Source organism: Primulina eburnea, chromosome 6, assembly GCF_022965805.1.
Source record: "Primulina eburnea isolate SZY01 chromosome 6, ASM2296580v1, whole genome shotgun sequence".
Classification (NCBI taxonomy): domain Eukaryota; kingdom Viridiplantae; phylum Streptophyta; class Magnoliopsida; order Lamiales; family Gesneriaceae; genus Primulina; species Primulina eburnea.
In genome coordinates, this window is record NC_133106.1 from 38328399 (window position 1) to 38431631 (window position 103233).

The window sequence follows — 103233 nt, forward strand, 5'->3', positions numbered from 1 at the left end:
CATTGCTCAAGCAGTGGGAGCAGTTAGTCGGTATATGGCGAATCCTGGACGAGAGCATTGGAGCACTGTTAAGAGGATCCTTAGATACATTAAGGGTACCTCGAATGCTGCATTATGTTATGGAGGATCGGATTTTACACTCAGGGGCTATGTCGATTCAGATTATGCAGGTGATCCTGATAAGAGAAAATCTACTACTGGTTATGTGTTTACACTTGCAGGAGGAGCAGTAAGCTGGGTTTCAAAACTGCAGACAGTTGTGGCGTTATCTACAACAGAGGCAGAATACATGGCAGCTACTCAAGCTTGCAAGGAGGCAATATGGATTAAAAGGTTATTGGAGGAGATCGGGCACAAACAAGAGAATGTTCATTTGTTTTGTGACAGTCAGAGTGCCTTGCACATCGCAAGGAATCCAGCCTTTCATTCCAGGACGAAACACATTGGAGTACAATTTCATTTTGTGCGGGAAGTAGTAGAAGAAGGAAGTGTGGATATGCAGAAGATTCATACAAAGGACAACATATCTGATTTTCTTACAAAGCCAGTGAACATTGAAAAGTTTGAGTGGTGTAGATTCTCAAGTGGCCTAGCGGAAACGTAAGCAGCAGGTAATGGCAAGATTGAAAGGATGTGTGGAGATGTGTTTGATTCTAAATCAAATCTCCAAGTGGGAGAAATGTCGACAAGAATTTTTAATATGTGGGGCTTGGCAGACTATTGAATTGTCAAAGGAAAAAAAAATTAAAACGTGTATTAATTTGCAGCCGCAGAAGAATTTCAGATGAAATTGCGAGGCAATTTCTTTGTTCACACGGTCCAGGGGCTCTATAAATAGAGCTCCTCCTTTCATTCTGAATTCATCTCCTCTTCGAGTTTTCTCTCATCTTATAAGCATTTGAGTGTTTAGTTCTATAATATTTGTGAGGTGTTTGTTATCCTGTATTAAGAGAGTGTGTGTTCTCTTTGGAAACACAGTGAGTGAGTTGTACACCACAAAATATTATAGTGGAAATTCTTTTCATCTTGTCCGTGGTTTTTACCCTAATTATTTTTAGGGGTTTTCCACGTAAATCTCGGTGTCCAGTTTATTCTTTATTTTCGGCTTTTATTATCTCAAATTCCGCACGTGGGACCAACAATTGCAACATTTCCTACGGAGAAAATCCGAAACATGAATGGAGATCCTCGATTTTTTTGGGTTTGGGTTCAGGTTCGGGGATTCTTGTAAATCTTCGATATAATTCGAGACGTGCATGTGATTACTATCTTCATCCCCGAAAATAATATCAATAATAAAATAATAGTATTATTAGTATCAATAATATAATAATAATATTATTTTTAAAATAATAATATTATTATTATTAATTATCACTAATAATAATAGTTAATAATAATCTTTGGTTTGAGAAAATCTCCGAATCCGTCATCGTCTTATCATATTAATATTTTTGAAACGGAGATGAGGGCGAGATGAGAAATTGATCCCCGAAAATTTCGGGTTTAGGGATTCCCCGAACTCGAAAAAGCGAAGATCTAGACGAGTATAGAGAAGAGAATAGAATTCGGGGACGGAAATGGAAAACCCATGCCGACATCTAGTTTGAAAGAGCATATATACATCGGGTTCACGATGGGCCCAAAAAGATGCGAGACCAGACCCTTCATATGAATCAAGATTCCAAGGATAATTACTTTTAGACACTATTTGCTTCGTGAGATTAGATATTGTGAGACGTATGATATAAGGACGATAAATCAAAATACATAAATAATATAATAATTTATTATTCTAATTGTTTATAAAACTTAAGTCAAAACATTGAATAAAACAAATATTATAAGCGGACCCTAGCTCCAAGGAAAAAAATTCACAGTGATCACTTGAACCGAGCGAGTGTTCTGCCGCAGACAAAGTAACAGCTAGGTAGCTTGAACGTACGAGGGACAAAGAATATCAACATATAATAATATATATATAGTGGAAATAAAATAAATAAAACTAGTCATAATATGTCCAAATATTATGAAATGTATATATTTTAGTTAAGATTTAATGTCGCCATGTCGGAGATTTGATCTCATTTGTGTGTGAAACATTAATATAAATATAGAAAGACGTGCAGTTTTGACATGCATGCATGCATCGTATCTTGCTTTCACAGAACCTTTCTGCAGAAAGAGCCGACAGGGTAGCAAATTCTCCTGATACCAAAATATATGCTTATTTAGTTTATTTCCCACTCAGATTTTCCCTGCTCAGTTTCGGAATGTAATATAAGATATTTACATAAGACTAGAGTATGGAATCTATTAAATTCCTTTACCACAAGTTAATACATTCGGTAATGCATGCATGGACATATGAATATCATGTGAGATATATCGACCGCTTATTGTTCCGATAAAAAAGTTGTAATTGATAGTATCGAAACAACTCAAATATTTCAAATCGTATAACAATTCAAACATCAATTTTTTGGTCAATTTTTCCTAATAACTACGCTACAATTGATGATAATCAACCATGTAACAACATATCAAATAAGTGGAACTGGTAAACTTCTTATTTAATTTATAAAAAAAAACTTTAGCCGGTAACAATGACATACTTCGATTGTCGTAAATCACACACATGCATGTTCGGATTCTTCTTCAAATCACGTACGTCAATTTGTTGCTCCCTATGATCATATAGACACACACACACACATATATGTATGATAATAATGGAATGGATCGGACAATACAAACAGAGTGTCGATCACGAAGATTGAGACAGCCGCGTTACCATATCTTTTTACAAAGACTTTTTCTATTCATCGGTCGACATGTTTATTAATTTGCTTTTAAGTTCCAAGTGGTCCATTCCCTACAGCCACCAATCATATAGTACACTTACAAGTGCACAAAAACTCCCAAAAAATCCTAGTACATATGTCACATGCTCAAATTATATTCATCTATTAAATCCCAAATGTGAATCATATATACACTTGTCATTTTCAACGTTAGCATATGCAAGATCTTTGTAATTTATTTCACCATAACAAGTAATTAAAGGAAATTCTGGCCAATAGATCCATTGTCGATAAGGTTTGCTACTGGAAAAACCGAATTTAAGTTCCGAGTAGCTCATTTCTATACTGCTGCTTATCATGGAAGCCAGCATAACCAGAAGCAATCGCCAACTTGCAAGAAAACGACTACCTCTATTTACTGGAATTAACATCATGTACGGAAGCATACGAGATTATCATAAAACAGTTGAAAATAAACGATTATATTATGAATCATGTGACAAATCATTCAACTATGTACAGATTTGAGAGTTAATGAACAAGTGTTACACCGTACAATAGCTGCTGCACAAGAAACGAACATGGATGATTGAAATTGAGCACGGTAAACCAGAAATTTCTGTATTCTTTAGTTTGATATATATGTTGGACCTTCACCAATATTGGTAAGAGACTTTGGAAAGATTAGTCATGGCACCCGGTCTAAAACGTGCTGCAACACTCTTTTGATTCCATCTTGATTGAGTGAGGTTGTTAGCTGTATTTCTTGTACCTGATTCAAAAATGAATGTATACTAAGATCACGAAGAAAAATAAGAAGAGTGGGTCCTGATAGTGATACATGCCTGTCGTCCAGCTCGAGCAAGAAGTGTGTATTGATCTTTGATAGGGGGCGCCTGCAGATTGCAAGATTTGAAGTTACAAAATGAATTTGTTTACTCGTAGGCAGAGGAAAATGAACTTTTACGGATGGTATAAGAATAGGAGAGCGTAGTTTGTTCACACTAACGTTTGAAAGCCATAGTTGCAAATCTTGCGAAACCACCCGTTTCTCAAATCCTTGTCGTCTGATCCTCACATCATCAATGCTGAGACGCCATAAGCATGAACCCAAACAAGTTGGTTTAAAAATTCAGAGATAAAACCAAGAGAGGAAGAACACTCATCTTGCGTAGAAGTTGAAAGACTATGCTATGCATTTGAAACGCACATATCATTTCTATTTTTCAAAAAATTAAGGTTGAGCTTGAATGGAAATATTTGATTCAAAGGCAAAGATTTGATTTGAGAAAGGATTTGAATTGTAGATTTGAAATGACAACAATCTTGGTTGGATTTCAATATCTATCATGATCAACATTGCATTTACACAAGTTAACGGTGGTTGAGTTGATAAATTTTCAAAGTAATCAAATGGATTTTAAATCCTTGAATTTGAAAAATCTCTCCGTCCAATCACAACCTAAAATATTTCAAATCTGTAGCTGAATCTTAGTCCAAGCACCAGTTGTTTACAGTAACAAATCAATCACAAGTCACTCTTATCAATGCGGACAAATACCCCCACAGACCCAGTTTAGTTTCTATGAACACTTTACAGCATTAAACCTTCAGCATGAGTGTCACCTTATCTTTGTTCCATCATTTTAAGTATATAGCATGAAAAAGTATTGCACCCTCTAAATTCGTCAAATGTTTAAAATTTGATTTTGTTCCACCTATATTCATCTTTAGGCACCAAAATCAGAATTGACATGACAAATGCATGTTCAGCCAATATTTCAAGTTGATATTTTACTATAATCGTAATCAAATTAGCATGGATATCAACAAATGCTAGTCATACCCATCTTCCTTCAGTAATTCTCCAATGATGGTGTCAAGACCAGGAAGAGGTTCAATAGTTAACTGGCCATTTGCACTTAAAGTATCGGAGTCTACCGAAGCATCCTGTGAAGCAAAGCAATCATTAGTAATTGAACTGCAGTGTGAAAATAAAAAAAGCAAAGCTGAAGAAAAAATAACATCACAATACCTGAGGAATAACTTTGTCTAAAGTTTCGAGAAGTGGATCTTCCTCTAGTTGCTTAATTGACAATGTGATCCGTGACTTTTCCCTGTATCATTTCCAGAACCATAGAAATAGTTATCAATCCTTGAATCAAATAATGTATTCCATTGAAAGAACAACCTCAAAAAGTGAGAAAACTCGATTTTGTGCAATATGTACTCAAAAAAGACGCTTCAATGCTTTGGTTACGATATAGTTATATAATTCAACAAATATGTAGAAATAGCATTGGTTGTTATACCAAAATATAACAGTTAACGACTCAAATTTTTTAAATTATACAAATGCTATGCATGACAATTTGAGCAATTGCTTGCTTTTAAACTTTATGATAGTCTAAACACTCTATCTCAATCATTGTACCATGTGGTCTGGCAGACAAGATAACGGGAGCGATTGTGACTACCTAACATGATACTTACGAAGAAAGTTCTATTTCCTTTACACAATTTTTTAGCATGTTTGAATTCATATACCTGTGGGTGCTTTATAGACACTGATGTATTGAAGAAACAAAAGATGAATATAGAATAGCAAAATTAAAGAATTACCTATCTATGTTGACAATTTTGACATTCACCTTATCACCCTCGGTGAGTACATCTCTCACATCTTGGACTAAATCCCATGAAACTTCTGAAACATGCACTAGTCCCGTGAGACGATATTGACCTGGATCCGAGCTCAAATGTGAGATTAATGAGATTGAATTACATGATATAACATAATCATTCACTAGATCAAGTACCACTGTTCAAGAAATTCATACCATCTGGGAAACGAAGATGGACAAAGGCACCATAGTCCTCGACAGATCCCACCATACCCTGATAAAGGTCCCCCACTTTTAGCTGAGAAGAATATCTTGACCAGGCAGTTTCCTTTTCTGAGAATATTAATTTCCTGTTTTCCTCATCTGCTTGGATAACCTAAGAGAGGTAACAAGATTCACTGTTATTCAATGGTATCTTGAAACTTTGGCAGTTTCTCTCCAAAAGAATAGTTACTTAATACTGTTATCTTGAAAACCTTTAACATATTTAAGTTCAAAACTTATAGGAAACAAATCAACAATATCTCCATAACATGGCTCGAGAAGTAATTATTTTTACATGCTTAATACTCATCCCACATGAGAGACAATAATACTTGGTTAAAGTACTGTTAGAGAATGTGTATCAAAGGTAATAGGTATCTTCTCCCGGGAAACAAAAGATGGCTGTGAATAGGCAAAAAATAGTTGATACAAAAGTTGGACTCTATTCTTAAAACATCATCCCCCGAACCAGTGCTTAAGATCATGGACAACACATGTCCCAAGATACAGTGGTCGACAATTTTGAAGTAGCAGCGCTACAAATTTCGACGTCCTATGAACCATAAAATGCTTAACACTGTTGGTTGTAATCATTGTCTCTGTTGGCTAGAGCAATCGAAACATGGAGATTGAACTGTTGTACGTTTTAAAAGAGTTGGGTTGCACCATTACCACAAGCTATAACTTTTGGTACAACGATAAGCGCTCGATTTTACAAACACTATCATATTTTCTGTAAAAATTCACGACTTAATTGAAATCTCGAATTTTAGCATTGAATTTGTGTTTAAATGTAATTGATTAAAATAATCGTGATTAGATAATCTAGAAAGAAAGATGAAGTAAGGATTATTTTGTATTCAAAAATGAATTTTGGGGGTGTTTTCATACTTTCCCAAAAGTTGTGGACTGAAGAGAAATTTTCCATGGAAGAGTCACGCTCCCATGGAATCGAGGCTTTAGGGTCAGCGCCGCGATGCCTTTCATGCAAATCCACAACATAAAGGATTGTTTTCGTAACATATTTCCTATGTTTCTTACACCTGAAGGCTCAAAGTCCCGACTCCAATTTAGAGCTGTTATGCATGCAGTCCACCCCTACAATACGCTTGATTCCCAGGTATAGTTTTAATAATTTCAAATGGATAATTTCGGACATTAACTTTTCATTCACCAACATCAGCTTCGAGCACATAAACATACTACTATAATTTACTCTTGAAATAAATAACGTTTGTCCACTTTGTTTCGCCAGTTGACTCATAGAACCCGTTAATTATTTTCCAAAATAGGTGTTAAACCCTTCTTCTAACAAGTATCTCTCACGTCATCCCTGAAAAAAAATGAAAATGTAATACAGGGTGTTTTTCTCAACAATCTTATATTCTAATACTACGTTCCCTCTCATAGGAAGTTAAACACTTTTTCTAACAAGTATCTCTCACGTCATCCTTGAAAAAAAATGAAATGTAATACAGGGTGTTTTTCTCTAACAATCTTATATTCTGATACTATGTTCCCTCTCATAGGACATAACTAAATAGTTTGCCATATTTAAAATGCAGGTATCTTGTATAACCACAATCACAAGCACTCAACTGATGATGATGCTAATTGCTATGTTCCCTCTGACAGGACATAACAGATGTGGATTTCAATGCAACAAACTATAAAAATGATTTCAGAAAATAAATAAAGTCAGCACAACATCAGCAGCAACTGGAAATAATATATTCCAAACATCTGTGACACAACTCAGTACCTTCACGGGAATAATTGAACCTGTCAAAGCTCTTGCAATATCTTGGATGCTCTTGTGAGGTTCTACATGATAAGTCAAAATTTTAATATCTGGTTGCTCGCCCAGAAGCCAATGATGCATCAGTATCATTTAGGCAGGCAGGTAAAACTCCGCAATCATTTAGTACAAAAATGATCATCTCATGTAAGAAAAGGGGAGACACTGGTTTTTTTAGGAAATTTCATCAAAATTTATTCCGTTCATCAAAATACAACATGATGAAAAGATTCACCAAAAAAATGTAATATGTACCACACAAGTGAGAACTAAAGTGCAGATTAAAAAAATCTGGCCACCAGCTATTGGGGGTGCCCACTGGTTAATCTTTCTTTCTTTCTTTCTTTCTTCCTCGAAGTTACTAGGCCCAGTATATTGATATACAATAGGGGAGGGCCAATTTTCAAAATGAAAAGCTGATCGAACCCAAATATTAACTGCCCGCATTGGGATGGGGTCGATGCTCATTTTGCAAATAATATTTCTTACCTCATTTTTCTTTTTGTTTTTAAACATAAATGTCATTGTAAAATTATAATGTTGATTATCTCAATCATTTTCTTCACTTTTGGATTTAATCATAATATGCTATCAGAAGTTTATGAAAACCACAGTTTACAAGTGCTGAATTAGTTCCACACATGTGAGGTACATTATTTTGATCAAACTTTGCATCCTACTCTATTTTGATTTTCTGGGTCAGCTTAATCCATAAAACCAGAGAAAAAAAGTACTCCATTCAATAAGATTCAGTGCATACCTTTACATGAATGTGCAGGGCTCAGCTGTGGGAAAGGAAGAAAACCAATGAGTGAATAAAATTTAATCAGCAAACCACCACCATTGAATCCTTCAATTCTTCCCTCGTAGATGATTCCCTTCTCGTGATAAGCTCTTGCAGCTTTCCAATCAGCAGACCTCTACTTCTTTGTGGAACAAAGGAACAGGTAAGAAGCTTCTATTTAAAGAAGCCACCAAAAACACACATATAAAAGGTAATAACAATGATAAGAAAATTGTTATTGTTATGGATATAATAATATGCACGTGTTGAGGTTGAAGCAAGTAAAATACTTAGTTTAGTCAAGTAAATAAAAGATAAGAAGCCATGACAGCTTCATCATTCACCTCATATAATCCATCCTGCTCAGGCCATACTACTCTCTATTCAAGTGTAATAAATTTAACTGAAAACTTGGATCAAGCTAGCAAATGCAATGAAAACCTGCCAAAAGTAGGCCACTACAAAATAATCGAAAGCCAAGAACTTATTTAACAATAAATCCAATATACCACAAGTGTTAGCATGGTTGTGTTTGTCATTTTGGCTAATCATAAGAGGGCACTCCAACATTATAGCCATTTTAACACATCATGATTAATGATATAGCTAATCTTGGGCTTGTGACGTAACAAAAAACTGTTGGCACTTTAAATTTCATAACCACAACAAGATCTTTAAACATTCATGTCAAATTATCAGAAATAAATACTATAAAACATACCGGAATCCATAATAAATAAATTGTCTTGGATGAAGCCTTCCACAACCAAATCTCCTTAATTCTTCAATAGATCAACAAGTTTCTCACTTTTGATTCCTATTAGAATTTCCTTAGTCCTCTCTTGAAAATGGGGAAGGAAGAATAACTACATGTATTTATATAGATTTGGTTTGGGGACTACAACCATTCAATGTGTCCCTTCAATGAGGGGCACCCTTTCATTAGAATCCCATCAATCCTAATATTATATGATTTCTACACATTAAATTCCATACTTTAAATATATAATTGAGTAGACTTTATAAATCACTTATTAGACTCAAAATTAATTAGATAGTATATATAATATAATTGTTATTTAAATATGTAAGCTCATTGTAGAAAATAATATTTCTAACAATCTCCCACTTGGGCTTCATATGTTTCTTGATCAATTATATTATATGGACTTTAATGCGCAAAATTAACTATCCAATTTTCTTAGCAACAATCTGGTCCATCTAATATATCAGAATGGAATCAAAGCGATCTTTGTTACATTAATTCGTAACTAGATCCATCAATGGTCACCTTACTGATATATTCAATGACATAGATCAAGTATGGATGTGTAGCATGGAAATTACATGCAATGTGATCAACATGCCTAATTCCAACTAGTCCAAAATTATTCTTTAATGAGATCAAATAAATCATAAGTAACATTCAGAGTTTAAGAATTTGAACCAAATAATTTATTCTTCAGAACACAAACATAAAAATGTATATATGTACCAAAGAACATCAAAATACAAACTCCCACTAAACATGTACATCATCAAATAGTACAACACCCATATGAGCAGTATGCTCGTGAAAGACCTTAGGTGGTAATCCTTTGGTAAGCGGATCCGCGATCATAAAGTTTGTCCCAATATGTTCTATAGTAATTTGACGACTCTGAACTCTTTCTTTAACAACAAGAAACTTGATGTCTATATGCTTCGATTTCGAAGAACTTCTGTTGTTATTGGAATAAAGTACTGCCGAATTATTGTCACAGTATATCTTTAACGGTCTTTCAATGTTATCCACAACACGCAGCCCAGTGACAAAATTTCTCAACCATATCCCATGATTAGATGCCTCGTAACAAGCAACAAACTCTGCCGCCATAGTGGATGAAGCTACGAGTGTCTGCTTAGCACTTTTCCATGAAATAGCCCCTCCGGCTAACAAGTAAATATAGCCTGAAGTGGATCTTTTACTATCTTGGCATCCAGCAAAATCAGAATCAGAATACCCAATGATCTCTAAATTATCTGATTTCCGATAAGTGAGCATGTGATCTTTTGTTCTTTGCAAATAACGCATAACTCGTTTGGCTGCTTTCCAGTGATCCATCCCTGGATTACATAAATATCTGCCTAGCATTCCCACAATGAACGCAATATCTGGACGCGTACATACTTGGGCATACATCAAACTTCCTACAATTGATGCATAAGGAATTTTCTGCATATCCTTTTGTTCCAACTCATTTCTGGGGCATTGACTCAAACTAAATTTATCCCCTTTAGCAACAGGGGTGTCTCCTAGAGAACATGCTTTCATGCCGAATCTATCAAGAATTCTTTCGATATAGCTCTTTTGTGATAACCCAAGAATGCATCGATGGCGATCTCGATGTATTTGTATACCTAATACAAAAGAGGCGTCCCCAAGATCTTTCATCTCAAAATTCTTGGTCAGATATCTCTTGGTTTCGTGCAATAAGCCTATATCATTACTAGCAAGTATGATATCATCGACATATAATACCAGAAATATGTATTTACTCCCACTGAACTTATGATATACACAATCATCAACTTTGTTTACCTCAAAACCGAATGAGATAATTACTTGATGGAATTTGTGATACCATTGACGAGAAGCTTGTTTGAGACCATAGATGGATTTCTTTAGTTTGCAAACCATTTTCTTTGGGTCGCCTGATACAAAGTTTTCTGGTTGCGTCAAGTATATCGTTTCATCAAGGTTACCATTAAGAAACGCAGTCTTAACATCCATCTGATGTAACTCTAAGTCAAAATGAGCTACAAGTGCCATTATGATTCTAAAAGAGTCTTTCGTTGAAACAGGAGAGAAAGTCTCTTTATAATCGATGCCTTCTTTTTGAGTGAACCCCTTGGCAACTAGACGTGCCTTATATTTCTCGATATTGCCTTTTGAATTCCTTTTGGTTTTAAATATCCATTTACAACCAATAGGTTTGACACCTTCAGGCAATTCAACGAGATCCCAAACGTCATTTTCCATCATGGATTTCATCTCATCATTCATTGCATCTATCCACTTTTGAGAATTGGGACTTTGTTTGGCTTGATGAAAGTTGATTGGATCTTCCACCATGCCTATATCATTTTCATTTTCTTGGAGAAAAACAAAATAGTCATCCGAAATTGCAGTTCTCCTTTCTCTAGTGGATCTTCGTAATGGCATATTTTCTTCAGATTGTTGAGTTTGCACTACAGAAGTTGTTTCTATATTTTGTGGTTTTTCTATATTGCCTTGATTATCCGAATTTGCATTTTGAATAACGTCTTGACCATTATCAATTGCAATAAAAGGAATATTAACAAATTCCTCTTCAAAGGCAATATTTCTAACTTTATCTCCCTCCACAAACTCAACTTCCTCAAGAAATCTTGCATTTCCTGTCTCAAAAATATTCTTAGTAGTAGGAACATAAAATTTAAAACCCCTTGAGCACTCAGAGTAACCAACAAAGTAGCAACTTACAGTTCTAGAGTCCAGTTTCTTTTCATGAGGCTTGTAAGGTCTTGCCTCTGCTGGACAACCCCAAATATGAAGATGCTTAATACTTGGCTTTTTGCCTGTCCATAGTTCATAAGGGGTTTTCGCAACTGCTTTGCTAGGAACTCGATTGAGGATATAAACTGCAGTTTTCAAAGCTTCTCCCCAGAGAGATTCTGGCAAAGAAGAATGACTAATCATACTTCTAACCATATCCTTAAGCGTTCTATTTCGTCTTTCAGCAACACCATTCATGCTGGGTTTGCCCGGCATTGTGTATTGCGGGACGATACCGCATTCCTCTAGGTATTTTGCGAAAGGTCCTTGACGTTGTTCACCAGATCCATCATATCTGCCATAGTATTCTCCACCACGGTCAGATTTGACGGCTTTAATTTTCTTGCCAAGTTGATTTTCAACTTCAGCTTTGAAAATCTTAAATACGTCTAATGCTTGAGACTTCTCATGGATTAAATATAGGTACCCATATCTTGAATAATCGTCTATGAACGTAATAAAATATTGTTGGCCATTCCACGAAGCTGTAGGAAATGGTCCACAAATATCAGTATGAATTAGTTCTAAGACATCCAAGCATCTGTTTGCACCTAATTTTCTTGTGTTTGTCTGTTTCCCCTTTATACACTCAATACAAATTTGAAAATTTGTAAAATCAAGGGGATCAAGGATTCCATCCGACACAAGTCTTTGAATTCTTTCTTTAGAAATATGACCCAAACGCTTATGCCATAGTGTGACGGAATCTTTATCAATTAATTTTCGTTTTGTACCATGTGAACTTGTTTGCAAGGTTTCATTAAATGAGACAATAGTATCCAATAAATATAAGTTGTCATGTAAAGATAAAGAACCAGTACCAATGAGATTTGAATTATGAAAAAGACTAAATTTATTATTTCCAAATGAACAAGAGTAACCAAATTTGTCCAAAAGAGAAATTGAAATTAAATTCCGTCTAAAAGACGGTACAACATAAGTCTCTTCCAAATTCAAATAATGACTTGTCTTTAATAACAACCTAAAAGTTCCTATAGCCTCTACTGCCGCTGTTTCACCATTGCCCACATAGATGAATCTTTCAGCATCATTTGGCCGTCGGCTCCACAGGCAACCCTGCATAGACACACTTATGTGAGTAGTAGCACCAGAATCTATCCACCAAGTGTGTTTAGGTACAGAACTCAAATTAGCTTCAGAACATACTAAATTGAGAAGCGAACCTTTCTTGATACGCCAGTTGGCATACTTGGGACAATCTTTCTTTAAGTGATCAACTTTGCGGCAAAAGAAACATCTAATTTCTGTATTCTGTTTCTTTTGCTTCTTGTTGTTTGATGTCCCAACTGCAGCTTCTTTTCCTCTTTTTCTTTTCTTGTCCTTAAAGGCAGTTGCTAAATTTGCACTTTCGATTCTTTCTCGCTTTATTCTCTCTTCTTCTTGCACACAGTGAGATATGAGCTCATTAAGAGTCCATTTATCCTTTTGAGTATTATAACTCACCTTAAAATGACTGTATTGCATAGGGAGAGAAATCAAAACTAAATGCACCAACAAATCATCGGATAATTGTAGCTTCAGTGCCTTTAGTTTGGAAGCGATATGAGACATCTCCATTATGTACTCTCTTATGTTCCCTTTTCCTTTATATTTCATGGACACAAGATTAGCCAAAAGAGTACTTGTCTCGGCCTTTTCATTCTTTGCAAAACGTTGTTCTATTTCCTCTAAGAACTTAGTAGCAACTTTCTCCTCGGACATAGAGCCCCGAAAGGTTTCAGGAATAGAGCGTTTCATGATCATAAGACTCATGCGATTAGAACGATCCCATTTATCCATGTTCGCCTTTTCATCGGCAGAACCCCTTTCAGTAAGAGGTACAGGTCGTTCCTCCCGAAGCGCAAAGTCCAAGTCCATACAACCCAAAACAATCATGACATTCTCTTTCCAATTCTTGAAGTTTGTGCCATTAAGCACAGGAACGGAATTGATACTAGCAGATATAGTAGAAGCAGAAGTATTGACTGAACAAATAAAACATAAAATATCATGCTCGCAATTCATAATCACATCATAATTATAAAATAAATAAATAAACACACATATGATATGATTAAATACTCCACATAATGGTGGGCCCGAAAACAAGATACCTAACACAACATTGACATTTAATCTTTGGAAAAAATATCAATTGCAAATGGTACTCTTGACATGGTAATCAAATACTTAATTAATTAAATTTACTCAAATAGTAAGTCTTTCTTTGGACCGACTTAATATTTATAATGTAAAATAATTTAAAAATTACCGTACACTAATTAACATGTCTATTATTTGACCAAATAATAATCTTCCTTTGGGCCGATCATATTTTCATAAATAGTAGACACACATTATAATATTTCAAAATAAATAAATCTACATTATAGAGGTTACTTTGGCAACATATAATTTCAATCAATTTATATTAAAATATTATAACAAAATAATCCATAAGATTGGATATTAAATGAATTGAATTTGTCATATAGATTAAAAAAACAATAATCCAATTCATATAATAATTATGATTAAAAAGAAATAAATCATTTTATGATTAATTAATTAATCAATCAAACTAGTAATTAATTAATTAATATTTATTTGATTTTTATACCTTAACCGTTATCCCTCACCCACTATGACCACCATCGCCGCCCCATACCGGCCAAATTTGAACTTTCTAATTTCGAATTCTAAGCGTTAAACTTAAAAATCCAAATTCAAGAGTATATATCTTGTAAAACTTGGATTTAAGCGCAATTGCTTAAAAAATTCGAAACTAAAAGATAACTCTCGAATTTAATTCTAAAGTTCGAATTTAAGCGTATAAGCTTAGAAAATCCAAACTCAAGAGTTTATATCTTGTAAATTTGGATTTTAAGCGCTAAGGCTTAAAATTCGCATGTAGAAATAAATTTAAGAGTAACAATAATTGATGTGAAAATGCAAATGAAAATAATCATTTATAAAGCATGAAAAGCCTTTAATAAAAATATGACTCCATGAAATGATGCAACTTTCACTTGGCCACAACTAATGAAATGGTGCAACCATTGGTGATGGATGAGCGGTTGGAATAATATGCATGAAACAAGATATGTTTAGCAATTATTAATCCATACTCAAATCAAATTAAAAAAAAACTTACGGTATAAACAAGTTGGCAAGGAATTCTCGCAACAGTAATCAAATTTCAAATGATGCACGGAATCCATCACAAGGCCATATATATACACAGCATTAATAAGACACAGTACATAAATTGCATATGTGCTAACCCACTGTACGTGAACCGTAAATTGGCAAGGAAAGTAGAAACAAACAAATGCACATAGAAGGCTGCTATCCGAAAAAAAAAAAAATTTCAATAATATGCCATGAATGATGGCTCTGATACCACTTGTTGGCACTTTAAATTTCATAACCACAACAAGATCTTTAAACATTCATGTCAAATTATCAGAAATAAATACTATAAAACATACCGGAATCCATAATAAATAAATTGTCTTGGATGAAGCCTTCCACAACCAAATCTCCTTAATTCTTCAATAGATCAACAAGTTTCTCACTTTTGATTCCTATTAGAATTTCCTTAGTCCTCTCTTGAAAATGGGGAAGGAAGAATAACTACATGTATTTATATAGATTTGGTTTGGGGACTACAACCATTCAATGTGTCCCTTCAATGAGGGGCACCCTTTCATTAGAATCCCATCAATCCTAATATTATATGATTTCTACACATTAAATTCCATACTTTAAATATATAATTGAGTAGACTTTATAAATCACTTATTAGACTCAAAATTAATTAGATAGTATATATAATATAATTGTTATTTAAATATGTAAGCTCATTGTAGAAAATAATATTTCTAACAAAAACTACATAATTCAACAACGTATTACTTTTTTCTAGCAGGAATCATACAAGGCATCCTCTAAAGCATATCTGATCACCTATTTCTCCTTCAGATTTCATCTTTGTCTGAAGTGAACAATTTGACACCTTCACCTCACCATAGAACTCACAATAAAGTTTCTCCACATGTTTTTGGGTTTCAATGTAAGGTCACTGAATCTATGAATCATGAATACACCATTTTGGCTTCTAACATTAGAATCTGAATAGTTCTTCTACAGGCCAGGCTCAGTATGCAGCGAAAGCGCATGAACAGAAAACTAGAACAGACCCCTATGTAGACAAATAAACATAGCACAATGAAGAAACTGAAATCAACATAAAAACACACCCGGTCAGGCAACACAGCTTGATCCAATCCATCATCCGTTCTGGTTGTACTGCCACTTGAAACTGATACTTTCAAGAAAGTCGCCCGCTTGCTGGAATAACTTCGGGAGATGAAACATGGGAAATTGAATGAGGGTGCCGGATTTGTGATAAGAGCGGCATTATGGCAGGTGTTATCAAATAAATGGGAGAGAAACGCTAGGCCGCTGGAAACAGAGCCTAGAGAAGCAGTGAAAACTGGCATTTTTCAAGATTCTTTCGAGGTATGTGGTGTGTAGGCCGCAACACCAGTGGACATAGGATTGGAATATGGGACTGTGTGGCAGTGTGGGAACGTTGGTTTTGTTTTGTGGAAAGCTGCGGTGTGTGTGTTTTTTGTGGATTTGGTGACGTGGGTGAATTTGGATCATCCCCACCCCCCGCATTTGCCTTTTTATAATCAGTATGCATTTTTTTTAATCAAAAAGATAATTTATATGAAATATATTACAATTATAATATATAATAATTATTATTTTATTATGACCATATTAATATGCAATTATTATAATTATCATTTTATAAATATAGCTAATAATAAACGTTAAACGTGCATTTATAAACTTTGTTTGATTTAAACGTATCGATTAGATTAATCTGATTTTTATATAAAATATATTTTAGTTGGTTCAAATTTTATGCAAATTATAATAACTCTTGTTTTTGACAATATGATTCTATCAATAACTAATATAACTTATTGCAATTATATGTTTTTTATTAAAAAAATTATGAAATGGGTACACAACACATTATATATTTTTGAAAATACATTTGATTATACGATCAACTGATATAATAACAAAGTAAAATTAATTTACAATAATCTATTAAAATATTAATTTAAATTATCTCTTGATTAAAAATAACAAAAATTCATGTGAGACAATAGTTCATTAATGAAAAATATTGTTTTTATTGTAAATATGGACAGAGTTTACTTGTCTCACGAATAAAAACCGTCTTTGATAACTTATATTTTTCTATACAAAAGTAGGTAATCTAATAATGGATGTTTAATACAAGATTATACAAGTATTTTACTCATGCGATTAACATAATGTTATAATTAATTAATAAAATTAATAAGTATTGATATTTGAATAATTATTTAAAATGATTGATATAGTATAACAAATATATTTAGAATTTAAATATTATTAACATCTCGAAAATAATCAACGTATAGAATGTTTTTGAATTATTACTTTTTAATATAACTTTTGAGTCATCTTTTTATTAATTCAAATTTAAAGTATAACCGTTCATTTTCGATTCTAATTGCTGAGTACTTACGGAGATTTTGTTATAACAAATTTTAAGTGAACTTAATTTATGAAAAAAATTGATGAGTGTAACTTGTTTCCGTATTATGTGTAAACTCGTCAACAAACAAATCTCAGGGTTAAACAAAATTATATATGTAGAGATTAAAACTATAAATATTAGGCAAAAACTTATGTGAGACGGTCTCACGGGTATTATTTGTGAGACGGATCTCTTATTTGGGTCACCCATAAAAGAGTATTACTTTTTATGCTAAGAGTACTATTTTTTATTGTGAATATGGGTATTGTTGACCCGTTGCACAGATTATGATCCGTGAGACGGTCTCACATGAGACTCACTCTAAATATTATTTATAAGTATCAACTAAAACATTAATGTTTGCTTTGATGGGTAGGATTTGATTTTATAAGATAAGAAATAAAATAGAATGATTAATTAATGTTTGCTTTGATGGGTAGGATTTGATTTTATAAGATAAGAAATAAAATAGAATGATTAACTGAGTTTGCAATGGTGAAACGGATTGTGCATGTACTTTTGTGTTAGAAACAGGAAGGTTGAAAATACCAATCAATACTAACATGCCAAATGAATGAATTGATTACTTGCACGAGGTGCCAATATTGGCCTACAAAATGTGATCTCACATTATATATATTTATATATATATGAAGAAAAAACAGAAATATCATGCGTATGAATCTTGATCAACAGTCGAGTATTTTAAAATATAAAAGTATCGGACGAACTGTAGTATCGCTGATGATAACCGCCTCCTCGTATTTTCTCAGCCCACATGACGCTTTTTTTTTATAAAGTGGTATATAATAAATATCATACGAGTAGAACTAACCCTCCTACAATCTTCATTCTTTATCTACAAAAATCTAATCTTTTTCCTCTATATAAATCATCTACCGGTCATACGGAAATTCCAAGTCATTCTCAGCGACTTTGAAGGGTTGAGGATGTTGACCGGAACAGTACAAATTCCACATCCTGAAGTAGGCACGCTCCAAATTCTTCACCTGAAATATGGTAGCAAATGTGTAACGATTTATATCAAAATGCAGAGCACAATAATAGCCTGGTTTTATGATAAGACGACTCACCCATCGTGCAGTGTCGAACAGAGGGCAACTCAGACGGGCCTCCTTGAGTCTGCTGGTAAGATCTTGAAGCTTCGAAGGATTCATGGCCAAAGACACAGCTCTCTCTTCGTACTCTTCCATGCTGTCAAATACGAAGGCACAGATGAGAATGAATTACAAGATGAATTAAATGCTATGCATAAGAGGCAACCATCAACAAGATGTGAAGTTTACCAAAATATAATTTTATACAAATCCCTCCATATTGAAAGCATGGTGAAACACTCAAATCTCAATCCCGATTGGGGATACTGGGTTTCTGGACCTACTTATGGAGGGATTTTATTTCCTTCTTAGAAATCCGGATGGGTTTTGATTCGCGATGACTGGTACAAGCACAGCCCTGAACGCATTACACCCATTTTGGCATGCTCGAGGTGGGGCCAAAATAGGGTGCTGCGTAGGCATACTGGGTTGGTTGGGGGGAGAATTTAATGCTTCCATCCGTTGGGTAAGGATTTCTGAACCAGCACAGTGGGGTTTCCTACTCAGGTAGTTTACTAGAGTTGCATTACACCCGTGACAATAGGCACCCAAATTCCAACATCCACATATTAGGAAACAAAACTAGCTACTAGATAATTACATGTTCAAACACCTACCTATGAACAATCATTTCCTCTCCAACTCCTGTCGCCAAACAGAGCGACCCAGCAACTCTAGTCGCCATTTTCTCGAGAGGAAGAGTGACCATAGGCAGACCAGCCCAAAGAATATCTGTCCCTGTCGTATGTGCGTTGCAAAGAGGCCTATTCAAATGGAAATCAAGAACTGTTGAGAATTCAATTCGATAATATTACGCATTGCCTCAAATGGTTTCTGCTACAACCAAAGTGAATACTTACGTATCAAGAAACAGGTCTGCTAACGAACTGCGCCTAATGTGTTCCTGCTTCATTGCAACATCTGTGAAAATAATTTGGTCTGGTTGCACACCTAGTGAAGCAGCATCTGGGCCATAGAACAACATATTATCAGGAATTGCCTACAAAATATATTCATTTGTCACCAGAAAAAAACTGTAACATACGTGCACGAAGCCTCGTCTCGCCTGCAGCTGGAAATCTAAGAAGCCAAAGTGCACTCTTTGGGACACGCTTAAGGATATTGCACCTGCACAAGTAAACTATTTGCTTATATTTCTGTTTTGCTACATATAATACTCACAAAAATGAAAGCTAAATATGCTACCATGTCGTGAGTATTTCAGGGTCCATCTTGTAAAGTTGATTGAAACAGGCGAATATAAATCTGTCCTCAGGAAGTCCGTAGTCCGATCGCTTGGGTTGGTAGTTTAGATCCAGTACATCACGGTTTTTCTTAAAGACGTAACAGTGTGGGAAAGAATAACACTAATCAATATTAAAAAGTTGTGTGTATGTTTGAGAGAGATCAAGTTCGTAGAGTTTACCTGTTTATAGTCGTTCACAAAATAGCAATGAGGAAGATGAACTATTTTTTCGGAGTATATATGAGAGCAAGACATTGGAGAAACAAACTGCCATAAAACAAAAAACAGTTCAAGACGATAAAGTCATGCCATGCATGCGTAGTAAATTCATATGGGGAAAAAATACACATACCTCATCAGTGACCAAATAATGTATGTAGGTCGCTCCCGTGGTCCCAGGAAATCCCATATAAGAAACCTGGATAGGAGCAGGCTGCATAGCAAATATTTCATTTCTTGCACCCTGCAGTGCATATAGTCAAAGCCTTTTATAATGCAAGAATTCATCAATGTAGAGTTCAAAGAAATGATGACTAACTAGAAAGAAAAAGTGACATTGTGTCAATTTGATACCTTGGTGTACCCATTTAGATTGATGAGCACTTGTATCTGATGTTCATTGATCATCCTTGCTATCATATCAGATGACATGGCAGACACATCAATAAAATGCTCTGCTTCAGATTGGATACGAAGCCTCCATTCAGTGCCATCATTTGGACTCAATGCATAGCAGAATATCTACAAGGGAACCATAAAAAAACATGTTAGAAAAATAAATTTGCTTAACCAACTTAAGCCCAAATCAAGCTCACCTCAACATTTTCTCTATTATGCATGCCAAAAACAGAACCCATTAGATGAGACAATGGATGGTTACCAAAGTCACTGCTTACATATCTGCAAGAGACAAGACATGATTCGGAAAACGTCCTTTCAGTCCCAACAGAGAGGAGATCCAAAAGGAAAATGAGGAAAAGTTTGTGCCAACAAACCCGATCCTTAACCGGCCATTCCTGCCACCACTCTTTACAGGCAATGGAGGTGCATGATTAAAAGGAGGGAGTGAATAGCGAGATGCTACTACCGCAGAATGCGCTGCATATTTTCGACTGCAAACATATACAAGTTCTTCATCAGAAAATTTCATTTGCAATCATAAAACAAAAGAAAAATGGAATAATAAATTTCTCACCTGATCTCCAATGCAAGCATGGGATCAAGGGGATACGCAATCGCATGGAAAGGTTGAACACTTGGGATGACTGACAACTAAATAAGAAGAGAAACTCACATGCTAATCATTAATGACAATAATAAACTGTCAAATGGGAGCAAATGGAAAAAATGAGGGAACTAATAAAATTTTCAAAGGGCGGTAGGAGATGAGCAATTGAGCATATAAAGTTTGCAGAAGAGGACTTTTGACAAACCTTGATCTGTCTCCTAAGTATCCCTTCAACTTCAATAAACATATTCTCCCGATCATCCCAGTCACAGACGCACTGAGATAATCAGTTGAGAACTCAGAACCAAATCAATAAGAAGTCAAAACTGATAACTACTAGCTCACACCAAGTGTAAACAGATGAAGTAACAATGAGATTACAAGAGAGAAATCTCCATGAAAGAAAATACTTTTCCAGCATATGAATCAACCATGTCATTTTCGTATTAAGTTACGTAAATTGTTTTTGATGAACACGTTCAAATCTTAACTCAAACGTCAAGATACATCCAAGCTCTGGTTAGCGAATTGGAGATATACCTGCAAAGTGTGAAGAAGGTTACATGTTGCCTCAGGGAAATCTGGGCGTAACATCAATGCTTGCTTATAGCTTTTAATAGCTGCTTCCACATGACCACTGCAAGCAGCCCACAAGGTAAATAAAACACAGTTCATGCTAATCACCATAAATAGGTCTAAAATGTAGAATAAAAATCTTAAACTGATATTCATTTTGTATAAAGAAAAATTAAATAAAACATAGATTTGTTTTCCTTTCACTCGTCAATAAATTCGGAATAGCAAATAGCTTCAATGGCCGCTTTGATACATAACTGCAGGATTGAAACTAGGTGGATAAAACACACTTTTGATTTGCATGTGATTTCTTAGCCTACAAAATTAAGGACTAAAATTTCCAAGAGAAGAAATGAAAATGTACCTGTCCTTGTAAGCGGAAGCCAAATTTGCATGAGCCTCAGCCATCATTGGTCGGATATCAATAGCACGGAGATAGTCTTGAATCGCCTCGTTAACTCTTCCAATTTCTTTGTAAGTGTTTCCTCGATTAACCAAACCATCTGCAGCTAGTGGATCTATCCTTAGGACCTCGTTGTAGCAAGATATCGCATCTGCATGATTACCCTGTAATCGAAGAAAGTATAATCACACAAAAATTTCGTCTCATTAACATGTGAGCGACAAGTTAGGACTTGAAAACGTATTCACACCCATTATTTTGGATGGCAGCTTCCGCATCAAAAGAATGAATGGAATTAACTAAGGTAAACTATGGTAATTTAGTTTAGGCAACGGCAAAATTTGTAAAAGATATTTGAACTTTGTCAGCCCATGGTTGTTTCTGGTGCCTAAAATATGTGCTCTCTGAAATGGTATTTGTTATATTAAGCTGAGTTGAGTTGGTAGGAACATCTCATTGCATGCATAATATCAAAATTTTGATATTGGTCTCACATAACTTCGATTGGCACAGCCATGCCATTCCTAAAGATGAGAACAATGCACTTTTATTTCATAAACTAATTTAAGCTCTTTAGACCTTTTTTGCAGGAAAAGAACCAGCAACTCACCTGTTGTTTGTATATTATAGCTAAATTATTGAAAGGGGCAGAAAGTCCTGTTGTGACAGATAGTGTTGCCTTGTAGCATTGAGCTGCAGCACTCATCATATTCCTTCAAAGAAATAACAGATGAAATTCGTAAAAATCAAAATGATAAAAAAATATAATTAAAGGCGCGAAAGCAATCTGAAACAAGAACCATATACACAAGTGGAGAACGTTGATACTTGACATACCATTCCATATAAATATTTCCAAGATTGGTTAGAGCTTGAGGATGACTAGGTTGAAGAGATAGGCATTGCTTCAAAAAAACAAACAGCATTTGAATCAAAAAGCAGCAAAAAAAACTACGAAACCACGACCAATTCAATCATGGTGAAAGATAATTTACGCGGTAACAGTGAATTGCATCCTCCACTCTTCCAGCATCTTTCAATGCATTACCCTAGCAGTTGAAAAACATAAAAACAGAACATCACCAAAATGCAACAAGTATTAATTTACTAAACAAAAAGCTAAATCAGCACTATTAATAATATAATAGCAACCAAGTTATTGTACGCCTCCAGGAATCCAGGATCACAAGCAATAGCTCGTTTGTAGTTGATTATTGCCATATCAAGGTTGTTTTCCTCATAGTACACACTTGCCAAGTTGCCTGCAATGGTTGGCATACATCATTGTAAAAAACTCCAACTTCTGGTAATAACACGAAGTACAAAACTCTAAGAGTATAGTCACGTTATCTTAGATAAGTCGGGAACAAACTTAGTGACATTATCTTAGGTGAGCATAAGTCAAACAAACATAATGTGTGATTGCAACAAGATGATATCTAAATATTGAAATATGGCTGCATTTTCCAGCTAAAATTGATGTACTTCTTTAACTTCAAATTAGCCTTTACCGGACATGAAACACTACTCGCTATTTATCCAAACTCAAAATTTCAGCAAAATACTAGTACATATCCTCTGAATTAATTTACCATGTCTAAAAGAGCAAATTGGTCAAGAAACAGTGTCGCACTTGAGGTTCTGTTATTCTAATATAAAAGTACTCACAAAATTAGCAAAAAAGCTAAGTAAATTGGTTTTTGCCAAGTCGTTTCAACCAAAAATTCCCTTGTTGCAATTTTACACCTAAAGTCCAGCTCCCAGATATAATTCAGCCTCAAGCTAACATTTATGAACCCCAGGGATGCACATTTTTTGGCTTAACAGGGTGTTATCCTAAGCTGTTGAGGAGACCAATGATATACGCGATGAATTTCACAATCAGTATTTCAGAACAACAATTTTCAAAAAGGGTGATTCACAAAGTGATCAGCAACAACAGAACTGACCCTATCATGGTGTAAAAATAACTCACCAAAAGCCATTGCACTGTCTGGTCGTGACTGCAGGGCTCGTTGATAACATACAATAGACTCTTGAGGCATTCTCAAGGCCTGGAAAATGTAAAGAAGACTGGTCTTTCCCCGAATTCTTGCCCTTGCATTTTACAGGTACCCAACCTTACAACCAAAATATGTTAGAGTTTACCTTGTAAACATTTCCCAAATTCAAGTAGGCATCAGAAAAGTCAGGCTTCAACTTCACGGCTTCCTGAAAATAGAACAATTACACAGTCAGCAGTAAGCACAAGATCATAAAGCATCCGATTCAGACAAAATATCAAAGCATACATAAATTAGTCAACCTCCAACTCACAAGACCTTTTACATTTTTAAAAGGATAACAAAGATTAATCACATACCTTGTAGTAGTGCAGGGCCCTGTTAAGATCACCCGCCTCCATACAAAGACCAGCAAGATTAGACCACGCAATAGCAAAAGTTGGCTGTATGTGGAGTGCATCCATATAACACTTAGAGGCCTAAGAAGAAAAGACCAATTTAGAAACTTCAATTAGGAAATGATTAATGAGGTCTGTGATCATAAGGCGGTTGCTATTGCACTAAATTTTTCGAATGAAAGTTGCAAAATACGTGAGAAATTTCACCGATATGATTGATAGTGTGTGTTAAACAACAGCTTTGAAAATTCAAATAGATATCACGCCGGAAGTCATAAACCAAAGAGTAAAATAACTAAGAAGCTAATTACACTAACAGCAGGCCGTCAAAAGATGTAATTGTTGTTTAACAGACACAAAATTCCGCCCCCCACCCCCCCTCTCCCAACAAAGATATCCGAGCGAGTAATTATTGAGTAGCTGGAAAATGGCGCCGAGGTAATCTGCTTTATTACCTCTTGCACTAGTCCTTGAGCTTTCATCAGATTTCCAAGGTTACTATGAGCATCAACCTGATAAGTTGTATGTATTGTTGACACAGACGTGAGATTGCCAACACAGTTGATAAGGATGGTAACATAATAAAAAAACAGAAACCTACCAAAAGAGGATTCAGAGCAAGTGATTGACGACAGCATTGGGCTGCCTCATTCAACCTTCCTTTTCTCATGTAAGCACTGGCTAAGTTAGACCATGCATCAGCAAAATTAGGCCGAAGCTGCATATAAAATTTACATCATAAAGTGTGCAGTTAGTTCCAAGATACTAACATCAGCAGATCCTATTACATACAATCTAGGCTAGCACCCATGATAATACTAGTACTAGTATAATAAATATCAAAGTGACAGACAGACCTCAATAGCAATCAAGTAATAACGAATAGCGACATCAATATTGCCTTTCTCCTGCCAGAAAGATATAAATAACATAAGTCAGCAACACCATCAAACCAGAAAGAGTTCCGTGTCAAGAAAAAAAAACCACCACAAAAACTTACTTTCCAAGCATTTGCCATATTCCCATAGCACTCGGCAAAATGTGGATCAATTCTAAGAGCTTCTTCATTCTTCGCAATGCACAAATCGAAGTCATGTAACTATAAAACAAACAGTACAAATTCTAGCTTGAGATGATGTCTTGCTGAAAATGCTAGCTCAAATTTAGTTTCCCAATAATAATACATGTGACATAAAAACATGAAGCAAACAAGTAACCTGATAGTAAACAGCACCCAACAGAAGAAGATTATCAGTGCGTCGCGGATTTCTATCGTACACAGCTTTGCTATGTTCTAATGCCTGCTTATAATTCCCTGCTTTGTAATTCTGATGGGCCAGGTTCAAGAGCATGTCCACGTCAACTGAATAATGAGAAATAAGAGAACAAACCCAGTAAGACTTCATAAACATAATCGTACTCCAGACTAACATATAAATTTAATCAGCAAAGTTTATTGCTCCGTACGTCATCGTGATTTGGCTTCTACCATAGAAACTATCAATTAAACGCTACACATTCTCATCACAGTTCATAATATGCTTTCATGGCCTGACATTTACTCATATATGCTAGATTCAAATAATTACGGGAACCTCCCAAAAAATCGAAAAAGAAGATCCTCAAAACCTGGCATAGTCATATTTGTTTATGGAAGGGCATTTTTTTTATGGAAGGGCATTTTTGTTAATGGTGCCCTAAAATAGTTGCTTTTTTTGTGAGAATCTCAACCGTAAAGATCATGCAATTGGTAAATGTGCATCGTTACAACGAAAATCATATGCTAAAATTTGAATATATCTATTAAGTATGAAACTTCAATAATACTGCAAATACTTATCAATTGGTAAGATTGAGATAACAAGCAGCTGCAAATCCACATTTTCACACAGAATAAGAATTGGGAGTCCTGGGACAATGATTTATACATCCATGCGTTGGAATGTTTAGTTCCCCGACTGCAATAAACTTACTGTAAGTTAATGTGATTTCTCGGGAATATTGAACCATAATCCATGTATTAACTTTGTTATTCCATTAAAATCCATAACTGATGCTTAGAAGATCCTAGGCATGCTCCAGCCTCCCACCATGAGGACTTTTTATTTACACCCAATAGACATGGGTGGCAATAAAACTTATTTTGCTCTTTGTAAAACCTAAGCCATAAATTTGGGTCAAAAAATGGTTCTGGTCCTTCTGGATAGATAACTAGTCAAGCTACACATCGACATAATAGATTTCTAGAAATGTTTTCAACAAAATATTTATAGATCTACAAACATAATTAAAAAAGGACATTTATTTAGAAGCGTTTGTGCATTTAGGATTAAATTTTATTCCCACGTTTTCTTCAAATAAATACTTATTCTCTTCCTCTTCAGAGTCCTTTCAGTTCTCTAGAGATGATTTTGTCCCCCACCCCTGATTGTTTCAAGCGTAGTCTCTTCGTTGCCCCTAACAGCAATAAGTAGCATATGATTCAATAGTTGACGTGAGATATTCCAATTTATAATTTTGGCAGTTGGATTGAAAATAAGGCATCCCATGACTAAAGCTAATTCATAGAGACAGTGTAATTGTATCATTGAACGACTTGAGATAGAACACGCATAGGATTGAATAGCAGCAGAATCTTAAGAAACAAAAAAGGCTTACACTTTAGGGGCTGCATAATTTTTTAGATTTGAATAGCTCTCGGTATTAGTAAGAAGGCTTATGGCATAAAATGCTTTAAGTCAACAAATTTTGTTACCCGGGTTAACAAAAATGGTTGGAGCAATACCAACATTCAAAACCAAAAATTAGGTTAGCCAACAAAACATCCCAAAGCTTTTTTAAGTTTTATATTTTCCCTGAATTCAGTTAACAAATAATTGAAAATGGGAACTTTTAAATTTCTCCAAAAGACTCATAATTCCACAAATCACAAAATAAAGCTCATCAAACACTAAAAACCCTAATTCTTAGTGCACGCAAGGCAAAAAAACAACAAGAAGAAGAACAAGAAGCAAAACGTAATACCAAAATCATAAAACTGAATAAAATCGAACCTTCAGTAGAAAGCTCCGGCTTGACGTTAACCCCGGAGGTAAAAGACAGAGATGGATGGTCTCTGTGATGATCTGCGGCGACATTGTAAGGAGCCCTAGACACCACCTGCGGCTGTTGGTGCTGCCGTTGTACCTGTTGCAGACTCCGGCTGTACTGCCGCGGATCGCTCTGTAACGAGAGCATGTCTCGTGATCTAAACAGCTACTACCTCCGCCGCGCAATTACTCTCATAAAACGGCGGAAGAGCTCGAGATCCGAACGGAGAGAGGGAAATTGGGAAGGAAAAATCCTTGACAAGGGTTTTTTCTAGAGAAAACTGATAAAAGGACAAAAGTTGGAAAGAATATTAGAAAGAAAGTAGAATAGAATAGAATAGAATAAGAAAAGGAAAAATGGAAAAAGAATAGAACGAGATTCGAATAAAACGCACTTTCACCCCTAGAGGTACACGATTTTAACTTTTCGAACCGAAACACTCAAATCTACACCTCATAATTAGTCATACCCCAGATTCCAGTTTTCTTTTCCAAAATCTTATTTTCGTTTTATTTTTTAATTCATTTTATATTTTTTTTATTTAATTAAATTCATCTATTGACTCGTGATGAGTATATCATCCACATGACATAAGAAACATATTACGACTATAAACTTTTTGTTTTTATTTATTATGCATGTTTTATTCTAAAAATTGTAAAGTAATATTTTGTTTTATTTTTTTCTGATAGTCATGTAATTTTTTTTTGCTCATTATCCAAAGAAATGACATATTTTTATAGAATATTACTTAATATATCAGTAAATGAAACAAAATTAAAAATATACAAAACAAATATTATTAATCTCCATATATTATTCATCCATATATTTATCATGTTTTTTATCAGACTTTATTCATCTCGCTCATAGCACCAAACAATCAATCAGCCCAACCATTTCAATTGGATTTGGAATAAGTCCAATTAGCTCCAAAATGAAGCAAAAAACTTGAGCTAAAAGGAAAAAATTTCTCCTAAAAAGATAATACGTACAATCGATATTTTTTAAAACTATAAAATTTCGAAAACGTATACCAACCGGAATATTGTCCGACATTCATGAAAATTCATAGATTTTGCAACACAAATTTGGCTCCAATACGTATGATTGAAATTATATATTGAACTTGAATTGAGAATTGAACATGTTCAGACATATTGTTTGTGAACCATTTGCAAGCTAGTCCTAGTATATTTATTTTATTTTATATTATACAAATAAACGAATTAATTTGTTCTAGTTTTTTTTTTTTTTTTTTGTAAAATCCAGACCTAAAAAATGGAGGTTCAATCTTCGCCCAAAGAGACTACTAATATGGAGTTTTTCCTTTAAATTAAAGATTTTCGAATGTAGTACTCTTTTATTATAAAGTAAACGGAAATCCTTAAACAAAAAGAGAGAGACATATAGTTAACTATATTATTCGCAAACTTTCAAGTGCAAACTGCAAGTATATATATATTACAGGAAAGTAGGGGCCATACTATTTTCCTAGTCCATTTTATTTGATAAAACATATATTTATATCACATTAAACATTTTTGTTTACTACTTATATATATAACGATACACTACTCCAAGAATTAATCTTGTACGTAGTAATGTTCCTATCAACGTCTGCAGCTTGATTGGCATAGCAACAACGTACACCTGCAAACCCCATAGTAGCTAGCTCCGACGACCTCAACAGCCATAAGGTCCACAACGGCGTCTACCACCATAACCTCCACCAGGATAGCCTCCGTATCCACCACCAGGGTAGCCTCCGTAACCACCTCTGGGATATCCACCGTATCCCCTTCCTGGATAGCCACCACCACCGGGATATCCTCCATATCCACCACCGGGATATCCTCCATATCCACCGCCGGGATAGCCTCCATATCCACCACCGGGATACTCTCCATATTGATCACCACCGGGATATTTTGCTTCACCAACCCCGTTTGTCAACTCATCTTTATCATTTGCTGAAAAATAGGCAATATATATTATTATTATTATTATTATTTTCCAAAATTAATATTTCAGAAATTTTTATCCAACCAATAATCCGGCATCTTCAATATGTCCCAAAACCAACAATTTCATAATAATAATAATAATATATGGATATGATGCTTACATGTGTCCAGTGTGTTTGAAGTCTCAGCCAATTCTCTAGCAGCCGCCACTTGAGAGGGAAAATGAAGATATGTAGCCAAGAACAAGCCAAGAAAGAAAATTGCCTTTAAACTCATGTTTGAAAGTAATTTAATTTCTTTTGGTTGAAAATGTTGACACACTCGGATCTCTATTTATACTCTAACATCATTTAAAATTGGGATGCCACTATTTAAGACTAGGCCCCTAATTTAGTTGGTTGTTAGAAACTAGACTTCAATTAACAAGTCAGCGCTATATATATATATATATATATATATATATATATATATATATATATATATATATATATATATATATATATATATATATATAAATAAATTTAGGTGTAACTAATTCCTTAGTGTATATATGGAGAGGGGATGACTATATTTAATCACTTCATTGAAAAAGATGTTTGCGAAGATCATTTTCGACGTTAAAAATATCAATTTTTGAGGATAATGTTTGTAAACTTTCAAAATATTCTAAATTAAATTTTTGAATATATTATATTCCAGATTCTTTAATGCTTTCCATCATAGAGCAGCTTTATTACAACTATCAACAAATTTTGAAAATTCAAAGGCCGACGTTCGGATGAGGATCAACCTTGATGTATATATGTCCACGCTTGCATGCATTAATTGAACTTGCCACTCATATAATATACAGAGACAGAGAGAGGTCGACGTCTCAACTAACAAACACACCGTGAGAGATTAATTAATCACAAATAAATATAAGAGATCTGGTCCGAATTTGTTCCACGGCCAAGGTCGCTGCAGCGCATGCATGCTGTATTCAAATTAAAAGACATAATATTTGAGGGTTAGTTCGATTCTAGCATTGAACTTGTCCGATGTGGTTTACGTTAGTTTGATGGTTTATTGTGTAACGAAAAGGATTGACCTCGCTTAATAGATTTATTTTACTAGATTTATTGAGCCCCTGAATCTATAGCTATTTGTCGACGGATAACGGACAATAATTCGAATGTATAAGTTGATGAAAATCATAATAGATTCTTGGGATGACATCTTTCTCCAAATTAGATTGATGTATTGAAAAGTACTCTTTGATTAATAACGGGACATATTATTATATATATTCATGAAAAGAATTACTTAAAACATCTCTAGATAGAATTTCATAGGCTTATCCAAAATATTGGAACTTTCAGCCAATTCCCTTGCCGCCACTTTCGGAGGAAATGAGAAACGCAGCTAAGAAAAAGACGAGAAATAAAATTGCCTTCGAAGCCATCTTTTTCAGAAATAAATTTGAATTTATTTCACGAAGGTTTTGGTTTGATTTGCTGGCAAATTTAAGTGTCGTTTTATGGGTACACCAAGACTTGCTAAGATTAATTAGGTCTTAGGGGTAGGTCCATAAATTTGTTGGCAGTTGGAAAATGTCTTCGTTGAAAATGACTAATGTCAACTTTTATTAAATACAATCATCCAAGTTGTAAAAATAAGTCTTGGAGTGAGTTTTTATTCATCGTGACTGATGGATGTAATTTTTATGAAATAATTTGTTTTTCTCTATAAAAAAAATTGTACAAATATTAAAAAATAAAATAAAAGCATCTATGGAAAATAAGACATTAATTTAATATAATCGAACATATTTTTGTCCGGTTTCCCTCTGCGCATTAAAGCCTCACATTCATATTGCTATCCTTTTTATTTATTTATTTTCAAAACTAGATTCAATATTAGAAATCATTAACTTTATGAAAGTATTTTATTTGACTTTATCTAGTTCGATGGAAAAGTGATTCATGTGTTTTTACATTTTCTTACATCCCCACAAGGAAAATTTGTAAAATAATATTGATCAACTATTTAATTAAGAAAATGACCTCCTCATAATTGATCGAGATTAAAAAAAAAAAACACAAAATACCCCTTATCTTGCTAATGAAATTTAAAAATCATAAAAATTTTGATTCTTTTTTAATGCAAAATTTTTTTACGAGACCATCAAATGTCAAATTTATGATAAATATCTTCAACTCGGTCTGATAATGAAAAATATCATTTTTTATGTTAAAAATATTATTTTTCATCACAGATGTGGAGCGAGTCGACCTGTCTTACTGTCTACTGATATAAATTCGTGAGATTATCTCATAATTAGAAACCTACTCTTTTTAATATCGATTGAAACTAATTGTATACAGTGCAACGATCAAGTTGATTCATGAACTACTCGACTTAAACTCGATTTTCAATTCATACGATGAGTTGATAATTCGTGATTCAGTGCATGACTTTTATTACGATTCTTATTTAGAGCAACTATGTAGATTATTATGTACATGTAACTACATGTATAGTCAAGATGAAAGGTCGTAGGGATTTTCAGTGTATTTGTAACAAACATTTTTATCTCGTTTTTGATGGAGTTTTATTAAAGGTCAACGACAAGTGAACAATTGGAAAGATCAACAGAAGGCGTGTGGGCTTTCCATCTTTCCAATTGGTTTTGGCGCCTATGCTACTTCGAAATTATTACAAAATAAAAATGAAGGAAAAAAATTAGTTAAATAATCGTATTTAATTTATGTAATAAGCTTACGAGGTAAACCTTGCCAATGATTTTAATTTTTCTGTTATGTGATGATTGTACTGAATTAAGCCCCCAAAATCATAAGTCGATCGACCATCTTTTTTTTCTCTCTCTCTATGATTTATATTCTCACAAAATTATATGTTTATTATAAATCATAATCATCCTACCCACGAATCGAATTGTGCTAATTATTCGAAAATTAACACAACAGAAAAAGTATGTTCGTATATAAAAACATTCCGACAATTTTAAATCCAAATTATCTTAAAATATCATATCATTTGGAAAAATGAAACTTGAGAAAAAGGAATCGATGGAGGTCTCGATCCATGTTATAGATTATTATTTACTTAATCTATAACATGTAGTCGAGGTCATTTGTCTATGGATTTGTGGTCGCTAAGTTAAATGCCTGGCCTCATTACATTCATTTAGCTGAAAATTAAGCGAGAAAATTGAAAATCATATATTTTTATCTAATTAATTTTCTCTAAAGGGTTGGAGGACCTATAAATATCTCCACCAAAAAAGTACCAAAATAATTAGTTTAGGACCAAGCGCTTACCGCTTTTACCAAAAACTATAGCAAATCTTTTAAATCGTACATCAGTTCAAGCACCACGGTTCGATCGTTCTACCAAGCAGGGACAATTATTGTTCCCAACCATCTCTCTCCCAATAATTGGACTCCTTGCAATCAATGGGAATCGAACCCATGATCTTGGCTCTGATACCAATTGTAGGACCGATTGCTTGCAGTTTTTACCAAAACTATAGCTGGTGGTAATGGTGCAACTCAAATCTTTTAAATTGTACAGCAGCTCAACCATCACGGTTCGATTGTTCTATCAAACAGAGACAATTATTACACCCAACCATTAGGAATTAGGTCATGACTTTTGACACTAAAATTATATTACAAAATAAAGATGTTTGTTTTGTACCATATCAATAATATTTTCGAACCTGCTTTGCTTGCCAGGTAGGATAAGCCCGGACAATTGATTAGCTCATAAATAAAAGCTACTAAAAGTTAATAATTTTTCAGGTGGATTCATGAAATCTATTCAAATTCCAAGAAAATCATATTATATTATAATATTGGATAAACTTGCACCATTTTCCTTCTCTTTTATAGCTTTTGGGCATATTTTGTGTGACCTAAATTATATGACAAAAAACCATGTTAGAAAAACTCGATTATATATACGTAAAATTTTAATTGCTACAAGGGCAAAAATAGAATTTTAAATTTTATATTTATTTTACCTAATACGTGATTAATGCTTAATGAATTATCAGTACAATTTACATTGATTGTAATAATTTATATCACTTCAAAATAAAATATAACTCTTATATTAACTTTATCAGATAATACATCTTTATATTATATTTAAATGTTTTATCTTTTTAATTTTCTCTCTATATTTTTTTATATAATTTTATTGTAATTTCTAATTAAGTAATAAATTATAGTATTAGAAGAAGATATGTAAAAAAAAAAATTAACTATATATGCCGTGAAAGAATAACATGATAAGCATAGAATAATATGAAAATATGAAGTTTAATATTAATATATTTTATTTTAATTAAGAATTGAAAGTAAATAGTTTAATAAAATATTTAGAATATTTTATATAAAAAAATTATGAATTTTAATACATTAATAATCTAATAAAATATGAATCTTTTAGAAAAATTCAAAAGTTTAGCTATTATAAATTTAAAGATTTTAGTAGTTTTTTTAAAAAAATATATATATCAGACAAATTTATAAATTCAATACACAAAATTTTGTATTATTTGAAAAATCTAATAAGATTGTTTAAGATTTAGATATTAAGGGTCTTAAGCTAAACCTGACATTGATTCTCAAAAACAGTGGAACCGAAATCAAACAAAAATATGTTCTTGGTTTCAGTTTTTTAAATCAGCTCTCATAATATATAAATTTTAAGGCATAATTATTAAACAATTAGCTTCAGTGTCTCATATGTTGTATATCTATTTTATTTGATATTAAAAAATAAATCATAGTGGCACTTTAAAATAAAAAATTTCAAATTTTAATGTGAAAATTAAAGCAATAGTTTAAAATCTATATTTATAATTATTATAAGAGTTAATTTTACTTTATATTTATTATAAATTCTTATTTGAAATGGAATGCATTTCATTGTATGCATTTGGACTAGCTAAAGTGAGCCCCACACTTTTAGAGAAACAAACATTTGTTTACATGCACGAAGCTAGAGAGACACTTGTATTCAAATAATTGGTCTCACCCTCCTATAAATGGTGACCTTCTGCTCCCATATTTCACCATCAAACTTTACAATCTGCATAATTTTACTGCAAACCATGTCTTGCTCAAAATACTCCTTAGTGTTCATAGGATTATTGTTTGTCTTGGCCATGCCTCGTTGCATGGCTGAGCTTAGTTCTTATGGTGACTATAAGTCAGAACCAGTTAAACCGCCTCAAAATGTCTGTGTATCAGGTTCAAAATCCAACTGTAACCATCCGCCTCCACCTCCGCCTTCACATGTACCCTCAGCGGCACCTGCTCTGACACCAAAGCACAAGTGGGGATGACTAAGCCGATGAGATTCTGCATTAGAACCAAACAAACCATGTTATTGATTGATTAAGTAATTTTGATATTGATAATATGATGATAAAAAGTTTGCTTGATTTCCAATAAATTATTGTTTTCTCCTCATTTTCGTGATAATTTTATCTATTTAAAAATAATAGTATCTAATTTTTTTTATTCATTTTTTTTAATTTGAATTAAGACAATAAACCTTGTTCTCACCTGATGTATACTACTAGAAAAATATCTGACGGTAAGAATGATGCAAAATCTGATGAAGGAGACCATTCTTCAAAATATTGGTCACTCTTCAATTATACGTCATTCTGAATGTATAGAACATATTGATAATCCATAAAAAGAAAAGTGGTTATTGATAGTTTATGGAATATAAAAATTTGTGGTCATTAAGTTAAATGCCTGGATTCCTTACATTCATTTGGCTGAAAATTAAGCGAGAAAATTGAAAATCATATATTTTGATCTAATTAATTTTCTCTAAAGGGTTGGGGGACCTATAAATATCTCCACCAAAAAAGTACAACATAATTAGGAATTAAATCAAGACTTTTGACACTAAAATTATATTACAAAATAAAGATATTTATTTTGTGCCATATCAATAATATTCTCGAACCTGCTTTGCCAGGTAGGATAAGCCCGGACAATTGGTTAGCTCATGAATAAAAGCTACTGAAAGTTACTAATTTTTCAGGTGGATTCATGAAATCTATTCAAATTCCAAGAAAAATGGCATATTATAATATTGCATAAACTAACATCATTTTCCTTCTCTTTTATAGCTTTTTGGGCATATTTTGTGTGACCTAAATTATATCTATATCTATATATATTTATAAAAGTGTTGGATCATTAATTTTGTTTTTCAATTGTGAAAAGATGAAAATGGCCTCCTCATCAATATGAATCCAAAAACTCGATAATGATATATACGTAAAATTTAAATTGATACAAGGGCAAAAATAGAATTTTAAAATTTATATTATTTTTAGCTAATATGTAATTAATGGTTAACGAATTATCAGTATAATATCATTGATTATAGTAATTTATATCACTTCAAAAAAAAATAACTCTTATATTAATTTTATCAGATAATACATCTTTATACTATATTTAAATGCTTTATATTTTTAATTTTCTATCTACATGTTTTTTATATATAATTTTAGTGTAATTTATAATTAAATAATAAATTATAGTATCACAAGATGATATATAAAAATTTAACTATATATTCAGTAAAAGAATAACATAATAAGTATAGAATAACAGATAATATGAAGTTTAATATTAATATATTTTATTTTAATTAAAAATTGAAAGTAAATAGTTTAATAAAATATTTAGGATAATTTATATAAAAAATTATGATTTTTAATATATTAATAATCCAATAAAATAAGAATCTTTTAGAATTTAAAATTCAAAGAGTTTAGGTATTATAAAGAATTTAAAGATTTTAGTAGTATTTTTTTGAAAAAAAAAAAACTTATATCTCAGGCAAATTTATAAATTTAATACACAAAATTTTGTATTGTTTGAAAAATCTAATAGAATTGTTTAAGATTTAGATATTAAGGGTCTAAAGCTATAAACCCGACCTTGATTCTAAAAAACAGTAGAATCGAAATCAAAGCTATTTTCTTGGTTTCAGTTCCAAAATCAGCTCTCATAATATATAAATTTTAAGAAATATTTATTAAACAATTAGCTTCAGTGTCTCATATGTCGTATAGCTATTTTACTTGATATTCAAAAATAAATCATAGTGGCACTTTTAAAAAAAATATGTATCAAACAAATTTATAAATTCATTACATAAAATTTGGTATCATGAGATCCGTTGATTTATAATTTTCAATTCTATATATGTTATTTAATTAGTTATGAAATTTTAAGAAAATTAAAAAAAATCAATAATAAGACAATAAAAAATTTCGCATTCAAGTAATTTACAAAAATATTGCATATAATTTAACTATGTTACAACTTTAAACTAAAAAAAAAAATGATTTCAAATGTTTAATATTACAACCTATTTGATATTAAAAGGCTAGAATGCATAAAAAGATATATTAATAAGCAATCAAAATACACACAATTTATTTTCTACTGTAAAAATAATAAATGATGTAATCCTTATAATAAATATAAATATAATGATCATTGATTAGCCAATGTCAAAAAATATTAGAGCTTTTGTATATGTTATTTTAATATATTTATTTAATTATTTTAAAATCAAACTAACTAATTCAACAAATACAAAAAATAACCCTTTTTATGAAAGTTTATTTGTTAGGTTATATTCCAAATTTTAATGTGAAAATTAAAGCAATAGTTTAAAATCTATATTTATAATTATTATAAGAGTTAATTTTACTTTATATTTATTATAAATTCTTATTTGAAATGGAATGCATTTCATTGTATGCATTTGGACTAGCTAAAGTGAGCCCCACACTTTTAGAGAAACAAACATTTGTTTACATACACGAAGCTAGAGAGACACTTGTATTCAAATAATTGGTCTCACCCTCCTATAAAATGGTGACCTTCTGCTCCCATATTTCACCATCAAACTTTACAATCTGCATAATTTTACTGCAAACCATGTCTTGCTCAAAATACTCCTTAGTGTTCATAGGATTATTGTTTGTCTTGGCCATGCCTCATTGCATGGCTTAGCTTAGTTCTTATGGTGACTATAAGTCAGAACCAGTTAAACCGCCTCAAAATGTGTGTGTATCAGGTTCAAAATCCAACTGTAACCATCCGCCTCCACCTCCGCCTTCACATGTACCCTCAGCGGCACCTGCTCTGACACCAAAGCACAAGTGGGGACGACTAAGCCGATGAGATTCTGCATTAGAACCAAACAAACCATGTTATTGATTGATTAAGTAATTTTGATATTGATAATAAGATGATAAAAAGTTTGCTTGATTTCCAATAAATTATTGTTTTCTCCTCATTTTCGTGATAAATTTATCTATTTAAAAATAATCGTATCTAATTTTTTTTATTCATTTTCTTTAATTTGAATTAAGACAATAAACCTTGTTCTCACCTGATGTATACTACTAGAAAAATATCTGACGATAAGAATGATGCAAAATCTGATGAAGGAGACCATTCTTCAAAATATTGGTCACTCTTCAATTATGTGTCATTCTGAATGTATAGAACATATTGATAATCCATAAAAAGAAAAGTGGTTATATTGATAGTTTATGGAATATAAAAATATGTACCAAATTATGCTAATCTCGCATTGGAATTCGAAGAGATTTCTTATATTTACCATAGATGAATTTTATAAAAGCATAATTCAACTTGCTTTTGGAAAAACATCACCAAAAGTAGTTCAAATTATGGGTTCGTTTGTGAGCAACCCAAGGAAACCCCACCAGGCAAAACAGGTTCTATAAATTAGTTGAAGAAAATCGAGACCGAAAAAGAACCTCAAAATTATACATATGCTCCTCATCCTCAATTTGACTTGTCCAAAGTGCACACAAATTCCAGAAAATCACAACAAAAGTTTGCTGGCAATACCTTCAGTCCACCATCTATACACTGCACAAATAGTTTCATTAATTGTATCGGAACGATACTGTAAACATATCAACACAACAAAATATAACCCAACAGTGTAAGGTTATCACAGCTCCCTGTTTACGGAAGAGCAGCAAACAAACGGCACCCAATATGGTTTGCCTTTCTTCTTTTCTTTCTTGATCACAGTTGGATACCTAGCCGGAGAGTTCCAATCCTCTTTATATGGTATCTCGAGTTTAGGTTCTTCAGGTTCAACAACGGAACTCATAGTCGTCCCAGTAGCACCATTATCTTTCTGTGAAGTCTCGTCTTTCTGTTGTTTCGTGTTTGGGGACTTGGCTTCATTCAAAAGATTCTTCAGCTGGCCACGATGTTCCTTACTCGCATTCCAATTTGTTACTTTGGCAATTATCTCCTCATTTTTCTTTCTCCCTTGTGAGTCGTTCACTACATTAGTTAAAGAGGGGAACCAACCAGCCTGTAAAGATTCAGATTTTTGTTGTTTATTGTGCTGGACTGGCTCGATTTCGGAAGCAGTAGGTGCGGCTACTGACTCAGGCGCTTTTCCAGGTTGAACCAAAGTCATGAAAGAAGGTGGCTCAAAATCGTCTGACTTGCTCTGATGCATTTTAATGTTCCTCCGTTCCGAATTCTGCATATTGGTTTCTGATCTTGGGGATGATTGAGAGTTTGTTTCAACAGCTACCATATTGGATAGAGAGAAAAGGCATTCAGTTAATCACGAAAAGTAGGCCATAGAATGAGAACATAAAAGAAACCGGACATACTTGAATCAAAAGAATTTACTGAAATCGAACCCCATTTTCCTTCCAGACTATCAGTAGGCGATAAAATTACAACACAAAAGCCTAAAAGGTAGACAGACATACTTGAATCAAAAGAATTTACCAGAAATTGAACCCCATATCCCTTCCAGGCTATCAGCAGCAGAGACGCTAACTTTCTCATTTATCAGCTTGTCATTGATATAACCTTCGTCTTGCAAGGATTTGGAATCAACACCAGTGGAATTTTCACCATCAGAGACTTTTTTATCAGCATTAGAAGAATCTTCGTTGGAAATTTTGTCAGGTGTTTCAACAATGCCAGTATGCCAATCTTCAGTTGCATGGCACTTGTCAGAATCAGTTTCAAGCAGACATTTTTCTTTCACAGACGATGTTTCTTGCACTTTTATTGAAGAGCTGTCAGAATTTTCTGGCAATATTAATGCACCGTTATCATGTCTTTGTTCAGTATCCTCATGAACAACATCGAAGAACTCTGATGGTTTTTGGACATCATTGGTGAGGCTATTGTTAGTGGCATAGTTTTCAGCCGAAACTAAAGATTCAGAAAATGGATTGGTGGAAACTTTTGAAATTGGCTGTTCTTTAGTTTTTTCTGGAAACACAACATCACCGTCACGATTTGATTCATCCACCACGTGGTCCACGTCAGCAACACCAACGGACTTTACTCCAACAACATCAGGGAAATCAAGATTTAGCCCAGTATCCAACCCAGTGACGTTACCAGCTGCAAATCCTTGACGAGGTCTCATAAATTCAACATCTTTGAATTCTAATAAACCAGATTCAGTTTCAGATAAAATTTCTAATTGTCTTGGATCAACATCCACTTCACCTGAAGGTAAAGGATAGGTTGAATTAACAGATGGTTTTGATGAATCAAGAATTACTTGCTCCTCCACGGCAGCTCCTTTGCCACTTTCATTCCCAGCCATCGGAATTTCACAATTCGTCTTTTCATCATGATGATTCACATTTTTTTCAAGAACCCTTGTAGTAGAATCATCTTCTGGAGCAGAAGAATTATGGAAGACCGGGATTGAAACCGTTGTGACTGAACATTTTTCCTTTGAAGACCCGACATCATCAACACTTGTTTCCATAGGCACAAATGTATCAGACTTCCCTGCAAGAGGCACTTCGACATCTTCCATTTCGGGTTTATCTTCAACAGCAGTAAACTTAGTGGTATCTGAGACACGCGTGCTTCCATCAAGCTTATCATGTGGCTCTTCCTTTTTCTCAACAGCCATTAATGAAGGATCTGAAGCCTTTTCTTCTTTGGAGTTTAAGCTCACATAACCCAACTTATCTCCTTCCACTTGGATATGTACACTCTTCGGGCTATCATATATGATATCATCAGACTGTAAGTGATTTCCGGGTTCAACGGAAACTGCTTCGGCACCAGTACACATTTGGTCACTACTTATCGGATCATTGAGTTTTTCGGTTATTTCTGCACTCATGGAACTGAACTTATGGGATTTGTGGGGACACAGACAACTAGAAGAAATAACGAGAGGCATAAATCATGCACAAACATTTATATCACAAGAAATATTTATCCAACATTAAAAGCTCCAAGATTGCTTTTTCAGAAATTCTTCTTTCTAGGTCTCTAACATGCAATATGCAATCAAAATCGAATAGGTAGATTATGGAAACAAGTTTTGGGCATAAATGACCCAAGACCATTTAGTTATTATTAATAATGGAATTATTATAGCATCCGGAGATCTTAACCTGACATGGAACACAAAGTCCATGTCAAAATCGAATAGGTAGCTTGTGGAAACAAGTTTTGGGTATAAATGACCCAAGACCATTAAGTTATTATTAATAATGGAATTATTATAGCATCCAGAGATCTTAACCTGACATGGAACACAACGTCCATGTTACCAAGATGTTAAAATTATCACCAAAGATTTTGCAATCCCAGTTGTCGAATGTTAATTAACTTTCCATCCTCCAAATCTTCCGTGGACAAATTCAATGTCATTCACAAACCTGACAACTTGAAATATTCAATGGAAACTACTTAAATGTAGTTCTAGCTTTCAACAATTATTTTCCTTGATGCATAAGAAACGTATCAGACACATACAAAAGAATATACCTAACACGTAGATGTGTCTCAGTGTAAGCTGTCAATCATATTGGCATTTTCAATTCCGTGGTGAATTGTAAATTAAAAAATTTTGGGCCATTTCTCAATCTTGCTCATGCTTTTAGACAGGAAAATACATGGACAACAAAATCTCTACCTAACACAAAAGTCTGCCGCGATAGTGTAAAATGAGAGGTACTCTTTAACCACATTCAACTACATTGGTTGTTTACATAATATCCGGCTACCGCATTGGTTTTTACAGAATATCCAGCTACCGCAGTAATGACGTAAAATGAGAGATACTCTTTCCTCCTATAGAGAGGAACAAAGATGCAAAAAGTTAAAGAAACTAGGCATATTTTCCAGCTAAGATAACTAGTACTAAGCCAGATATCTGATTCAATAACTATAATGCAAGAGAAGCAAGTACAACTTTAATGACAAGCAAATGACTGAATTCAAGAAATGCTTACCAGCACATTCATCAACCTTTTTTAACAGGTTCACATTAATATCACCCTCCTCACTTTTTTGCTCTATCTTCTTGTCATCTCCTTTAATAACTTCTAAGCGCTCTTCCAAGCTGGGACTGATTCCACTATCTGAAAACTCCGTAGCTGCATCCGAAAACACATCATCTTCCGATTTATTGGACCTCAGATGAACTCCACCATCACTATTAGACTCCTTCACATTACTCTTCTCAACCTTGGGACCTTCAACCGATAAAAATTTCTCCAAACTCACATTTTTTTTAAGGAAAAAAAAATCAAACAAGAGTCACAGTTCACAAAAATAGACACCGATATGTATATATTGACACATGAATTCTCACTGGGGGTATGCTGATCGCCCTCGTCCGAGTCATCCGAAATAGCCAAATCAGATGGACTAATTTTATAGCCTTCAATTTTTCCACAAACTCTTTTGTGAGCTCTTCTGTGTTTGGCACTTGGGTGTGGATTTGGAAAAGGCCATCCGCACCTGTGGCAGAGGTGAACCCCATGAACCTCGGACACTTCAAGAATAAAGAAAATCGATCGATCATCAACTTCAGAATCGAAACAGTAACAATTTGAAGAATATAATAAATGAAAACATGAACAAAACTCAAAATTTAACGACAATCAAGAAACAAATCAAACAACTGACAGGACTTGAGTTTAATGATTCCAAACGGAGGGTAAGTATAGCATAAAATTTGAAAATGTTCATTCGAGTTGGGGTAGTTCCGGCAAACCAGTTACTGTGAAGCATGTCTAAACAAGATAATGCACGCATACAAAATCAATCACTCAAGCGTTTCTTAAATAGTGCGTATGCGGACGTCCCGCGTCCGTGCATTACAGAAAAACAGATATCAGACAACCCGTGATAAATCCACGCAAGAACACAAAAACCCAGCAAAAAATCTTGACAAAAAGAAGTAAAGAACAAAGAAACAGCGACAAAAACAGCATATTGACCCCAAGAACTCGATAAAAAAAATAGATCCGAGTCGAAGTAAAACCTGCAGAAGTGATGGGCTTCTTGTGATCTTGACCATCCATGTTATCTGTGCGCCGTGTTTGAGATACAAAGATGGGATTAAAATCGAAGTCTAGAGAGAAGTAGACTACAAAAAAATGGAGTACACTGTGCAGAGTTTGGCAACGAAGGAAAGGAGAATGTAATATAAGACAGAATGATTATTGTGAGAAAAGGATGAAAGCATGTGCGCCTTTAACTGTTCGCTCGGGAAATTAATCGTCTTTAATGGAATTTTTCAATATTTTATTTATTATTTCATAATTTTTACATCATTCTCACCTTATATAAAAATATGACTTATTATAGTAACTATTTTTAATAAGTTCGTATCATTATTATCAAAAAAATCTTTATTTGTAATTAATTTATTATATATATATCTTAACTCAAAAAAAAAAATTGTTCTTATTGAGAAAATGTCTACCTAATCCTTCATCAGTGGAAAAATATTTTGACTAATTAATTTTTAACATGCACTATGCGTCCAAAGTTGTTATTATTTTTATTATGATTATGTTTTTAGTGAGACGATCAATTCGATTAATATTTGTAGCAAAAAGTGATATTTTTTTTTACATATATCTTAATATTTTTCATAATTCACGTTTGATTAAATATTTATCTGACAAAACTGACTCGTTAAACAATCTCAGAAAGCTTTTTGTCATGTATCATATGTAACTTAATTTTACTAATGTCATAATTCACGTTTGATTAAATATCTATCTGACAAAACTGACTCGTTAAACAATCTCAGAACGCTTTTTGTCATGTATCATATGTAACTTAATTTTACTAATGTTAGCTATTAGAGGTAAATAAGATTGATGTAGTATTTCACTATTGAAATAAGTGTTTTCAAAATTGGACTATATCGACATCGGTCCGGTCTAAAGTCCTTAAAACTGTTTTACCGGTCAAACGGATCAAGAACTGGTTATGAATCAAGGTTACAATGGTTTTAAATTTAATATATATATATATATATATATATATATATATATATATATGTATGTATATTTGAAATTTAGACTTCATAAAAAATATTATAGTTTAATTTATTGTTTTTGTTTAAAAAAATAAATAATTATAGTTAATATTTTGAATATATGTATATAAATAATTTAAGTTCTAAACTTTGATAAATATATTATTCGTTATATTATATTAATATTTAAATATTATAACAATATTTTGGTTCAATGGTTGTATTAAATAAGTGGGACTCATTGGATTATTTTTTAAAGTAGACCGATTTGATCAACACTCTAATTATGAAAAAAAAAAGTTATAGGAAATTGAGCAAATTTCATCTTGATGTTTCATAAAATCTAAACTTAAATACCATCTTCCAAAAAAATTATAATAATAAACTTAAATATATAAAATAGAAAATAGAACCCCAAAAAAATGAAGATTATGGTTGAATTATGTTGAATGTGTGTATTAAAATCAACTACACACGTTTCATGCCTATAAAGAAGCATATAATAATCATCATCAAAACAAATGGAAGTAAATATGGCAAATTTTATGGTTTCAATGGCTCCACATCCTCCCTCCAATCAAAAGGTGAAAATAACTGGAAATTGAGTCATTTTTTTCTAAACAAAAAATTTGAAATTAGGCGTAATTTTTTTTTTTCACTTCTCAAAAAAAAATACTAAAATATATATAATTTCTATACAATCGAATAATATTTAATTGCATAGCATCGAAATACATATTTTTTATAGTAGGAATTTTTAAAAATCGACTCTCATACAATACGTAGTTTATTAAAAATATATGGGACTTAAAAAACCAATATGATTTCTTTTAAATATAAAATTTAGTTTAGGTAGTCAAATGAAAAGATATATGCAATGATCTGAGTAACACAAATTATTTATTTGTTGCGTATTAGACTTTGGAAAGTTGTTAAAAGTCTTGGCTCGAATTTAATAAAACTGCGAATCTGCGATTTCGTTTCACAATTATTAAAATTTAATTAAATAATTATGATAATCAACATCGAAATGACTTGTGCTTTTCCCTCGACTAACAATAGTAGGTCATACTTGCTGAGTTTTGGTTTATCGCATAAATAAAAATGACAACGTTTTTATTTAAATCTTCATATCGAATAATTGTTGATATAGCCAAAATATGTAATTATCCGGATTACTCTCGATGTTCGTAGATGGATTCAAGTAATTATAGACAGGTACTCCAACTAGTTTGTAAACGGACCCAAGCAGCCCGTCGGTAGAGAGCAAATTTCGTGAATTATCAAGAACAAACATTAGAGAAGTGGAGTGTTGCTCGGCGTCGATACTCCGACGTTCAAGTCAAAAAATAATTTAAAGATGTTCTCTAAAATCTAGAGAGCTTAAGCATACAATAATAAGATTGTACCTTGAATAATTAGAATACTTCCCTGTTTATAGATTTTTTAAGGCTTTTGTAAGTAATTTATACCTCAATAACGAGTTGAATTATTAAATTGTGTCATTAATATCCATCAACAGTGAAAATTAAAACTTCACTAATTCGGACGACTCCGTTGAAGCTTATTGAATTCTTTTTATTACAACATTGAGGTTAGGCAGTGATGGAGATTTGTTCTTTTAGTTTTTTAGGTGAGTTCGAACAGCGGACTCTTCTTTAAAATGAAGATGTTTAAGTATTTGTTTCTCTTTTTATGTTTATGAAACTTTATTTGGATTTTGAACAAATTACCAATTTTTCCCTGGAGTTATGAAACCGTGTGTGTGCTATCGTTTTCGTAATGTTTTTTTGGTATGGATTTTCCAAGAAACGACGAGTGAGAGCCATGTTTATTTGAAATATTATATAAAATAAAATTTGATTTGTCCTTTTTATACAATATTTTTCACAAGTTTTTTTTCTGGCAACAAGAAACCGTTTTTTGTTCGCCAATATAGTGTAACATAGACACATATTGATTACAAGAAATGCGACACTATGTAACACGATAAATAAATAAATAACTTTAAATAATATAAAATGATTTGTTTTCTATCATATAAATTTCCCCACACCCATTGCATAAGAAAAAAAAAATTGATATTTTTTTCAGAAAAAAAGACACTGAACTATTTCTACAAGACCTTGTCGCATCTAAAAGGGGTCGATCTCCTTTTCTTGGGCCCATGGACAAATTGATGGGCTGCAATATGACTGGACATTGGACACCCTGGAACTTAGATTTCTCTGTAGGCCCATAGAATGCATGCGTATAAGAAAAGAATTAACAATCCACACATACCCCTTGTTGTAACCAATATTTTCAAAAGGAAATTTTATAAAATGGATATCTTATTCGATTTGACTAACAAAAAATATTAATTTTAAATCAAAAAATATCAATTTTTATTTCAGATGTGAACAAGTTGACCTATTTTATATATATAGATTTGTGAGATCGTCTAACTCAAAATATATATATATTTAAAGATCCATTTCCAAAACCGAAAAAAAAAAAGTTTGAAATGAAAGATCTACCATTTATTTTCAAACTACGATATTTTGATATCTGAAAATATTAATGTGGGAGATGTAGGTCCATGTCCGAATATGTGCGCCTCATGACCCCGAATGAATTAGGACACATGGATCCTCAATAACATGAACTGAAAAATTATGAAGGGTAATAATCTTGTGTAAGGGCTAAAGACATCATCCGTCGATTGATTTATAACATGCTCGTGAGGTGAACCAATGATAAGGAAACTAACATGTGAGAGTCATTGCTTGTATTCATTATTCAACATTTTGAAGGTTCTACTATGTGGGTTACCTCTCCTCCGTTACACTTGTTCTGAAAAGTACACATGTTGTAACCTCAAATAAAGCTAGACAAGTATTGGGACGTGCCCCCAGTCGACTGTAGTATACATTAGCTTTAGGGGTTGTACCTTATAGCTAGATACAGAATGAGTTTAACACATTTAATAAAAAAAATATGTACATATTTTCCCAAAGAACACTAATTGATTATTAGTTGGTTTGGATAATTGGTACAAAAGCATTCGAAACTATGAGTCTGATCACATCAGATTCACACATAAACTTGTAGTTTTGACCAGATCATTTGTCTTACCAGCAATCACTACTCGAGTGAATGTTTTCTAACAAGAACGATGAAAAATTCTTTTGAACCTCAGATGCCACCATTCCCTTGATTTCATCAATCGATGCCAAAGATAGAGCTTTCCTTGTTCACTTCAAATAATTTACTCTTTATTCTGTCTTTTCCATGCTGACAAGCTGATCTGACATTGGAAAAGCTCGTTCTCGGATATAATTAGAGAACGTCACCTTAGGCTGGAGCAAGGCCTGCAGGTGGCAGGAAAAAAGGAAAAAAAAATTCATGCACATCTTAGAAATTAAATCCAGTCGACGGTTGGGTTAGATGAATGAATGTGAACAAACAACCCCCATCTATCAAAAGTAATCAAGATAAAATTTCAGAAGGAATGCCCGATTTACCGGAATTCTGCAATGAATATTAAGATCACAGTTCAATTGGCAAAGGCGCACTTTTGCTAGTTTTTCTGTTTCAAGTGACTTGGCGCAAGCTTGTTTAACCTGAATCAGTATAGTAAAAAATAGAACAAATTGAGACTTACCAAACTTTGTTGAACCCAAAGGAAAGATTATCACAGAACAATGAAACGCAAAAGAAACATTTAAAAAAACATTGTGAACTGCCAAACGGGAAAGATTAAACTGAGATAGAGACTCATGCTTGGCTGAAGAGCCAGAGCGTGACAATCATATTCGTATACAGCAGTCAATTCAATTGAAACTTACCAGATTGAGTGGGACGATCTCAGAACCATTTTCGTTGGTTATTGACTTGTTCAACAAATGGCGAAGTCTTGCCAACTCTTTCATCAACTCCAATGCAACTTCTTCAGCATCGTGCATCTGATTCTTTGAAAACTCAAATGCTCTCTCAGCGTGAAGATGGAAAGAAGCACAATTTAGACAATTACAAGGCCCTCTACAACCTCTTGGATTTTTCTTTAAAATTCCTTTGGGAGGACCGGCAAAAGTAGAAAATAAAGAATTGCATATATCCATCTTCAACGTGCCTTGGTTCAATTGAACATCTTCGATTGATTCTCTATTGTCATTAAACACTTCCAATCCCAGGTCCGAGCATTTGGTCTGTTTAGCAACCTGTTCAGATACTTCAATTTGGAGAGTCGAATGCTCATTCATTTCAAGACCATTAGTATCAGTGTGGGGACATTCTGTTTCTAACTTTCTGGGGCTGCTTTGAGATTGCAATATTCCTCCGGTCTGCAAACCAATATTCACGCATGGACTATCTCCAATATCAGAAACTTCTAAACTCGGCTTGACATTTGACAGATCAGCAGTAAAAAGAGATATATGTGTCGATGAGCTTGGTTTGGCACCAGCAACCCGAGATGAATCAACTGGAAGAATATCTGCAGGCAGCAGAACTTCCTCCAGAATCTCTGTCTGTTGGGTCCCGGAAGAAATCTCAGTTAGCAATTTCTTCACTTGCTTCTGTTCAACAGAAGTACCAGTAGCTAGAGGATGTGGTTTTTCTATAAACTCTACAACAGGCTTTTGCCGTTTAACTGTTCTCGAGGTCATGGAAAGAAAAATTTATAAATATTGTTTAGCATGCAAGCAATAAATCATTCACGTAACAATTCAGTATGTCCATTTACTGTTTGAACTACATTTGGGAAGGAAATTACTTGAATTATCGTTGGAAATTTCCAACAGAAAAGGAAGCAGTCTTCGGTAACTGAGGGATCGTGGATGTTTAAACACCCTTCGTCGGCTACTAGGATTAAGAACCTGAAAGAACACAAGAAATCTTATTCCCGATGGTCCGCAACGCATTTACAAGTAATACTTCAGATCGTATGTAGAGATGATACAAACGAACTAATATTTATGCTTTCAAGACATTTATGGATTGAAGAAAGTTTACCAGACTGTCGATTGAATCAGAGAGCTGTTTCCCGTCTAAACTTTGGTTGAGCCAAACATAGTTGTTCGTGCGAATTTGGTTCTCTGTCAGAAAAGTGCTACTTTCAACATATTCTTTATTGACACCATTCTCAGTTTGAGTGAAAATATCAGGATCAGGAGGTGTCATTTGAATCAACTTCTCTTCCGATGAAACATGCACATGACTCGTACCATCCGGGTGGTTTCTTTGTTCCGTTCTATGAGGCCCAATATTTTCGGAAGGGTCATCCCCTTTATCTTGTCTACCACGCAAATCCTTGTCGTTGCAGGGGAGTCCCGATTGAAAATTCTGCATTACTTTGTCCTTGGATGACTTGGTATTTTCAGGATGACACTTCTGACGCTCAACCCAATCATTATGATAATTTTCGATGTATGACTTCGAATTAGACTTCACAGTACAAGACCCCCTTGACATACATGGAGTTGCTGCATCCACTAATTCAATTTCTGAAACACCTAATATCGAACAATTAACATATAACAATAATATTAGCATCACATCAAGGTACTCATCTCTCACTCTTAAATGCATTATTTAAATCAATAGTCATCAAAACTACCTATAAGAGCAATTATATAGAATAGATCTAACCTTTTTCAGGCGAAAGAAAAAAATAATTTGGCCAATCTGTTTTTGGTCAAAAAAATAAGAAAAGAAAACAACAGAGCAAGAAACTTACGGGAATCATCATTCAATGTGTCAGTCAGATATGGCAGCAACCTTCTATAACTAAAAGATCCTGGAGTCTTGAAAACCTTCCTTTTAGTACACAAAGTAAGGGCCTAAAAAAGAAGGAAATTTTTTGAAGTCATGGCTTTATGTAGAAATTGAAATAACATCAAAATACAAAATTTTGCTCACAACAAATATCTTAAACATCAAACAACTTAAAAAAATTAGTTCTCATATCTATCAATAAATGTCAAAATTGTGAGAATACAATCACGCGAAGATGTATGAAAAAATGCGGCACCAATCCATAGTAACCAAGGGTAAGCAACATGTAATCAATCAAAAAACAAAGAAAAATCATCACCATTTTGCCTCTGATAACAGATCCAACTCCGGAATTCGCCTCATTCTTTATCGCAGAAGTCTCATCCACCACCTTCATAGAACCCGAACCCATATCAAATACCGGACCCTGGCCAGATTGAGAATTTAAACCTTCCAAAGACTCTTTTCCCTCTTCCCAGTTTTCCTCGTTTTGCTCTTGAAGGATTGAATTAACATCAGGAGTGAAAACTCTCCGTGCCCTGAGATCTTTAATAGACGATCCTCCCCAAGCATTGCCACGATTTAGAACCGAAAAACCTGCCACTGGTGATGGTTCTTCAGAAATTACTTCAGGAAGGGACCTTCCGGAGCCACTGTGGTCGATGCACATCTGGGCTTTGCTTCTGGTCAAACTGCCATCAAATTGGTCCTCCAATGATGATGATATTTCCTTTCTTTTCCGGAAAATGTTATTCATTGATGACGATTCTTCCATGTCCGGCTTGATTTCGGTCTGAATTCTCCAATTTCAATTCGTGTTGAGCTGCAGAGAGGGCTCGAGTGAGGGTTTTTAGAGGAGAAGTGGATTTTGGAGGGAACGTGTGATGGTGGTGGCGGGAAATCAATGGTCCTCCCTCGCTCTCCTTTTTTTTTTTGCGGGCTCGTAGTCTGTTTCAATGGGCCCGATAGGTTGGGCTTATAATAAACCCTTTTATTTTATTTTAGACCGAAATTCTCTAGTGTGGCCCATAATAAAACCCATTTATTTTATTTTATTTGTTTATATTTATATTTCGTTACTTAAAATAAAATATTAATAAAATTTCGAAATCAGTCATGAATATAATCTTAAAAAGGCATCGGTGTACTTAAAAGAGAAATTATCGAATTTATATTTGCTTACACTGGTCATGCATTTTCTTTTTATGTTCAGAAAATGAAACTAATTTTTTGTATAATTTATCAAAGATAAAAGAATCACAAGCAAAACTATTTACTCCGAATTTCTTGAAGAAATGCCTTCAAGTTGTTGTTAGAAGATCCGTCTTCCTCCATAGATTTTCTTGCCGAACCCTTCCATCTTCTAGAATTCTCCCTCAATTCTCTCCCACGTTCACCTCCATCCATCACTTGCTCGATGCAAGACCTGATCTCATCACTCTCAACCAGGCCATTCTCATTCACTTTCACTCTAACCCCTACCTTCCACACATCTTCGATCAGCTTCGCGTTCGTCCCTTGATCCGTCCATTGCGGAAAGGCCACCATCGGCACGCCACACGACATGCTCTCCAAAGTCGAGTTCCATCCGCAGTGCGTAACGAAGCACCCTAACGACTTGTGTGTCAGAACCTCCAGTTGGGAACACCATGGCACTATTTTCCCATGATTTCCAAGTTCCTCCATACAACTCAGCTTCTCATCTTCTTCGATATTGTCGTCTTGCTTAGCTCGAATAACCCATAGAAATGGCCTTTTAGAATCCAATAAGCCTCTTGCGATCTCTTCCATCTGTGATTTTGGAAGATTCAACAAACTGCCAAATGAGACATAAACCACTGATGAATCCGGCTCTGAGTTCAACCATTCAATGTAATCATCTGATTTCTGAAAAAGATCGACCCCGAATGATTCGTCCGACGAGACTTGACCATCCGATAAGAAAGCAGGAGGGATCAGGGGTCCGATCCCGATAAACTCATAGTTCTCAATGGATTTCAAAGCATCGGGCTCCAACGCATCGAAAGTGTTCACTAAAACCTTCGGTTTCGTTTCCAAATCGAGGGCATCAATTTGCTCCTTGAAAGATGGAAGCGCGAAGCTGTATCTTTCGGAGCTCGAAGGAAGCAAAAAAGATGGAAGATCACTTTTGGAGAAGTCGTATGGGATTCCGGGGAACTGAATTTTCCATGAGGGATCATCAGAGTTCTCCTTTATTTCATCTTCAAAACCTCTAAAATAATAGTAATACACAACCAACACGGTGGCCGGTTGAATCCAAAGAAGCGCACAAGGGACATGAACCTCGCGCGCCACCTCCGCCGCCCATGGGATCAGGAGGGTGTACACCAAGCACGTGACGGGGCTGCCTCGCTCCGACGAAGCGACGATTATATCTTTCAAAATTCTCGAGCCACTATTTCTTAATTCCGAGACGTAGCGGTTGACGTCGTCGCTAGGCTTGAAGCCATCGTCGTAGCCGTCCGAAAATGTCTGGAACTTGAGGCCTTTAGGGGCGTCTCCGGCGGAGGCTTTGACCATGCGCCGCCGCGCATTCACGGTGGTGACGAAGGTGACATCAATCCCGATGTGGATGAGTCTTTGGGCGAACCGAAGCGCGGGGTTGATGTGTCCTTGCGCCGGATAAGTGATGAGGAGGACGTGGCGGGAATTCATTGGTTTTAATGCTGTTGTGTAATATAGAGAAAAATGTGAGCCACACCCATATATATACATGAGATGACGTGATTTTTTTTTTATAAATCATAGCCACGCAATCTGATTATTAAAAAAGTTATGTCATCCGAGATGGCACGACTTGAATTTTTTATGTGAATTTTTCTGAATATAAAATATTATTTAATCATTATATTACAGATTAATTTTTAAATTAATTTGGTTCATTACGTTTCAATATATTATAATCAATTTATTTTTTTATTATTTTATTTTATATACATTATATCTAAACTTATTGTTATAAAAATTATTATTTTATTATTATTTTTATTATTATTAACTTATAAATACAAATAAGAAATATTTTTTTTATTGTTAATCGTAATTGTTGTTTTACATATGTTGTACATAAAAATTTACATATGTTGTACATAAAAAATTTAGTATTACAATTAATTTATATTTGTATTATTATTAATTTATAAGATACAAATAAGAAATACGTTTTTTTTTATTTTTAATTATAATTGTTGTTTTCTATATGTAGTACATAAAAAAATTTAGTATTACAATTAATTTATATTTGTATTATTATTAACTTATAAAATACAAATAAAAAAATACGTTTTTTTATGTATTTAAACAGTGAAAAAGCCCCACACACACATAGATATATATAATAGAATTCTAATTCAAATTTTCTTATGTATTTGTTTGTTGGAAGAAATTATATAAATTCAATGTTTCCTTTCTTATCACGTAAAAAATGAGGAGGGAAATGGTTGGACTACACGACGTTTGAGGTGACGCTGATGAAAGAAATCAAGAAATCGAACACTTTCGATGTTTGTCTCACTGTCGGTAGTGTCCCACAAGATCTAGACCAATTAATTTAAAAAAAATTGATAGACCTCACATATGTGTTGTTAAAACTGGATCTTTGATCTTCTCATAAGACAGTGTCTCACAAGATAAGCTGAATCTTCCCTCACTTTCGATGTTTGTCTGTGTGGTTCCATTCAGCTGGGGACATCTTTTAATGTCTTTCATATTTTCTCTATATATATATATATATATATATATTACGTAATAAACAAACAATAAAAATATGTTATTATTAAATATAAAAACTGAAATAAATAATTGAGACGGTCTAATAATATAATTTTTTGGCGTTTCAGACATAAGAAATGAGCTACTTGGTAATCTCTGCATTGGACTTGGAAGATTTTTTTGTTATAGTTCCCAAGTATCTATCATGTATGTATAAACCACAAAATCAATTAATTTTGAATTAATGTCCATATACTAACTATTTGCATCTATATATGATTAAAACGTACAACTATTTTATAAATAAATGGAGTGCACAAAATTAAAAGACTAATTAATTAATTTATGTCGTGAATTAATGGAATATATATGAGAAAATCAATCATATCAATGAGATGTATTCTGATGATTGATCACGTAATCAATGACGTCATGGTCGGCTGAGGCACGAAATTGTCACAACTAGTGCTACAAGGGGTGGCTATAATATCCTTTTACTCTGATTTTATCTTCTTTTTTTTTTTTTTAAATGTCTGATTTTATCTTTTAATTAATATGTAAAACTTAAAATTTTAGAAATCCAATTAAAATATTAGTTTTTCGTGTGTGTGTGTGTGTGTTAAAGCTCATATTGCTTATAAAATCTTGTTGACTGCCCCGGTCACAGTAGCAAGTGCAAAGCGAAGTTTCTTAAAGATAAAGCGCATCAAAACTTTTCTCCGATCAACCATGTCACGATAAAGATTGAATAGATTGGCTATGTTATCGATTGAGAAAGAAATTACTGAACAACTTGATTATACAGACTTGATTAGTATTTTTAGCTCTAAAACTGTTAGGCGGGTTATTTTTTAGTGATTATTTTGGACATGTTTGATATTTTTATTCCTGTAGTTTTTTATATTGTCTTTGATGTATTGATTTAATTTGAAAATTGCTATGAAACGAAAAAAAATATGAACACACATTATGATTCGAATGTTTTTTTTTAAAAGTTAGACTCATACCCAAATATTGTTAGGATCGACCCTGTGTGTGTCTATAATTCTTCGGGAGAAGATATATCCGACAAGGTCAGGTTACGAATTCACAACCACAGAATGATCCATCACCACCATTCTCGAGGATTTAAAAATCTGTACGATTTTATAGGAGTTTTAATTTTAATATAAATGATTTTTCCTACTAATTTCTCGTCGCATTTTTTTATTATTATTTATACATAAGAGATTGAACGAAGAAATATGTTATTGCGAACAAATTATTCGTTGAATAATTTTCAATTAAGATATTGATAATAATAGTATCTTGTATAAAAATATATTATGAATATAATATACATTGGTGAAGCAATTTGACATCACCGCACCTCATCACTCTCTTATTTTTGTTTTCTCTTTTGTCTTGTATATTTATAAATTAGATATTTATCGTTCCAATATAATTATATATATATATATATATATATATATATATATATATATATATATATATATATGCTAAAATATGATTTCGCTTCATGTGAAAATATTTTAGCTTTATTGAGAAAATTAAATTAGTCTATTCTAGTCATGCATTTTTTTTATCTTGAGAAAATTAAATTAATTTTTTTATGACTTGAAAAGTCGGTGTCAATATTTTTCGATGCTCACGTGAACAAACTACGAACTAATTCAATAATATGTAAACTAGAGTATAGGTGCTCTGGCTTGTTTAATCAATTATTCGAGGTTGATTAAAAACGAGGAGTTTGACGGTTATTCGAGCTAGTATGGACTTTTGTTTACAAACCGGGTTTACTAATGTGGGTATTTTCTCGGACTCGTCGCAAGTGATTTATGTCTCGAGATTAAAGAGTGGTTGGCATAAGTTGGCTCTAAGTCTAACTATGTTTGGTTTGAGGATTCATGTCCTTATTGTCGAAAATTTAAAAAATTAGTTAATATGAATGCATTTTACTCTTAAAAAACAAAGTTCTTGCTAGAAGGAAGATCTATCTTCCTCCATGGTTTCTCTTGCCAAACCCTTCCATTTTCTTGCATTCTCCCTCAATTCTCTCTGCATCCATCACTTTCTCGATGCAAGACCTGATCTCATCACTCTCAACCAAGCCATTTTCATCCACTTTCACTCTAACCCCTACCCTTCACACATCTTCGATCAGCTTGGCTACCATCCAAAGTCGAGTTGCATCCGCAGGGTGCCACGAAGCACCCTAACATTTGTGTGTCAGAACCTCCAGCTAGGAACACTATATGACACTATTTTCCCAAGTCTTTCGAGTTCCTCCACGCTACTCAACTTCTCGTCTTCTTTATTCTCATCATGCTTAGCTCGAATAACACATAAAGACACCGCTTTTTAGAATCTAATAAACCTCTCGCGTTCTCCTCCATCTGTGGTTTTGGGACACGCTGCCGAATGAGACATAGACCACTGATGAATCCGGCTTCGAGCTCAATCATTCAATGTAACCATCCGATTTCTGATCCGTGTTGTTCGATTTAAGCAACGTCACTATCTATTTTTTATATATACCTTTCGTAGCTTATGTAAGTTGACTTGGAGATTAGCCATTATGATTGTGTCTGGGACAAAAGTTATATTGCTAGCCATCATAATTTAAAACTGATTTATTTTGTTAGCCTGATTTGCAGTTTATGTAGAGTTTACTAAGTGTATCAAAAGATGAAGAGGTTCTAAAAAAAATTTAGCAACTTCATTTTTGTAATACCACCTCGTTTACAGTCCATTAAGATTTAAGACAACCTCTGACCTAAACCTTATAGTTGCCATCCACGACACACTTCAAGTTCTTGTTTGTAGAACCACCCTCTTTGACAACCTCCATAGCCAAGCCTCTCCATTTCTTACAATGATATCTGATCTCCCTCCCCCTCTCTCCATCCCCCATCACCATTTCCAGGCATCTCTTGAACTCATCTCTCCCAATAACTACCTCTCCGTTGACCCTGGCTCTCACCCCTGTCCCCCACACCTCTTCCACCATTTTTGCATTCGTAGTTTGATCAGAAAAATGTGGACAACCGATCATAGGAACTCCAGAGAACAAGCTCTCGAGTGTCGAATTCCATCCACAATGTGTCACGAAACAGCCGATGGATTTGTGTGCTAGAACCTCCATCTGCGAACACCATGGAACTATGAGGCCATCCCCATTTTTAACCTCGTGTTCAAGACTTTTATGTATATATTCTTGTTCTCTGTCTGTTAATCTGATGACCCACAAAAAAGGTCTTTTTATTTCTCTCAGTCCCTGCAGGATCTCTTCTTTTTGCTCTTTCTTTAGCACCACTATGCTGCCAAATGAGATATAGATCACAGAATGTTCATCTTTGTCATCTAGCCATTGGAAGTAGTCGTCATTTTTGTGGAACAAATCAGCACCGTAGGATTTTTCCGTCGAGCCGTTCACGTCTCCACGGGTGAAAGCCGATGGAATCAATGGGCCAACAGCGATAAGATTCATCTTGTCTTTCAACGTTCTTACTGCGTCTTCCTCTAATTCTTCAAACGTATTCACAAAAACACACGGTTCAGCGTCATTCTCCAGTTCTTGTATGTGTTCTTGCATTAAAGGGATCATAAAAGTATTCAAAGGGTCATCAGGTAGTAGGAAAGTGGGCAGATCAGTGGCTGAAAACAATGGCAATTGTGGAATCTTTACAGAAACAGAAGTTTGAAGCTCATCTATAATTCCACCATTAACATTGTAAATTCCGTCATGGCCGTTGAAGAAGCGGTGATAAATCGAGAAGGCGGTGGCGCATTGTATAGAAAGAAAAGCAGAAGGAACTTTCACAGCACGCGCCACCCTCGCCGCCCAAGGGAGGAGAAAGCTGTAAACTAAACAGTCCACCTTTTGGCCCATTTCTACAAACTTCTCAAGGATCTTTAGGAGATTTTCGGAGCCTGCCTTCATCAAATCCGCCATAAAGGACGAAAAACCATCGGCCGATTCAGGGTCGAGGCCGTCGTAGAAAGAGACATAAGACAAACCATTGAGTGAGGGGAGTGTTTCATGAACACGTTGCAGGCCGCGGCCGGTGGTGGTGAATGTGACCTTAGCTCCGCCATGTGCTAGAGTTTTGGCTAGTTGAAGAGACGGATTGATGTGTCCTTGGACGGGGAAGCAGATGATCAGGAAGTGGCGGCGATTGGTGGCGTTGATTCCTTGTTGACGCATTTCCATCCTTCTTTTGCGACGAGGAATGATGTAGAGGATGCCCAGGAGACGTAAAATTTTATAGTTAGTAACAAAATATTGCTCCAAAACATACACACTCAGTTTCTTATATATGGTAATAAAAATCCGTATATAACATGGAAAGTATTTCTTTTTTAATTTTAATATAATTTGATCACGTGTATCTCTTGTATTTTTATTGAACGTGACATATATGTTGATGAAAAAAAAATTACCATTTTGATCATATAATAGAAAAATACTCAGTATATAACATCGAATAATCCTAATTGTTGTTGGTCCCGTGATAACTTCTAAATGATGCAAGGATTTCATCGTCAAAAATATTCGGAACTAAGCTTGGAATGACGACACGAGATTGAACGAGGAGTCATAATTAAATAAATATTTTTTATACGGGCAAATTTTGATTTTTTATTTCATAAAAAGGTCATATAAAAAATTAAGAGTGGTATTCCTCTTGCATACCTGTCTACTCTACACATAAATAGGAAAAATATATTTTTGTAACATGACTGAGAGATGAATGTTAAATGAAATAATAATATGAAGAATTTATTTATAATTAGTGTGAAGCAAAGTAGATGCATTTTTATTTTATATGTAAAGAGATACATGTTCTAGTGTACTAATTTGATGAAATTGTACGTGACAATATTAAATAAAATATATTTTTCACAATTGAATTTAATAATAATTAAATATATATTTGGGTTCTAACAATTCAATCTAAAAAATTCAATATAAATATATATATATATATATATATATATATATAAAATGAATAAAAGGTAAAATTTATATTTTTGAAAAAATGGTTTTACAGGTATGGGATTGAAAATAATTGAAATTCCTAAAGTATCATCCGATCAGCCCAAGCTAGCCTTCTGTCTTCTCTTTATATCCTCTCTGATTATATTCCCACCTGTACCGCCGTTGCATCAATGGCCGTCCACCACCACCTGCTTCTCCTCCTGCTCCCTCTACTTTCTTTTGCCGATGACTCTGCGTTCATGTTAAAGCTCCTTTCCTCCCTCTCCCCTGCCCCTACCGGCTGGTCACCCTCCACCCACTTCTGCAACTGGACGAACGTCAACTGTGACACGACCTCCACCTTCGTCACCGCCATCAACCTCGACTCCGCCTCCGTCTCCGGAACACTACCTCTGGAACTCAACAATCTAACCATGCTCAAGTCCCTCGCCCTCCAGAAGAACTCTTTGTCGGGACCTCTCCCTTCTTTTGAGAACATGACTTCGCTCGAACAGATATATCTCGACTTCAATGGCTTCACTTCAACTCCCAAGAACTTCCTTTTAGGCCTCACAAACCTTCAGCTATTTTCCATCAGTGAAAATTCCAATCTGGGTTTGTGGGAAATCCCTTCGTATCTGTCTGAAAGTTCAAATCTTGTTTCATTTTTTGCTAGTAATGCTAGCATCGCAGGTATGATTCCGGATATTTTTGGGTCTTTTCCAAATTTGCAGAACGTGAGATTGTCTTACAATAACTTGACTGGATCTTTGCCCCGGTCTTTTGCCGGGTCAGAAATTCAGAATCTTTGGCTCAATAATCAGCAACAGGGCCTATCTGGTACCATTGATGTATTGTCCAACATGAGTCAGTTGTCTCAGGTTTGGTTACATTCAAATTCATTTTCGAGCGGGATCCCAGATTTATCAAACTGTGTGAATTTGTTTGATCTGCAGTTGAGGGATAATAGATTGACTGGGATTGTGCCGGTTTCTTTGATGAATCTTCCAAATCTTCTTAACGTAACATTGCAGAATAATAAGTTACAGGGACCTTACCCTCAGTTTTCTGACAAAGTTCATTTCGACGTTGGGACAACTAACAGCTTTTGTTTGGACAAACCCGGGCCCTGTGATCCGCAGGTGACTATACTTCTTGATGTTGCGGCTGCACTAGGGTATCCCACGGCGTTGGCTCAATCTTGGCAGGGGAATAATGCTTGTCAAGACTGGAGATTTATTAACTGTGACTCGCAAGGGGAGAATGTTACGGTGGTCAACATGGCGAAGCAGGGGTTTTCGGGTTCTATTTCTCCTGCATTTGCGAATTTGACTTCTTTGAGGAATTTGATATTGAGTGATAATAATCTTACTGGTACGATTCCTAGCATGTTGGTTACCCTTTCTCAGCTTCAAAGTTTTGATGTGTCGAATAATAATTTATCCGGACCAATTCCTTTATTTCCTCCTGGTCTGAGGTTTAGTAGAAGTGGTAATCCGTTTCTTGGCAAGAATGTGACTGGTGAAGGTGGGGAGCCGGGGACTGATTCAGGACTTGTTTCTCGTGATGGAAGCAAGTCTGGTTCACCAAAAAGTTCGGTTTCAATCGGTATGATTGCTGGGGTTATAGTAGCTGTTGTGGTATTCATTGGTGTTCTATTGTTTGTGTCCTACAAATGCTATATGAAAAAACGGCAGAATCGATTTGACACGGTTGAGAGTGCAGAGCGAGGCAGTGAAATGTGGAAAACTAATGTGCTGAATGGAGTAAACGGACATGCTAGTGTTCCAAGTGAATTACATAGCCAAAGCAGTGGCGACCATAGTGAAATCCCCGTTTCTGAAGGTGGAAATGCTGCAATCTCGATACAAGTTCTTAGGCAAGTGACTAATAATTTTAGTGAAAAAAATGTATTAGGTAGTGGTGGATTTGGGGTTGTATACAAAGGCGAATTGCATGATGGGACTAGGATTGCTGTTAAGAGAATGGAGTGTGGAGCAATGGGAATGAAAGGGACAAATGAATTCTTGGCTGAAATCGCTGTCCTGACCAGAGTTAGGCATAGACATCTTGTTACTCTTTTAGGATCTTGTGTTGACAAAAACGAAAAGCTTTTGGTGTACGAGTATATGCCACAAGGAACCTTAGCCCAGCATTTATTCGGATGGCAAGCATTGGGGTATCAGCCTCTGACATGGAAGCAAAGGATTACGATTGCGTTGGATGTAGCTAGGGGAGTCGAGTATCTTCATAGCTTGGCCCAACAAAGTTTCATCCACAGAGATTTGAAGCCGTCCAATATTCTCCTTTCAGATGATATGAGAGCAAAGGTTGCAGATTTTGGATTGGTGAAAAATGCCCCCGATGGGAAGTATTCCGTGGAGACACGTTTGGCTGGGACATTTGGCTATCTTGCACCTGAATATGCTGGTAAGCATTGTGTATGGAGTTCCTGTTATGTGCATGTATTTTAAGGTAGCTGCAACTTTTATGAATACAGGTTTTGCAGAAACGTTCTAATGAGTTTTAAATTAATCTTAAGCTTTTAGGACAATAGCCTAAAATTAAATTCACGATATGTGTTCTTGAATGATTTTGTTGATAATTCCTTGATGCAATCCATATACTTGGATATATTCCCACAGCTACCGGAAGAGTGACTACAAAAGTAGACGTGTACGCATATGGAGTTGTTTTAATGGAGATAATCACCGGCAGTAAGGCCCTCGATGAAACAATGCCCGACGAGAAGTCCCATCTGGTAGCATGGTTCCGAAGGGTCCTAATCAACAAAGAGAACATCCGAAAATCCATCGACCCCCTTCTCGATCCCAATGATGAAACTTATGAGAGCATTTGCAAAGTGGCTGAATTGGCTGGTCACTGCACAGCCCGGGAATCATTTCAGAGGCCTGATATGGGCCATGCTGTGAATGTCTTGGGACCCCTCGTGGAGCAGTGGAAACCATCTAAGCCCGTAGAACAGGAAGATGAAGAAGAACAACGTGGTATTGATCTCCATTTGAGCCTGCCTCAAGCGCTGCAAAGATGGCAATCTGGTGAAGGTACTTCAAGAATGTTCGATGACTTATCTTACAGCAGTCAGACTCAGTCGAGTATTCCATCGAAACCAGCTGGATTTGCAGACTCGTTCGGTTCTGTGGACTGTAGGTGATGTCAACGAAGTACTGACGTGCCAGAGGTTTGAGTTCGAGTCCCACATGGTTCGAGTCTTGTTTCGGTCTGTACTGATATCAGTAATCAAGTTCGCAAATTGCATTCAATTTATTCTTTTGTGCCTGTTTTGATGATAGGATCCTGTTAACTGTATTGGATGAGTTTCTTGATTGATTTTAACAATGTAAAATAGGGGCAAGCTAGCTAGCTAGCAAAGGTATTCTTACAAACAGAAACTTGTAATTTTAGAAAATTTAAACCTCAGGTCTGAACTTTTCAGTACTGCATATATGTCATCCCTATGTTCTACATCTGCAATTTGGTTTCTTTATGTTTAGAAAATGAGAAACCATTATTCATATCTGAGTAATTATGAAGAAACAAAAGTGAGACTGATTAAACAAATAAATGAATGTTATGCAGACAGATACAACCAATACCAGGCTGTTTTAGCATATCATGATGAATAATATCTCGCGCGGGCCATAAATTTTAAAAGATGAAGTTTTAGAAATTTGCTGTAACTAAGCTGGCCGGCTGTCAGGCAGGCAGGTGTATTAAAAAATATGTGTGGCTATTTATTTTTCATTTTAAATTAGCCAACTGTCTTTTTTAGCATCAGCCGATTCTTCATTCAAAGTTCGGTGCATTTTTTAAATCGAAATTAACGTTGTTTGTGCGTCTTAGGTGGCCTAAACAAGCATATTTCATGTGCATGGTCGACTGAATAGTACAACTTCATTTATTATGCATGAAGACTTCTGCCGTCGATTTTAGGAACTCGTCAAATTAGTTATTTTAAAGTAGAATTTGAATAAATTATAACCCATAAATTCAGATTTCTGGATATAGTAATAAAGTCAATTATTTCAACACGCCTAGGCATTACATTTTGATGTCTTAAATCCAGCTAATATGATATATAAATAGGAAACTCAATTAGATTCTATTTTATCATGAACTGATTTAGATAAAACTATGGATATTCGACGTACACTGGATAAATCTTAGTAGTATTTGCAAAATCATTATGTTTTGTTTAATATAAGAGACTATGAGAGAGACATTTACAAATTTATTAATCATAGGTATGAGCCACGAAATAAAATATAATATTTCGCTGTATATCCGAATTGGGTTTAGTATTGGGCCTAAAATAAATATTGGGCCTAATTAACAAAGAAAACCAAATGGCCTGAAATGGCTGTCCATTTAGCTTTGTTAAATATTTAAATTAATACACAGTAATTTCTAAACTAACAAATAACGCACGTCTCAGGCAGCTAAACAATGCGTCCACCTGGAGCTTCCAAGCCAAGCCAAGATCCTCCATGCCCGTGTAATCAAATGCGGCTTAGGTCTTTAGGGGAAATTGGTCTTTATGGACCCTTTTATTCCAACACCGTGATAGGTTTTTATGGGGGAAGTCGCCACCTGAATGACGCCGTTCAACTGTTCGAAGAAATGCCTCGAAGAGACTTGGCCTCATGGGCTTCCGTTTTTACCGCTTACAATCAAGCCAACCTCCACCGTCGATACGGATTCTCAAAAATCTTTGAGTTTGTGTAGATTGTCACATGGGTTTGAAGTTCATGTGCGGTATTGTGGGTAGAGAAATAGTTATCAGAGACCAGCAGATACCATCATTACAAGAACGGTGTGTGTTCTTGTTAGGACTTTCGGTGATCTTGGATTTTGGTGTCAGGTCATTGGACATAAAATAGTCCCGTTAACAGAATTTGTCGAGTTTGTTTTCCAAATTTTTCCTGACTTAATGGTTATGCGTGATTTAAGACTAGCATGTCTGCTTTCCTTGATGTGATGCTCGAACAAAGAAAATTTCGTCCTCTATATTTTGTTTTTAAAAGCTTTATAGTTTTGTACATCTAAAGCCACTTTCAACTAGATTCAACCATCGGTCCATGCTTGTCATTCCAGCGCTGCTGTAAAGGTTCAATATTAAAGGGAGAAAATACTTGACTCCAAAATAAAAAAATTCATCGAAGTTGCAAATTCCCATATCCAAATTAATAAAGAAGAAGAAAATCTGCATCCCAACGCAGCTAATGTTTTGTCAAAAGCACATTATAGCCATATTATAGAGTTAGATCCAGATATCAGAAGTGCAGTCTCCCCCTGGATATCTCATTTCGTGTGCCAAAGAAGGGCCGTCAGGTTCGGATCCGAAATCCACGATGAAATTTGGATTGATGGTAAGCCCACCTTTCCCAGAGTTTACATCAATTTGTAGCATATGGGAACCTTTCACGATCAGGTCAGGGTAGAATTGTCGGTCCCATGTGCTGAAGAGCGAATTTGTAACGTAGAGACGTTTCCCGTCTAAACTCAGCTGTATCATTTGAGGTCCTCCTCTTAGTTGATGTCCCTGAATTGCCAAAAAAAAGAAGAAGAAGAAGAAAAAGAAACAGCTTACTCAACTCCTCCATTGATGATCGATCCAGAAACAGTTCTCGGAGATATATTTTCTCCAAGTTATAATTGAATAATGTGTTAAATAAATAATATAACACACGTTTGAATGAATCCTGAAATTTAGCCTTTTAATTATTTCTGAAAATTGAATACCCAATTCAATTTGATTTAATACTTGGTTGGAGATAATTAAAAGTAGTACCTGAATTTCAGGTACAGCGATCTGGTATGTAGTGCCATCTTCTGCCACAGCGGCCACATTACTTCCTTTTCGAATCAAACCTCCGACCCATACTTGGCCAGTCAATTTAGGATTTGCGGGATCTTCAATATTATATTGTCGAATATCACCGTGGAGCCAATTAGCCAAGTATAGGAAACGATCGTCGAGAGAAATCAGAAAATCGGTGATAAGTCCAGGCATTTCAGGTAGAATCCAGTTCTCCACCTTCAGTGACTTCACTGATGCTGATAACTGAAATAGGTTTAGATTAATGTATTGAATTCTATTCACTTTAAACGTGACTCTGACAAAAAACAAAGTCTTTTCACGCACCTCGTGGCTCCATGATCCATCCGAATTCTTGAAAAATCTTACCATGTTGCTTGTTAAAGCACATCCCACGAATCCAGTATCTTTAGCCGGATCGTGCAAGAACCTTATCTGCATTTAAGTACAGCGTCACATCACATGAGTCAAGAAGAAAATCAATGGAGAAAATTTTAACTCACGACGACAGATAACGATAAAATGCAATATACCTCCAAAGGCAAGAGACCGGAATTTCCAAGGTCTACAGTCTGTTTCAACTCACCCTCAGGCCAACTATAAACGTGTAAATGTCTTCCATAAAGACCATCCGAAACGTGCTGAAGGTCAAAACCTTTAGTGAAGGCAGCAGGGGCTCCCCATGAAGTGCTGATCATGGTCTTATGCCGAGGTTGGTACCAGAAATCATAGCCGAAAAGGGGGCTGTGACCTGGCTTCTCCCACCTATTATGAAGATATGGAAGTCATTTACTAGTTCACGGTCTTTAGTTTCCAGACCATTAGAATCATTTAGTTAGTACTTATTAAGAGAGAAAATTTCGCAAGCGATGTTTGCACAAAAATTTACATCAGCCAAAAAGATGTGAATCTATAAAGTTTAAAGAAATGCCAATGAGACACTGAGTCTATATTTAGAACACGAATCATAACATTGTGTTATAGCTACCTTCCTTTGACGTTGAAATCCGAGTCGAGCAGAAGAAATCCATTTCCTTCTGCATTTCCATCTTTATCTCCAAGACACGACACCATGATCTCACCTGAAGCAAGACAGTGAGCTGTGTGGGGGAATGCTAATCCAGTTTTCTGTATTATATCTTTGGGTTCAACAAATTTATGTAAACTTGGAGCCCTTGGATCCTTCAGGGTATCGATTGCATAAATACGGCCAGAACTGAGATAAAGGCATTAGAGGTACATGTTAAAGAATGAGTAATGTCAAAAACACTTGCAAGAAATACACATCTTTCATTACTGCATTTAGGTTTCTACACAAAAACCAAATGTGGTGCTGGCATGAATGGCCCCTTGTACCTCTTTACAGAAGGATAAAGAAACCATGACACACAAAATTTTCCTAACATGTTTTAGGTTAATGTTTTGCGATGAAATCAATTTATCTTCCACAAATTTGGCCACTTACACAAGTGAAGGTAGGACAAGAAACCGCCGCGCAGCTGATGGATCGCCATGGCAAGAGCTGCAGGAATTCCATCCAGAATGATGCAGTTCATCGCCAATGTAAGGCATAGGCAGCCTATGGATCACTTTCGAATAAGTTGGGGAGCTTGGATCTACGTCCACCGTAGCAAGGTAGTCTGGCTTATTCCTTCCTGTCCCTATAAATTTTGTAAAGCAGCATAATCATAGTGTTAGTTGCAAGTTACTCAGTGAAAACATAGAATATATGGGAAAATGTCGAATCCCCCCACATTTTTTCACTGTCAGGTCAATTTTTTTGAATCGATCAAATCTTAATGTGTTGTGCTAATTCCTCTATCTGATATTTAAATCCAATAAATGACTCTTTTAAACCATGAATCGTTTACATTCGCCGCAACAAAATTAAAAAATTATGACAAAGTTGACATTCAGAATCAGCTTTTATTTATGAGCAAATTGGCGAGAAACGTTACGAATCTTATTAATTCTTGATTAAGTCGACAATCACATTACTAATTTTCCAACAATAAAGTGTAAAACGAGAGCTCGCTTTGAATCCAAATCTATAATTTTATGCATAATTTTTGCAATGAATTAGAAGAAAAAAAAAATCTGGCTCTATACGCGATTGATTCCATTTATTTCCTTCTCGGGAGATCCACTCCAAATCACAGATAAAAAATAAATAAATAAATCACAAAGACGGAACCATCGATATTCAAAAGGATCAGCAGCATATTAGCAAATTCAAGATAAAATCAAATAAACACAAAACCCATAAGAAATTCACTAAATAAAAGACGATCAAACCAAAAAACATATAAAAAGAACGTGAACCCAAGAAAGAACACCCTCAGATACCTGTGTAAATACAAGTAACATAAATCAGAGCTTCCCTTGGCCCAGACATGGCTTCGAGAGGAGAGGCATAACCCGGTCCTTTCTGGCAGCACCCATTACCCACCTCGGCATGTTGCAACACCACCATATCAGTTGCCATTTTTCTGTTCTCTAGCGATATTTCCTGCTATTTTCAAGAATTTAAGCAGACAGATGCCTAACCGCTCAATATAATGCCAAGCTTTGTTCTTTATTTGAGAATATCAATTCGGCATCACATGAAATTTCCAGTCGTTGATATCACGTTCACGTGATGAGCGAAGTAAATCTTGGGATAAGGTGACGGAGAGGTCAGTTGTTTATATCGTGGCTGTCTGTTCGAATGTGGGCATGATTTCTGGATAGGTGCACAGGTGTCCAAGAGGGATGTAAATGTTAAAATTGTGGTAATAAGACGTAACGATATTTCTATGATACAAAATTCAAAAATAAATTTATGAGATTTTAGGCTCAAATTAAACAATATTATAATATTAAGAGATATATGACTTTAATGTTATAAAATTTGTATCAGAACCATGATTTAAATCAAGTTATATGGATGAAATCTTCGAATACTCAAACGAAAGAAGCGAGAGCTCCCGGTTAAAATATTCTCTAGAGGTGGTTTATGCTCTCATATTTCATGTACCCCAACACGGTGAAGATGAGTAATCTCGATTGGAAAACATATAAGACTTGAAGAGACGCCCGAATATGAAAATAATGGTGGAACTTTGTTTGAGATGATGCTTGTTGAGAATGCAACTAAATTCTCAATTGGAAGATTAAGATGAAAATCATAAATTAATAAGATGCAATAATATTTTTATCAATATGAGATATTTTAGATAAAATCGAAAAACAAATTTATGAGAACTTAAATTCAAAATAAATAATATCATATCATTATTAAATATATCACTTGCATGTCATAACAGTATAGGGTACGAGGTTAGAGAGTCGATTAGAACTCTAATAATTAAATTAATTACTATCAATAATAATTTTTGGAATAAATTTTGATTAATAGTTTGTCGGCCCAATTACCCGACGGTGTGAATAAATGCCATGTTTTGAGCTTGAAATAATAGACCGATCGAGCAACTCGTGAAAATCTTCACCGCATATGAACAAACACAGCTGACTTGCATTCCTTGCCTCAACTTTTTACTTAAATCTTGGTTTTCGATTTTAACAAATACTAAAAATAGAATTAATTATAGTTTTTTTTAACATACAAAAAATACATCAGTTCTCTTTGAAAATCAAGTGGGTAAAAGACTAGTATAGGGAATCGTCTTAAGTTTTCATGAATTAAGATCACAAATAAATGTGAAACATTTTTAAGTTTTTGAAATAATTATCGTATACTAAAACTTCATACTTTTCTTTTATCATCTTTTTTCGGAATATAATTTCTGAATTTTAAAATAGCAAAATGGTGGTCATTATTTATTTTCTTTTAGTATATGTATACATATTAATGGAGCTGAAAGCTGCTGCCTGATCTGATGCTAAATAAGCTAAAATGAAACGAAGAGAGGAAGTTAACAAGAATCCCCTTATAATGTGACACTCCAAACTCAAATGTGCTAGAGTTTAAAAATATCGGTGGATGGAAATAAATACCGCATGTGCATTGAAGACAGTGCATTCTGATATCAAGTAATAAAGTATTTGTTCCAAATGATGGAGCTTATCAAAGGTGTACCAACTTTAAACGTTTACAGCATCAATATATTATATGCATAAAGGACAAAGCTAAGAGATCGACATGTGATCCTTGCTAAACAACTCGACAAGATTACATCATACCAAGAAACTATGAAAAATAAAAGAGTCCCTTTGTTTCAGAAAAGCACACAGCATAGGATTCGTTCTTGGAACCTCCACGTGATGGATATTTTTAAAGAGTAAGATGCTCCATACCTTTTGTGTTTCTAGTCACTCCCTTTGTCGAATTTTTCTCTTCTTGTTCAACGTAAGCATTTGGCCTATAACCAGAGCTAGCCTCTTCAGTATCCGAGCAGCCAGGTTTTTCCGTTAAAAATTGTTCCCAAAACACATCATTCACACGGATCTGAGCTGCTGCTGGCTCTTGCTTTTTACTATGAATATCTTGAGACGAAGAAGGGACGTTAGCATTATCAAAAGAAGTCCCCTTTGTTGGCAACCTATGAGAGACATCATTCTCGTCAGTGTTAGGCCTTGGTTCTGTATTGGTTTCTTGACTTGAGTGTGGCATTGGCGCCAAGTTTTGACTTCTGTTTGGTTCTAAAGGAGAAGAGGTAAGGGAGAGATTTAAAAGGCAGGAAATATGACAATCGTCATCCTTGTTCGAAGCTAAATTGTGCTGCGAGGAGTGAAGTTTTGGGCTTTCGGGTCCCACTAGGCAAGGCAAAGATGAATCCATCTTCAAGGTAAAAGATGCCCCGGTGTCTGACAGCTCTAATGTCTCGGAGGGGCATGAAAAACCAAGGGTTCTTGTATGTTCATCTCTTGGCCATCCGTTCATCCTTCCTAGAGGACTTATGCCATCATCATCGGAGCTTTGTGTGCTACGCGAAAGCAAGTTGATGTCTGATACAGTCGGCGATAGCTCCAGCCGCAGCTTATCACAAAAATCTTGAGGGCATTTGTTCCCAAACTCAGGCCTAGAGCTGCTTTGATTGTCAACCAAAATGTTTTCTGGAACCGATTGAGAGTGATCGACTTCAGGGAGTCGCCTTTTCTTATTGTATGCTGAAAAATCCATTGATTCGAGCTTTTGAGCTAGAAGTTCAACAAACTCGGGATTTTGAACTGCCTTGTCGAGGAAGCTTAATAATCTCTCCTGCCTCTGCTCCATGTCAACTATTCGCTTGGTTAAATTTTCCAACGGTACTGTTGCAGCAGACTGCTGCTCTTCATATGCCAATATATTTCCTTTAAGAACAGCTTTCTCTCGGGACAACCTATCAATTTCCTCCTCAAAAGCAGCTCTTTCTGGATCAACCGAACCTTGAGGCTGACTGTGGCTATGAATAGGCTTTCTACGATGAATATTCTTAAGATTATGTTTTTGATCTTTCACAAAATCTTCATTTGCAAATTCCCATCTTTCGGGATCAATTTTCCGAAATCCCTACAAATGAAAGAAATATCTTTAATAGCCCTACCATGTGTCCATGACCATGTCCCAAATAGAAACAAAAGCATCTAAAAAATTTAGGTGAGAGGATATCAGCGGAAACAGTAAAAATCAGTCCATAAAATTAATATCTGTTTCTTTTCTACCGGAAAATGAGAGGTAAAACAAATAATGAATCGTCTGATATCATACAGACTCCTCATCTCTCTTCTTTCATCTCAATCACAGCACCAACACTGATTTGCCAGCTCAAGTATCACTACAAATTCCTTCAATCCCCTTCATTGAGGGGCCTAAAATCGATGCCAGGACCCCTAAACCTCTCATTGATAGATTGCCTTTAGACCCCATTATTCTATCCACACCAAAAACTCCACGAGAGAATCAATAAAAGCCAAGATGTACTTTCTATCATTCATGGAAGCAAAGGCAACTAAGTTTCCCAAACATCGAAATTTGGTGCAACAGAACTAAAAATAATACAATTTGAATCTCTCTTTACAGTGCTAAAAGACTAGCGGGCACCAACACTTTTGCCCCGAGTAACATTAAATTCACCGGAAAAAGCAAAATCACAACCCCTCCCCCCAATGAACAGAATCGAGCTACACGGATATCATGATCATCTCTTTACAATAACATCTGCGAGCATGAAATTTATTTGAACAAGGTACGAAAAAAACACATGGAAAAATGAATAATCTCAGTACGCACTTGAAATGCATCACTATTTCCATTTTCCATCAAAAAAATTTACAAAGATTCAGAACACCGATGCAGCAACATGAATCGGACAGTTTTCTAAACCCAATCAACCATCGAAATTAATCACGCAGAAGTCGTGAGAAATTTGAGCTAAATTCAAAACATGATTTTTTTAAAAAAAAACGCAAGAAAACAAAAAATACATATCTATTGGGAATTGGGGCACATACATAGGTGTTGAGCTGGCGGATGAAGCTGGAGAAATTGTTGTGCTTAAAGTAGGAGGGGAGAAGGACCCGGGCGAATTCCGGTGGATTCCAGACCACGAAGCTTTTTCGGCTAGCGCTCCATGATACGATTGCGTCCGTCGATGAATCGTCCACCATCTCATACGTCTTTATAAGGAAAGGCGCAGGCCCACCACCACCACCTCCGCCGCCGACATCCATCGTTGTATGCGACGATTATTATTGAATGACCGGGAGGAGAGAAGCTAGGTCTATTCAGTCAAAATACATGACCTCGGGATTTAATATTTATTTATGTACGATTGACCTTCAACTATTTGAATAAGCACACATTTTGAATCTTCAAATTCGTTTTGATGTTTTTTTTTATGTTTAAGAAAAATAAATAAATGTGCTTTCAATGTCCAAATTATGATTCACAGAATCTTAAATTGGGGTTAGTTTTGGCTTTTATATACTTGAAAGTCCACTTTTAAAAAATTAAATATTGAACAATTCAATTAATCCATATAAAATTATTTTCTTTGAGATTAAATTGTATAATAAAAAGATTTAAAATAGTCATTAAATTGTCTTGGTCGCAAAATTACAAAAAACCAAGCATATCCTATTAAAAATGGGCCATGGGTATAACTATCATTTTGCTTTGGCCTTTTGGGCCTTTCATTATATTCAATTCAAACAGCAGGTTTTTCTCCATTTTGAACCCAATTAATGTACAAGTACAATGCATATCATATACTTACTTGTAGTAAAAAAAAAAAAAAAAAAAAAATCAATCAATCATCAGTAAGCTCGGATTGCAGAACTTGAAAATTCAATCAAGTTCACATTTCTTGTACCAATGAAGAAAGCTTGCATTTTTTGGAAAGTAACAAGTAGAATGACAAAATATGTACATTTTAGCATTTGGAAAGTAGATCTTTCCACAGCAACTCGAACTCAAATCTCGAACCCCTGAAAGTGAAACTCAACCGATCCAACACTTTCTTGTGTCGCTAACCTCCCCTTGCACACCTCGTGATCACCTCGCAGCCTCTGTTATAAAAATTAGCCATACCCGGATCCCGACAATTGTAATAAGAAGCTCCGGGCTTGTTGCAAGGCACCAAATCCCTCATCAAAGTATCGTAACTAATGTATCTTCTCTGCATCAACAGAGCCCTCCGATTGCTCTCCGAATCCATCTCCTCCTCCAATCCTGCCATTTCGCCTATCTTTTCTGCATAGACCCTTTTCGTCATTTCACTCGAATCGCTTAATTTGGCTGAATTCAGATCCAAAAGCGAGACCCCTTCACAGATTCCCACATGGTTGTGAAAGAAACATGGCAACATTAGTACGGAGAGAAGGATGTAGCGAAAGGTTCGCGGCAGCTGAGAGTGGGGCATTTTGTGCGTAGTGGGTTGACTCAGTTCTTGATTTTGTTGTGAGCTGTGTTTGTGGTATCGATGAAATTAAATCTTGGCATTTAAGTATAAATCATGTCACTCTGAAAACGGTGACCACTGGCCATTGATCTTGCTTCTATTGTCGGTGGCACCCAAATCCCAATAATTGTGTACTTGAAGATTTAGATTATTTATTTTTAAATTATTTAGTCAAATCACAAAATTATTTAAGAATTATATTTTTCTACAACTATTTAACCAACTAATTGGTAATTTACAAAACAAAGCGAATATTTACACTAAATCAAAGGATTTTTGAAAAATAATTTGTTTCAAAATGTTAAAAAATATTGTTGATAAAACTTTTGCTAAAGATTTCTATTGCCAGCATCACATCTCGATGGCCCGAATGGAATGATCGATCATTACTAAGTTGGGAGGGAATATGGTAAATATTTACACCTACTAAGCTGAAGGTGGCAGATCTGGGGTTAAATGAGACTGACCCACTACCCACTATGCATTCAAACTTAAATTGCAGATTGACTTTTCTCTTTTAATATCAGGTTTCTGTATCACAATTTTTTTTCATAAACAATTTTGTTTATATTTATAATAAAAATTAATATTTATGTTTGTTTTAAGTAAAAAATAATAAAATTAATATTTTTTAATGGGCATGTAAATAATTGTTGCGTTGTCTAAGATCTGGTATTTAAAATATTATTTTGTTGAAAAAATTGCATAAATTGTTATAGTAAATTTGAGGGATTTTTTTTTACATGCAATATGAAACGTAAACTATTTTTGGAGCATAACTTTTCTTAACAATACATGAATAAAAGAGCTGGATTTATTTAGTCCGTATCCTGCTATATCATAAATCAAAAACAAACTTTTCAATTTTTTGGGTGCAAATTCATCATCATCCGAGGAAACATGATTCCCAATATCTATTAAGAAATATATCAAAAGCAATAAACCTACAGTTACCATTATACTGAAACATAACAAATGAAAGAAAAATAAGTACAACCCATTACTCACTCTTCGACTTATTCAAAAATTTAACCCAAAAAACCAACAAAATCTCATAAAAAATCAGAAAATTTCAAAAAAAAACCACAATACTGGTATAAATATATTGTCTCAATGCAGTTTTTGATCTACCTTAATATCTGTAATGAAGAGGCTTGTAAGGTCCCTCCACTGGAATGCTAATATAATTAGCCTGGTCTTGGCTAAGCTTTGTGAGCTTGGCACCGAGCTTTCCAAGATGGAGAGAGGCAACTTTCTCATCGAGATGCTTAGGCAAGACATAAACTTTCTTCTCGTATTTGCCAGTCCCCTTCTCCTTCCACAACTCGAGTTGAGCTATTACTTGGTTTGTAAAAGAGCACGACATCACGAAACTAGGGTGCCCTGTAGCACAGCCCAGGTTCATCAAACGACCCTCAGCTAAAACAATGACCCCAGACTTCGTGTCGGGGAAAACCCAACGGTCGGTTTGAGGTTTTATGACGATCCTCTGCACACCAGGGAAAGTCTCGAGACCATGCATGTCGATTTCATTGTCAAAGTGACCAATATTGCACACAATGGCATTATTTTTCATCTTTCTCATGTGGGAAACCATTACGATATCCTTGTTACCAGTGGTGGTGACAAAGATGTCAGCTTCAGAAACGACATCTTCTAGGGTCAGGACTTGGAAGCCTTCCATGAGAGCTTGAAGGGCACAGATTGGATCAATCTCTGTCACAATTACTCGCGCTCCGGCTTGTTTTAAGGCCATGGCACAGCCCTTGCCGACATCTCCATAGCCACACACGACACCAACCTTTCCAGCTATCATCACATCGGTGGCCCTCATCAGCCCATCGGGAAGGGAGTGGCGACATCCGTATAAGTTGTCAAACTGATTGAATCCCATTGAGATAAGGTAGTTGTTTGGTGTTAAATATGGGGAAAGAAGGAACTTGCAACTATGTAAGATATCCTATGATGCGCTTAATTTGCAAATCCAAAACATGATCAGACAATTACAATAAAAATCAAACCAACCGCATGGATGTTTTGTGCAAGAATGATGATAAAATGGACTACAAATTTTAATTATAATGTACTAACCATAAGGATCAGCATAACCAACCGCAGTGTATCTAAAAGATGTATTAGATTCAAATGTGTAATTCACAGAATATATCAGATTCAACACTCAGATAAGATCCGGAGCTTAAAAAATTGCATAGTTTAGCAACATTACGACAAAGAACGTATACGATCAAGCCAAAAAAACTAATTTGGACATCATAACACAAATATCACATGCATAACAACGGATTTAAAGCTTAAAAACGATATCAACTTTTAAAATTAAGCAAGCGTACCCAACAAGCATAATTATGATCAATACAGAATAAACTAATTGGAACAATATACGACAGATATCAAATGCAAAGATAAGTCCAGTTAAAAAGAACATTATAAACTTGTCTATGCGAATATATACCTTGCTCTTGGTGACAGAATCGTTGACATTAATAGCAGGGAAAAGAAGAGTGCCGCTGGCCTGCATCTGATACAACCTCTTGACACCTGTGGTTGTCTCCTCGGACACACCAACCAATCTATCTAGCATTTTCGTGTACTTCTTGGAATCAGACTTCAGCCCATCTCGAATCAAAGTGAGAACAATCTGAAACTCGGCATTATCCGTCGAATTCGGATCCGGAACCTTACCTGTTTTCTCGTAATCGGCCTCAGCCTTCACACCTTCGTGGATCAACAGAGTGGTATCACCACCATCATCAACAATCAAATCGGGGCCACCATCGGGCCCCCAGTCAAGAGCCCGTTCAGTGCACCACCAGTATTCCTGCAAGGTCTCTCCCTTCCACGCAAAGACGGCGGCGCTGTCGCGCGCAATGGCGGCAGCGGCGTGATCTTGCGTGGAGAAGATGTTGCATGAGCACCATCTCACCTCGGCTCCTAATGCGGTCAAGGTTTCGATCAGAACAGCGGTCTGGATAGTCATGTGAAGGCTGCCGGTGATCTTAGCACCTTTGAAGGGCTGGGATGGCCCGAATTCAGCCCGGGAAGCCATGAGGCCCGGCATCTCGACCTCGGCGAGATCGATCTCGAGGCGGCCGAAATCTGCCTGGGACATGTCCTTGACCTTGTACTCCCGGCCGGAGGTAGTCTTGTCCACCAAAAGAGCCATCGGTTGCACGAGTACGGAGTATCGAAGAAAATCTCGCTTCTTGGATCTAAGATTACCGCACTTAGAATGATGCGACGAAACGGTGTGCCTCAGACGTCTATAAATAGGTTTTAATGGGTAAAGATGTACGGTTGAGATTTCGAGTGTTTGGTGGATCTGGGATTCTCTCTCTCTCTTTTTTTTTCCCTTCTGCCGGTTGTTAAAAATATTTTTAGGTTTCGGCTCCTAACATTCTTTTTTCAAAATAAGTAGATTTAGATATGAAACAACGTAAAATAAATCAAATTTGATATCTAATTAAATAAATATATTAATCTTTTTCAGTTATTACTTCAATTAATGAAGTAATTTTAAAAAATATAAAATGAAAATTGTCATTTTCTTGTTACAAAAAGTGAAATATGAAATTTATAGAATTAAAAAAAATTCACCAAAGTTCAGACCAACAGTTGGTTACTCTATGAATTTAATTTTTAATATAAATATAGATATTTATTCATGCTATCATATAATTAATATCCCAGATATCAATATAAAAGTTACAACGAAACCACATTATTTTATCATATAATATGTAGATCAATGTCAAAAATTACATATGACTTCATACATTCATAGTTAGATTAAGAATTCGTAATTTGCATTCTATCTCTTCTATATTTTATATTTATTGACATTATAATTTTTAATTTGATGTCAAAAAATATAAAATATAGAAGAGTAGTGTGTGGTTCATGACTTCGTGCCAAGGAGTGCTAGATCTCCCTTGTCAACTTCTTTAAATAAGGCTGACAGTTTTCACTGCCATTGGTCAAATTTAAAAAAAAAATGATGTAATTTTTAGATTCCTTTTCCTTCATTTGCATGTAGAAAGGTACGAAAACCAAGTATGAATAAATGTTTTTGAATAATATATATTCCATATGAATTGATTATTAATAATCCGATCAAATGTCAAAGTTGACCCGTCTTACATATAAAGATTCATGAGACAATCTCATGATCGACCGTTTCTTGTTTCGGTAGATCTCTGTTTTAAGTCCAATAAATATACTATTACCATCCATAGATTAAAGTTGCGTGAAAGTGGTTCTTAATGTTTGTGAATATCTATTTTTACTTCGATTTCTTTGACATTTACTCAAAAGCTAAAAGCTGGAAGCAAGTGATAAATTTTTTTGTATTTTTATATATTTTATTTTTCCAGAATTTTTTTATATTTGTATAAAATTAATTTTGATACAATATTCAAAATATAATAATTATTATATAAATATATTGATGATGGTGTGAATATCAAAATTTAATTATTTAAAAAGAAATCGATTTTATATAATTTAGGGATATTGTTGTCATGTAACTAAAAATTAAGGTTGAAAGCACTTATTCTCGAAACACACAAAATTTAATTTATATTAATTTTAGATTTTTATTTTCATCTAAATAATATATATGCACTATATAAAGTAAATCGGGTTCACATCTCATGAACAACCGAACATTATTACATACAAACTATGGTTAGCCAAGTCACTTGCACGATACCAACTCTTGAATGGCCTGAATTATCATTAATTTAGCCACTCAATAAAAACTCATGGCTCCTTATATTTGCAATCGATAAATTTCAAATACATAAAATATAGAGAAAATACACACAAAAAACATTTTTTTATGCAAATGAAATGAAATAATATACCTTTTATTTGATATTTCTCATAAGTATGCTTTTATCATATTAGTTTCATGTGAAAATTGAAGTTTTAAACTAAAAAAATCATAAAATAACTTCTCATACGTGTGTCTATATATATATATATATATATATATTTAAATGGTTGAAAATAAATAAATAAATAATAGTGTGTGTTGAATTTTTAAAAATAAAAATAAAATATAATATTAGTATCATATAAGGGTAAAGTTGGAAAAAAAAGTTAGTGTATTCTTAAGTGGATACTATCATGTCCTCGACTTGGCATTGTTTCGTGTACATGATAATGAGAGATTGATTTTTAATCCTTCACTTATCATGTGTTTGGTGTGTATGATTAAGATTGTGATAGGCTCGTTCAGCCTGCACCCAACCTGCATTGTATATATTATTATTCTCTTGTTGGTAGATATACAATCTTTTGAGGGAGAAGAGATGTTGTTTGATTAATTTTAGTTTTCTTTAATAACCTAAAGTTTAAAATAATTATAAATTCAACAAATTTAACAATATTTAAATATAATTTTAAATTTGACTACTAATAAATAATATATTTATTATTGATCATTTTTTAATTATTATTATATTATTTCTAATCATAATTGTTATTAACTATTATTTGATATTCAAATTTTTATTACTATTTTAATTATCACAATAAATACATATTTAAGTTATTATCAAATTTTAATCATTTTTATTATTTATTATTGATCATTTTTTAATTATTATTATATTATTTCTAATCATAATTGTTATTAACTATTATTTGATATTCAAATTTTTATTACTATTTTAATTATCACAATAAATACATATTTAAGTTATTATCAAATTTTAATCATTTTCTATAATATTAAACGATTTGTTAGTTGTTATCGGAAATTAAAATTGATGAAAATTTAATAATTAATACAATATTTTAATTTTATTTATAATTTTTAAAATAAATTAATCCTAGAAATTTTATTTATTTATTCAATCATTTTAAGAATATATTACTAAATAATATATGATGAGAACATTTTAGTAATAACAATATAATTAACAAAAATAATCAAGTAAGTTAAAATCATGTCAAGCATCATATAATTTACTATAATGTGTTATTTTTCTTACTTTTTATTTTACAATAACTCTTATTATATATCATTTATTTATCCTATCCCACAAACCAAACTACGTCTAATAGATATAAATATATATGATTAGTGTAACCGTGGTTACTTGTCGGCACACTAATTAATGGCAAACTACAAGTTGGCCTTAACGGTATTGTCATTCATGCATCGTGAGATAATGCACGTCACAAAGTCATGTGACTCCATGTGGGGATTAGAATTTTAGTCGTGAGTTTGTGTTTGGTTTCATGGATTTAACAAGAGAGATTTCAGATCTATTCATTTTGAATTATTTGACTAACTTGAGTCGACTATATTGAAGTCCGTTTTAAATATATTTCATATCAAGTTATACAATTTGGATAACAATTGTATTTGATTTTACATACATCAAATATAAAGATAATTTGAAGCTCGTTCTCAAATCAAATAACTTGTTTGCAAGTTAAATTCATCGATCCAAGCACAAGTTGAGTTATCTGAGTTGTTTAAAATATATGTTTCTCAAAATGTAATTTGAATAAAAATTACCAATTTGAACAAATTAATATAATTTTTTGAGATATTTTGAATAACTTGATGAGAGTGGTAAAATTAGTTAATAATATTATGTAGGTATATATATATATATATATATATATATATATATATATATATATATATATATATAGAAAAAAAGAGCTCACGGATCTTAGCTCGATTCAAGGCTTATCATAATAAATTTATGATTTACAGTTTAATGGCACAAACAAATCTCAAATTCAAACCTTAAATTGATCTATCAAACTCAACAATAACTTTTTTATCAAAGCGGTGCCGACATATGATTTTCCCTTTTTTTAAAAAAAAATTTGACACATTGATGGTTTTGTGACATGAACAAACTTGGGGTTGGTTCGATCTAAATACGATAGGTTTTTTGGAAAATAAATAATTTTTAGGTCAATTATATACATCGTCCCATGAAATCTTGAGATTGCATATAGACAAAAACTTGTGTGAGACGGTCTCACGGGTCGTATTTGTGAAACTTATCTTTTATTTGGGTAATCTATAAAAAAATATTACTTTTTTATGCTATGAGTATTATTTTTTATCGTGAATATCAGTAGGGTTGACACATCATACAAATTAAGATCCGTGAGACGGTCACATGAGACTCACTCTTGCACAAAACCTCTCATGACTATTAACTTTCATGTTTTTAAATATTGAATACACGTATCTCTAAAAACACTTACAAATAAATATGTGTGTGTTCAAATTTTGAAAATATGAGAATATATATGTTCAAAATATAAAACACATGGAGTTAATAGATTATTTTTTTCATGAAATTTGTTAGCACTATCAGAAATTTCATGATGCTTAATATATGAAAATAACCTTAATTTTCTTTATTCTTTTTCTTTTTTATTTTTAAGTCCACATAGACTAATTACAATTCATGGATTTTGGTGGGATGCATGCCATCGAATGAGGTGTGGCATGATGTTTTTAGGGTTGGTGCGATTGTCGACTAAATCTGCCTACAGGCCAATAATTCACTCTAATCTCAGGGTTTGTTTGGACATGTTTGGAGACTCTACATCGAATCTCGAATCAATCCTTTTCAAATTTTTTGATTTTTTTAACTGAACAAAATTAAAATAAATTTCAAATTTACTTTATTTCAACTGATACAATTTCAATAGAACTGCGATGAATTTCAAATAGACTCAAAATAATTGTCTTTTGAACGTAATCTCCAAATCTTTCCATTGATGTTAAATCCATAGGTCATAACTCAACTTTAGATCAAACCAACCCTAACTCGATATAAATTTGAACATAAATCTAAAATTGGTATTAGTGGTGATATATATGAAATTAAACAAGTTTGCTTTTTAAAATTTATTAAAATAATTTTGACCAATCAACCCGTGTTGAAAATCTTAACCAACTCACCCACCCATCCCACCAACCCCATTCTTTCACTTTTTTGACAAAAACTTGCGTAAGACGATCTCACGAGTCGTATTTTGTGATACATATATCTTATTTGGGTCATCCATGAAAAATATTACTTTTTATGTTAAGAGTATTACTTTTTATTGTGAATATCGATAAGGCTTGACCTATCTCACAAATAAAGATTCGTGAGACCGTCTCACAAAATACTTGTTTCACTTTTTTTATCCCAAAAAAAAAACGCATGTTTGAAGACTAATTATCCATCACAACCTACTTTTATATATACTTTAAAATAGAAGAAATAAGAATACGAAATTATGGGGGGAAATAGTTTTGATCTCTGATGTCATATCAATTTTTTTCCTCCAAAATATCTTTATCACATAACTAGCATTTATTTAAAATAAAATAAAACATAATAAATTAGTGATTGAAACAAATACATAAAATTAAATAAAAATTATTCTAATCTCATTAGATTTCATATAAAAAAATTATTATATACAAATATAAATATGTATTTTAGATAAAAATTTCATTTACTTTCACACGTTGTATGTGTATGTTTACTAGTCTATACTTCTATATTATTTTATTAAGTTCGAGATACTTAGATTAACTAATTTTGGTGTCATGGTCTGTTTTAATAATTATATATATTAATAAAATATTAAATCTTAATGTAAGTTATATGTAGTTTAGCAGATAAAATCATTGTTATCTGTGATTTAATTTTATTTTTTTATTTTTCAATTTATATATCAAAATTACAGTATAATTTTTCACTATTTATTATAATGTTATTTTGATGCTCGTTTAAATATAATTCAAATAAATTAAAAAAAACATTATACAAAGTATACATGGATATTACCTTGCGTTCGTAGGTATGGCCACATCTGTAGGTACGGCATTTACCAACCACAGGAGGGTATTATAGTCTATTCATGAGACCACGCATGGTTGTTAAATTCAGTTCCTAACCTCCCATTTTTCCTTGCCTGCTTCTTCCTCCTCCCCCTCTCTCCCTATCCACACATCCACCGCCGGGAAATGGATCCAGTATCCGAATGGGGCAACAGCTCGCTGTCCGCCGTGGACCCAGAAATCCATGACCTCATCGAGAAGGAAAAGCGCCGTCAATGCAGTGGAATCGAGCTAATCGCTTCAGAGAACTTCACCTCTTTCGCTGTAATCGAGGCCCTCGGCAGCGCCCTCACTAATAAATACTCCGAAGGCATACCCGGAAACCGTTACTACGGTGGGAATGAGTACATAGACGAGATCGAGAACCTCACGCGCTCACGAGCCCTCCAGGCCTACCGCCTCGACCCAACCAAATGGGGCGTCAATGTTCAGCCCTACAGCGGCTCCCCCGCCAATTTCGCTGCGTACACCGCCGTTTTGAACCCACATGATAGGATTATGGGGCTTGATTTGCCTTCCGGTGGGCATCTCACGCATGGGTATTACACTTCTGGGGGAAAGAAGATTAGCGCGACTTCGATTTATTTCGAGAGTTTGCCGTATAAGGTGGATCCCAAAACTGGGTATATTGACTACGATCGCTTGGATGAGAAGGCCATGGATTTTAGGCCGAAATTGATCATCTGTGGAGGGAGCGCATATCCTAGAGATTGGGATTACAAGAGGTTGAAGGAGATTGCGGATAAGTGCGGTGCTCTATTGCTTTGTGATATGGCGCATATTAGTGGACTTGTTGCTGCTCAGGTATTATTTCTTTGATTTTATACATGCATTTCGATCATTTCTCCTATGTTGGAATAGGTGTTTCAGCTTGTTCGAGGCATTACTATATTCGCACGTTCAGTTTGCGACGAGCCATTACTGTATTTGCATTCTGAGATTTGGCACTTAGATCTGAATATCCTGGCAATTTATTATTAATAGCTTTTGTTGGACGGGTTTGATTTGTTTGCTTTACCCTGTTATTCTAATGGCATGTTGAGCTTGGAATATAGATTGATTTATATATATATATATATATATATATATATATATATATATATATATATATTGTCCTTCTACATGGAGAAATGGGCTTGATGTGTTTGGTTTAGTTTTTTGGTATTCGTTCTCGTAAGTCGTTGAGCTTGTGATTTTAAATCAGCTGCTGTTTAGTTAGTCTTCATATTTTTATGAACAAGGGGTGCTTTGTGTGGAATCATAGATTTGAACGTGATCTGTATGTGTGTGTGATTACGTGGGATTCTGAATGTGGATGAGATCTGGTTTGTGGATTGTTGTATTATTAATTGGTGAATAATGATGGATCTCATTTTCTGAGCGCCATGATCTGACTAACTAGCAAAATAAACTTCTTACTTTCAGTGTAACAAAATTTTTATTAACCCTTATTTCAGAAAAAAATAATACAATAATCCAATCTACAAGTGAATTAGCATATGTTTGTAGGAATATTTCATTCTACCTTGTGGGACACTGTCCCTATGAAAAGATCAAAGGTCCAGATTTATACACACATACATGGGGTCCACCAATTTCTTTGTGGGGTCCACCAATTTCTTTAAAATCAGCCTAGATCTTGTGGGGCACTACCCTCACCATGAAAAGATCAAAGGTCCAGATTTATACACACGTACATGAGGTCCACCAATTTCTTTGTGGGGTCCACCAATTTCTTTAAAATCAGCCTAGATCCTGTGAGGCACTACCCTCACAGGTAGTGTCGAACCTACCTATGTTTGTAGTTGGCTGATTTGTTGTGCTGTTATGGGAATCTAATCCATGGTATATTGTAACAGACATTTGTGTTGAATGTCTTTTGAATTCTCATTTGTTTTGTCTTGACCAAATCAAAACTGTAAACTCCACTTTGTTGATGTTCAACCTTAGTTTCCAATTTTCAGTGTTTTGGTTATTATTTGAATAAATATTTTGTGATTCATGGTTTTAGGAAGCAGCAGATCCCTTCGAGTATTGCGACTTGGTTACAACCACAACTCATAAGAGTCTGAGGGGCCCGAGGGCAGGGATGATCTTCTACAGGAAAGGTCCAAAGCCAGCCAAGAAAGGCCAACCGGAGGGTGCTGTTTACGACTTTGAGGACAAGGTTAACTTTGCTGTGTTCCCCTCTCTCCAGGGCGGTCCACACAATCACCAGATTGGTGCTCTTGCTGTGGCCCTGAAACAGGCAATGACCCCTGGATTCAAGGCCTATGCTAAACAAGTCAGGGCCAACGCTGTTGCATCTTGGCAATTACCTGATGAGCAAAGATTACAAGCTCGTCACTGGTGGAACTGAGAACCACTTGGTTTTGTGGGACCTTCGACCTCTTGGATTGACCGGTATGGAGGATACAAATCTCTTTGGTTTATATTATACCTAAAATTTCTCTTTAATGTTGATTTCAATTGATATTCATCGGTTGTGGTATTTGCAGGAAATAAGGTTGAAAAACTCTGTGATCTCTGCAGTATTACTGTTAACAAGAATGCTGTGTTTGGGGACAGCAGTGCCTTGGCCCCTGGAGGGGTTCGCATTGGTAACCATCCCTCTTTATTTTTGTCGACCACGTGTCTTGATTCTTGCACATGCTTGAACAAAAATGAATGGGAATCAAATGATTGTTTTTGCAACAGGAACTCCGGCCATGACATCGAGAGGATTAATCGAGAAAGACTTTGAGCAGATAGGTGAATTCCTTCACAGGGCAGTCTCTCTTACCTTGAAGATCCAGAAGGAACATGGCAAATTATTGAAGGACTTCAACAAGGGTCTTGTGAATAACAAAGACATTGATGAGCTGAAGGCAGATGTTGAAAAGTTTTCTACTTCATTTGACATGCCAGGCTTCAAGATGTCTGAGATGAAGTACCGAGGCTAAATCAATCCATGCATAAGTGAAAAATTTGTTGCTTTTAGCTTCTTTAAATAATTGATTCAGTGATGCCGTTCATACTTTTAAGTTACACTTAGTTTGGCTGCATTTTCATCGTATTTTCTTGCTATTGCTTGAAATCGCCTTCTGCTTGTAAAATTTGAGTATGGCCCCATGGCCATGTGTGTTTGACATAAAATCCTACCAACGTTATTATACCATTAGAACTATTATTATTATTTTTTTTTTTAAATTGCGTTTAGTAGTAACTGCTCAGTTATAATTGTAAGTTAAGTATTATTGACTCCATTACGTCTCTCGTAAGATTAGCATAATTTTGTGATCTATATCCAGTATAGAATTCTGGCTCTGCCTTCTAGAATTTATTCGCTACAGATAATAATCCAAGATAATGTAGTCTTCGATAAACTTGTGTCGGTAACACCGTTAGGCATGGACTCGTATCACATAATGTATTTAGCTCAGTTCACGACATCCGATATAATCTAGAAACCCAAAACACGAATAGGATTCATTTATATTTTGCAAACTTGACTTGGAATCATATTTAACAAATCCTATACAAAGAGGTACTAAAATTTCAGCCCGGATCTTGTCTTGCGTTCCATGATTTTATGTTTCACAATTGTGCCCCAACTCTTGAGCCAAGTATCTAAATTAATTTTAGATAAAGTAAAACACAGCCGAAAAAAGAGTACTTTTTTTATGTAACCACTCAGCGACGTCATATATCCCCGAACCCGCAAATATTATAAAAATACGAATCCATATATTGGGATCGAATATTACCTTTAAAACTAGACTAACCTCAACGTACAAAATGACAACATTAGTGAAACTGGAATAAGCCGACGAGAAACAATAAAGCTGAGTTACAAGAGTTGGAAACAACAATTTTGAGAACATTGGAAAATCACTAATAGATATGTGATGGCATTAAACTTGTAAAATTATGCAGTCATCCTCAATCCCGGGCAACCATAGAAGCGATAGAACATACAAGTACAAACAAAATGGATAAAAAGCATCCATATTTCAAGTAAATCAATAGAATATTTTTTTTTACACAGATGCCGCATGAATACATTAAAATAAAAAGTCAAAATGAATACATTATATTCAAGAAGCAGGTGGAATCATCATCTATGTGAATCTTCAACTTGAGCAAGTCATTTATGTCAATCAAATATCTCTTGGGATTCAATTATGCTATGCTGACTGAAAAAGAAAAAAAATGAGTTACCAAAGTAGAAGTACGTACCATATTTTGCATGAAAAACTAAGCTAAAACATATATAAAAAAAGGCGAGATAAGAAGATTAGCTTACTAATCATCCTTGGTGATACGGTAGTACTTTTCAGCATGTTGTCGTTGGCCAATAAGTTGAGCGAAGCGCTCATCGTGTGTAATGACAATAAGTTGAAAATTCTCTTGGCCTTTCCTGTCCTCCATTATTCTGACGATAGAATAGGAAACGGGATAATAAGTCTATTGCAAGACACAAACATTATTAACCCATTTGTTGCTTTCAAATAGTTTCTCAATCCTCACCTAAGGAGAGCCGCAGCGAGAGACTCATGAATTAGGGCCGTCCAAATTGGTAGTTGGTTCATCAAGCGCCAGTATTCCACAATTGAGGCAAAAAGTTTCAGCTAGTGCCAATCTTATGATGAGCGAAGCAAGGACCTGAAACAAGAATCCTGGGCTTTAAAACAACGAGCATCAGGTAACTTATGATAAAAAAAGGAGGGGATAACAAAAGTTAAATCCAAGTTCTGAGAAGACCACACCGGACAACAATGTCCATTGATGTAGAAATCATGCCACATCTTCAACTACCATTTACCTTTTGCCCAGCGCTACATCTTCCTCGCATTTCTAACTCGGCATCACCAGTTTGCATGACGACCTGTCATTTCAAGTAATATAACTGGATTAATACATGCAACTGTACAATTAATATTTTTTTCTAAAAAAAACCTTTTCATCAGTACCAAGCATCCCCCATGAGAACATCAGCGTCTTATTTTTCAAAGATGACAACAAGTTCACCACATTAATCTCGTGGTGAGGACATAGATTTTAGTATAAATTCATCCAAATGACATTCTTAAAAGGCCCCTGGAAAATATTATATTCTCTCTCATGCCTTGAAAATATTACAAAGTTGTGAATTATATTCTAGTTTTCTTCCTTAAAAGGAATTCCTAATTATATTCAAAAGGTTTTCCTGCATCATTGGACAATTTGGATATTATCAGTCATGAACTAGTATCTAAAAGAGGTACAAGTAGTTTGACCAACAGCAGCATATGTCACAAAGTTTTCTAAGGCTCACAATTGCATGAGATGGGGGCATTTACAACATCAATTCAGAAGCAGAATGCACAAGAATGCTGGTGATGTGACATCTCATGTAAAGATTATCCAATGTCAAGTTTCCAGGTTCTGAAAACAAACTGAAACTTCTATGGGGCACAGTTTGTAGAGTGTTTCTAAATCAGTTTAATCAAGTTCAAGAGATAATTCCTCGAAAGAAAAAGTAGTTGAGAATTTAGGAGGACAATGTTCCAATGGAAATACTATTATAAAAGAAGTGGTGTCTCTCATTGAGGATAAAAAAATTAATCAATGAAAATGCTTGCTAATTACCTTATAGCTGTAAGATCGAGTACCAGCACCTTCAGAATCTGAATGAATGCTTATATAATCTATATCCTGTCCCCTGTAGGTTTGCTGCCATAATTCCCGTATAATCTTATTTATCTCCTCCATTTTCATACTGTGGAAGCGCATGAGTGCTCTAGAATAACAAATAAATTCTGATTAAATATTAACAGAGCGGAATGCAGTATATCATAACATACATTAAATAAGTCTATGGAGAAAAGAAAGCCATTAAAAGATCATCTTAAAATCACCTCTTTCAACCATTAGATAATGACAACTTTTAGCCAATCATGGTTTAACACATGTTATTCACTCCAAGATTGTCGGAAGAGTAATATTATCAATCATAAATGGACAAAATAGAGAAGAAATTGTGGTAAATGCTAGAGGTTATTATAAAGACTAGATGTTCAGCATGTCCAAAGCCAACTATTAGAGGAACCTGCACCTAAAACATGCAAATAGAAGCACAGAACCCATAAATCTATCTGTGCATGTCGTATACACCATAGGACACAACCGCATAAAAGTGAGAGGTACACTTCTTAAGCTGATAAAATTGACAAAATAAAGAACTTGAAAGTGAAGCAAAACTGCTGATGATGGATAATGGAGAAGTAATAAAATGAGCTCCTCTTTCTACAATAGTCGCGCAGCGACGCCAGAGGCCGGAGAAGTGGGGCAGCAGCCAACAACCTTCTTCCTCCAGTCTATTAGCTTTTTTCCTGCCATGAATCGGTAGGTGACGAGCTCGATCGGCTTGTTTTCCAGCAACTGTGCGTGTGGCTTTGATCCGGTTTTAGGTAAGATTTTGGCTGCGATTCGTAGTTGTTCTTAGTGGATTATTTTATACAAGTGAAGTATTAAGTTTTTCCCCGTTATCCAGCTTGTTTTCTGACTGTGAACAGTATTCCCGGTGAGCCACCTTTGCGAGATCACTGTTGTGCATTTAAGCCTCGATTCTTGAGGTATCAAACTTGAAATTCCAGATTTTGAACGGGTTTATAGGCTGCCGAGAATTCGATTTTTAACCGCTCCGATTTAATTTGTTTTATTCAGTTGGAATATAGTATATGGAAGTATGTAGTGAATTTATACGGTTGGTTATATCATTGGACTGAGTTCATCAAAAAGTCCTTAAGAAATTACTATGGCATTGTAAGTTGTAGTTGAGGTACTCTCAAACATATATTATTATGACGCGTATATTGGCGTGTAAGAATATTCAGTGGATGTTATTTGCTATTATGTGCCTTGAATGTTTATTCTGATGTATTCATGCATAAATTGTATTGGCATAACATATTGAGCCTTGACTCATTTGACAACGATTTATGTTGATTCTGTTGAGATATATTGAGTAATCAGAGGGTCGAGTGGGATATGATTAGCCACATTCCCATATGACAACTAGAGACGAGCGACTTAGGTACTCGCATTCCAGATGCTACGTGCATGAACGAGCGGCGATTTGATGCTACATTCTTGGCACGGGTGACCACTGTTACTGTTGAAGATGTTATTAGTTTGGACTCCGTTTGATATCCGTTATTCCATTGTTACCATTCATGCATCGCATTTACTTGTTATTATTACATGTCTTTTATATACGTCATAATTTTACTGGTTTGTCGTACTGGTGTCCGACCCCTGTTTTCTTTTTATGTTGTGGTTGTTTTGATGCCATAGCAGGTCATTCCAGGGGATTTGACGTGTCTGGTGGAGCGTCAGCGAATGGTACCCAGTAGTCAGTTGGTTTGTGTCAAAGTTCCCAGATATTTATATATTATACTGATTTGATACATTTGCTAGGGAAATGTCCTGTGTAGCTGTATTTTGATGTTTTCATGTTGTTCTGGATTTTATCTGTGGTATGTTGTATCTAGTTCTAGCCAGTGCGGCTGTAGGATATTTTTTTTACAAGAAACAATACATTTTTATTCTAATAATAAACGTGTTATAAAAGTAGCGGATGAGTAATCCGCAAAATTTAAAACGCTACGACACTAACATCATGACCATACATACTTCCAATCTCTAACTGAATCTGAAATAGATAAATGATTAAACTCTGTCAGCTTAGTTGTCCAAGTCGCAACTGCTATAGGATATTTGTTTGGTTGATTGTGAACTTGATGTTATTTTCGAGCGTATATTGATGTTGTGTTTTGAAATTTTTGGGATGTCCTACATACGAGGAGGTCATGCCGAAATTTTTGTATGCTCAAATGAACGTTTTAAACTCGTTTTCGCTGTTTACACTAATTAATTCTTGTTGTTTGGTAATTAAATATTAATTAGAAGAACGGGCCCTCACATGAGCTCTGGATGGCAGTGATCAGTATGCTAATGGAAGAAGGTAAGGGCAGATGTTATGGACGTGATGAATATTATACCAGAAGCACGGTCAGCAGATTTTACAGAAACATTGCTGATGGTGGAGGATGATAGGGACATAAAAAATGGCAATAGCAAAAACAATAACAGCCAGATCCAGACCAGTGAATGAGATACAAGACGGTGATAGACAGAAAAGCCATTTAACAACCTCATTTTCTTGCAACAGTAGTTATCAAACAAAATCTTTTAAAATAACTTATTGATTAGCAAAAAGACTGGAAGACACAGCATTTCAAAAATTGAAGGGCTTACTTGTCAAGTGCCTTATAATATCGATCTAGGTCCTTATTTGCCATCTCAGATGTCTGTTAAAAAAGATTCTTATTTACTACACTCAACAAAACATATAAGGAAATGGAATTAAAGCTAAAATTAAAAAAATAACCTTAAGCTGAATTAGTTGATCAAAATGCCTCTTGTCAATATCTTTGTATTGGGCATGTTTAAGATCAACTTTGTTCCGGTCAATGTTGCTCTTGTATACAGATAAGGTGCCTTTATGCCTATTTAACTGCAGCAAGAAAATTGCTCACTCATTAACTCGGGTAGTAAATTCATAAGAGTGGAATGGCGATGGCCAAGGTTAAAGTAAATCACAAAAGTCTGGACAACAAGCCAAAATAACCACAAATTTCACCAGTGAAAAATTAATTCTTGCAAGTGTGTTTTCCATTAACTCATTATATAATGTTTGAAGTAAGATAGCAACCAATATTGCTCCCATTCGGGAAATATGTGCATCACAGTATGCATCCAAAACCATCAGATTCATTGCACAACTTATATAAAAAACTTTCATCTGAATGTTGTTAGCTCATGGAGCGATATCACTACAGAGCTTTATGAGTGTTTGCCATAGCGAAGAGATGCACTAGATAATTCCGAACCTCGTTAAGAAGGGTCTCTCTTTCTTGCGAGAGCTTTAGAAGCTGAGCTTCAACTTTGGAAAGACCTCCAATCTTCAGCACACTATCTTCGAGTGATTCAATCTCCCGAGTAAGCTCGTCCACCTGAGACTTCATTTTTCTGTATTCTAAGTTTTCCTCTATATTGCGTCTCAGTTCTGCTTGATTGCGAGTCAAATCTCTGCACTTTTCCAGTTCTGTCAATAGTTCGTTCCTTCGGGTCCCACATCTTTGCAGTTCAAATTCTGATAGATTCTGCTTTTCTAGCAGTTCTTTCAACTTCTCTCCCCTTTTCAAGTTATCATATCTGTCAAATAGAACTAATTATAGAAAACACTATGCGACTGATATCAACTTCAGAACTAAGGCCTGAAAAAACATACTCTTTGATAGTAGAATTCATGTTGAGAAGGGTTTCAACTTCCAGTAGATACTTTCTATGATTGTTTGCGCACAATTCATAATCATGATTAAGCCTGACTTCCGAGTTATTGTAGTCCTCAAGAAGTTTATTTTTCTCCTTTACTAGAGGACTGAGATCCTCCACCAAAAGCTGAAAGTTTGAGGAGTATTAAAACACAAACAACTGGCAGATAACATAGGGCGTGTCCACCAAAATCATCAAATGTAAAACCATAAAGACGAACGAGATTCAACTCCTTCCAGGGGGACAACCACTGCAATTATTTACTCTTTTTGCCAAGGAAGACAAATGACAAAAATTCACAATCAAATTCCAAAACCTACAAAAACATATTACAAAGCCTTGACCGTGTCATCGACTTAACTTTTCCACTTCCCATGCTTTACTCCACAAATATATATCCACTTTTAGATACACATCGTTTCCAATGTTATTAGAGGCTATTTGCAAAACTTAATAGAAAGCAAAAGAAAATTCCAGTAAATCATTTGTGCACATTGGATAAAATATATGTATCATTAACAATAAAAGGGAATGAGAGAGTTCAACAAAGTAGAGAGATCTACTCGGGATTTTCAGGGGATGGGGGGGTGATACACGGATTATTTTAGGCTTCGGACATTCTCGAACTACTTTCATATTTGTTTCAAACTCTTCAGCATTCCAATTGCATTTAGATTGTAAATTTTCAAAAAAGAATTAACTTACATGAAGAAACACAAACTGCCAGGTTCTCAGATTCCACCATGTTAAAACATAGACCATAAGAAAAAAATTGCAGTCTCTACTTTACCAGAATATTGGAATTCATTTTTGGTTCACAATATGTCGTGTTCATTCACTTAACCATGTTGATTCACAAAATGTTATGTACAACTGTTGGTAAACACAATGAAATACCAAAACTATAGGGGCCATTAAACTCAAGAAAAGATCAGTAACTCCAACAACGATGCGAGAACTTCTGCAAAAAGGCAAAGATATTACGTTTGCACCCCTCAGTAAGCACCAATCTTACAGGCTATTTCATGACCTTCACTTTGACATCCCAATAGCATTTAATATTCATCACACTGACCTGAGTGTTACATGCTGCCAAGTCATGAAAAAGAAGACACTCTTCACAAAAAAATTTACCTTCAACTCAAGATCAACTTGATGTTTTTCCTCTCCAAGACGATTTAACTCCTCCTCAGCTCTTTTAGCATTGGACAATAGATTGGCAACCTTAATTTTTTCTTCTCTTACACTATTCCACCTTAACTGATGAGTAGACAAATCCTGTGTCATGAACAACTGATCCTCTCTTAAAATCGTAAGATCACGATGCAAGTTGCTCCTGATGAACAGCAGAAAGAAGAATAAGCACAGATGAACGTAAAAGAGAAAAAAATTAAACATCACTGTAAAAAAGAACCTGTTTTCTTTAAATTTCATCAAAGCATACATAAATTGGAAGTGTCCACGAAACCATACATGTTGAACGGCAAAAGAATCTTTAGTCAGTTTCACCAAACCTGTTATTTTCCAATATTTTCAGCTCTGACACAATCTCTTCCAAGGATTTGGCACCTTGAACACTTACATCAAGTTTGCTTTCCAAATCTTCCACTTGATTCTGCAAAGCTTGTAATTCCTGGAATAGCCTATCAGCAGTTTCAACTGGCTGTATCAAGGTGTCAACTGAATCTTTTTCAGCCTTTATTTGAGCTAAAACACCCAGTATCTGCAAACCACGAGGTTTTTTGAGCAGAAATTATCTACCATGTTTGTGAGAAACCGAGAAAAGATGCTCAATAAGCTTGACAAAACAAAGATGGAATCCATTTATCTGTTGATAAAACAAGATTGCTAGTCAACAGGGAAAAACCCCCAAGGGGTGAAAAGTTTGTCACTATGCATGTTTCAGTGCGAAAAGAACCAAAATGTTGAAAAACAAATTTCAAAATAGGATAGATGTGAAGTTTGGGTCAAACAAAGGACATGAAAGTAAAATACCAACAACTCTTTTGAGAAGAACACTATGCGCAACCCACTAGGAATTGTCAATATAAGCTATATATTTGTAAAGTCTGAGAATGCAATGAGTTCATAGTCAAAGGCACATAAAAAAAATGGAAGCAACATAGATGTGACTCCATAACAAAGAATCAATTCTAACACTACAAGCAAAAAACCTTATCCAAAATTCATTTCCTACAGCGTACATATTTTAAAAGAGACATGGAATTGGTGACATTGTGTTGAATCTTCACATAAGAGACAGAAAAGCTAAAATAGCAAGCAGAACTAAACGATTACATGCAGAATACATCACAGTAACAATTACGTCATCAAGAGCTTGATTCTTTTGATCCAATTCTTCCTTTAATTCATCAAGGTTCTTCTCTGCAAGAGGAACTAATTCCTTGCCGGTTTTGACATATTCTTCGTAGACCACTCGAAGTTTGTCTAACTGCTGGAAATGAAAATCAGCATTTGAAGAATCCACAGCCAATACTTTCATATGCTCAGCAGAACTTGTCGCTTTCACTCTTTGCTGTAAATGGAGCATAATGTGTAATGAATACACATTAATCCAGAGTATAAAGTGTTTCAAGATATCTCATTTACTAATAAAATTAGGAAAGTAACCTTTTTAACAAAATCATCTTCCTCATTTGCAGAAAAGGGCCTCTCGCAACAGGGGCAAATGTGATGAGCACGAGCAACTTTTTCAAATGGATCAAACATTTGTCGCATTCCATCGGCAATGTTATATTTACTACAGATAATGAATGACATGTTACAACCTTTTACCGCTTTAGACTCTAGTAATAGCAGCCTATTCAAAACATTGGGGAAAATAAAAGAAAAGGAAAAACCTTTTCTGGACATCTCTCTTGTCTTTGGCAATTTCTAAGGTTTGAAGATAAGAATCAACACCACCAGAATGTTTGTCCAAGGACAGAAGTTTAGATTCGACAAATCTCTTTCTTGCTGCATCGGTTACAAAACAATCACAAGCCACTCGATTCATCGAGAAAATCGCAATGACAATATTGAAGCTTAAGTCAACAATAATTTGACAGCCCCGAAAGTAAAGAAACAATCTTCCTTAAAGCCACACATGGACACTATGGATCCTTATATAACTACTATCCTAGCCTTATAAAAAGTTTCAATCCTCCAGTCAGATACTCGAAGGGCTTTAAAAGAACTGCACCAAAGATAAGGTTATGAGAGCAGATGTGTAGTCCTCCTCACCATTGATAATATTATTATTTTTATGATTATATTACAATAATTATTTTAGGTACTTTTATTTTTATAATAACAATCTAATTATTTATTATTACAATCATTATTATTATTATTCAAATAAAAGTACCTAAAACAATAATTCTAATATAAATTATTTTTTATTATTATCACAAAGATTTAAATTGACTAAATATTTTGTAAAATATATTAATGAAGTGTGGCCGTGTGGGGATAGTAGTTCACTAGTTCTCATCCAAAAAGTTCTCTTTAGAATGAGAAACTCATTCCAATGTTCTACCAAACATGAGTATAAAGAATGAGATTGGAATATTCATACTTCATTCCCTCTTACCAAACATATCATTATTGACTTAGAGTTACTGCCAGAGACAAGTGCCAACAAAAATACACTTCAGTGAAATTTGTTTAGTCGAAACATCCAATCACAAAACTGATCAATTAGAAGAACATGGATAATCACTCCTCGCTCATGTTCACATATATGAAGATTTTCAGCAATGCTTACATTCCGTATCTTTGTGGAATTTGGACAGATTATGGTTGACTTCTTCTATTTTTATCTTCAGCATTGTCACCTCATTCCTTGCTTCATCAGCTTTTTTATCCAAGTTATCATATTCTTTTTGGAGAGAACTGCAATGCAACACAAAAGGTATGTTAAGTAGAGAGAGAAAATTACCATCATACCTCCTGGTGAAGCAAAATCAAAATATCGAATGATGCATCAAGATATTGAAGTCCTACAAAACATTAACATCTGCAAGGAACTACATTACTAGAGGCAAAAATACTAGTAAAATTTCGATTGTGGGATGATTTTAAACGAATAAGAAATATATTTTTTTTAAAAATGAGAAATTGAGATTTTACGAAGAAAAGTGCATGCCAAGAATCTGGAGCAGTTGGCACCATTCATTTAAATCTGAGCTTTCGCGAAACAGTTTTGTACTATGTTTACATAAATAAACCAACAAACATGAATAAAAGGCTAATCCAAATAATGTTCCAGCATATGCTCGAAACTCGTCCTTGCAGAAGTACAAACCACAGAATGCGCACAACTGTATCGACATCAAGAAGATACACATATATAATCAATCAAACCAAAAGAAACTACAAAACCAGAAAAGGGAAAAAAAACAGTAACCACCTCTGAACCTGAATCAATTCATTTTTCAAATCCTTGGGAGGCGGCATCCTTCCTTTCAACACCCCTCTAATTCCCTCTTTATGTTCATCAACTCTGGAAATTATAGGCGAAAAAACAGTACATATATATTAGATGATAAAGAATATTCTGAAATAGAGCAGTGCAACTTAATTAAACAGACTCACATTCTTTTGTGTTTCTTTTTGTGATTCTCCAATTCTGCCTTTTTTAAAGAAAGTACAACTCTGTCATGGGAATCAGCACTCATGGACTCCCTTTGATAGTTAAGATCCTTAATTTCTTGCTCCAAGGCAAATACTTCACCTTGTTTTTTCCGTATAGTTGCACTGAAATCTTTGGCAGCAAGTTGGCTGGCTTTCCTTTCAACTTCGATTTGCTGCACACATTAGAAGACTATGTTACTTGAGCATTCAAAGGTAAAATTTTACTTCTGAAAATTGAAGTGGGGAATCATCCAGTCACCAATTTCCGTTCTCTGTCATCAATTCCAGTCACATCAGTGGCCGAAATCTGAACTTCAAAAGAGTCACGTTCAATCTCCTTCTCTTGAATGCGTTTCAAAGTGGCAAGCTGTACCAGAGTCATATGAGAACGGTCAGAATACTCTGACGGAAGAGCATGGGAATATCATTTGCAAAAACAAACCTTCATGTCCCCTTTAGCCTCCTTTTGGGCCTCTATGTCTTTGCAACGGTCATTTGCAACCATGTATCGTTCAAATGTTGCCTTGAGTTCTACTTCGTTGGATTTCTGAAATAATACCCATAAGACACAATGCCCATCATCAAACAACAATCATGCAAACAAGATAAAAGAAACAAAGATAAGTAATAAATCAAATATGACATACTAAAGTCCCCCATCGAAAATCAGATCAAATAAAGCACCTTTTCATATAATCAGACACGTTGAAAAGGTTGTGTTGATACCCAACAGGAATCAGAAATTCCATATACATAGTACAGACCTAAACAGACAATATTTCTCCATGGTCTAAGCTATATCCACCTAAATCTCCCCGTAGAGGACTACAGGTGAAGAGGAAGTTATGGCCGTCATCTGCCTGACCTTGCCATGTACTAGTCTTTCTAGTTATTTTCCTTTCACATCTTAAAAATCTTTTCCCCTCACTAAATCTTCCCGACAAGTTTTCCCATTCAGACTGTAAAGCAATTACGGACAATGAAATCTATCATAAAAACGAGGGCTGTATCTTTTCTTTGAGATATGTAAACATTTTATTGTGCCGACGCCACAGCGTGTAGTGTGCATGCTAATGGCAAAGGAATATGATTACTATCGTCTGCTAGTGAAATAGAACATAAAGATAATTTGTTTTATGACAAAGTGCAGGCTAATGCTTTTAATATATCAATGGGGTCTTTGCCGGACAAGAATAAGAACAGTTCAGATAATCCATTCAGTGAGTCAAAATATGCATCGATAGCTCAAAGCAACAGAAAATTCAAATTCCACCTGTATATGGAGATCTCAACGAAAATACAATACAGTATGTTCCTTCACAATTTCTCAAAACAATGTCACCTACCCCAAAATAAACAAACACACTATCTTTTATTTTTATTCTCTTTCCTTAAATCAATTTTCCCCAGTTTACATAATCATTGCTTTTAAATAAATTCTTTATCATTTCGAAAAATATTCTGATACTGTATTATATATGATACAAAAATATTCTAAATAATTTAGTCCAATAATTGCTGGCATGAGTATTAGTACGTTATAGCATATGTAACGCATACTAATATCGCAAAACCCAAGATAACCATTTTTAATCATACAAATTGCTTTTGTTTGTCCTGAGAAACTAGAGAACTCAAAAGATTAGCATTTTATGCCTTAGCATAGCATTCATCTCTCTGCTAGAAAATCGGCAGAGAGGAGATTATTCAGAATTCACTAGTTTGACTGCGTAAAGAAGGCACCTTCTTATCTTGCAAGTCCTTGTCCAAATACTTCAACTTTGATTGAATTCGATTTGTCAGGTCAAAAGCAACCTCATCACTGAAAGGTCCACTTGTCAGAGGACCCAAATTATGCTTGACCAATAGGTTTTGGATGGTCAAGTCTCTTTCATTCTTTGTAGACATATGAGCCTGAATGCAAAATAAAGAGAGTAGATTATCACAGAAAATGCAGGACAACTGAATGATAATGCAGAATCTCTTAGCAGAGAAATAAAGGTTACTTCACTGGCAGCTTGAAGCTTGGCAATGTCCTTTGTATTTTCTCCATTGACTTCAGTAAGCACTCGAACTTTCTCGTCTACGTCTTCCTTTTCCCTCGACAACTTGCTAATTTTGGATTCCAAAATCGCAATCCTTTCATCAAACTTGAATTTCCACTCATTCAGTTCTTCATCAGTGTCTGAAAATGAAATATATAATATATAAATCAACAAAATATAACCAAAAAAGAAGAAGAAACAAGATTGTGCTAAAATTTAAGAGACCTTCGTTTTCCTCATTCAGAGCTGCATAACGCTTCTGAAGTTCTTCGAATTTGGATTTTCTTTCCCCTGACTTTGTAGCTATCTGACTTTGTAATTTTCTTAGATCCTTCAATGATGATTCAGTCTGGTTAATTTCACTGTCCACAATTTGAATTTTTCTATCAAGCTCCTGCATTTGATTATTCAATATTTCCGATTTTTCTTGATCTTGCACAATGCTTTCCCGAAGCTGGATAAAACAACACCAACAAATAAGTTCTCACAAAAAAAAACAAACAAAATTTATTATGAAAAGTCTCTTGGGCATATCACTGAGGGTTGCACCATGCATGTTTAATTTGGTGTGCTGTAATAGCTGTGTTCCTAATGGACCAATAAAGAGCACTAGAGCAGTCCGGTAAGGAGACCTCAAAACTGCTTTCCTATGTGAGTGGAATAGAGTTCAGCAAGGATAGCTAACAGATGATGCTGTTATCGAACACTGATCAGAACTGCCTTAGTGGGAAAAACGACAGAGCTGTTACTACCCAAAGCAAAAATAAACTTGTTTCTTACCAGAACTAGTACAGAAAAACCAAAGTTAACCAGCACAGTCGTCGACCGACAACGAGTCAATCACAATATCCAGGAAGAGGCGGAATAGGCTTCTAGCAACAATTATCCAAATCAAAAATCAACGTTATAACGGCTCGTTTTCTTTTGTCTTGTTCTTTCTACCGGCTAGTTAAATATTGATACATACACAGAGGATGCACATGTTCATTTTCGTCAAGTTTCTATGCACAAAATTGTGCCTATGAATATAAACATCAGACAACAAATATGTAACTCTCTAACACTAAAATGGAAGTTTTGACGATGTGAATTTCTATGTTACAGAGATTTTGCATTGTTTTCACTTTTCAGTTTGAATACCAATATGAAAAATCATTATTATTTTTCTAAATAGCAGAAACCAAACATGAATGACAAGTTTTGCAATATTTCAAAAGTTTCTAGCAAACCTTGTGTTTCATAACATTTGTGGTGTCAATATCATGCCTCATATCCTCTAAACGTACATCTGCATTGTTTAGCTTAGTTTCTGATGGAAAAATGACATAAAACGATCATCGCAATCCAAAATATTACAAATTAAAAGATCAGCACCATATCTCAAGGGAAAACTCAGCAGAAAAAGAAACTAAGCATTTGGATACCACAGCGATGCTTAAGAAAAAAATCTTTAACATGGTATTATTTTGAATGTCTTTACGGTTGTTAAATAATTCATGAGAACATAAATAAACACCTTAAGAGCAGCATCTTTCAGAGTCTGTAGATTCTCCAGTTTCAGCTTGTATGCCTTTATCTCCTGAGTTTGATCCTTGTGAAGTTTTTTAATTATCTCTAAGGCCTTTGTGTACCTAACCAGAAAATCTAAATGAAACTTAAAAAATATTGCAGATATATCATACAAATATTCTACAGAAATAGTGACACAGCAACCAAAACACTCACTTCATATGATATGATGATCTGATGTCTCGGATATTATTTTTAAGGTTTAATATTTTAAGTATTCACCATTTCCCAACTAAAAGACTTTGTTGTGTTGACAAAGTACCGACTCAATTGTACTAAAAGTTTGTTTTCAAGCTCCAAACCACAAAGTTTGTTTTCCAGCTCTATCACACTTTCCATTTTTTTACTTCATCGGCAGTTAAGGGAACAACAAGTCAAACATAATTGCAAGGATACAAAAAATTTAACATGAAACCAGGAAAACGTTTTATATACGAGTTCTATCTGTTACTGAACACTACATACCTAGTTGCAGAAAAGATATCATCAAACTTCTTTTTCAGTGTTGATGGATCTTGCAATGGCCAGTTTGCCTCATCTTGATGAACAAATATAACATTTTCAATGATGGCCTTGGACACCCCCATAAGTGCAGGGATCTCTCGATCCATATCAGCACATCGATAGCTTAGGCAAACTTTCTATTGACAGCATTAAACCATCAGTTTTCTTAACCTTTAATGGTTAGCAGTCAAAAAATGAAAATCTTCATGATTCATACCTCTCCAGTCTGAGGATTAATGGTTTGGAGGACCGACTCAATAGCCTTGTACTCCATCTTAGTAGCCTTCTGAGTAAGTTGAAATGACCTTATGCAGACAACATCCTTCCTTGCAGCAGTCTTAAACCTAAGCTTTATCTGGCCCTTCGTCTCTGTCTCTCCTGCCACCTAAAAGTGCCAGTTTCAACAAAAAGTATACATGTGATATTTATGCTAACACCACAAGAATAAGGTACCCACTTTTGGGTCGTGAATAAAGCTGTGACCGGAACGTGCATTTGGAGGCAATTCACCAGTGCAAGCTACCTTCAAGCACTCAATTATTGTCTACAAAAGAAACAGAGTGCGCTTTAGTTTAATTTCAAAATTAATTATCCCAGAATAAGGCTGTCATACTGAAATTCTTACTTATGCAACCATAAAATGAATAGGGTGATGCATATGCACTATGAACGAGACTAGGATATTATCAATATTGCTGAGTGTGTGATCATTCAAGATATCATAAATCAGCAAGGAGAAGCAAGTTACACCTTGAGAACAATGTAGAATAACACAAAACCAGAAGATAGTGGCAAGATGGGGTGAATCAAGCAGGAGGCGAGGAGGTGTGGCTGCTTCCTCCCCCTCGAAAAAAAGACATTAAAATTTTCCCATGAAAATTTAAATATTCATGTATTTACTAAAATCCGAGGCTGTTTACTCTATCTCAAAATCTATTGAATCGTCTCCTTATCCAGTCTAGCCCCTGTCCTGGAAATCCTGGGTTCACCCCAACTTCATAGCAACAGACAAATAAATAAGCAACATGAAGAGCACTATTTTGATGTCGTAGTTAATATCATAGACAAATGTATCTGCAAATGCAAACATATGGAACATAATGAACTTAATATAGCGCAGGCCCACCGGTAAATTTGAATACTGAAAGTAGAGTTAAAAATAAAGGAGATCCTACTGTTTTGCCAGCGCCATTGGACCCGACGATGAGAGTCAAGGGCTTGAAGAAAGTAATAACATTCTTGTTTTCGGGGTCAAAACTCCGAATACCCTTTATCAGCATCTTATCGACGGTACTCATTTTTCCCTCTTTAATGGGGAATTTCTTCTACTTCGCTTGGCCAGAACTCTGACTGATTATGAAGCTTTATTTACTGCGATTAGATAGAAATTGAAAAGGATGGTGATTGAAAGTGAGACGGAGAAATAAGGGTTCAATTGGAAAGGGCGGGGAATAGAGGAAACGCTGCTGTTGGGGTTTACTTCACACGTTTGGGGACGTTAACCAAATAATCGCGTTTGGTTTTTCCACAAAACAGACATTATTATTTTTTGTGGGAAAGTTTATAGAAAGAATTTTTATCTTAAAGTCATCTTGTTCCCATGTATCTTGAAAGAATTACAAATACTCGAGCTTTGCCTCCAAAAAATTGTGAGTTTTCTTAAAAAAATGACAAAGTATTGCAAATTTCTTCTTAAAATATCACATATTCTTGAACTACAATAACCGTAATTTTTTTCTATTTTGTTTGTATGATATTCTTGAACATCAAAATAAACCTTAGGTTTTAATTATTTTATACGCACCATACACACTAAAACCTATAGTTAGTTACAGGGCGGATCCAGGAATACACCATATATAATTATATATTATTAAAAAAAAATACATTATAGTTAACGAAGTGTGCATACGGGATTTAAAACATAAATTCATTAGATTTACATCAAGTTTAGCTAAATCTCGTTCAACATAGAGTGTCAAACAATCGACAAGAAAGTCATCCTCCATTTTATTGCGAAGTGTCGTCTTCACATGCTTCATTGCTGAAAAAGCCCGTTCAATAGTGACAGTAGACACAGATAATGTCAAAACAAGATGAATCAATCTAGTCAACATAACATAAACACTTGACCGTCCACTCTCGGTCAATTGCTGACACAACTCAACAAGTGTAGAAACCTTTAAATTCTGCATCACATCGAGTTTATAAATGTATCAATGCATACTTCAAAACAACAATTTCTTGATCTGTGAAATCTCCAGGATAAAACTTCTTCGCAAGCTTGCAAATATCATCACTGTTAAATGAGTCAAATGAATTTTTAGGATCTAAAACTATACTAAGAGAAAGAAGTTTCACCGATGACTCATTGAACCGAGTATTTAACTCCATCAAAATGAAATTTATTGCTGCATTAAAACATCAAAGTGGTAATGATGTTCTATTGAATAAACCGTCGCTAATTAAAACCGCCGATCCACCTTTTTTTTATTTTTTAATACTTTAGCGATGGTTTTAGAAATAACTGTCGCTAATATTTGCGACGGTGTTTGATAAAACTGTCGCCTATCCACATCGGCGACGGGTTTACTAAAACCGTCGCAAACGTAGCGACGGTTTTCAAAAAACCGTCGCTAAATAAAAAAAATGGGCTGGGCTACAGCCCAGTATAGCCCTAGCGTAGATCCGTCTCTTGTTAGTTACATGCAACATTAGATTCCATATCTACTTCATATATAGATACTACGAGCAATTTATCGATTGATTTGTATCAGTATTGTAGTCGGATTAAATAAAAAAATAATAAAAAATGTCATATCTTGTCCCTTTCTACAAATATTTTTCATTTTGTAGAAGACAAGATAAAATTAAAGCTAATCGAAGGGAACTCAAATCGAGATTTTCAGTTGGTTTTGAAAATTATAGTAATTTATGGTTTCGAATTTTGAGATAATATCCCGATTCGACACTTGGTCGAAAGTAATTTTCTTTGAATTTGGGTATTGTCATGTAAATTTTGCCTTCTTTATATTAAGGAAGTGAAAGTTCACTTTGATTGATAAGATGGAATTTGCTTGTGTGCCAGCATCAGTTGAATAAAAAACATTGAATACATGTTGCTCGCCAATCAGAATGAATAGTTGAAGTCTGAACATCACCATTTGTTGCATATTAAGAACGTGTCTTTCGGAACTATCTTTTTTCTCAAAATTGAATATAGTTTAATAACATTTTGATTGATTGATTGATTAACTTTTCTGGCATAGTTTTGCAGTACAGGTTTTGAAATGTTTTTGTACTTCCGGTTTATGATGGAGAATGTTGAGTCTCTCCTCTCCCATAATGGGAGGTGGGGAAGCATTGATTATAGAAAGCTAATTATTCTTGGGGTTGAGCTAATTGCAAAGAATTTTGAAATATATATCTGGATATTTAGTTCTTTAAACTTTGTATGCGCCTCCATTTACCTACTTTATGCATTATTTGCTTGACTTCTGTCTTTCTCTAGCTTGGTATACATAGGACATTTTCTTACTTCAGGCGATGACCATCCATGCCCGTTGAGGACAATTAGACAGTTGATGAGAAGCATTCATAGAGGCTGATTATTTTTTTGTTCTTCTCTGCGTTATTTCAACTTACGACATGTTGCTTTCAAGGAACACATTTAATTTCTTGATTGTTTCCTGTGGCTGCAATGTTTTGGTGGCATGTTCATGAAATATTAACTACCGGAATTGAGAAAATGCTGTTTTTACAAGTTAATTTCCTGGCAATCTATCATCCACTCTCACCACCAACTAAAAATAGAAGGAGTGAAGAAAAAAAGGGGGCCATTTTTACATTAGTTCAAAACTTAGGAAGATTACCAGTGGATGGAATAAATTATGGTGAATACATACATATTATCAGACTAAAAACTATTCCTTTTGAATCACAAAAAAGGATCTTGCTTGTCCCACTCTTTTCCTCTACTGATGGACGTGAGCTTATTGCATTGTAGGAATGCTGCTAGGGAATACAGGAAATGTGTGAAATCATTGAGAATGAGCATTGGGATGCAGTGTATTTTACAACATATTTGCTTATATTAAATGCATCCTCTTGCAGTGTCTAAAATGTTCTGGATTGTTGATAGTCCTGTTACAAG

General features: G+C 34.6%; 14 protein-coding genes and 1 pseudogene across 16 annotated transcripts; 2 read left to right on the forward strand and 13 right to left on the reverse strand.

Annotated features, from left to right (window-relative positions):
- Positions 1-3270: 3270 nt before the first annotated feature.
- On the reverse strand, positions 3271-16498 carry LOC140835134 (small ribosomal subunit protein bS1c). Its single transcript, XM_073200529.1, has 10 exons — positions 16114-16498; positions 8251-8410; positions 7455-7516; positions 5645-5804; positions 5427-5547; positions 4840-4921; positions 4651-4754; positions 3814-3892; positions 3650-3700; positions 3271-3576 (listed from the first exon to the last, which is right to left on the reverse strand). Exons 1-10 carry the CDS (start codon positions 16354-16356, stop codon positions 3493-3495), a joined length of 1146 nt encoding a protein of 381 aa, XP_073056630.1. The 5' UTR covers positions 16357-16498; the 3' UTR covers positions 3271-3492.
- Positions 16499-18132: 1634 nt separating this feature from the next.
- LOC140835135 (probable UDP-N-acetylglucosamine--peptide N-acetylglucosaminyltransferase SEC) lies at positions 18133-27830 on the reverse strand. The gene is made up of 28 exons (XM_073200530.1): positions 27485-27830; positions 25649-25794; positions 25432-25530; positions 25289-25339; positions 25033-25149; positions 24887-24943; positions 24393-24512; positions 24179-24241; positions 24006-24084; positions 23183-23292; positions 23026-23079; positions 22868-22935; positions 22641-22743; positions 21992-22194; positions 21592-21688; positions 21257-21328; positions 21019-21095; positions 20819-20935; positions 20639-20723; positions 20397-20564; positions 20176-20286; positions 20004-20090; positions 19784-19911; positions 19623-19705; positions 19438-19543; positions 19195-19341; positions 18554-18674; positions 18133-18469 (listed from the first exon to the last, which is right to left on the reverse strand). Exons 1-28 carry the CDS (start codon positions 27666-27668, stop codon positions 18356-18358), a joined length of 2967 nt encoding a protein of 988 aa, XP_073056631.1. The 5' UTR covers positions 27669-27830; the 3' UTR covers positions 18133-18355.
- Positions 27831-28929: 1099 nt separating this feature from the next.
- On the reverse strand, positions 28930-29808 carry LOC140833618 (uncharacterized). Its single transcript, XM_073197949.1, has 2 exons — positions 29650-29808; positions 28930-29494 (listed from the first exon to the last, which is right to left on the reverse strand). The coding sequence occupies exons 1-2, from the start codon at positions 29762-29764 to the stop codon at positions 29208-29210; spliced, it is 402 nt and encodes a 133-aa protein (XP_073054050.1). The 5' UTR covers positions 29765-29808; the 3' UTR covers positions 28930-29207.
- An 8487-nt stretch (positions 29809-38295) lies between these two features.
- Positions 38296-43062, reverse strand: LOC140835136 (uncharacterized). Of its 2 annotated transcripts, XM_073200532.1 has the most exons (5): positions 42872-43062; positions 42197-42379; positions 41835-42077; positions 39343-40704; positions 38296-39135 (listed from the first exon to the last, which is right to left on the reverse strand). In XM_073200532.1, exons 1-5 carry the CDS (start codon positions 42909-42911, stop codon positions 38537-38539), a joined length of 2427 nt encoding a protein of 808 aa, XP_073056633.1. In that variant the 5' UTR covers positions 42912-43062; the 3' UTR covers positions 38296-38536. The 2 variants fall into 2 exon arrangements, with proteins under 2 accessions (XP_073056633.1, XP_073056634.1); XM_073200533.1 differs by lacking the exons at positions 42197-42379; positions 42872-43062 and having other exon boundaries at positions 39343-40751; positions 41835-41977.
- Positions 43063-46731: 3669 nt separating this feature from the next.
- On the reverse strand, positions 46732-50632 carry LOC140835137 (uncharacterized). 2 transcript variants are annotated; one of them, XM_073200535.1, is made up of 7 exons: positions 49956-50632; positions 49599-49701; positions 48875-49365; positions 48636-48738; positions 47710-48512; positions 47386-47484; positions 46732-47232 (listed from the first exon to the last, which is right to left on the reverse strand). In XM_073200535.1, exons 1-7 carry the CDS (start codon positions 50409-50411, stop codon positions 47137-47139), a joined length of 2151 nt encoding a protein of 716 aa, XP_073056636.1. In that variant the 5' UTR covers positions 50412-50632; the 3' UTR covers positions 46732-47136. The 2 variants fall into 2 exon arrangements, with proteins under 2 accessions (XP_073056636.1, XP_073056635.1); XM_073200534.1 differs by having other exon boundaries at positions 46752-47232; positions 48875-49374.
- Positions 50633-50781: 149 nt separating this feature from the next.
- LOC140835138 (crocetin glucosyltransferase, chloroplastic-like) lies at positions 50782-52363 on the reverse strand. Its single transcript, XM_073200536.1, has one exon. The coding sequence runs from the start codon at positions 52310-52312 to the stop codon at positions 50906-50908; it is 1407 nt and encodes a 468-aa protein (XP_073056637.1). The 5' UTR covers positions 52313-52363; the 3' UTR covers positions 50782-50905.
- A 2973-nt stretch (positions 52364-55336) lies between these two features.
- Positions 55337-55984, reverse strand: LOC140835554 (crocetin glucosyltransferase, chloroplastic-like; annotated as a pseudogene).
- LOC140835140 (UDP-glycosyltransferase 75C1-like) lies at positions 55425-57710 on the reverse strand. The gene has a single exon (XM_073200538.1). The coding sequence runs from the start codon at positions 57579-57581 to the stop codon at positions 56145-56147; it is 1437 nt and encodes a 478-aa protein (XP_073056639.1). The 5' UTR covers positions 57582-57710; the 3' UTR covers positions 55425-56144.
- Positions 57711-58441: 731 nt separating this feature from the next.
- LOC140835139 (receptor-like kinase TMK4) lies at positions 58442-61885 on the forward strand. The gene is made up of 2 exons (XM_073200537.1): positions 58442-60779; positions 60995-61885. The coding sequence occupies exons 1-2, from the start codon at positions 58541-58543 to the stop codon at positions 61522-61524; spliced, it is 2769 nt and encodes a 922-aa protein (XP_073056638.1). The 5' UTR covers positions 58442-58540; the 3' UTR covers positions 61525-61885.
- A 1600-nt stretch (positions 61886-63485) lies between these two features.
- LOC140835141 (selenium-binding protein 1-like) lies at positions 63486-66908 on the reverse strand. Its single transcript, XM_073200540.1, has 7 exons — positions 66535-66908; positions 65654-65849; positions 65177-65404; positions 64722-64953; positions 64516-64623; positions 64162-64434; positions 63486-63912 (listed from the first exon to the last, which is right to left on the reverse strand). Exons 1-7 carry the CDS (start codon positions 66671-66673, stop codon positions 63631-63633), a joined length of 1458 nt encoding a protein of 485 aa, XP_073056641.1. The 5' UTR covers positions 66674-66908; the 3' UTR covers positions 63486-63630.
- A 1282-nt stretch (positions 66909-68190) lies between these two features.
- LOC140835143 (heat stress transcription factor A-5) lies at positions 68191-70926 on the reverse strand. Its single transcript, XM_073200542.1, has 2 exons — positions 70621-70926; positions 68191-69679 (listed from the first exon to the last, which is right to left on the reverse strand). The coding sequence occupies exons 1-2, from the start codon at positions 70837-70839 to the stop codon at positions 68462-68464; spliced, it is 1437 nt and encodes a 478-aa protein (XP_073056643.1). The 5' UTR covers positions 70840-70926; the 3' UTR covers positions 68191-68461.
- Positions 70927-71268: 342 nt separating this feature from the next.
- LOC140835144 (protein RALF-like 24) lies at positions 71269-72184 on the reverse strand. Its single transcript, XM_073200543.1, has one exon. It carries the CDS (start codon positions 72027-72029, stop codon positions 71637-71639), a length of 393 nt encoding a protein of 130 aa, XP_073056644.1. The 5' UTR covers positions 72030-72184; the 3' UTR covers positions 71269-71636.
- Positions 72185-72980: 796 nt separating this feature from the next.
- On the reverse strand, positions 72981-75339 carry LOC140835142 (adenosylhomocysteinase-like). The gene is made up of 2 exons (XM_073200541.1): positions 74542-75339; positions 72981-73947 (listed from the first exon to the last, which is right to left on the reverse strand). The coding sequence occupies exons 1-2, from the start codon at positions 75250-75252 to the stop codon at positions 73201-73203; spliced, it is 1458 nt and encodes a 485-aa protein (XP_073056642.1). The 5' UTR covers positions 75253-75339; the 3' UTR covers positions 72981-73200.
- Positions 75340-81018: 5679 nt separating this feature from the next.
- On the forward strand, positions 81019-84150 carry LOC140835145 (serine hydroxymethyltransferase 4-like). The gene is given in 5 exon segments (XM_073200544.1): positions 81019-81771; positions 82979-83272; positions 83274-83370; positions 83466-83567; positions 83665-84150. Coding segments are annotated over 5 exon segments (1416 nt in total). The 5' UTR covers positions 81019-81093; the 3' UTR covers positions 83910-84150.
- A 684-nt stretch (positions 84151-84834) lies between these two features.
- On the reverse strand, positions 84835-100601 carry LOC140835146 (DNA repair protein RAD50). Its single transcript, XM_073200545.1, is given in 28 exon segments — positions 84835-85142; positions 85253-85381; positions 85477-85502; positions 85504-85611; positions 85772-85834; positions 86578-86728; positions 89248-89300; positions 89381-89506; positions 89883-90207; positions 90284-90453; positions 91462-91663; positions 91842-92050; positions 92654-92863; positions 92959-93088; positions 93189-93303; positions 94094-94221; positions 94739-94831; positions 94924-95135; positions 95222-95329; positions 95405-95509; positions 96706-96876; positions 96969-97147; positions 97233-97461; positions 98524-98638; positions 99042-99217; positions 99298-99465; positions 99538-99624; positions 100256-100601. Coding segments are annotated over 28 exon segments (3951 nt in total). The 5' UTR covers positions 100379-100601; the 3' UTR covers positions 84835-85102.
- Positions 100602-103233: the final 2632 nt, after the last annotated feature.

Bases quoted from the DNA above. Each gene is read 5' to 3' on its own strand.
- LOC140835139 (XM_073200537.1), top strand. From the start codon at position 58,541: ATGGCCGTCCACCACCACCTGCTTCTCCTCCTGCTCCCTCTACTTTCT. The intron at 60,780-60,994 runs GTAAGCATTGTG...ATATTCCCACAG, and splicing joins TCTTGCACCTGAATATGCTG to CTACCGGAAGAGTGACTACA.
- LOC140835138 (XM_073200536.1), bottom strand. From the start codon at position 52,312: ATGAATTCCCGCCACGTCCTCCTCATCACTTATCCGGCGCAAGGACAC.
- LOC140835143 (XM_073200542.1), bottom strand. From the start codon at position 70,839: ATGGATGTCGGCGGCGGAGGTGGTGGTGGTGGGCCTGCGCCTTTCCTT. The intron at 69,680-70,620 runs GTATGTGCCCCA...TTTCATTTGTAG, and splicing joins TCCGCCAGCTCAACACCTAT to GGATTTCGGAAAATTGATCC.
- LOC140835136 (XM_073200532.1), bottom strand. From the start codon at position 42,911: ATGGATGGTCAAGATCACAAGAAGCCCATCACTTCTGCAG. The intron at 42,380-42,871 runs GTTTTACTTCGA...TTATTCTTGAAG, and splicing joins GAAGCCCATCACTTCTGCAG to TGTCCGAGGTTCATGGGGTT. The intron at 40,705-41,834 runs GTAAGCATTTCT...CCATGAGTGCAG, and splicing joins AAAGGTTGATGAATGTGCTG to AAATAACCGAAAAACTCAAT.
- LOC140835144 (XM_073200543.1), bottom strand. From the start codon at position 72,029: ATGCCCCACTCTCAGCTGCCGCGAACCTTTCGCTACATCCTTCTCTCC.
- LOC140835142 (XM_073200541.1), bottom strand. From the start codon at position 75,252: ATGGCTCTTTTGGTGGACAAGACTACCTCCGGCCGGGAGTACAAGGTC. The intron at 73,948-74,541 runs GTATATATTCGC...GGATTCAATCAG, and splicing joins ATTCTGTCACCAAGAGCAAG to TTTGACAACTTATACGGATG.
- LOC140835140 (XM_073200538.1), bottom strand. From the start codon at position 57,581: ATGGAAATGCGTCAACAAGGAATCAACGCCACCAATCGCCGCCACTTC.
- LOC140835134 (XM_073200529.1), bottom strand. From the start codon at position 16,356: ATGCCAGTTTTCACTGCTTCTCTAGGCTCTGTTTCCAGCGGCCTAGCG. The intron at 5,548-5,644 runs GTATGAATTTCT...GCTCGGATCCAG, and splicing joins CCATCTTCGTTTCCCAGATG to GTCAATATCGTCTCACGGGA. The intron at 3,893-4,650 runs GTATGACTAGCA...ATGGCGTCTCAG, and splicing joins GAATTACTGAAGGAAGATGG to CATTGATGATGTGAGGATCA.
- LOC140833618 (XM_073197949.1), bottom strand. From the start codon at position 29,764: ATGAGTTTAAAGGCAATTTTCTTTCTTGGCTTGTTCTTGGCTACATAT. The intron at 29,495-29,649 runs GTAAGCATCATA...CCTATTTTTCAG, and splicing joins TTCAAACACACTGGACACAT to CAAATGATAAAGATGAGTTG.
- LOC140835141 (XM_073200540.1), bottom strand. From the start codon at position 66,673: ATGGCAACTGATATGGTGGTGTTGCAACATGCCGAGGTGGGTAATGGG. The intron at 65,405-65,653 runs GTAAGTGGCCAA...CCTTTATCTCAG, and splicing joins CTTGTCCTACCTTCACTTGT to TTCTGGCCGTATTTATGCAA. The intron at 64,954-65,176 runs GTAGCTATAACA...TCTTCATAATAG, and splicing joins GATTTCAACGTCAAAGGAAG to GTGGGAGAAGCCAGGTCACA.
- LOC140835135 (XM_073200530.1), bottom strand. From the start codon at position 27,668: ATGCTCTCGTTACAGAGCGATCCGCGGCAGTACAGCCGGAGTCTGCAA. The intron at 22,936-23,025 runs GTAAATTATCTT...GTTTTTTTGAAG, and splicing joins ATGCAATTCACTGTTACCGC to CAATGCCTATCTCTTCAACC. The intron at 20,724-20,818 runs GTTTGTTGGCAC...TGTCTCTTGCAG, and splicing joins AATGGCCGGTTAAGGATCGG to ATATGTAAGCAGTGACTTTG.
- LOC140835137 (XM_073200534.1), bottom strand. From the start codon at position 50,411: ATGGAAGAATCGTCATCAATGAATAACATTTTCCGGAAAAGAAAGGAA. The intron at 49,375-49,598 runs GTAAGTTTCTTG...GTTCGATATTAG, and splicing joins CACATTGAATGATGATTCCC to GTGTTTCAGAAATTGAATTA. The intron at 48,513-48,635 runs GTAATTTCCTTC...CCTCGAGAACAG, and splicing joins AATTTCCAACGATAATTCAA to TTAAACGGCAAAAGCCTGTT.